General features: G+C 44.4%; 3 protein-coding genes, 1 long non-coding RNA gene and 2 pseudogenes across 6 annotated transcripts; 1 reads left to right on the top strand and 5 right to left on the bottom strand.

Annotated features, from left to right (window-relative positions):
* Positions 1-38015: 38015 nt before the first annotated feature.
* LOC127236156 (uncharacterized) lies at positions 38016-39312 on the top strand. The gene is made up of 4 exons (XR_007835759.1): positions 38016-38101; positions 38557-38589; positions 38717-38740; positions 39226-39312. It is a non-coding gene; the product is annotated as an uncharacterized LOC127236156 (long non-coding RNA).
* An 8042-nt stretch (positions 39313-47354) lies between these two features.
* Hnrnpf (heterogeneous nuclear ribonucleoprotein F) lies at positions 47355-68529 on the bottom strand. Of its 3 annotated transcripts, none has more exons than XM_051203788.1 (4): positions 68407-68529; positions 56200-56329; positions 54622-54680; positions 47355-49266 (listed from the first exon to the last, which is right to left on the bottom strand). In XM_051203788.1, exon 4 carries the CDS (start codon positions 49215-49217, stop codon positions 47970-47972), a length of 1248 nt encoding a protein of 415 aa, XP_051059745.1. In that variant the 5' UTR covers positions 49218-49266; positions 54622-54680; positions 56200-56329; positions 68407-68529; the 3' UTR covers positions 47355-47969. The 3 variants fall into 3 exon arrangements, with proteins under 3 accessions (XP_051059745.1, XP_051059746.1, XP_051059747.1); XM_051203789.1 differs by lacking the exon at positions 68407-68529 and adding an exon at positions 68036-68185; XM_051203790.1 differs by lacking the exon at positions 68407-68529 and having other exon boundaries at positions 56200-56470.
* A 31975-nt stretch (positions 68530-100504) lies between these two features.
* Positions 100505-101272, bottom strand: Znf239 (zinc finger protein 239). Its single transcript, XM_051203576.1, has one exon. It carries the CDS (start codon positions 101231-101233, stop codon positions 100568-100570), a length of 666 nt encoding a protein of 221 aa, XP_051059533.1. The 5' UTR covers positions 101234-101272; the 3' UTR covers positions 100505-100567.
* A 19206-nt stretch (positions 101273-120478) lies between these two features.
* On the bottom strand, positions 120479-124532 carry Znf32 (zinc finger protein 32). The gene is made up of 3 exons (XM_051203575.1): positions 124406-124532; positions 122583-122722; positions 120479-121410 (listed from the first exon to the last, which is right to left on the bottom strand). Exons 2-3 carry the CDS (start codon positions 122650-122652, stop codon positions 120662-120664), a joined length of 819 nt encoding a protein of 272 aa, XP_051059532.1. The 5' UTR covers positions 122653-122722; positions 124406-124532; the 3' UTR covers positions 120479-120661.
* Positions 124533-136305: 11773 nt separating this feature from the next.
* Positions 136306-136683, bottom strand: LOC127236124 (ubiquitin-like protein FUBI; annotated as a pseudogene).
* A 1307-nt stretch (positions 136684-137990) lies between these two features.
* Positions 137991-138387, bottom strand: LOC127236125 (60S ribosomal protein L36a-like; annotated as a pseudogene).
* Between the last annotated feature and the right edge of the window lie 5792 nt (positions 138388-144179).

Genomic DNA, 144179 nt, shown 5'->3' with positions numbered 1-144179 from the left:
GGGAGCTCTGTGCCAGGAACTGGTGCTAAAGCTCCGGCCCCTGGGAGCCATTCCTTAATATCTGCAGAGACTGGTTCCAAGACTCCCCAGAGCTACCAAAATACATAATCATAAAATGACATACATCTGCCTAAAGCCTACATACCCTCCCAAGTCCTTTACGAGACTTCTGGTGACTTATAATACCATTCAGTTGTTACTCTGTTTGTTTGCTTTTTGTTTTGTTTTGTTTTGTTTTTTGAGACAGGGTTTCTTTGTGTAACAACCTGGCTGTCCTGGAACTCATTCTGTAGACCAGAACTCACAGAGAACTGCTTGTCTCTGCCTCCCAAGTGCTGGGATTAAAGGCGTGAACCTGGCTTACTCTCTGTTATTTGTGTAATAAACCAAAATGTCTGTGTATGTTTGGTACAGATGAAACTTTTTCAAATGTGGTCTTCTATCTATGATTGGTTGGATCCATGGATGCAGGACTGACTCTATACTTCCCACACAGAACTCCCTCAAAAGTTAAGCTAGAAGTGGGCATCCCTCGATCATAAGGATGCGCATCTGACACTAACCCCAGGAACCTAATGCTTCACAGGGACCCTCCTGTACTGCAAGGACTGATGTGGAAAGGCCCGGGCAGGGGAGGAGTCACTCAGAAATATCAAAAGAAGCCAGATGGAGCTCACATCTATAGTCTCTACCTCTGTGGAGGCTAAAGCAAGAGGTCCACTTGAGCACAGGAGTCCACTACCAGAGGAATAACAGCAACATCCCATCCTCTTTCTTTTTCCCCTGATTTGTTTGGGTTTTTTTTTTTTTTCACTTTATTTTATATTTTTCTCTTATTTTACATATCGATCCCAGTTCCCTCTTCCTCCCATCCTCCCAGGACCCCCCAAACTCCCCCATCCCCTCCCCAGGGAGGGTGAGGCCTTCCAGGAGGGATCATCAAAATCCAGTCAAGTCTTTTGGGGTAGGGCCTGGGCCCTCCCTCATGTCTCCCATTCTCTTTCAAAAGAAAAAAAACAAAGCTCACTGGTAAAGCACTTGTGTACCTCAGACTCTAGATTCAATCCCCCATAATACAATGGAAGAAAGAAGGGAGAGAGAGAGGGAAGGAGGGAGGGAGGGAAGGAGGAAAGGTCAACCACACAGGGGACAGGAACTACCATCCTCCTGTTGTGTCTCTAGCTCCACCCCCTGAAGCCAACACCAAAACACAAGGTTTTTTCATAATTCCCCAGCTCCCACATCCCACCCCCAGTAGTCTTTATACGTCCAGATCCAATGATTCAGAAACAGAAACAGAGCTGCAACTGTGGACCAGGTCCTGGGGAAGATGGTTAGGATCCTTTGGACTGGAGAGTTCCCCAAGGTCAAGGATGGAAGGTACTTAGGGACCAAGGCCACAGTGTCCAGTGAAATAATGAGTTGGAGGTCTAAAGAGTTTAGGAGAGCGTCAGCAGTTAGAAATCCAAGTGGCTTACAGATCCCCAGAAAACGGCTGGCGGGATCTGCTGAGAGGGAGAAGAGCTGCACCTGAGGAAGGACCATCCAGTGCAGGGTGGTCCTATAGTGGTGTCTTTGGCCCTCTTGCTGGGAATCACTCCAGAGGGCTCAGACACAAAGTGACAGTGAGGCAGGAGGCTTGTGGTAAACATTTCATGTCTGTTGTGCCTACGGGTTTCCTCAACCTCCAAGGAAGTGACTCCCGGCTGCAAAAGCAAAAGTTTTTTATTGCTAAGAAGCAAACCATCTGGGACCTCACTCTATCAGAAGAGTAGGGCACCTGCTTGCAACTGCAAAGCATTTTTAAAGGGAAAGGGAGGCTTGAGATGGCTAGTCTCAGCTCATAAGGTTTCCAAGGTTACAGAGATTTCATAGAGTACGAAGTTTTTACAAGGCGGGATTGTTTAGCGCACCTGCAAGGTTGGGTTTTCTTTCTCTAGGACCGGCGGGCTCAGTGGCCTTGACCTTAAGATAATGGGGGGCAGGGAGAATGTCCTCTCCAGTCAGGGAGTTATCTATATCTATTGGCAGAAGCACTTGTTCTTTCTAGTTTTCCCTTCTTGCCGTGAGTCCCGTATCTTTTAGTTATTATTTTTCCCTCACAATGTCAGATTACAAGGGTTGAGAAGCTAAATTCTTCCGCAAGGCTTGGTCATGGAAATTGACTCCTTTCCCCAAGTCCACCCTGGGGAAACTATTTCCCATCTCTGAGCTCAGACAGGCAAAACTCCCAACCATTTTCCCTCAGTCTTGTCCCTCCAAATGTGCCTCTGGTTTGTGGCAGTGACAGCTCCATGAGCCCTGCTTTTTATGATTCCCCATGGCAACCCCTACAGTAAGGGCTCTGACTCATCTGTCCTCTTCCTTTGCTTCTTGGGCAGGCAGTATTCAGAAACATCCTTCACTGTTCCTCTCCCCTGACTCATGCTTGAGGGGAAAATTTGCCGGAACAAAGTTCTCATGGACAACTGTGTTGGAGGCAATGTGAGGTGGGGGCATGCTGTTGACTCATGTAGGTTTTGCTGGGCTAGAGGCATGGATGAGTTGGTAGAATGTTTGCCCAGCACGCACAAGCCTTAGATTTGATCTGCAGTACACATACAGGCATAGTAACACACGCTTGCGATCCCAATCCCAGTGCTCAGGAAGTAGAGACGGGAGGATCAGAAGTTCACGGTCATTTTGGGATATACAGAGCCTGGGATACCTGACACCCTATCTCAAAATAGAGAAATATAGATTTTGCTGTGATTTGCGTTTTGTATGTAGTCATTCTTCTCAATTTAAAATTGTAAGATATCGGGCCATGAAGACACCCAAGCTCTGCTCTGGCCTCACAGCCTGGGGCAGGACCCACATCCTCCTGGCTCTGGGCAACAAGGGAGGCTGAGATGAGGAAAGGTTCCCTTATGGCCCTCCTCTAAGGACTACTGTGGTCTGCCACACCACCAGAGGTCATGTTGGTGTTGGTGGTCCATGCTGCTGTCCCAGGCTGTGATGAAGCCTGAGATCCAGGCAAATATGCAGACTGTGCCACTGCCGATGCCTCGGTGATGTCCTTAGGCATTGCTGCCTCTGGGAACCTTGCTGATGTGAGAGACATGTCATCTGAGGCTATGTCAAAGTTCACGAGTGGCCCAAGGGTCCTGATACAGTGAAGAGTCGGGTTGATGTCTGCAGCCCATGTTACCACCAGAGCCCATGTGGATGCCTGTGGTTGGAGCTATGCCCTGAAGCCACGCTAGTGTCAGCGGGCCTGAGGGAACTGGCCCATGATGGCACCCGCCACGGATACATGACAGTTGGCACATCCCTCACAGGAGAGCTAGTCCTAACCAGGTCTAGCCACTGCATGACTCTCCTCAGTTGATGGCTTCTGGTTGGATGCAGGTAGAGAAATAGTCATCCTCCCTTGTGGGGTTGGCCATATATGGACAACACAAAATGGACTTGTTTTTCCCCCTTTTGGGGGGAAGTTGTGGGGGGGTAGGCATGGGAAGACTAGAGGTGAGCTGATGGGGTACATGATGTAAGATTTCCAAGTATTCAATAAAAATAATTTAAACTTTAAAAAAAACAGTAAGATATTATATATAGGAAAGAGTATAAAGAGAAGTCATAGAGGGACTGGGGTATAGCTCAAGACTTACTAGTGTGTGCAAAAAACTAGTTATCACCCCAACATTACAAAAGGAAAGATAACAAGTGTGTGTGTGAGAGAGAGAAAGAGATAGAGACAGAGACAGATAGAGAGGGGGAGAGGGAGACTAAGAAACCCGGGGCCCTTGCACATGGTGAACAAGGCCAGTACGGACCTAAATTCTTGAGACAGGGTCTGTGTAGTCCTGGCTGTCCTGGACTCTCTAGGTAGACCAAACTGGCCTTGAACTCACAGAGACTCTCCTGCCTCTGCCTCCTAAATGCTGGTATTAAAGGTGTGCGCCACCATATCTAGCTGCTCTTAGTACTTTTTTACTTTTTATTTTGAGATAATCTGATGGGGGAATGTCCTCCGTATGCTGTGACTATGTGTTTCTCTTATTGGTTGATGAATAAAGCTGTTTCGGCCAATAGACAGGCAGATGTAGCTAGGCAGGAATTCTGAACAGAGACCAGGAGAAGGAAGACAGAATGAGGAGACACATGTAGCTGCTGGGGAGTGAAGATACCCAGGCATCACCAGTAAACCAAGGCCATGGTGTTACACAGATTAATAGAGATGGGTTAATAATTAAGAGAGAGATAACCAGTAAGAAGCCTAAGCCAAACAATTATAAATATATATGGTTATTTCATAGTGGTTGTAGGGACCCAGTGGGAAAAGAGAAACCTGTCCAGAGATAGATGGAAAAGTCTCCCTCTACAATAATCCGCTAAATTGCCCAGGCTGGACTTGAACTCACTCTGTAGCTTCCAGGCCTTGAAGTTTCAGTCCTCCTGCCCAACCTCCTGCATATCTAGGAATATAGGGGTAGACCGGCAGGCCTGGCTAATAAATTACTAATGAAAGAAAGACACAAAAAGCTTTAATAAGTAAGACCTCAGTCAATACACAAGACAGGGCACACTGTCACTTCTGATGTAACGTAAGTACCTGAATCTACATTTCGATGGAGCAAGCCCACCCACCTTGAAGATGAGCAGAGGTCGACCCCCTCCTAAGCTCCGTGCTCATCCTGATGTGTAATTGTTTCCTTCCTCGCCTTTGTTCTGGCATCTGTGTGGTATCCTTGAAGAAAACATTGACTGACTCTGCATGCCCTTCACTAGTCTCTCCAACCATCTTGTGTCTTCTCAGCGGTTTAGCGGTTTATGATTCAGTCACAGGTCCGATCTATTCCAACAAGCACTTTCATGTCTTCCTTAAAACCAGACACTAAAGTTGAGGGAGGGGGAACCATGCTCTGATCCAGTGTTTCTCAACCTGTGGGTTGCGACTCCTTTTGAAGGGGGAGGGTCAAGCGACCTTTTTACAAGGGTCGCCTAAGACCATTTGAAAACACAGATATTTACATTGTGATTCATAACAGTAGCAAAATTACAGTTATAAAGTAGTAACAAAAATAATTTTATGGTTGGAGCTATATATACAAAATATATAATAAGATATATATATATGTATGTATGTATGTATATATTAGGAAGGTTGAGAACCACTGTTCCAAGCCATTTTGGTGCTCCTGGACAGTCAAAAGCCCCAGAGGCTTGTCCTTCACCTTACCACAGTGGTATGGCAATCCCATACCAATGAAGCCCTGGAAATAGTAGGCACGTGGTATTATTTTCACTTAATTAGGTTCACGGTTTTGATCTGCTTAATATGAAAAGGCTGACCCGCTGACCTGTTTATCTAGCCCACAGGCTAGAAGAATGCTCCAAAATGTGCAAGCGAGGTCCAAAGGTTAACTTTGTATATGCAAAATGTACAGAGCATTAATAGGATGGGGTATTAATAAAACTGTCCTAGAATTCTTACACTCTTCAGGGTGCTCGGAGGGCCCCAGGCTGTCAGTGTCCTCACAGTTTCGCTCCCTGAGGACGTCGTTATGAAATAGTTCTATACCAAACCCCAGAAGGGACGATTGCTTGTTTCCCTTCTGCGGTGGCTGGTTCCTGGAGGCACTTAACCCGGCCACTTGGTCATGCCACGATTGCCAAAAGACCCTTTCATCTTTTTTGTTCTGGTTCTGTAGCTGGAAGCCAGGCTTCAAGCATGCCAGGTGAGTGTTCTACCACTTTAAGCTACTAGCCAAAAATTGTATCTCCAAAAATGGTCAACTCAGTGCCAGAGTGGGAAGGACTGCACTGGGTACTTGGCAGATGATGCAGCAGGAAACTGATGGTAGGCTGTGCATGGTGGCATGTGCCTGCGGGCAAAATACCTTGAAGGGGGGGGGTCATTTTGATCCCAGGAAAGTTTGAGGCCAGCATGAGCACATAAATCAAGACCCCCGAAAGCAAGCAAGAAGCAACCAACTGATAACACAGGTAGACAGAGGATGGATGGATGGATGGATGGGTGGGTGGGTGGATGGATGATAGGTAGGTAGGTAGATAGATGGATGGATAGATAGGCACATGTGTGTGTGCTACTTGCATGTATATATGTGTGCCACATGTGTACCTGGTAACTGTGGAGGTCAGAAAAGGACATCAGAGCCCCTGGAACTAGAATTATAGGTAGTTGTGAGCAGCAATGTGGGTGCTGGGAACTGAACTCAAGTCCTCTGCAAGAACAGGTGTTCTTAACCACTGAGGCATCTGTCTAGCGGTGAGCACAGGCTTCTTCAATCCAGATACCATAACCTTCAAGACTGAACCAGAGAGATAAGCAGGGCTCCCAGGACAGTGAGTACAGAACAGAGGCCAGTACAATTCCCTAGGCCACGGCAGTGGCATGGGCCCCTAGGCTGGGAACCCATGGAGGTCAGCATGTACTTACACTGTGCATGAGCAGCATACTGCTCCCAATGCTGCTGAAGGGAACAGTCGCAGGTCCTCAGGCAGTGTGCCCTATTCCCACTTACAAACTCCACAAACAGCAATGCGGCTCAGGTGGAGAAGGCTGGTTACAGCCAAGCATGTGTGCCTGCTGCCGCCAGAGCCCCTTCCTCCACGGATGCCATGTCTGGGGTGATGAACAGCAGACTAGATCCTCAGAGACGTCTCTTCCACAGGTCTGAGCCTCCCCATCCATCAAGTAAAAAGAAAAAGAACATGTACATTTTCATACAGTCCCTGATGAAGGGACGGCTCAGTGCTTAAGAGCCCTTGCTGCTTCCTGAACACCCAAGTGCAGTTCCCAGCACCCACGTCAGGTGGCTCACAATGACCCATAACTCCAGCTCCAGGGTATCTGATGCCCTCTGCTGGCTGTTGTGAGCACCTGCACATACCCACATACAAACACAAACATACAAATAATTAAAAACAAGACTAGTTTGTAAAAGCAGTCCCTGCTCCTTTGCCCAGAACAAGGAAGGAAATGGGAGAAATTTGAAAACCAGGCTAAAAATCAGTGAGATGGCTCTTGAAGCCACATGGATCCAGGCCATAGACATGGAGCCTACCTTAGCCACAAACCACTGATTTCTAAACCCTCCCATTTTCCTGTCTGTGGAACACAGGCTAGCAAACTTCCCTCTGGCTTGTGAATTCTTATTTTTATATTTTTATTTGTGGGGAGATGAGTGAGACAGAGCCTTGCTATGTAACTCTGAATGGTCTGCCCTCACTATGTAGCTTAGGCTGGTCTCAAAGTCACAGAAATCCTCCTGCCTCATCCTTCTGAGTTCTGAGATTATGTGTCAACATCCCATCTGCCTGTAAATCTTCAATGAATGAAAAGCTCAGGACATGCACAGCACTGTGACTGACCCCATGGTATGGCCCCTCATTTGCACTTATTAGTGGTGACCTTGAGGAATACTGGCCTTTGCAACTCTGGTGACCATTGTCCCTCTCAGGCAGTTCCTGGAGGTCAACTGAGATAATGGTAATGACTTCATCAAGGGCCACTCTTTGGTGACAGGGAAGTTGGCTCAGTATGTTCCTGAAGCCAAAACAATCTACTGCCACGCTCCAAATCAAGAGGGCAGGAAGCACACACCCTTCACCATGACTGCCACTGCTACGAGAGAGTAAAGCATTTGTGGCAGTCATTCCATCATCGCCACAAGTAGGGATTCCTTCCTGTGAGGTGTCGGTGCAGGCAGGCTGGAGAGGGCAAAAGTTCTGAGGCAAGAATGAGCTTGTCACATTAGCATAAGGACCACTGCAGCCGGAACAGGGAAGGGAGAGAGGACTGGTGGGGTAGGGTGAGGACTGTGTAGAGACAGGAACGGAGGTCACAGTGATGTACTCAGGTTGCGTTAAATGTGCAGAGTCCACTGAGAACCAGAGAGTCACTGAGGAGTCCCTTCTCAGGATCCTGCAGAAGCTCAGATGAGAGCCTAAGAACAGAGGTGGAACAAGGGAGGTGGTGAGAGAGAGAGAGAGAGAGAGAGAGAGAGAGAGAGAGAGAGAGAGAGAGAGAGAGAGAGTGATGGCACCAGATCGGAAAGGGAAACCAGTGGTCTAGACCGAGTCTTCGGGAAAGTCTGAAAAGGAATACTGGCCATGCAGCACGGTCCTTGAGTTGTGCTCATCACTTATTTTAAACATGTTTAGTTTCAGATGGCTGCAAGCCACTGAGCTGGGTGACATGAGGTAGTTTGCTCACAATAATGTGTACACAATAATAGACTGGAGGCCAAGGGTTAGGGAGTCTGCACAGATAGAATTAAATGCTTGGCCTCCGCGACTTCATTTTAGGAGTATGAAGACCAGAAAGTGTGCCTCAGGCCAAGATGGGGAAAGTGGGGATGGCTGAAAAGCTGGATGTGAGGTCAGGTGGGTGACCTGAGTGACTGGGTGGGAAAGGCAGAAAGATAATTAGGGCACAGGAAGGGGAAAGGTCCTTCACCCAGAGCCTGATGGAAGCCTCTCCCCTAACACAATTACACAATTGGCAGCATTTGCTGCAAAGGCTGCTGGACTAGCCAATGATGCCTTCATATGTGGATATTTTATGTTAAACTCACAGCAAACCAGGCTCAAGAACTGAATGATATGATCTTAAGGCCTCATTCCTCTGCCCAGGCATTGCCAGCAACTCTCAAGCAAGGGATGAGGGTGGTGGACAAAATTCAGCCCTGTTTTACATAATCCCAGCCCCTCTGGCCTCACCTGTTCCAAGAGACTCTGTGGAGATCTCTCTGAGCAAGAAGGCTTCCCATGGCAAAGCCACATAGCTATGGTTGGCCAGGTGTTTGCCACAAAATAGGAACAAGACATCCAGAAGACCCTGAGCACCTTTCGAGGCACTGGTGAGCCTCTTGGCCACTAAGCACAGGTGGAACTAATACAGCAGAGAAGAGCTGGAGGAAGCCTCTGGTGTGGGAACAGAAAGGAGAGATAGCAGAGGGCAAAGACAGGCAGGGCAAACATACCTCCTGCTCAGGATGCACCCCCCTCCTGGACACTCCTGAGCTCCTATATCCCCAAGGACACAATCTCTACAAATACAAAATAAAGACAAGCATGGCAAGCGTACCTCCTGCTCAGGATGTACCCCCCTCCTGGACACTCCTGAGCTCCTATATCCCCAAGGACACAATCTCTACAAATACAAAATAAAGGCAAGCATGGCAAGCGTACCTCCTGCTCAGGATGCACCCCCCTCCTGGACACTCCTGAGCTCCTACATCCCCAAGGACACAATCTCTACAATTACAAAATAGAAAAAAGGAAAAGGATCGCCAGAGAGGGGTATGGAGATGGGCAATTCCAGCTACTCAGAAGGCCGAGGATTTTCTTCTAGGGCAGTTAATGGCTGAACCACAGATGAAACCCAAAGAAAAATAAAAATTAAACAAAAACAAAGCAAGATTTTCTACTTAAAAAATAGCTACCTGGGCATGGTGGCTCACACCTTTAATCCCAGCACTCAGGAGACAGAAGCAGGTGGATCTCTGTGAGTTTGAGGTCAGATTGATCTAGACAGAGAAACCCTGCCTATAAATAAATAAATAAATAAATAAATAAATAAATAAATAAATAATTGTAAGCAACACAGAACGATGGTCAACAGTGAATGTCATGGCTCAATGGCTGACCTGGAGTCCAGACCACTGGTTCTCAATCTGTGGGTTGTGGCCCGTTCAGAGAATGAGTGACCCTTTCACAGGGGTCGCACATCAGATACCCTGCATATCAGATATTTACATTACCATTCATAACAGTAGTAAAATTACAGTCATGAAGTAGTGATGAAATAAATTTATAACTGGGGCAGGGGTCACCACAGCACAAGGAACTATATTAAAGGGTGGCAGCATTAGGAAGGTTGAGAACCACTGGTCTCAGACAGACATACAGAAAGGCCTAGGGGCTTTGGGGGATGGGAAGCAGCCGCCAGGCACTTACTGGGCTCAGCCCCTAGCCCTGTACAGTTCTCAGTGTGATGTCACAGGGTGGCCAGAGGCTCTTCTGCCTGGAAGACTAAAACGTGTGTCTGTTAGGAGTTTCTGGTGTATTATTTTGGGGAATCGTTTTTCATCATCTTTTTTTTTTTTTAAGATTTATTTATTTATTATGGATTCAGTGTCTGCCTCCATGTGTGCCAGAAGAAGGCACCACATCTCATTACAGATGGCTGTGGGCCACCATGTGGTTGCTGGGAATTGAACTCAGCCAGTGCTCTTATGCTTTGAGCCATCACTCCAGTCCCATTTTTCTTCCTTTTAAAATTATTTGTTACTAGTCCTTTGGAGACTTTGCATAGTGTGTGTATTTTGATCATGTTCACTCCCTTCCCCCAAACTCTTCCCAGATCCACACCTCCCCACACTCACTCAACTTCATATCCTCAGGGTTTGGTTTTTATTTTTAACCCATTAAGCCCAGCCTGTGCTGCCAGTATACTCCTGGGTATGTGGCTTTCCACTGGAACATGGGGACCCACCAGGAACTGCACCCTAATCAGACTATGGTGGAATACTTGTTCACACGGACACTTTGAGGCTGACAATAAAGTTTACTTTGAATCAAAGGGCAGAGTTAGCAACTAGCTGACCAGAATTAGCCACAGAGGTTGTGAAGGACCCAGGCTACATATAGAGACACAGGAAGTAGTTGGGAGGGGCTTGGAAAGAGAGCACAGGTCACTGGTTGATTCTCTGCTGTTTCTCTGATTAATCTGGTTTTTAACCTGATATCTGACTCCTAAGTTTTATTTAATAATAAAACAATATAAGTAAACACTTCATCCGTTTGTTAGAAAAGACAAAAGAGAGGACCAGAAAGTTGGAAGGGAGACACAATGGGGGTGGAAAGAGAGAGTGGGGATGGATATGAATAGGATACATTGTGTATATCTATGAAAGTTCTTTTAAATGTTTTATTACATGTCTACGTTTGTAGTTGGCACGTGGGGAGGTCAGAGAACAGCTTGCTATGGTCACTTCTTTCCTTTCACCATGTGGGGTCCTGGGGACTAAACTCGGGTCCTCAGGCATAGAGTCAAGCAGGGCCTTAACCCACAGAGCCATCTTGCTAGCTATGCAACTTTCAAAGAATAAATAAAAATTTTAAAAGAACTTAACTGGGGGTTAGGGATGTAACTCAGTTGATTTAAAAGAGAAAAACTTGCCTAACATGTGGTTCAATCTCTCTCTCTCTCTCTCTCTCTCTCTCACACACACACACACACACACACACACACACACACACACACACACAGACACACACAAACACAGAGTGGTAATTTGAATGAGGATAGTCCCCATAGGCTCATACATACATACATATATATATGTGTGTGTGTGTGTGTGTGTGTATGTATGTGTGTGTGTATATATTGTATATATATATATATATACATATATATATAATTTATTTGTTTTATATGCATTGGTACTTTTGCTAACATGTATGATTGTGTGACGATGCCAGATCCCCTGGAACTGGAATCGCAAAGCACTGTGAGCTACCATGTGGGTGCTGAGAATTGAACCTGGGTCCTTTGGAAGAACAGCCAGTTCCCTTAACCACTGAGCCATCTCTCCAGCTCCAGGTTCATATATTTGAATGTTTGGTCCCAGTTAGTGGATTGTTTAGGAAGCATTAGGAGGTGCATCCTCATTGGAGGAGGTATGACTCAGGGTGGACTTCAAGATTTCAAAAGCCGGAGCTGGAGAGGTGGCTCAGTGGTTAAGGGAACTGGCTGTTCTTCCAAGTGCTTAAGAGTGCTGGCTGCTCTTTCAAAGGTCCTAAGTTCAATTCCCAGCATCCACAGGTTGGCGCACAACCTGTAATGAGATCTGGTGCCTCTTCTGGCCTGCAGACATGCATGCAGGCAGAACACTGTATATGTAATAAATATAAATATAAATAAATCTGAACAAACAAAATAGATTTCAAGAGCCCACTCCAGGCTCAGTCTCTTCGTTTATCTCCTTCATCTTTCAGGTAGATGTAAGTTCTCAGCCACTGCCCCAGCGCCATGCCTACCTGCCTGCTGCTGTGCTCCCTGCCATGATGGCCATGACTCCCCCTCTGAACCTGTAAACAAGCCTCCAATTAAATGATTCTTTTATGAGTCCCCTTGGTCATAGCATCTCTTCACAGCACTAGAACAGTAATTAAGATGTATTATTATATATACATATATATTATATACATATAAATAAGCATATATATATTTCAACTTATGATGGACTCATTGGAATACAACCAGATCATAAGACAAGATCATAGACATATATATATATATATATATATATATATATATATATATATATACACACATATATCTCAATCATAGAGAAACTCAGTATTTACAAAAATATTGAAAAAATAAGGAAAAATATAAAATAGTGCTAAAATTAATTCTAAGTGAAGAAATTAGAGATATGCAAATATACACATATTAATCTGTAATTAGGTAAAGTTATACATTTGCATACACAATATAGTGTTTGTCTTAGGGTTTTATTGCTGTGAAGAGATACCATGACCATGGCAACTCTTACAAAGGAAAACATTTAATTGGGGCTGACTTATAGCTTCAGAGGTTTAGTCCGTTATCATCATGGCGGCATGCAGGCAGACATGGTGCTGGAAAAGAAACTGAGAATTCTACATCTTGATCCACTGGCAGCAGGAAGTGAACTGTGCCTACACTGAGCATAGCTCAAGCATAGGAGACCTCAAAGCTCACTCCCACAATGACACACGTCTTCTGATAAAGCCATACCTACTCCAACAAAGCCATGCCTTCTAATAATGCCACTTCCTATGAGCTTCTGGGGCCAATTATATTTCAGCTACCACAGTGTTTATGGGCATTGTATATGAAGATAATATATTTTGCGCATATACATATTCACTTTTTAAAAGCAATGCTGAGCCAGGTGGTGGTGACGCATGCCTTTAACCCTAGCATCTATGGTGCAGCATGCACTGTGTGTATGTAAGTGCGCCCCATGCATGCATAGGATCCGAAGAGAGCATCGGATTCCCTGGAGATATGGGTAGTTGTGAGCCACCGTGTGTGTGCAGGAATTGAATTCAGGCACTCTGAAAGAGCAGCAAAGGCTCCTAACTGCTGAGCCATCTTTCCAGTCCCCCCCACATTTCATAGTACTTAAAATGTATATCACGATTCAATTGACATGTAGCAAGAGCCCTTGTGTTTAAGTTTAGTGGTTGAGGCACCTGGACAGTGTGAAAACGTGCCTTTCCCACTAAAGACTTCAGTTGGGTTGAGTGAGTGGTCCTGTCCAGGACTTGGGAAAACTGAGCCTACACCAGTCCTTGGGCAAGGGCCAGCGGCAGCCAGTAGGGAGATGGATGGAAAATGCGAGGATGCAGCCGTGTGGAGCGTGCACACTGCTCTCTGTACCAGGTGCTGGGCCAGAGCCTGTACTTCTCCTAAGATTGTTTTAACAGAGTGAGGGAAAAGGAGGCTTCAGAGCCTCCTAGCTGCTGCACCATTAACCTTATAAACCTTTCAACCGCAAGAGAAATGGGAGTCTGTAACCCCAGCACTCAGGGGGCTAAGGCAGGAGGAGTGCCATGACTGACTTTAAGGTCAGCCTGAGTTATATAATGGGAGCCAGGTCATTGAGAGCTATATGGAGAGCCCCTGTCTCAAAACAAAACAAATAAAACAAAAAACAAAATAAACAAAAAAAAAAAACCAAGAGGCTAGTCCTGACTTTAGACAAAATGTCCATTAAAGACGTTCGAGTCTCAGGAGATGGGCAGGGAAATGAAAAGGTGCTTTAAGTACTGAGTTTACTCCCCCTAACCTGGGAATGGGTATTTCAGCTGTGAGAGTCCCAGCAGAGGCTGGGAATGATGCTGAGTCTGTCCTTAACTGCCCCCTTCTGGTCACCAGAAGTGGGATGCTTTTCCTCAGAGACCTGGCCCAGACCCACAAAGGTCTCCAGCTTGGTACATGGCAGAGCTGTGAGTGGCCAGAAATAGGGTAGTGCTGGAACTAGCTTAGAGGACCGGGGTATTTGGAGTCAGAAATTTCAGAAAAACAAACAAATACAGGCAAGCACCATAAAACCTGGATACTACAAAGAAGTACGAGGAAGTTGGAAGCCATGCAGAGGCAGGAGAGATAGGCAGAGACAGAAACAGAGACACGGGGTTACAGAGATGGCTCAGTGGTTAAGAGCACTGACTGCTTTTCCAGAGGACCTGGGTTCAATTCCCAGCACTCATATGGTGGCTCACAATTATCTGCTACTCCGGTATCAGGAGATCTGATACCCTGTCTGGACTCCTATATACCATCTATATGGTATATAGATAAACTCACAGATATACATGCAGATAACACATAAAATAAAAAAAAAAGTATCAGAGACACATAAAGAGACAGAAAGACAAGCAGTATTCTAGACATGAAGCTAGAAAGAGACACAGAGGGATTTCAGGACCACAAGGCTTGGGCTGCTTTCCAGAGGTGGGATTCCAGCAGGCAGAGCCCCATGGGCTTTTCCCATGGGTCTCCAGACAATCCTCACCCCTATCTAAACAGCCAGCTCCAGGAGACAGGCTCTGACAGAACCTGACAGCTGGGTATGTATGGGCTTAAGGGTCCTTCCCCCAGACTCATTGTGGCGGTGTCTGCATGCTAAGTCCAGCCTTAACATTTCCCTGAATGCACCATGCCTCTGTTCTCACCTTGCAATCGCATCTGCCTCTTCTCCTTTTAGGAGACACAGATGTGCATCACTTTAATCGTATTCAGGAGAAAACAGAGCTGTGAACCTGGCAGAGTGTTTGCCTATCCAAATGGTTTCCAGCACTAAAAAACAAAAAACAAAAAAAAAAAAAACCTAGGATAGGAAATTAAAAAAAAAAAAAAAAAAAAAAAAAAAAAGGAGCCAGGCATACCAGGTGTGGTGGCGCACACCTTTGATCAGCACTCGGGAGGCAGAGGCAGGTGGACCTCTGTGATTTTGTGGCCAGCCTGGTCTACATAGTGAATGTGATCCTGTCTCAAAAGAAGAAAAGGAGCCTGGCTTGGCGGTCCACGCCTACAGTTCCAACACTTGGGAGACAGAAGCAAAAGGATCAGGAGTTCAAGGTCAATTTAAGCTAAAAATAAGCTCAAAGCTAGCCTGAGCTCCACGAGTCCCCATCTGAGGGAGAGAGGGTACAGGTAGCCGGGTAGCCGGCATGCTCCTTGGGTTTGATTGAAGGTTCTGCCTGTCTGATGGCCTGCAGGGCCTGTTGCAGCCAGCCTGGATAGCCCTTGGCCCCATGGGGTGGCGCCATGAGCGCTTTCAGCAGGCTCTGATGCATGCCAGAAGTGCAAGGGGAACAGCTGGGTATGGCTGGGTGGGAGGGGCTGTCGGTGCAACCCTGAGTACTCTTCAAAGGAGAAACTCCTGCATGCTTCCTTTTCCGAACCTCATCTGCCTCACTCACCTGGGCCACATTCAGCTTCCTCCACAGAAAACTGCCACCATCTGCTTCGGGACCTGACTACCCATATTTTGACCATTTAGCAACAGGTGACTTTGCCACTCTGCACCTCTATTTTTCCAGACACGAAATGGAATATTGACAGCGCAACTTCCAGTGCGCAGAGTTGGGGCTCTGGAGCCAGTCAAGACTCACAAAGTCTATCTGCCCACATTTCGAGTTATGTTCTGTACAAGAACACAGGTTCTAAGCCTGTGCTACTTGCAGCAGCTAACGAAAGGCACCCAGTGACCTTGCTAGATGTGAAATGGGAAGGCGACTGTTAGAGGCTCACCTCTCCCTCAGCGAATGGCTCTTCCTGGTCCTCTTGTTCTTTCACCGCGGGTCCAGCCCGCCCAGCTACAGATGCTAGATTCCCCCCAGCAGCTCCTCTACGCTCTTAGCCCGCAGGCTTCCCAGACCACAGATTCTGCCAGTGTGGAGAACAAACCTCCAACACCCCCACTCCCCCTTCAGCATGGCCCTACCACTCCATCAGCCACCCGTGCGTTTCTCAAATTAGTCATGCGTTTGCTTCCTCAAAGGGTACAGCAATTTGAAAGAATGTTAACTGTGCCAGCTGTGCCTTGGCACTGTTTCTCACACGCTGTAGCTTGCAGTCAGGCAAAGAGGCTGCAGGACCTGCTTTTGCAGGTATGTGGAGATTGTCGTTCCCTCCCATCACCTCACTCTAGTTCTTGCAGCTCAGAGACTGGCCATCCTCCATTTCCAGAATGCTGGGATTAAGAGTATGCCATCATACAGGGCCAACGCTGACTCTTCAGTGGGCCTGCAGACATCTAGTGGGTGCCTGAGGCAAGATGAAGAAAGAGGCTTGAGATCTTTGTTTTCATAGCCTGTCCTTTTCGCTGTTTTAACGTTTTTTTGTGACTATGAGTATGTCTTTGTTGGGGTACGTGCATGACGTGCAGTTACTAAGGCCAGAAGAAAGTGTCCCCTGCAGTTGTAGTCACAGGCACTTGTGAGCAGCCCAGTGTGGATGCTAGAAACTGAACTCTGGTCCTCTAGGACAAGAAGTGCTCTTAAACACTGAGTCACCTTTCTAGTACTCCTTAAAAAAGGGGGGCTGGAGATATATAGTTCAGTGATTAAAGGCATGTCTTAGTTAGGGCTTCTCTTGCTGTGAAGAGACACCATGACCATAGCAACTTTTATAAAAGAAAAACATTTAATTAGAGTGGCTTACATTTTCACAGATTTAGTCCATTTATCATCACAGTGCCACATGGTGACATGCAGGCAGACATGGTGCTGTAGAGATGGCTGAGTGCCCTATATCTTGACTTACAGACAACAGGAAGTGGTCTGCCTCACTGGGCATAGCTTGAGCATAGGATACCTCAAAGCACACCCCACAGTGACACACTTCCTCCAACAAGACTCCAATGAAGCCACACCTCCTTATAGTGCCATTTCCCTTTGGGGACCATTATCCGGCCCCCCAAGGCTTGAAGCCATATCATAACAAAAAAAATGCCTTTAATCCAACTTCAAAAGTCTCCTTAGTCTACAAAAGACTGAAACTTATTTAAAAGTATAAAGTTCAAAGTCTCTTCTGAGATTCATGCAATCTCTTAACTGTAATCCCTTGTAAAAGCAAAAGCAAAAAGCAGATCACATACTTCCAACATATAATGGCACAGGATATACATTACCATTCCAAAATGTAAGAAAGGGAGCACAGTGAGAAAATCCTGGACCAAAGCAAGACCAAAAACCAGATGGGCAAACTCCAAATGCTGCAACTCCGTGCCTGATGTCAAAACACTCTTCAGATCTCCAGCTCCGTTCAGCTCTGTTGACAGTAACACACCTCTTTCTCTTTGGCAGGTTCCATTCCCTGTGAGCAGCTCTCCTTGGCAGGTTTCCCATGACTCTGGCATCTCTAACATCTTAGGGTCTCCAAAGCAATCCAGGCTTCAACTTCACAGGCCTTTCTAGGCTTCCATTCAGGGACACCCCCTGACACACACCTGGCCTCAGCAGTTTCCTTAATCATGAAGACAAATTCCATAGTCCTTTTCTTCTATCCTTAATTCCAGAAACATGTGGCTGAAGCTGCCCAGATCTGCAGCTTGCTGGGGCTGGAACACGGTCCCCTCATTCAATTATATCTTCACCAACTTTCTGTTTGTGATGGTTAGACCAGGCTGACCTCAAACTCAGAGATCCACCAGCTTCTGTTTCTGGGGTGCTGGTATTAAAGGCATGTACCACCACACCTGCCTCTCAGCTATTCCTTAATTCCTTTTCCCAAGTCGGAAACCCAGCTGGGTGAGATTTTTGCACTGAGGTCACCACTCCCTTTATTTCATTTCTTAATCTGTTTATTTCCTTGAAAACACAATTTAGTTCCATTGTACTTCCTGGTGCTCCTCTTTCATCCAATTTTACACTTTGTAATGAAAGACCTAAAAAGTAATGTTAATGATGGACTAACCTAGAAACCAATATCTGTTCCTTGGAATTTGCTAGCTTCCTCTCACAGGCCCTGAGATAAGAATTCACACTGCCCCTCCTTTCCTGTGAGTCAACAGGTGGTAAATATGGTCAAGAGATAGCTGTAACTCTGGTTTGCCCAGAGAAGATTAATTAGCACACCTGAGGCCCTAAGGTCTGCTGACCCTAATAGCAGACCATCCGGCCTCCAAGGGTCACGTACTCAATGGACAGAGGGTCCCACCCCCTCCCTAAGCTTGTGGGGTTGCCTTTAAAAACACCTGGGCCCAGGGGAGGGGGCTTCTCTCTAGCCTGCGTGCTGGAGGAGCCCGTTTGCGCAAACGTTTCCTGTTCATTAAAGCCTCTTGCGTTTTGCAGCAACTGGACTGGACATTGAGTTCTTGGGGTATCGACCGAACCTGGAAGACTCCTCATTCTGAGGGTCTTACAGTAATTCACCCTGCTCAGCTTGGTCCTTTTCTTTATAAATCCCCATCAGAGTTAACACTAATAACCACACAACAGAGTCTACGTTAGGCTGTTTTGAGACTTCCTCTGCCAAATGAATTAATCCAAAACTCTTCATTTTAGCCTCAGAGAGACTCTTTGGACAATGGCAAAAAGCAGCCACATTCTTCATTAAAATATCACAATAATGATCTCTGTCACATATTCATATTCTTCTCCTCTGAAGCCTATGAGACAGACCCCCCACAGTTAATGAAATCACCTCAGCACCACTGTCTTCCTATTAGTATGGCCCATTAAGCAACACTTAAAGCTACTTTTCTAACCCACAGTCCCAAAGTCCACATTCCTTCAAACAAAAGTATGATCAAGCCTATCACAGTAATACCCCAGACCCTGGTACTAACTTCTGTCTTAGTTAGGGTTTCTATTGCTACGTAGAGACTCCATGACCATGGCACCTCTTATAAAGAGAAAAACACTTAATTGGGGTGGCTTAAATTTTCAGCGGTTCGGTCCATTATCATCATGGTGGCTTGCAGGCAGAAATGGTGCTGAAGAGACAGCTGAGTGTCCTATATCTTGACTTACACACAAGGTCTGCCTCACTGGACATATCTTAAGTAGAGAAGACCTCAAAGCCCACCCCACAGTGACACACTTCCTCCAACAAAGCCACACCTCCTTATAGTGCTACTCCCACAGAGTACTTGTTGCTTTTCCAGAGGACCTGGGTTCAATTCCCAGCAGCCACATGGCAACTCATAGCCATCTGTAACTCCAGATTCAAGGGATCTGACACCTTCTTCTGGCCTCCATGAACATCAGGCACGAAAGTGGTACACAGACATACATGCAGGCAAAATATCATATACATAAAACTAATAAAACAAATTAAAAAAACAAAATATGTATTGTGTTTCAATGACTGTTTGCTTGTTTGTTTGTTTGGAAGGGGGCTTTGCACAACATGATGTATATGTCAAGGACAGAGGATAACTTAGGAGAGTCCATTCTCTCCTTCTATTTGGAGTTCAGGGATCAAATTCAGGTCATCAGGCTTAAAGCCAAGTGCCTTTATCCACTAAGCTATGTTACCAGCCCTGACTTAACCTTTAATTCAAACTCTATTAGGCTCTTATGTAGACACAATGACCACCAAGAATGCTTGTTCTGAACTGTAATACAGACTCAAGCTGGATTTTCCTAATTGTATTAGGGTTCTCTAGAGTCACAGAACTTACATTCTGTGTTTGTATATGTATATATACATATATATGAAATTTGTTGGAATGACTTACAGACTGTAGTCCAGCTAATTCAACAATGGCAAGCTGTGAATGAAAAGTTCAAGAATCTAGTAGTTGCTCAGTCCCACAAGGCTGGGTGTCAAAGGCTGGTCTTCTGTATATGCTGGAATCCCCAGGAAGTATGCTCCAATGCCAGTGAGGAATAGGTGTGCTAGCAAGGCTAGGGCAATCAGGCAAAGAGCAAGAGCTTCCTTCCTCCTTACATAGGCTTCCAGTAGAGAGTGTGGCCCAGATTAGAGGTGTGTCTTCTCACCTCAAAGATCTGGAATAAGAATGTGTTTTCCTGTCACGATATCTGAATCAGAGGTGTGTCTTTTCTGCATCAAAGGTCCAAACTAGAAGTGGATTCACCACCTACTTTAACCAAGCAGAAAATCTCTCACAGGTGTACTCTCCATTTCTGGATCGTAGTTCATCCAGACACAGTCCAATTGGCAACTGAGAATAGCCATCACAATAATCTTTCTCTCTCCTCACACACTAAGACTGAAGAACCGGCCAACCACCATGACTAAAACATCAGACCATAAAAGGAAAAGAAATAGTACCCAACTCCTGGAAGATTCCCACCCAGTCCCAGAAAAGAAAAGAACATTCTTTCCCTCTCTAAGCCAGTTTTTCTTCTCCGTTATTTCTGCCCTGCATCTGGAGCCCCCTAAACCCCTGAATGGAAGAAGCCAGCCTGTGTGAAAGCCCCCTACATCCATTCTTTAGCCAATACATAAAGTCCTTCTTTGTCCCCACTAGACGCCAAGATGTTGGTCTTCTGTGGCAGGAGCTTTGGATCAGAGTCCAGGAAGTTCTAGCTCTCATTATGGACCTTCCTCAGATTTTTCACCAAGATTCTCTTCCCAAAACCTCCTCCCAACCCTCTCTATGACCCTCTCCAAAATTCACCCCCACCACACCTAAGCCTTTACTGACAGTTCCCAATGCCCTACCCCTGTATTCTAGACCTCTAGGCCTCTCCAACCCAGGCTGTTTCCCCTGATACCCCAGCCTCCCAGATAATGACTTTGCCACACTCCAGCTACTCCCCAAGCTATGGAGCCTACCCCTGAGCTGTCCTTTCCCCAACTCAGGTACTATGGTGGCTAGTTTGTTAGGTCAATGTGACAGAAACTAGAGTCATCTGGGAAGAGGGAATGTCAATTGGTGAACTGCCTTCATTAGACTGACCTAGGCAAGGCTGTGTGGCCTTTTCTTGGTTAATGAGAGATGCAGAAGGTCCCAGTCCACTGTCTGTGGTGCCACCCCAGGACAGGTAGCTGTGCATGGGTTGTATAAGACAAGCTGAGTTGGTCGGTATTGGCACACACCTTTAACAATTTATTATTAGCAACAAATTATAGGCCAGAAGCAAGTTTCCTAATCTATCAATAAAAACTTTTAAAGGAACCACACTGGAAGACTTAATTCATGATTTCTCATAGGAATTACTCAGTGTTCTAAGTCACTATTACATGAAGCAGTAAGAACACAGCTAATGCTGTCAACAGAATTAATAATGGGGTGGGCAATTCGTGTTAAGGTTTTTATGTTTTTTGGATCGGTTCCCACTGCTGGGTCTTCACTGTGTTACTGTGAGGGACACAGGGGCATTGATGGTGAGCACAGCATCTGGGTGAGCCCAGCTTTCCCGTGCAATTCTGTTTGTTTGCTTGCTTGCTTGTTTGCTTCCCAAGTCAGGTGCACCAACTTAGAAGTGGACCTGAGGCTCCTGCACCCTGTTCTGCTCAAACCAAAGAACACAGCAAAGAAACAGAAAACAGGAACTCATCCCATCTCACAAGGAGAAATGTTTCTGTGCTTAAAGCAGTGGCTTCAGACCTTTAGTATGGAAAATCACAGTGTAATTTATTCAATAGAAGTTAATATATTAATGTTTGACTAGTTTGTTATCAACAACTAATAGCTCTCAAGAAGTCCTTCTTGGCTGGATAAGATTGACTACTCAGAAGGCTGAGACAGGATACTGAGCACAGAGGCTTAAGAGCAGTTTAAAACAAATACTCAGTTGGGCAGTGGTGGCACACACCTTTAATCTTAGAATTTGGGAGGCAGAAATGGGCGGATATCTGTGAGTTCGAAGCTAGCCTGGTCCACAGAGTGAGTTCCAGGACAGTCAGGGTTACACAGAGAAACTCTGTCTCAGAAAAGAAAAACCAACCACATGATCATATCTCAAAAAGAAATAACACATATATTAAAAACTACAAAATCTTTTATTTATTTTATTTTTCTAAAGAGAGGGATAGGACAGTAGGTAAAGTGTTTGCTATAGAAGCATGATGCCCTAAGCTCTGATCCCCAGCACCCACGTAACAGCTGTAACCCCAGTCAGATCACTGGGAGCAGAGACAGGCAAGCCCTGAAGCTCACTGCTCAGTCTAACAGACACAAAGATCTTTGAGTTCAGGCTAGAGATTCTGTCTCAAAAGATAAGGTGGAGAGGCTAGTGAGATGGCTCTGGGGTTAACAACGAAGAGTACTCTCCTAGAAGACCCAAGTTCAATTGCCAGTACCCACAGCAGGTGGCTCTCAGATGGCTACATGTAACTCCAGCCTCTTAGTGCATCCACACTCACGTGCACTCCAGCACACACACACACACACACACACACACACACACACACACACACACACACACAAAGAGGAGTTAGGTATGGTAGTACACACAAAAAACAATGTAGCAGGATCAGGAGTTCAAGGTCAACTTCAGCTACACAGCAAGTTCAAAGAGAACTTGGGTTCTTGAGACCCTGACTCAAACACAAGACCAACCAAGCAAATAAGTTAAATCGGGAAGGAACCTGTAATCCTGACATTCAAGAGCAAAAGGATTATGAATTCAAGGCCAATCTGCACCCTTGTGTAAGAGGATAACCTTCAATCTGATCCTCCTGCCTCACTTCTCAAGTGTTCAATTACAGCTGAGCACACTAGGCCCGGGTACTACCAAGTTAGATCTCACACACACACACTATTTACTAAATTACAGCTTCTTCACTAGATCCTTTTAGTTTGGTAACCATGGCTTTGAGAAGCCTGTGGTGCTCTGGTTGTCTAATTAGAGAACATAACACTGCTCCCTTTGTTTATGTAGAGCACAATAACAAATGACTCCAAAGTATTGTTGAGATTTTGGGTTTCAGTTTTTGGGTTTTTGTTAGGGTTTTGTTGTTGTGGTGGTTTGTTTGTGCTTTGTTTTTTGGGGGGGGGGAATTGGGTTTTTTGTTTGTTTGTTTGTTTCTATGTATGTATGATTGTTTTAATGAGCTACTGTTAGGTAAGCAACAAAAACTTAAAGTCAAATTCTGATTGTACTGTGTCCAGGCTGCAGGTGGCCATAAGTTAATGAGTAGTTAATTTAATGGACAAGCTTCTAGAAATGATGAAACTGAAGAGCTGGCAAGATGACTCAGTGGGGAGGGTTTCTGCCATCAAGTCTTAAGACCTGAGTTCGATCCCCAAAACACATGGTGGGAGGAGAGAACCAACTCCTGCAAGTTGACCTCTGACTACACATCTGTTGCATCCCACACACAAAAACAGATAGAGACAGACAGATAGGTGATAGGTAGATAAATGACAGATAGATTGATAGGTATAGATAGATGATAGATACATAGATATAACAGCAAAAATGAACAAAGAACTATAGACATTCATTACCATTTCTCCCTCTGTGTGTGTGTGTGTGTGTGTGTGTGTGTGTGTGTGTGTGTGTGTTTGAGACAGGTTTTTTACATGATAGCACAAACTGGCCTGAAGCTCACTATGCATTCCATGCTGTTCTGACCTTGTAAGCACGAGCCACCAGGAGTGACTCTTCACTGCAGTTTCTATACAAACAGATCTCTTGAACCATCATGTTTATAGTCCTTCAACTTGAAGTAAGTGGTACTCTTTTCCAGATACTGCCTCTCTTCAGGATTAATTTATTCTGAAAACTACAAGTAGATAAAGAAGTCTGGGGGGAAGACAGTTGCAAGAAAAGGCACTGGTCTGAGATAAGGAATCTTTTTCACAGCCAGCAGTGGTGGCACTTAGGAGGCAGAGGCAGGTAGATCCATGAGTTCAAGGCCAGCCTGGTCTACAGAATGACTTCCAGGACAGCCAGGCCTGTTACACAGAGAAACCCTATCTTGAAAAAAACAAAGAAAGAAAGTTTTTCACAAATTACATTCTGCTCTAAAATCTGGTGTGGGCTTAACTAGCTGGAACTTATTAGCAGAGCTCATACATGGGGCACTAGCTCAATCCGCAAACAGCATACCTCCCTCACCTACCTCCCTCACCTCAGTCTCGGCACGGATGGCCTTCATCGCACTGGGAAATTTGTGACTGTGGTTGACAACTGTCTTGTGGAATTTTTTGGTTTCTTGTTGCTGTTGTCGGGCACTATGAATTGAGCTCGGGTCCTTGAACATGCTAAGCCTTGCCTCCCATCAAGGAGCTGCACCCCACATCCAAAGCAGTTTTCTTGGAATGAGAGTTAGTGATAGAAAAGAGGTTTTGTTGTCATTGTTTGTTTTGGTTTGTTTTGTTTTTTGGGGACAGGGTCTCACTATGGTCCTTGATCAATTCAAACTCACAAAGTAAACCAGGCTAGCCTGGAACTCACAGAGATCCCCCTGCCTCAGCCTCCCAGGTGTTTGATTAAAGGCCTGTATATCACACTCTGCTGGAAAAAAAAAAAAAAAAACATTTTGCTTGTTTGTTGCTTTGTTTTGTATGGTTTTTTTTGTTTGTTTGTTTGTTTAAAATGTTTGTAAGTCATAGAGGTTATAGGTAGGGATAGCTCACTGGTAGAGTACATACATTCTTGGCATGCACAAGCTCTGGGAGTAGTTTCCAGCACCAGAAGAAAACTAAAGAAATTAGAGGAAGAGAAGGAAGCAGAGAAGGAAAGCGGAGGGCGAGCTCCGCTCAGCTCCTTCCAGGGTGGAACAGTGCTTATGCTTATCAGGCTGTTCCCAAGAGTCTCTGTTTTACAAGCCACATGTGATTCCACTCTGAGTACAAAATGTGCCTGTATCTCCTTTGTGCAGAGTGAAACCACAACCTATCCAGTGCCAACCACGGGGCACAGAATGAAAAATATCTTACATCTGTGAGTAAGAGGCACCATGGGTACACAGCAGGGTACATTAGAACTGTAACAGAAAAAACAGTCCTAACACACCAAGCCAGTGAAGAGTGCAATGCCCTCATTTGGACCCCAAGAGGACGGTTACCTAACATCCACGGATCTGTCATCTGCCACTTGATGTATCAAGGGAGTAACAGGCAGAAAACTCACCGTGGTCTTTGGAGCTTCGGCTCCTGTTTGATGTGGCCTGCTCAAGTTGTTCCCCTCCACCCATCTGGACCCCGTTCTTGCTTCTGAAGCTCAGAATACCCTCTGCTCTCAGCAGCTTTCCAGTCCAATTGGTTAGATCTGATCTAACCACCAGGCATTCATTAGCTAGTCAGACATCAGCAGGCTTGGAGACCATTGAGAATGAATTCCCTCCCACATATTGAGCTACAAGCCCAGACCCCGTATCCCTGGCAACATACGAGTTTTGAGGAAGGAGGAAGTATCATAATCGCCCTGTCTTAGAACTTGAAATGCCATGGTTATTCATCAGTGACCCCTTTACAGATGGCTTGGTCAGTGACAGATAATTCCTTTTGATAAAAACAGCCAGGGGCTCCCTTGCCCAGACAAGACCAAAGATCACCCATGTTAACTAGAAAGTTGTGTTTTATAACCTCAAGAGTAACATTCTGAAGCCAGGTTCAAGGAGGCCTTGTTAACTGGGAGGAATAGCAGCTCCCTTTTAATGGGCTATGCACTTACACACCCCAGAAGCCCCTCCCTCAATGCACTGGCTTACAGACTCTGCCTGCTAATCTGCAATAGCTTTCTTTTCTCTTTCCACCCACACCCCATATCTGCCCAAATACAACCTTTCACTTTGAAGTATCCCTCTGCCTCAGTTCTCTGCCCACACCTTGCCCTTCAGATTTCCATTGCTGAGTCAGCCAGCTTCCTTGACTTCCAACTCAAAAGCCACGACTTTCTTTCCTTCTTTTTTATTTTTTGAGACAACATCATGTGTAGCCCAGGCTGGCCTCAACCTCATCATGTAGTAGAAGACGACCTTGAACTTCTGACCTTCCATCCTCTACCTCCTGAGTGCTGAGATCACAGACTTGTACCACTTTCAGACTTGGGTCATAGTTTGTACCCCAGAAAGCCAAGTTTGGCCACCATCCTCAAGAAGCCAATTAAAACAGCCAAACTAATGGGGAAAAAAAAAAAAAAAAAAAAAAAAAAAAAACAGAAACAAGGAGATTTGTTTAGTGGGGAGACACCGGGGATAGGGACAGAGCTCCAGTGACACACTCCAGCTTGTCTTTGGGTTCTAAAGTGAGACTACACTTTAGTGGGCCAAGGATATTCACACCTATGCAGCCCAGGTCAAGCTGCCCCCACCACTGACTCTTCGCTGTCTGGGCTTCTTCTCACCCTGCAAGGTAGTTTGAAGAGTTGTTAGAATCCTATGAAATCTCTTCCCAGTACAAGAAGATTCTCCTGCATGCACCTTTTCCTTTTGCCAACATAAGACTACTAAAGAAATTCCCATTCTGTGAGGCCCACTTCCAATAGTCTGACAAATCAAAGCACACAGGTGTCTCTTTAGAATATTTTACACCCAGAAGGTATAGCAGTGCATACATTTAACCCCAGCATTCAGGAGGCAAACAGGCAGAGACCAGTGAGTTTGAGGCCAGCCTGGTCTCCACAGTGAGTTACAGGACAGTTCTACATTAAAAAAAGAGAGTATCTTACACTGCAGTTGCCTATTTTCGGTGCCCAGGGTTGAACCCAGAGTTTCCTGCACGGAAGAGCATTCTACCAGCCAAGCTGCATCCTACCCAGCGATTCATTTATTTCTGAAACAGGGTCTCGCTGTGCTGAGTGGACCTACAACTCACTGTGGAGCCCAGGCTGGCTTCAAACTTGCAACAACCCTGCTGCAGTCTCCCAAGCATAAACACCTAACACCACAGCAGGCTGAATTGTATACATGAGTGAATGTTATGGTAATTGAATCATATTTCTTTTTTGTTTCTTTGGGGGTGCTTTGTTCAAACAGCGTCTGGCTATGTACTGTGAACTAGCCTGGAGCTCAGTGTGCTGCGTACTAGCCTGGCACTTGCTATGCAGGTCAGGCCTTGACTTTTCCCATTCTTGCCTCAGCCTTCCCAGTGCTGGCATTACGGCATGTGCAACCACACCCAGCTAGAACTATCTCTCAATAAAACTATTTTTATGGCACATTGAAAATAAATTAGGGACAACATCAGCCACACCCTATCTCAAAAAAGATAAAATAGCCAGGCGTTGGTGGGCACGCCTTTAATCCCAGCACTTGGGAGGCAGAGACAGGCGGATCTCTGTGAGTTCTAGGCCAGCCTGGTCTACAGAGCGAGTTCCAGGACAGCCTCCAAAGCAGTACAGAGAAACCGTGTCTCAAAAAAAAAAAAAAAGATGAAATAAAATAAATTGAATTAGAGACAATGAGATGGTTCAACAAGTACATACTGTAGAAGGAAAGAGCAGAAAGGCCAGACTCTCACAGGGTCTCTCCCTCTCTCATACACACACACCACATACACACACACACACCACATACACACACACACCACATATACACACACACCACATACACACACACGTACAAACCACATACACACCAAAAAAAAATAAATGAATGAATATTTTAAAAGAGAAAATATTTAACTCTGTGTTAACAGTGTGTACTGGCTGGGCATAGTGTTGCAGACAGACTCTGAGTTCAAGGCCAGTCTTGTCTACAGAGTGAGCTCCAGGACGGCCAGAGCCACACAATGAGACCCTGTCTCAAAGCAAAAAAGAGTGTGTACTGCTCTTGAAGAGGACTTGAGTTCCAGGACCCATGTCAGGTAGTTAATAACCTGAAACTCCAGCTCTAGGGAGATCTGATACCTGTGTCCTCTTCATATGTCCACAGACCACACACACACACACACACACACACACACACACACACACTTAAAATTGAATCTTTTAAAATAATAAAACAATTTCATGTGCAGCTGTACATGTATTGGTCTTTAAAGCCATCTCTGGGGACAGGCAGCTGTGTGACTTGGGGACAACACTCAGACTTTCCAACACATTTCCTTGTCCTAAAATTGGGGTGATGAGTCTTTGGAAAGCTGTATGTATCTGGAAGGAAGCTGCCTACACTTGCCTCTTCCTCTGGCCCAGCATTCTAAAGTCTAAAAATGCTCATCTCAGTGGTTAAGACGGAACTGCAGGGCTAGAAAGACAACTAGACAGTTATGAATGAGCATTTGCCTGCTCTGCCATAAGACCTGGATTCTCTTCCAGAGGACATGGATTCAATTCTCAGCACCGGTCTGTGGTAACCCCAGTTCAGGAGAATCTGCTGCCCTCTTCTGGCTTCCTTGGGCAATACACACACGGTGGGGGGGGCAGGAATGCATACACATAAAATAAAAACCAATCTTTAAAAAACAGAAGAGATGCAATTACTAATTAATCTTTCTTTGGATGTAGCACTAGGAACCCAGAGCATCTGGTGACCTTTGGGACACTTCTTAAGCTGTAGTTCTGTCTTCTGAAGAGAACGATCAGAAGTAGCTGAAGGAGGCCGGGTTCCATTGTCATGACAACTTCCTGCCACAGTAAAAGAATGAGGCCACATGCTGGGACTGAGGATAAAGGCCTGGCAGTAGCCTTCCTGCTCTTCTCTCTCCCTATGAAAAACTCCCGTGCTCCCAAACCCCAAAGTGGAGGTTTTCTGGGGGCGGGGTGGGGTTGGAGCCTTCCATAGACTCAAGACTGCAACATTTAAATAAGTCCATTCCCTCCCTCGCAACCCTCATCTCTCAGATGTTGACCTTTGAGAGGTGGACGGCCCAAAAGTCTACTAACAGCAGCGCGATACATGGAAAGTGGGGGAAATAGTCAACAGAGCACAAGTCTTGATAAGCATGAGAATAACGTTGTGGGCTGAAGAGACACTCAAATTAAGAGTGGTGCCAGGTGTGGTGGCACCAGAGCCTTTAATCCCGGCACTCAAGAGGTAGAAACAAGTGGATCTCTGTGAGTTCTAGGTCATCCTGACTTACATACCCAGCTCCAGGGCAACCTAGGCTACATATAGAGACATTGTTTCTGAGAGAGACAGACAGACAGAGATGGCAGAGAGAGATAAATTAGGGGTGGTAGGAGGAGTGGTAGTTGATAAAAGAATAAAAATATATATTTTTTAATAAATAAAAAGAAGTGACTGAATAAAATGTCTTAGTAAGAATTCTATTGTTGTGAAGAGTCACCATGACCACGGCAACTCTTATTTAAACACACACACACACATTTTTCAAAGGTTTTAGTCCATTATCAATCATCGATGGCGTAACATGGTGGCGTGCAGGCAGACATGGTCCTGGAGAAGTAACTGAGTCTTATACCTTAACTCACAGGCAATAGGAAGTAGTCTGTCTCACTGGGTTTGGCTAGAGCATATATGAGACCTCAAAACCCACCTCCACAGTGAACACACTTCCTCCAACAAGACCACACCTACTCCCCTTTTGGGGGTCATTTTCTTTCAAACCACCACAGTAGACATGAGGATAAATATCTGTGATCCCACAACTCAGAGCCTAAGTAGGAAAACAGAGAATCTAGAACGAGCTTGAAATATACAGTAATTCTCATGTGGTGGGAGGGGAGGACAAGGAAGTAAATTGGGGGCTAGAGAGATGACTCAATGGTTAAGAGCACTTGTTATTTTTGCAGAGGGCCTGAGTTCAGTTCCTACATGGTGGCTTACAACTGTCTATAACTCCAGTACACCAGTACACATAAAATAAAAATATTTTATTTTAAAAGTAAATATTTTAGACATGGCATATGCCTGTAATCCCACCACTCTGCAGCAAGATTTCTATGAGATCAGTGTCAATCTGTGCTACACAGTGAATTGCAGGATAACCTGGGGTACAGTGTGTGAAATCCCCCCCACAAAAGGGGTGTGTGTGTGTGTGTGTGTGTTCTTCAACTAAGTTAAAAAAATAATAATAATAGATAGATAGATAGATAGATAGTCTGAGGCCCAAAATAGGTACAAAATAAACTAATTTTGTTCCTGTAAACTTCAAATGGATTATATAGTACAAAATAGTATGAACATTCAGAGTCTATAAAATGTGTAATAAATTCTTTACAGCTATTTAAGCTTAGTAAAAGTTTTAAATAGCAAAGTCAAGTGTATTGGTACACACTTGTAATCTCAGCATTTGGAAGGTGGAGACAGGCAGATCAAGAGTTCAAAGTCAAGCTGGGCTATTGTGGTGCACACCTTTAAACTCAGAAATCAGGAGTCAGAGGCAGGTGGGTCTCTGTGAGTTCAAGGCCAGACTGTTGTACAGAATGACTCCCAAGACAATCAAGGCTACACAAAGAAACCCTATCTTGGAGGGAAAAAAAAAAAAGAAAAAGAGTTTGAAGTCATCCTAGGTTAAATAGTTGAGGTCAGCCTGAACTATGTGAGACCCTATTTCAAACAAACATCACACTTTAAAAAGCAGCATAAAATTGGGCATCATTTTCAAAAAAGAGCAAATATCCAAAGGCCATTTCAGAATAGATATTGGTAGAAGGAAGTGCCCACAGTTAACAGCATTTGCCCCCAAAAAGCCATTTCTTTTTGTTGCTGTTGTTTTGTTTTGGAGACAGGGTCTCTCTTACATAACCCTGGCTGTCCTGGAACTCACTGTTATAGATGATGCTAAGTTTAGACTAGAGATCCACCTGCTTCTGTCTCCTGAAAGCTGTGATTAAAGGGACTGGACTGGGAACATAGTTCAGTTGCTACAAATGAAAGAATTCCTGGGTTCATTTCCTGTATCACATAGACTGGAATGGTGATATTCAGTATGTAATCTGAGGTCCAAGGTCATCCCCAGTTACATATGGAGTTACAGATAGCCTGGGACACTTGAGACCTTGTCATTTTAAAAAAGAATACGTATTTAGAAATAATTCTACGTCAGTGCACATGGGTAGAAGGTGGGTAAGAGCACCTGCTATATAAACATGAGGAGCTGAATTTAAATTTCCAGCACCCATGTAAAATATCTGGGCATGGACACATGGCTGTAACCCCTGATGTTACCTGTGATTGGGATCTGGGGCTGGGTATTTCTAGGTTCCTGGCCTCTGATTCAAAGGACTGAAATAAAGGTTCACACAGATTGCAAAGTAGCAAGAATTGTTTATTCAGAGCAAAGCAATAGGACTGTCAGATACACTGGCAAGAGTGACAGACGACCACACAAGTCAATGTGCCTGGTTACTGTTGGCAGCTTCTTTTTACAGGACTCAAGAAAAAAAGGAGTTTGGTTATTGGGGTGTAGTTTGGGTGGTTCTCTCTTTTGATTGACAGATTGAGTTGTACAACCATTTCTCTACTGCACATGTCACTTTGCATAATGCATCTGGTATTAATCATATGTGTGCTCAATTATGTATAGGCATAAGATGGTAATACAGGATTTTTCCTCTAAAAACTTACTCAGGGAAATAGTTTGCCTTATTGCACATGCACCCCAAACTAGTGCAAGCCAGATTATCTCTCCTACCTTTGTATCTGGACATAGCTGGAGTGTGATTGGGTAGAATCTAAACTTGATGGTTGTTATGGGGAGGAGACATTGTTAAGTGGGGAGTGAATGCAGCTTGATGCAGGCAGGAGACTCTAGGTTGACAGCAGGTTGGTAGGTACACCGTCTAGATAAGTAGATAAGTACACAGTCTAGATAGTAGATACAAGTAAGGGCCTTGCACTGCTAAATGCATTATCACAAGAGGTCCGTGCTATTCCCTGAGCTTACCAACCTCAATGGTTTGGGGGAGGAAACAGGAGGACCGCAAGCCAGTCAGCCTGGACAAAACCTTGATGCTCCAGATGCAGTAAGAGAGCCTTTGTCACAGAAGTGAGCCAGAGTGTAGCAGAGCAGATACCCCCATGTCCTCTGGCCTCTAAATGTTTAAGTGTATGGGTGTATGAAAGGACAGGGACACACACACTCACACACACTCACACTCACACACTCACACACACACACTCACACACACACACTCACACACACTCTCACACACACACACAAATGATAAAAGTCATATGAAAAAGAAGCTGGGGATGAGATGACTCAGCTGGTAAAGTGTTTGTTATTCATGTGTTAGGACCTGAGCTGCAATCCCCAGCACCCATGAAAAGAAGCTGGATGTAGCAGTTTCACAGTAATCTTAGTACTGACACTGGGGAGGAGGAGACCAGAGGATCAATGGGACTTTCAGGACAGCGAGCGTAGCCTAATTGGCAAGCTCCCTGCCTCAAAAGACAAGATGCCAGGCATGATGGCACACATCTTCAGTCCTCAAATTTGGTAAGCAGAAGCAGGCGGATCTCTTTGAGTTCAGAGCCAAGCCTCATAGAAAAGAAAAAGGAAGGAAGGAAGGAAGGGAGGGAGGGAGGGAGGGAGGGAGCCCCAGCTTTCATCCAAGAGTTTTCTGCTTGAATACTGTAAACAAGATTAAATAAAATCAACCATAGATCAAGAGGTGGAGTAAGCAACCTGTTGATAGAAAAAACAAACAAACAAACAAAAAAAACAAAACAAAACATAGTGTAAGAGGAAGTTGGGCTGACTGAGGAAGAGACGCACAGGAAGTGGAAGGGAGGGGCATCCGCTTGGAGTAGTTTTTGTTTGAGGCAGTGTAGGAGAAAGCTCTGGAACACACAAAGGAGGGAGCTGGATGCTTTCTCTGCCTCTCTAAACCAGCAGGTTTCCACCCCAGCATCTGGCTCTAATAAAATAGAACAATACTCAGTTAAAAACGAGAGGTTCAAGAGAACCACCAGGAAAGAACTTACAACCCCTTGTCCCCAACATGCCAGAGCCCTAAAATCACACAACACCACATGGAGCCTGCTAGAGCCAGAGGAGACCTGAGAAGTTCACTTTCAACTCAGCACAGACGCACCAGCAAGTCACTGCCTAAGTATTCTTTTTCTTTCCTATTTTATAAGAGTTAGCCTTCTGTGTGCATGTTGCTCCGTAAAGTCTTAGGGATGCAGGCGTGTGTTTCACACCAGTCTACTGTAAGGGTTCCTATGCTCGCCGGGCACCTCTCCCATGCTGCCCCTCTTCTTCCTTTTCTTATCCTTGTCCCTTCCTCCTCTACTACACAGCTATCACATTCCATGACTTTAAAAACCCGTAAAGTCTGTGGACCCCAGGGGACCCAACATTCCCGTCCTAACTACTTTACCCACGTTTGTTTTTGTTTTTGTTTTCCTTTTCAAAGTCAATCTCATTATTAATCCTTATTCTTACCTATTGTTTCCAGCTAGATTTTTGTCAGCTTGACACAAGTCAGGGTCATCTGGGAAGAGGAAACTTCAACTGAAAAAGTGTCTCCACCAGATCGGGCTGTAGACAAGTCTTGATTAGTGGTCGGTGTGAAAGGGTCCAGCCTACTCCACAGTGCCACAGGTGTCGTGACATGCCCACCACACAGGTGGTCCTGAGGTATGCAAATGAGCATGCTGAGCAGGCCGGGAGGAGCTAGCTGGCAAGCGGCACTCATCCATGGCTTCTGCTTCCGTTTCTGCCCCAGGTGCCTGCCCTGCTGGAGTTCCTTCTCAGATGCACTAAGATGTGGAAGTGTATAAAATAGCCCTTTCCTCACCAAGTTGCTTTTGGTCGTAGTGTTTTATCCCAACAATAGAAACCTTAACCCGCTCCCCTTCCACTCCTGATACTAACTAAAAATTGAATCCACTCTATTATCCTTGTTTATCGTCCAACAGTTACTGAAGCTGAAGGGACCACTGTTGCAATTGGCTAATACAAAATTTACAGAGGTAATGTTAGCTGTGGCCCCTCTCACAGCTAATATTCTACTCATGGAATAATAGTGCGCCAGGACTGAGAAACTATCTGAATTCCACATTCAATTCCACCTCTTTCAAAAATCAACTCCAAATAGATGGAGGATCTCAACCAACATAAAACCTGAAACTCTGCAACAGCTAACAGAAAAAGTAGAACATGCACTTCAAGATGTAGGCATAGGTAAGGATTTTCTGGATAGGACTCTCATGACTGCTCAGAAACAGGGCCAATTATCAACAAATAGGATCTTGTGAAATTAACAAGTCTTTGTGCAAGCTGGGTGGTGGTGGCCCATGCCTTTAGTTTCAGCACTCAGGAGGCAGACAGATCTCTGTGAGTTCAAAGCCATCCTGGCCTATAAAGCTACACAGAGAAACCCTGTCCAAAAAAAAAAAAAAAAGTATTTTCAAAACAATGGAAATTATCAAACGAGAAAACGGCCTATTGAATGAGGGAGAGCACCCTAGCCATCTATAAATCTCACAGAAAATCTAGAATACATGAAGAATTCAAGACACTAAACACCAAGAAAAACAAATGAGCAGGGAAAGAGAACAAGGAATTTTCAAGAGAAATACAAATGTCTAATAAGGATTTTAAAATGTGTTGAGCACCAGGCTTGGTGGTGCATGAATTTAATTCAATAGAAACAGGAGAATCTCTGTGATTTCAAGGCCAGCCTGGTCTATACAGTGAGTTCCAGGACAGCCAGAGCTACACAATGAGATTTGTGGAACATCATTGATCATCAGGGAAATTCAAATTAAAACTACTTAGATTCCATTTTACCCCGGCCAGAATGGCTATCATTAAGAAAACACATGACTGAGCTGGGCATTGGTGGCACACGCCTTTAATTCCAGCAATCAGGAGGCAGAGGCAGGTGAATCTCTGTGAGTTTGCGGCCAGCCTGGTCTACAGAGTGAGGTCCAGGGCAGCCAGGACTGTTTTCCACAAAGAACCCTATCTCAAAAAAAACAAACAAACAAACAAAAGAGAAATGACTGGCTGGAGAGATGCAGTTCCAGGATACCTAACACTCTCTTCTGACCTGTATTGCTACCCATGTGTGCACATACATACATACATACATAGAGACAAATCATACTTGTACACAATATAAAAATAAATAAAATCAGCTGGGCAGTGATGGTGCATGCCTTTGATCCCAGCACTCGGGAGGCAGAGGCAGGCGGATCTCTGTGAGTTGGAGACCAGCCGGTCTACAGAGCTAGTTCTAGGACAGGCTCCAAAGCAATAGAGAAACCCTGTCTTGGAAAAACCAATAAAACAAAACAAAAAAACTGACTGACCTCTAAGGGTTGGAGAGATGGTTCACTGGTTAGAGTACTGGCTGCTCTTCCAGAGGACCTAAGTTCAATTCCCAGAACCCACATGATATCTCACAGCTGTCTGTAACTCCTATTCTAGGGGATCCAATGCCCTCATACAGACAGACATGCAGGCAAAACACCAATGTACATGAAGTAAAAATAAATATATATTAAAAAAAGATTTTCTCTAAACAAATTAGCAAGGTTTTTTCTGATTAATAGTCAATGTGGAAGGGCCCAGCTCACTGAAAAGGAGGTCTAAATGGTATAAGAAAACAGGCTGAGAGCTGGGTGTGGTGTCTTATGTCTTTTATCTCAGCACTCAGCAGCAGAGGAAGATGTATCTATGGAGTTTAAGGTCAGCCTGATCTACATTGCCATTGTTCTTGGTTGCCCAGCAAAAGTAGATGGTGAGACCCTATTGCTGAAGACACAATATACTTTGCTTGAAGGACAAAGAAATCAAACTGGCATTGACTTAAAACTTCCTTCTGCTCACTAGATTTCGCAGTTCCAGGAGCTACATGAACTGCAGGGAGAAAAAGCCACCCGAGGCATCCCTGAAGCCAACCCTGCATGCTGGAAGCCAGCCTGCCAAGATGTGCCTGCCTGATGCTGCCATAGCAGCATGACGTTCACGTTCACACAATCCACACAGTTGTTTGTGGATTGGATTTAAGGCCTGTTCCACAGGATGGAATTCTCAAGCCTGGTGCTGTAAACCTGGTCAAAAACCCTGGCTCAGGAGGTCACAGGCTCTGTGAGGAACCTACTACTATTGTTTTTTCTTAAATGGATATGTTTGTCAAGCCACTGTCTAAGTATTTATGAGCATGCCCACAGATCACCGCTTCCCTCAACCTTGGCTAGGGAAGCATCTTTCTGCAGCAGTCAGCAGTCAATGCAGAGACTAATAACTGCTCAAAGTAATAAGTGATGCTGAGTGGTCAGTGTTTTCTTTATTATTATTTTAATAATTTGCTTGGTTGGTTTGGTTTGATTTTTGGAGACAGTATCTGGCTAAGTAGGCCTGGCTGTCCTGGAACTTGCTGTGATGGGATAAAAGGTGCACACCACCACATGCCTGCACGTGAAGGTCACAGACAAATTGAGTCAGCTTTCTTGCTACCCTTTGGGTTTGGGGGCTCAAATTCAGGTTGTCTGTCTTTCAGTCTTGGTAACAAGCATCTTTACCTGCCAAGCTGTCTTACCAACCGAGAGACTTTCTTTTAAGACCTAGATAGACTAATAAATCCCCCTTTGCTCTGGGACAGGGACTGAGGCCCAGTAGCCATACTTTTCCTTCTCTCTCTTTCCTTAGCTCTAAGCAGTCTGGGACCCAGAGCTGGCTCTACCCTGGGTGTGGCGAGCTGTGTCCTTAAGAGCAGGTAGGGAGGGCTGGCTACAGGCACATAAGAGATAAGACCAGTTCCCTCCAGACTGCTGGTGTGTGGCCCAGGGCGGAGCCCCTAGGTTTAAAGAGCGGAACCCATCCAGGCTGTCCTCAGACTTGATCTCTGCCCCCGAACCACTCATCTAGCTGGGGTGATCTCCAGGGTGAGTAGATATCTGCTAGGACTTGGAAGGGGGCGGCCAAGAGACTATCAGAAGAAGGGGTGGTGGGTGTTGACCCCAAGACTCTGAGGGGTGAACAACTGTTTGTGGTTTGTGAAGACAGAAATGGCTTCCTGGAACCTGGAGACTACTGACTTTGAGACTACACAGTAGAGGGTTTGGGACAGAAGAAGTAAGAGCCAACCTTTAGCAGAAGTTCATGTGAAAGGAAAATGAGACACAACCAGAAACTGTGCGTTGAGGGACAGGGCAGGAAAAAGTGACAATAGGGAAGAGAAATCCAGCTTCAGAGACCTGTCCTATGAACTCCCGTGTCCACTCGATTTCACCCAGTTTTCCATCTTAGGGCAAAAGGCCCAAGTGATTTGAAGCTATTGTAGCAAGATTGCAGGGCTAGGGTTATTTATTTATTTGTTTGTTTGTTTATTTATTTATTTATTTTTAGGATTGATGTATCATAGCTCATTTAAATTCATCTGCATAATTTACAAGCTTGCAGTTATTTACAGGACATTGAAACATAGAGAAGATACCTACTAAGTCACATAGCTGTCAAGTGCATGATAGAGGACTGAGCCCAGCCAGATGGCACTGAATCTGTGATCTCCTTAGAAGACCAGAGCTAGGATAGTAGATGGTAACAGTGGCTTCACGACTGAACCCTTGACACTAGCCTACAGCTACCATTACTCAGCAAGAAAGGATGGGGCTTTTTCTACAAAACTGGGCCATACAAGGCTTGTGACATTCAATATGTGAATAGGGAGGGCCCTGGGTAGAACTTACTCACGGGAGAAAGGGGCTATGTCTCACAGGGAAGCAGGCATTCTGCTATGCTCTTGAGTGGAATTTGGGGCTGCCTGGAACAGAGTACCTGGCTCCAGAAGAGGAGGCCTGGAAATGTGCCTTCCAGCCCTGGTGCTGGATTTTTAGACAATCTATAATTCAGCCTGGGTACCCCAGGCCAGGATCTTTTCAAATAGAATAGCCGGGGCCTGGTTAGGAAAGCCTAGCTCCTGCTATGGCTTAGGCCAGCAATCTAACTTGGAGTGCTGAGTTTTCTTTCTGAATTCCCTTTTGCTCCCATCTCCTATGAGATGATAGTATCTTTGGAGAGCTCTTCACAAAGGCCTCCATGGAACACTTAACTAGAGTTAACCAATCACACACCAAGGCAGTCACTAGCGCCATCCGTAGGTGTGAAAGTGTGTGAGATTCACACCTGATTCCCACAGCAGTTCTGCTTCCTACGGACAAAGTGAGCTATGGCAGGTCACAGAGCAGATCACAGAGCCAACCGCACATACCTCTCCCCATCTCATCCAGCAGCCTGCAGCCTTGCCCTGTGTCCTGACATGAAAGGAATGACCCGCGCCTTTCTCCTGGTGCTAGCAGGTGAGTTCTCCACCCACCAAGGCAGTGGAGACCAGACAGCCTCTCCTCAGGGGATGACTGCTGTCCAATAAATGTGTCTCCATCTAAACAGTCCGCTGCATGCAACACTAGCACAGGTTGAATGAGGGCATTGAAAAGATTGCTTAATGGCTACTGAGACAGTGGGCTGTGGAAAATGGACAATGCACATCACAGTGTGCCCTTTCTTAAAGAGGCAAAGAGCCGGGCTCTAGCCAAAGCTTCTGGGGCAAGGTTAAAAAGGAACCAAGCATCCTGTTCAGAGCACAAGAAACGACAGCAGGGCGAGAAACAGCAAGGGCAGTGAACGGGAGCCCAGGGCCTCAGAATTGCAAAAGCCCAGACCTGGTAGTCCCCAGTCACTTCCCAGACCCCTTTAAATAGTTGGCATTGCAGGCACCAGTGTGAGAAATGCCTTCCTCGCTTCTCCCACCCAGGTCTGCCTGCCTTGGAAGCCAGTGACCCAATCGGTGAGTACTGCGCCCTGGCAAGTGACATCTGCCATGTGCCTGCATTTCCCTTCTAAGACCCCATATCCTGGTCTCCTAATCCTGGTGTTTACTTGCTTACTTATTGACTGTTTTTCACTTACTGTAGATAAAGACAGTCCCTTCTATTATGGTAAGAGCGGGCACCAATCCTCACCCTACCCACCCCATCCCATTCAACCCTTGTCTACTTTGGACCTCTTTGCCAGGCCAGCTGAGGATGGTACATAACCCTGTACAGACAAGGTGGGGTGGGACATCAAACCTCGCCTTTGTGAGAGCTCAGTGCAGTGAGAGGAGCTGGGGTTGGAAGCCTGGGACTGAGCTCAGTGAACCTTGTCCTCCTTTCTCAAGGTTCTTCCCACTTGCCTCTCATGGCACTTGTCCCCATGAGATACTATCACATGATGTACCTATTAATCCACTTGGTCTCTTTTTCACTGCCTGGGATGTGAGTGATGTGGGTAAGCACTCATTTACAGGGCCAGTGGGCACTTGTAAAGGCCTCTCAACAAAGCCACGCCCATGGCCCCGTAAATACCTTTTGAATGAATGTGTGATGGTACTGTGAGACTCTCTTGTTTCCTCTTTGCACACCACTCCCCACCCCCCACCAAGACTGGGAGAGCCTGCAACTGGGTGGAATGATCTTTGGAGGGCTCCTGTGCATCGCTGGAATAGCCACGGCCCTGAGTAAGTACAGGGATTGGCAGAGTGGTGAAAGGGAGGTTGGTTCAGCCTCATCAGGCTGGCTAACTGTTCTTCCTCTCACAGGTGGCAAATGCAAATGTAGGCGCAGTCATAAGCCCAGGTGAGACAGTGACCCAGTGGTACCCTCTTTTCAGAGTATACCTGTGTGGTGAAGTTCTAGGACCTACAGAGTCATGATAGCTCCTGCCTATTCACTGGGCTCAATGCAGGATTTGTTTGAATAAACCCTCAAAGGCCCCAATCCAAGGAAAATCCGTGGAATAAGAGTATTAAGTGTACGCCCCCAGCTGGGCATGGCAGTACACACCTGTAATCCCAGTGCTTGGTAAAAGTAGGAATTAGCAAATCAGGATTATCCTTGCTTACATACCAAACTCAAGTGGCCCTGAGCTTCATGAGACCCTGTCTCAAATGCTCAAATATATTATGCCTTTACAGGAGACAACAGATCTTGATGCTAACCTGAGCACTTCCTTTCTCTAGTTCCTTACCTGGGAAAGCCACCCCACTCATGACTCCAGGTGAACTGGGCCCCTTTGGGATGCAGGGATGAAGTGCAGGGGAGCCCAGGGAATAGGTCGCTTAGAACTGACCCAACTCTCTGCAGGCTCTTCGAGTAGCTGATGAACAACAAGACCAAGATGGAGGCAGACAGTTCTCGCCAGCTTCTGCTGTTCTTCACTCTGGGGACCTTTCCTTTCAGGATGGCCTCTAACACATACTGTTAAGTCTTCTGTGACAGGGAAGGGTAATTAAAACTTATTTTATATTAAAATGGTCTTGCCACTCCCTTCTGCAATCTTGTGACCCCTCTGTGGATGTGGTGGGGAAGGTAGGGGGTTGGAAGTGTCTGATGAGTTGTGTGCGGCCCCCCCCCCCGTATCTTTTTATCTGGAAGCCCACACCCACCAAGATTCTTTGAGAACCTAATTTATTGTGGACCTCAAACATTCTCCCATGCTTCTTGCTCCAGCAAGCTCCACAGGACTGAGTGCAACATGGAAAATAACACAATGTTTTATCCAAAGATGACACTTTTCACTTCCTGCCTAGAGACCCCAACTGTCAATCACCTCCACATGAAACCTACAATGATCCTCACTGGCTCAGCCACTCTGTGACCCCATCTCACTCCATGAGGCTCCACAGACCCATCGACCCTGGTAAAATCTTGTATAGCCCTCAGACCAGCATGTGGGAAACTTCCAATGTCCTGAAACACAAGTGTACCCAGCAGTTTCGAGATGGTAAGGAGGATTAAGCAGCAAAAGCCGGAACTCAGGGATCTCTTGGTAGCGGAAGAACCTCTTGGGTGTGGTAGAATGCTGAGTGTTGGCCCAGAATCGGACCACAAGAGGTATCTGAATTGATCTGAAAATGAGAAAAATTTGCTAGTGTTGATCTGGACGAGTTAACAGGGTATACAAATGTCCAGAGAGCAAAATGACCTGGATATGCTTCTGGAAGAAGTATGACTGTAATGCAGGTAAGATCCCAGAGCAGTAGCAGTTTCACAGAAGGAAACTGCCCAAGAGCTGGAGCCCAAAACCCAGCAGCGCCCCCCTGGGGCACTTTGTGGTAGTCTTCCATCCTGGTGGAGAGACAAGTAACAAATTGTCTCTCAAGGCACAGGAACCTCTGCTGTGCACAATTAGTGGAACTGGTTCTTCACAGGTACACCTTTGACCCAAGATGTAGATTCATTTTCCAGCCACACATCTGGGTTAGAAAGGCTACCAGACAGATCCCACACATGAAGGTGCTTTTTCTGTGTATACTTTGTAGTAGAAGAAGACTCACGTAATTCCTGTTGCTTTCTGGGTGCAAACACTGAACATAGTCCAGGCTAGCCAACTTTCTGTAAGAATACAAGCTGGGCATTAATGGTGCACGTCTTTAGTCCCAGCACTCGGGAGGTAGAGGCAGATGGATCTCTCTGAGTTTGAGGCCAGCCTGGTTTACAGAGCTAGTTCCTGGACAGGCTCCAAAACAATACAGAGAAACCCTGTCTGAGAAAACAAACAAAAAAGGACAGAAGATGAAATTGACACTCCATTCTGTTCCTCTTGCCTTCAGCTCCCAAGTGCAGGTTTTAAGTGTGAACAATCACAATGGTTTATGTGGTGTTGGGGCTCAAAACCAGTGCCTCATGAATGCTAGGAAAGGGCTCTACCAACTGAGCAATAGTACCCCAACCTAAAATGTTTCTCAGAATTGAGATTTCCCTGTTCCCCACTCCTTACCTATTAGTGATCATTGAGGTGCAACACCTCAGTGTCCTATATATGGCTCTTGTCACCATGAGTCAGTATTACAAAACCACAAACTTACTCTGTAGTGCAGAAGTATATGAACTTTTTCTCCTCTGAGAAGTGGTTCCAGTTGAGAACTGCCTCCCCCACCCCCCAGGCTTCCCTGAGTGGTTAGTGGAAGCACTTCAGAGTGCCTATTCACTGGAGTACTGCCCCTGGCAGGAGACTTCACAATTCCTTTCCACCCTCTTCACTCAGCCTAGGAGACTGGGGGAGAAGAGTACCCCAATCCCAGTAGTTCTAAACCTATAGGTCACAACCACTTTGGAGTCAAACAGCCCTTTCATAGGGATCACCTAAGACCATCAGAAAACACAAATATTTCTATTAGGATTCATAACAGCAGATTAGTTATGGAATAGCAACAAAAATATTTTATGGGGGGGGGGTCACCACAAGAACGATAAAAGGGTTGCAGCATTCAGAAGGTTAATAAACACTGCAATAACCCTCCTGAGATACATAAAAGTTCTCACATGTTAATAAGTACAGCCTCACACTCAGGGAGTCTTCCTGAAGAACCACTTGCTTTCTGGGGTTTAGACTATCCAGATGGCATAATGGCTATGCCTGCTTTGTGATTATGTCCCTCCTGCTTATCTGTCATGTTGAAGATTGACATTTTCCATTGTTTTCTCGAGGCAAGGTTCAAGTAGTCTAGCTTAACCTTAAAACTCATCTCCCATCTTTGAAACTGCAGAGATCACAGGAAAGTATCACTATATCTGGTTTTCCTGTTCTGGGTATGAAACCCAGTGCCTTGTATATGCTATGCAGGTGTTGTACAACTGAGAAACTCCTAGTGTTTGAGAAAGAAAGCTATGCAGGTGTTCCCTAGCCTGATACTCAAGACTAGAATACCTAATGTACAACAAATGAATAGAAGAGTGATGGACAGGCATCTGTAATTTCAGCACCTGGGAAGTAGACAAAGGAATCACAGCAAGTTTGAGGCCAGTCATTTCAGGTCAGTCAGACCTGCATAAAATCAAAAACAAGAGGGTGGGGATAATGGCTCATTTGGTAAAGACCAGAGTTCAAAAGCCAGTCACAGAAAAGCACACCTGTAAACCTAGGCATGGAGGCAGGGGTTGAGTAGGTGGACACTTGGAGCTCACTGGCTAGTCAGCTTAGCTGAATTGTTAAAACTCCAGGTTCAGTGAGAGATTCTGACCCAAAAAGTAGACAGCAATCAAGACAATGATTTGACATACATGCGAAATTCATGTACCTGCACTCACGTGTATACCACATAAACACATGATATACATTTAGGACGGGGAAAAATGTCTCAGTAGGTTAAAGATGCCCACCACCAAGTCTGCTATTAAGTTTGATCCCCAGGACCACATGGTGTACAGGAAAAATATGTCAAGCTTCTTCTGACTTGACTGTAACAAGGCCTGCCAAGGATCTGAGTTTGATAAGTGGACTACAAGAGCTGCACAGCAATTCCCTTACAATTGAAACATCCCCTCCAAGGAGACACAGGCACAAGGGAAGTAAACAAGCTGTACATATGTGTAAAAGCAGGGTTCTCTCCAGGGTTATAGACTGGGTAAATAATTGCTGGAGAGACTGGCCAGCCAAGTCCTCCACCAGCCTGCAAATCATGGAGAGATTCCAGGTTGCAGCTTTTACGGAGTCACGAAGTTGGGATGGATTGGATTTGAGTCATCCCTATTCCTAACACCAACCTGTTACCTATAATACCTGCTTCACCAACTTGCACTTTGTTGTTATAGTAACTTTGGTCTGTAGTGGCTTCCCTAACAGGGATGAGTAGATATTTTGTAAAGTAGATGTCTTTCACACAAAAACAACTTTACAAGTTGGCCGTTGATCAGGTAAGGTTAAAGTCCTTTCTTAGCTATCACCTGTCTAAGGACCAAGTCCCGGTCCCAAGATGACAAGCAAACTCTCAGGTACAAAGGAATCATCATTTGGTTTATCAAACCTTTAACCACCATTATTTCTAGATAATGGGTCAGAAATTTACCTGATCAGCTGTAATGTTCAAGTTTCCTATAGTGGGTACAATGCTGACAGTTATCTTATTTCTTCTTTTCTGAAGTCAGGGTCTCATGTAGCCTTGGCAGGCTTAAAAACCAAAGAAAATAGGTAATAAAACAAATAAATAAGCAAGGTTTCCCAATTAAAAAGTAGTTCTAAAAGGACAAATAGGCAGGAATGGTGGCTCATCCCTATAATCTAAGTCACCTTCCTCAAAGGCTGAGGTTCCAGGTTAGTCTGGGATAGAGTTGAGACCCTGTGTCAGAAAAAAAGGGAGGCAGAGGCAGATGGATCTCTTACAGCTTGGTCTGTAAGAGTGAGTTCCAGGACAGGCTCCAAAGCAATACAGAGAAACCCTATCTGGAAAAGCCAGATAAAAAATATATATAAAAAAAAAAAAAAAAGGGGGGGGGGAGGGAAGCACTGAAAGATGCTCCTAAGTGTTAAACCAATTTCCTATGATAAACAAACACACACACACACACACACACACACACACACACACACACACACATATAAAGCATGTATGTGAAATATAGACCTGGAAACGTGGTAAAAACCCTTGGCCCCACCTGTAAACATAAAGACCCAAGTTTAACCTTAACCATATAAAAACCAGATCTAGGATGAAATTATAAAGCTAACTACATAGATGAAAGGTGGAGACAGGCAAATGTCTGGACACTCTGCGGCCAGCTAGACATAGCACAGCAGAACAAGAGACCCTGCCTCAAAGTCAACTCACAAAGGCTGCCCTTTTATCTTCCCTTACACACCATATTTCATGCACTCACATGGTGGCACACAACTGTAATCTTAGCCCTTGGGAGATGGATGCAGGCATGGGTTCAAGGTCATCTTCAGCCAGAGAATTTCAAGTTGGTTACAGTGACTAGTATTTTTTAGATTAAATCATTGTTGATGGGAACTGCTAGTAAGGAAAAGGCAGTCTTATTTCCAAGTTTAAAACCAGCTGTCCCCAAAACTCAATATATGCTAGCACAAACTTACATGAGGAACTTAAAATCAGTACCTTTTTTCAGTGCTAGAGATGAACACAGGGCCTCATATGGACTACATGCCAAGTACTGGCCGTATTCTTACCTATACTTTGAAAACTAGTTTTGACCACAGACTAACATATTTCCAATAAACAGCAAACATTTGTTACCCAAATGCTGCGTAATGCTTAAGTTCTCTGACTTTGTAACACAGGAGTTAACTGATCAATGAATGACCATGGCTATTTAGATTTAGTCAGGATGCCAGATTACCCTTACAATAACCTAACTCCTCTCCAAGTGACTGCATGGACTTTTCTCTAAGTTCTCACTTCCTAAATCCAATCAGACCATCAGAACACCCTGTGCCAAGTGTAAATGATTGGGATGCATCTCTCACGGATCTTAAGTTGAATGCTTGAAACATTGGACAGACTTCTGCTTATACTGTCCTCTCCTTACTGGTTTCCTTTGCACCAGAGGGTCTCTTTCTGCAACATGCTCCATCCTGTTAGTAGTTGTTCTAGCTCCAGGATAAAGTACTGAAGTCTTAGAGAATGGAGCATTTCACACCTACGTTGTAGGCACCTCTTTACAACAGTATTTAGGAGGTACACTTATTACTAATCCAAGTTCAGTGCTTGGGACCCGTATTAATAGAACCAACTTGCATACCTGCAAACTTCCAACCTGGCATGTGTGAACCCATAAATAGAAATATAAATGTAGGACCTAGAGGGTTGGCTTGAGGATTAAGAACACTTATTTCCTAGCACCTACATGAAAGCTCACCTCAAATAATCGGGAAAGAACGTGATGCAGATGTACAAGAAAAGCACTAACACACTGATCTTTCAAAAAAAAAAAAAATGGCCGTGGGGCTCTTTTTAAAAAAATTAAATGTTTCTTTCAAGGTAAAGTTTCTCTATTGAACTCCGCCTGCCTCTGCCGGAATTAAAGGTGTCCACCACCAAGCCATGGCAAATGCATTTAATTCTGAAGAGTAAACATGTCAGTATGCTTCTTGGAGCTAACTCAGTTGTACCTCTCGAAGGTACAATTTCTCAAGAAATGAGCTTTTCATAATAACATAAGCCTTTCTTTTAATAAGTTTTTCTTTTATGTTCTGTGTAAAGGTGTCAGATACCCTAGAACTGAGGCTAAGATGATTTGTGGTATGTGGGTGTGGGGAATTGAACCTAAGACCTTTGGAAAAGTAGCCAGTGCTCTATAAGGACTGGGCCATCTCTCCAGTCCCTATAACCACTTTCAAAATGTACTCTCAGCTATCTGCCTGCCAATTTCCAGGGTTAAAGATGCTTTACCACAGCTTGCTGTAGTTTTGCTGGGGTCGCCACACTTCCCACAATACACATAAGTCAATTTTTCTTGCCTCTACTAAAAGTAACCTCCTGATTTCCTGTCTTGGTGGGGAAACCTTGGTCCCTTAAGGACATACTGCCATGGTTAAAGGTGGTTAATTCAAACATTGAGACCACTAGTAAACAGAAGACAGCTTACTCTGCCCCTAGCTTAACCTCCCCAGCAGCACAGCAGGAACCAGGCACTATGCCTTTATACCAAAGCAGATTCCTGTAACCAACAATACCTTTGGGACTTCGTTGTCCAGTGGCCAGGTTTTGCTCACAATGTATGGTTGAATTGGCTTTTTCCTAGAACTATGACTTCTGAAACAAGACACACCATTCAGTGGCAGAAAATATTCTATACATCCAAGTAAGCTGCCAAGGACTTGGGTTCCTTTTATCTATTCCTTTTTTTGGGGGGGAGCTAGTTTGTTATAGACAATAGCTGTACATGCTTGTCACCCACCCTTAAGTGGGGCAGTGATGGCACGCCTTTAATACCAGCACTTGGGAGGCAGAAGCAGGTGAATCTCCAAGAACTAGTTCCAGGAGAATCTCCAAAGCCAGAGAAACCTTGTCAAAAAGTAAAACCAGTAGCCTTAATCCCTAACTGGCATGCAGGCAGTGGTGGTACATGGCTTTAATCCAACACTGGGAGGTAGAGGCAGGTGGATCTGAGTTGAAGACCAGTCCAGACTGGTCTACAAGAGCTAGTTCCATGACAGGCTCCAAAGCTACACGGTAAACCCTGTGTCAAAAAAACAGAAACCACTAATTGGCCAACCACCCCAGATTGAAAATGGAACACCCATTCCGCACTAAACATTTACAATACAGGCCCCTCTCCCAAAACTATCATGGCTCAACTCTTAAAAGCCAGTTGCCACACTTACAGAACTCAGGTATGAATCCTACCAACTACATGCTACTCCAATTCTAGGGATCAAACACCTTCCTCTCCTCTGGTCACTTCAGACACCAGGCACGCATGTAGCACTCACGTGCAGGCAGAATAAGCATTTTTCCCCCATAGTATATATATCAAAGGTGGCAGCAACTTTGTACTTCCTCATGTATACTGGACTGTTTTAGTCACATCATTTTAAAAGACAGTGGCCAACTAAGTATATCTACCAGCCTTAACAATGTAGAACAAAATAGCCTTAAGCTCATGGCAACTGGTATGTTTGCAGTGCCTTAAAGTGTTAGGGTTACAAGCCTGAGTGAGCCACCCCACAAAGCTAATGTGACCTTCATATCCCCTCTAGAAGACATTAAAGGTATACAGATCCTTTTCAACCACCCAGTTTGCTGCCTTTTGCTGAGGAGATAAGCTGTGCCAGTCATTGTGAAAAAGTCTTTATTTTAAGAAAAAAATTTAGTTAACAAAAAATTTAACAAGTTTCACTTAGCAAAATACACCCAAAAGGAAATCACAGTACAAAGAAAGCTTTAAGTCAAGGCCTCACCAATTTCCTACAGTATTAGTATTGTGTCTCAATTCTCAAAACTAACTTTTAAAAAGCTTAAACTTAACCTAAAGATTTAAATGAAAATAAAAACTAGAATGAACATGAGAAATGCTTCTTTGCATCAGGGATCTAGCACCTTTGAGTTCTCCAGAAAAGTACATGTCCCCAGTGTGTTCACTGTGGTGTGCTTAAAGATCCACTCAACATACTTAAACTACTTAACTCAGGTAACATCACTCTTAAGTATACTACCAAAAATGTTAATTGAGAAAAGCGGAAGAAAATAGCTTTAGTTTACTCAATATTACATGCTAGAAGAAAAGTTTGCATGAGAAACACTGAAGAGGTAATTTTTTAATCCAGATTTCACAAACTCATGGTGCAAAGTGGGTCCCCCAGCTTCCTCTAGAGTTTAAACTGCTCTTGACTGCTTATTGGCTGCCTGTGAAATTTTTGATTGAAAGAACTCAAATGCTCCTACTTATACTAATCATATCCACCCATGCTGTTCTGACCGCTGTAGCCGGCCCCGTAACAGCCACTCACTGACTGGCTTTCCAGGCCACTGTAAGTTGCCTGGGCAGCTGAAACTCCCATGCCCTGCATCACCTGGCTGCTGTAAGCCCCATTGCTAGCCCCTGTTGTTGAATTCAGGAAGAGTTCTATGTATCTGTGCTGCATGTTGGCCCTGTCCTTGGACATAGCTGCCACTGCTTCTTCATGGGTGGCAAACTCAACATCAGCTTCTCCCGTCACTCTTCCATCAGGACCAATCTCAATATGAACTCTCACAGGGTTGAGTGGAGAGAAGAAGTTGTAAATGTCGTTCTCCGTTGCTTTGTAGGGCAGCCCTCTCATGTGGACGCAGTGGCCGGTGGTGCTCTGCACTGTGAACTCGCTGTCTCCGTATCTGTGGTCATACATCCCTGAGAGACAGTAGCTGAGGTCTCTCCCAAACAGGTCAGTGGTGAAGCCATAGCCATCACTGAGGCCACTGTATTCTTCATAGCCCCCATAGCCTGCACTATAGGCACCAGACCTCATCCTATCCAAGCCTGCCTGTTTGACAATGCCAATGTACCTCCGTGCTGTGCCAGGCCGGTCATAGGGCCCAGGCCTCTGCACAGACATGAACTTCAGAGGAGGGTCTGAGTATGACCTAACTTCCTCCTGACTGCTCTTGAACACTTCAATATACCTGTGCCCTATTCTCTCCTTGTGCTTTCCTAGAGCTTTCTCAGCTAACTCTTGTGAGGCAAACTGAACGAACGCCTCCCCTGTAATCTTGCCCTCCGGGTCCACAGGTAATGTGATCCCGTTTGGCACAATTTCCAACCCTGAGAAGAACTGAACAATTTCTTCCTTTGTGCATCCAAATGGGAGTCCCCGAAGCCTCACAAAGCCATCATTGGCGCTGTCGGCGCTGTTTGGACCACTGTGCTTCAACACCCAATCCATCTCGGTTCTGTGTGACTTGAACACCTCAATATACCGGTGTCCCATGCTTTCCCTGTCTTTTTTCAGAGCCAATTTTACATCATCTTCTGACTCAAGTTCAACAAAAGCCTCACCACTCTGCCTGCCTTCTCTAGTATAAATGAAATGAACACCTGCGACCCCATCATGAATTGTGCAGTCGGAGAGGAAGTTTTGTACGTCCTCAATTGAGCAGGACCAGGGTAGGCCACGAAGTTTGACCACATAGCCTTCACCTCCCTCAGGGCCCAGCATCATGGACACTTCACAGAGCTGATGTCACACAAGCTTGGGCAATTTTTGGTAGCTGAAAGAAAAAAGCAAAATAAAACCTCCTTTATACAACTTTAATTTACATAGTAAGGACATTCATTAGATACAGTGTTCTCATTTCACTGATGAAAGAAAGGTTAACAGCCATGGTAGTATATGCCATTAACTGTGTTCCAGGTATCATTTATATGACAGTCCCCCCCCCCCCCAATCCAAAAAGCTGGGGCAGCATTCTGCATTCTAGGCTAGCTTGGGCAAACTCCAGAGGTTTGAGTTACATGGTAGGCCCTAAAACCTTAAAAACAGACAATAAAATTACCCCCACTCCCAACCCACCTCTTAAAAGACACAGGTGTTCCTCTTATGTACAATCAAAGAGATAAGAGATAAGGCAAATAAGCAAAAGACCAGAGTGTGTCTTAGTTCTGTAAGTCCTTGTCTAGCAAATTTAAATGCCAGCCTAAAGTCAAAAGCAAAGACCCATCACCGCAAAAAAGACAACATCCTACCCCAATGTAAGAGGATCTTTGTTTTTGTTTTGAGTCAGGGTTTCTCTGTGTAGTCCTGGCTATCCTGGAACTTACTCTGTAGACCAGGCTTGCCTCAATCTCAGAACAGTTATCTGCCTCCCAAATCCTGGGAATAGAGATGTGTGCCACCACCACCCAGTAGTAAAAAATTTTAGAGCATGAAGAATTTTTTTTTGGGCAGGTAGAAATCAAAGGGTCTGTAAGTAGCTCTAGTCATCTTCAACTTTACAAGTTACATGCTGACATAAGACTATCTCCATATAAAGTAGGGGATGATAAGACCAGACTGTATAAATCCCCTGCCACCAAACCAGATGACATGGAGTTGATCCCTAAGATGTCCAAGTCAGTGGAGAGTCTTGACTCTTCTCCTGACTGCCACCTTGCATACTCAGACACACTTGCAATATATACATAAAAATAAATTTAAAAAGAGCCAGGCCCAGGGTGGTGAACACATATTTAATCCTAGCACCTGGAAAACCAGGCAAGTGGATCTCTACAGTGCAAATCCTAGGCCAGCCAGGAATACATAGCATAGCCACTGTCTCAAAATATTAGATTAAATACATAAAAAACAAACCACCAGACAAGGCAAGGTAATGCACACATAAGTAGATAAGAACTAACTAGTTCATGGTCCACACAGGCTACCTACTTATGATCACCTAGACTACAGAAATGTCTCAAATTTTTTACACATTTTCAACTGTTTGAATAAGAAGACAATGACACCATAGACTTACTTATTTTTATCATTTACTTTAAATTCTACTTACCTGCATCTACATCAGATTAGAGATGACAAGAAAGACATCTTGTCTTAACTATAGTTCAATGGTACTAATGGCACTACTACTTAACAGTGGGAAATTGATTAATATAGACACAAAGTTGCTTTGCCTATGTCAGAGATAAAGGTAGGGCAAGCTGTAAGGCAAAGTGGGGAACAGCCTATATATCCATCATATGCCTAAATTATAAATAAACATGTGAAAGTTGCAGGTACCTACTAGTTAGCATACCGTAAGCATCAATTAAAATCCCTACAGCAACAATTTAATTTCATTGTAGTGTTGCTGTAACACAGTTCTGGCACTTTGCTTGTTCACACTAAGAATGTGTTTGTGCGGTGTGTGTGAGCACAACTGTAATTGCCTTTTCAAATAGAGGACATACGTAAGTTCTGTTATCAGGGACACACAACTGGTCATACTGTTAAAGGAGACTGTGATGCTCCTTCACCCTACTGAAATAGAGCCATACATCTACTATTGTTGGTTTCTATCTCCAATGATTTTCCAATAACTCCCTAGACCCTACTGCCACCCGCAACAATCATTTATATCTAGGTGAAGTCACTGTAAAACTCCCAAATGCTATCCCCTCTCCTGTTTTGTGGACAGCCTTATTTCCTCCTTCTAATTATAGTTTCCTTCTCTTCATTCCATATAACCCACCATGGACTCTGTTATCATTTTAGCCCCTTCCATTTTAGTCTAAAGAACTATAGTTTCTCATGGATTTCAGATTTTTGAGCCAATCTGTTTTCAAAGGCCAAACTGTGCCCTGTTTTTGGCTGCAAACCTAGTCTCTACCCACTAGAGGGCAGGAACACTCAACCCTTATCTACCAGCCAGTCTCTTGTAAAGCTGACCTCAGGTTATCCATAAGGCCTCAAACAGTACACAAAGTCTGAACTGCTGGCACAGTGACTATAATAAACAGATACTCCAGGACAGGAAGACCCCAAATTCAGGGTGGATAAGTTCAATGTGAGATAACATAACTTAGTAAAATGGCCTCTGGGGGGGGGGGGGGACGAAGGGTCAGATTTAGATGCCTTTAATCATGGAATATGGGAAGCAGATGTAGAAGTTCTGGGGCTAGTTCATACACTAGGATGTCTCAAAATCAAGAGGAAAAAAGTAAAAATGTATGTATAGACAAACTACTCTTAGCTGCCTCCTCTTTTGACACCTCTTCAGATACCTGGGCAGATTCACAACAAACTTATAAACAAGGAAATACTTGGAATCCAAACCAGAAAGCCCTTTCTATTCACTGAGCACTTGTTTCCTAGCACTGAATATAAGTACCACTGAATAGTAAGTACCAACCCAGCATCCTTTAATAAGGCCTTCTCTGCCCAGCTTGGACTCTAGCTCCTTGCTGATTTTCCCTTTTCTTTCTGTAGAATCTCAGAGGCCCCATTGTTTATCTAGTCCTAGTGATTAGAACAGCAGCACACACCTTTACTCCCAGCACTTGGGATGCAGAGACAGGCAGATCCTCAAGTTCAAGGCCTGACTGGTATATAGTATGTGCAAGAACAAGCTCTAAAGCTACAGAGAAACCCTGTCTTGAAACACACACACACACAATAACAAAAACAATAACAAAGCAAAGAAACCAAAAAACAAAACAAAACAAAAAAGTGTTCTATAATGAGATCTGGGGCCCTCTTCTGGTGTGCAGGCACACATAGAGGCAGAATGTTATATGTAACATTATAATAATGACCCTGAGACTGGCAGTCAGGCTTCAAGCTTAAATTAAAAAAAAAAAAAACAACAGAGTAGCAGGGCACTACCTCAGGATGCCTTTTACTGAGAGGCTGAAGAATCCTGAGACTGAATGTCTTCCAATCCTATCCTTCTTATCTTCAGTGTGACTGGAGAATAAATGCCTCCTACTGAATAAAGACTCTGCTTCTGTCTTTTTTTTTTTTTTTTGGGGGGGGGGGACAGGATTTCTATGTATTGGAGACTGTTCTGGAATTAGCTCTGTATACCAGGCTGGCCTCAAACTCAGATATCTGCCTGCCTCTGCCTCCTGAGTGCTTTTTTTCTTTTATACACCTCTAGTGTTGGGATTAAAGGCTTGTGATCTGTTACTTTTAGAGCTCAAAGATCCATGTGCCTCTTAACCCTGAGTCCTAGGGTTAAATAAAGGTATGTACCACAACCTTCTAGGTTCTGGCTGCTGGAAGATGTATATAACTTCTATGACTTGTGGCTTACTTCACTACAGTTGTATACATAGTATTTTAATCTTTTTTTTTTTTTAAATTGTTGTGATGTCCTATCTTCATCTGCTATCTCTACATTCCTTCCTAGAAACCCTTAGCTGTTCTCATCTGGTCACCCATGACTAGGCTCTGTGAAGGCCTTTCAATCTACAGCTCCAAGGCTTAAATTGCCACACACAACCCTCAAATGATCCCAATTTCTATTCAAAAACTTCAAGAGGACTGGCTGTTCTTCCAGGACCAGGGTTCAATTCTAGTTATAGACTGGACAACCTCACAGACATACATGCAGGCAAATTATATTTTAACATTTACATTACAGTAAGCCCATCAGAAACTGAGACTACCTTAAACAATATACAGAACCTAACAGGGCACACGTGAGGAGGTTGTGCATTCTAGGACAAATTGGTCTACAGAATTAATTTTCATGATAGCCAGGGCTCAAAGACCAAAACAAAAAAGAAAAAAGCACAACCTACTCAAAATCATAGCCTAGAGTAGGCTTTTTTAAATGTGATCATTAGCTTCAGTTGAACAATGTCTTACCACAAAGCTTTCTTACAATGAAAAGCTAAACAGGTATTTTTCACACCATGAAACTTAAAAGAAAAAAAAAGACTTGAATTAAATAATGGTTAATTTGGAGCACTTGTCCAAAGGTTTCCTGTATATTTATACTCAGAAATATTTGTGGTACTGGGGACTTAAACAGGGCCTTGCACATGATAGGCAAACTCCACTACTGATCTGTTCATATATCTCCAGCCTCTTTTAAACCTTTGAATTTTGAGGCAATGTCCAAGTTGCCCCAAGCTGACCATAAATTTAAGTCCTTGCTTACCACCTCTCAATAGCTAGAATTACAGCCCTGTACTACATGGCCATACCCAAACTTCTTTCTGCGTTCCTCTCGAATACAATTTCTCATATTCCTAGTTCCTATGAACTTAGAACCCATTCACCGCACCCTAACACTGTCTGTAAATTTCTCTAAATACAACTGCAACCCAATCACTTCAATGCCCCACTTCTAAGCCTGATGGTTATTAGAATATTAACATTTTCTTTTTCCCTCCATGGTGCCTGTAATTTCCCCCACTCTGTTCCTTGGAGGATTTGACAGTTATTAATTCTCCCTCCAAATATCCTCTGCCCAACCTTGTCTAGCTAAATCCTGATAATCCTCCAGGTCTAAGCTCCAATATCTTTCAAAACATATTCCTATTCTCCACAACGTACCTGATTGGCCAATCTTCCTAATAATATCCTTTACTGTGGTTAAGAAGATATCTTCAAAACCAGAGGACCCCACTTAGGACAGACTCTTTCTTGCTGTGTCCTCATCCTTACCAGACTAGACACAAACCACAGCAGGCCAAAGATTAGCAAGGATTAACAGGCCAGTTGGGGTCAACACTTTCCTTTAGACCACAGCAGCTTAGCTAAGGCTGAAACTGAAGACAGGAAGAATGAAGAAAAACAGAAGAATTATACTTTAGATGCCGATAAATTTTTAAGAAGTTTTGGCAACAAGGCAAGAAATCATTCTTCCTTAAACACTCCTTTCCTTTAACTCAGAATTTTCTTGAAGGCAAGGTTTCTCTTGTATGTAGCTCTGGCTGTCCTAAACTGGCTATGTGAACCAGGCAGGCTGGCCTCAAACTCAGAATTCAAGATATATACCTGCCTCTGCAATCTTAACTGCTGGGATTAATTGTGACCTAATTTACTTGGTAGTTAAAATCATGTCAGTTTTAGCCTCCAAAGAAAACTAAACTTTCTTTAAACCAATCATGACATACATTGACTTATCTTAATAACTTACCTTAAAAAACCACCACGGGTGCCTTCTGTAGGAAACACTTATGGAAGGTACAAGTTTTCCTTTAAAAAACAAAACACAGAACCCAAGATTGGTCTCATGGCCTCAGAATCCATGCACTATCATTGCAAGAGGGGAACACGTGGAAGTGGGCTCAGAGAAAGCTAACCTCCACATGACATCTATTATAGCCAGAGGACTAACAGGTTACCAAGTTATTGTTTTATCTTTTCATGGGCAGAGAGGACATCAGCAAGCAACCCACTTGATCAGCAGAGAACAAGTTATATAAATTATCTGCAGAGATTATATGTAGGTTGAGAAATCTAAATGAGGGAAGCTTAAGAAGCTAGGTAGGTGGCACTTTCTGACAAACTTCAGTGACAGCAACCCTTGCACCTAGGCAAGGCTGTTGCATTAGACAATCTGAGAAATTTCTTCTGGGGGAGGGTGTTTGAGGCACCCAACTACCATTATCCTGGGTAATTTTTTAACTTAACTAGGTCAAAAATCAAATACCAAATTATAATCATAAACAATAACAAGTTGACAAAGTTGCCCCCAAAGGATTAGGACATGAGCTGAAGCCCTAAGTACTTTTGATAATTAAGCTGCATTTTTCATTTTGGCAATGATAGTTCACATTGCTTGTTGCCTTGTCTCATACTTCCAGTCGTTATTATGTAGGACACTATAGAGGCAACTGTTAGAAACCCGATAAATGCAAGTTGCCAACTTTTTTCAGAATCTGCATCCATATTCCTGGCAGTGAAATCTTAAAGACTGGACACCTTTTTAAAAATATTTTACACTTATCTTCTACTTTCAGTCTGGTATACAATACCTGTGGCCTCTCTGGAGAGATCATAGGGCAAGCAGCTGTCAGCTAGACCTACATTAAGGCACTGGCACAAGACATGTGAACTGTGGAGACATGCTCAGTGATAAGAGCTGATGGGAAAAAAAGCTGAATCTCATTAAAACTACTTCTGGGACACCTAGACATTAAGATTTAATTGTTGGGCATGCTACTGGAACCGTTTGCACAATTCTGGGTCGTAAATACTGTATCTAGCCAAGGCTCACACTCGCTTTTACACGTACTTCTCAACTTGAGAACTAGCGAAAATTCACTTCTAAATTTAAAAAAAAAAAAAATCCAAGCTGAGGCTCTGGTTTTCTAACCAGCTACCTACTTGGTAATACTGGTTAGACTGGCTTTTCACTGCCTTCAGGTAGATCCAGGGAAGATAAACGAGGTGCGCCCTTTGAATCCTGGACTAGTTAAGTTTATCGGCCGAACAAACAGGGCGGTTCAAGCACCACCCACCTAGTTCTTTTGTTCAGGGCCCGCTTGGTGGGAACCCTACTGCACCCTCCTCCTTTACACATCTTTGTGTTCCAGGAAGTAGCTGGAGTTTTGAGAGCCCGCCCTCACCCTCCCTCCATTTTGTGAGTTTTAACCTCCGGAACACCGGGAGAGGGCCCTGGCGGTTCTTACTCAGAAAGTTCTACTCTGTAAGAGCTCGAGAGCCGCGGATTAAAGTACCCCGTCCCTGCCCTTTCTGCTCTAAAACTTACCACGGAGGAAGGTAGAAGTGACTTCTACTTTCAGTAAGCAACGCGGCTTACGGAACCAACTCCACCCGACGCTTTAAAAACGCAGAGAGCTCCGGGGAAAGTCCAGGTGCATCTTCTTTTTGTTCTCAACCTGAAATGGAAGTTCCAATGACCAGGGGCAAACGCTTTCTGCCGGAGCCGAGCCCCTAGAGACGCGCGTTTTGGCGGGAAGCGGAGCCGAGGGCAAAGTGACGCTGCTCCGCGGCCTGCACCCGGTAGTCGACCGCGCCGCACTCTGCGCCGGCCGGGCAGGAAGGTCCGCCCCGGGGCCTGCGCGGGCTCGGGCGGGAGCTTCCGGGCGGGGGCGGGGCGGGGGGATGGGAGGCTCCTGGGCCTCCGGGGATGAGGTGGGGGAGGGGAAGGCGGGAGTAGGAACTCCTACAGGCCGAAGAGTGGAAGAGCTCGAAGCGGTAAAACTCCCAGGCGAACAGGCTGGGAAAGCCACGGGGAACCTGAGGCTCCAAGTGGGGCTCACCACGATGAGGAGACGGGCGTTCAGGTCCGGAGTCCGAGAAGCAGAAACCGCGTGATCTAGAGCGGCAGTCGGACTCGGGTCACGGGGTGCAGAGAAGGAAGTGCCCTGCCGGCCCGCCAATAAGTCACCAATGAGAAAAGCGTGCCTGCAGGTGTGGCCCGCGAACCGTGCGATTGGCCAGCGCCGGAAATGGGGAAGGAGGGAAAGGAAAGGGGAAGACTTCTCGCCGAGTTCTCGGTAGAGGAGACACCTGGGCAGAGTCCAAATTACTTGGGGGGGGGGGTGGAGACGACACACGGGACTCAGGCACTGAAGCGGTGAAGACTCAGCCATGTAAAACCGAAATCACCTCGGATTTGGATACTACAGAATGGAAACCTGCCGACACACAATACTTTGTTTTCTTCATCTGATCATGAACGCACGGTTATTTTCCATGCTGAAACATAACTTTAAAACCAACTCCTGCTGGACGGTTGGTGGCGCACGCCTTTAATTCCCACCGCAGGGTAGGCAGAGGCGAGGCCAACCTCGTCGACGGAGCAAACTCCAGGATAGCCAGGGCTACAGACCACCCCCCTCCTTGCAAAAAAAGTTAAGTGTTCCTGCCCTGGCCCTAGTTGCTGACATCTCTCGCTTGATTTCCCAGTATAGACGTGCTTGTACCCTGAATCTGTTACAGCACTATTTTTAAAAATCAATTTCTAAAACCTGTATTACTTAGTAACAGAATTCTAAAGAATGGGCCATCAACACCCAGCAGCCCTGTACTTTTGAGGGCCTAGTGAGATGAGGAAAGGACTAGCCTCCGAAGCCTGACAACTGAGTTCCACCCACAGGACCCACATCCCGAAAGGAGAAAGAACTTGTAGAAGTAACCCCTCCTATGGCATACACACGGAAAGCTTACAGAAATGTTCTAAAACTAAAGAGAAATATGAAACAAGTAGGTCCATTATTGACTGAAGCTGGTGATGGCTACAAATTCTTTTGCTTTGTTTTTTGAAACAGGGTCTCTCTGTGTAGCTTCGAAGCCTGTCCTGGAACTCTGTAGACCAGGCTTCCTCAAACTCACAGAAAATCTGCCTGCCAAGTGCTGGAATTAAAGATATGTGCTGCCTGGCTTGTTTGACTTTTTTGGATAACTTGAACTAACTTTACAGCAATACCACTGTTCATTCAGTACCAAAGTGACAAGGTACAATAAAGGCGGACATTTCAGTAACAATTCCCATAACATGGTAGTAAACCATCAGAAGACTTATAAACATAGCAAAGAATGCATGGGGCACATTTGATTTTGGGGGTGGGGGAAGAAAGGCCCTGGGTCCAATGCAGTACTGACTTCCAACTCAATATAGAGCTTAAGCTCAACTTACAAAACTATTTTGCTGACTGAGATTTGGCAATCTTACTGCCCCAGCTTCTTGAATGCTGGAATTAGTTTGTTCTCCACCATGACTGGCTTTATATGTTGTGCATTAAATACGGGACTACATGTCAAGGCACCAGACCAAGTCAGCTAATTTCTCCCACCTTGACTTTTGATTTTTTTTTTTTTAAAGACAGGGTTTCTCTGTGTATCTCTCTGGTTGACCTGGAACTAGCTCTGCAGAACGGACTGGCCTCTACACCAACCACCAAGGCAGGGCTCACTTTTGATTCTTGACTCAAATAAACAATGACCATTAATTTCTATCTGTATACATTCCAAAATAAAGAAGTTGGGATCACAGATGGTGGCACTGCATATACCTGTTATCCCAACATTTTGAAAGCTGAGGAAAAAGGATTCTTATGGAAACCCCAAGTCACCTGGGAGACCCTGTCTCAAAGACCCCACCCCACTCTGCCCAAATTAACCTCATTAATGTATCTTCCTGTTCTTCCAGAGGCTCGGTGGGGTTTGGCTCCTATACACAGGTCAGGCAGTTTTTCTGCTCTGTGGGCACTGACAAACATTTTCATTCATTGCTGCATACACAAATAAAATAACAAACAGTTGTTTTCAAGAGACACATCAAAATATTCATAAATGAGATGGTAAAACACGGGAGTTTTGTCTGGAAATTACCTACAATGTAGGAAAAATGTCTACCATTGGTTTTATTATATAGAGTGCAATAAATTTTATCCTGTTTGAAATAGTCCATTGTAAGAATGGCTATCAACTCCCTAATCCTTGCTTATAAATCCTCAAATTTGAGTATGTCAATTTAAGTAGTAGACTATACCTAAAAAGCCCCAACTCCTAGGTTTCACCCCACCACCGAATAATACCTAGGATAGTAAATGTGGCATCCTGACTGCATATTCCAAAGATCTTAGGTGGTAAAGGCAGAAGATCAGAAAACAAGGCTGTAAATAGCTCTGCAGGTAAAGATGCTTTCAAGTCTGACCACCTTACTTCTACTATTCCCAAAACAAAGCACATAACTGACTTCTACAAATAACACTTTCAATCCCAACACTCAGGGGCACTGACTGGCAAGCCTAGTGAGCTCCAGGCCAGACAAAGCTACATAGCAAGACTGTTCTCAATTAATAAAACTGTTCAAAATCATCCTCTGAAACGCAGTCTCAGGCCAGCCAAGGTTTGCATGACACCATGCCTACTAAAAACCCCATAATCATAAAATTCTAAATCAGAATGCCTTTAATCTCAGCACTTGGGAAGCATAGGCAAGCAGATCTGAGGCAGCCTAGTCTATAAAGGAATTCCAGGACAGCCAGAGTTACACAGAAAACCCTGTCTCAACCAACCACAACACTGCCCATGCAAGACAATAACTAATTCATACCACAGAACTGAAATAGTATTAAATAAAATCTCAGCCACCTAATGTTTTTTTCCAGGGCTTGTAGAATAGCTCAGATATAATGTTTCCATTTATAAAGGCCCTCCTATTAGGTTCCCAAACTGAGAAAAGGGAAATTTGGGTTGTTTATATTAAGAGCACTCACTGCTCAGGTCTCAACTGCTTTGAAAAAATATGGTTGCATTTGAGTGGTATGCATTTTAAGCTCACTTCACCAAATGTGTGTGGATGGCACTGTAGTAGCTGAATGTAATACCTTCTTCAATTAACTGGCTTGCGATTTAAGGCAAGTCCTATTACTACTATCACTAAGTCATAATACATTGTGTCCTGTAAATGACACTGACAAAATAGGAAATTTAAGGCATGGTGGACACAGACCTATGGTGATTAGAGCAGGATGAGTTCATGAAGCCTGCCTCAGCTACATAGAAATCTCACTCCATGAGACTAGAGTCTAGTATGGTATTTTGTATCCTAAAGCAAGTGGAAAATTGATAACCACGAAGGTTATCCAATTTGACTTGTTTCTCTGGGTGTTTTTTCTTTGAGACATGGTCTGTAGCTTAAGATGGCCTTAAAACACCTGATTCTTCTACCATCACCTCCCTAGAGGTACATATCTATGATCCCAACTTCTACAAGGCTGAGTAGATGACTTTAAGGCCACCTTAGACTTGCCTGAGCTAGACAATGTTATAATGCAAAGAAAAAGGAAGAAAGCATACTGGAGACAAGAGGGGATGTAAACTATTGAGGGCTAGAGAACCTAAAATAAGTAAAATTCATTTGAAAATGCCAGAATCCCATTAATCAAGAAATACTGTATATAGGAAGATAAACGCAGGCAATAAGACAGGAACAGTGGCTCATGCCTGTTAATCCCCAGTAGTTGGAGGCCTCCAGCTTGGTTTACATGTCAAGTTCCTGGTGAGGCAGGAACCTGTATAAAAGCAGCCAAGTATGCCAAGAATTTACAAATCTGGACTAGTTCAGCCTTCCTGGGATGACACAGGTGTTGAATAGGAAATCAAAAAAAAAAAAAAAAAAAAAAAAAAAAGCTGTAACAAATTAACTTTGATCAGAGTCCTTAAAAATTTGACATTTAAGGAAGCATGGTAGCACAGACCTTTAATCCCAGCATTTGGAGGGCAGAGGCAGAGAGGCAAGCAGATGTTTGTGAGTTAAGAGGCCAGCCTGGTATAGACTGAGTTCCAAAATAGCAAGGAACTAGAGAAACCTTTTCTGGAAAACCCTAAAAAGAAAAAGGATACAATGTGTACTATATGCCAAATTCAATCTATATGCCAAGATCAATAAATTAAACTACTCAAGAATTAACCCAAAGGACATGAACAACAACAAAAAAATTAACACTCTCACTACTAACAGAACAGGTCACCTGAATTACAGGCAAGCCTCAAAAATGCTTACCTGGAGAAACTACTCATCCTCCAGGCTCCATCCCCAAATGATATTACAGGCATGCATGCACACAACTGGCCTAATGTTACTGGCCTAAGGTAATAATGGAAAGCAAGGCAATTGTAAAATCATAAATTTTAATTGTTTATGAAAAGATATTGCTATTACACTTTTGAGTAGAAAAAAATTCCATCATTTAAATTATAGCTGGTTCCTACAAAGTGTATGTGGTAAGTTCTGCTTTAAAAAAAAAAAAAAAGTAGCCTGGCATTGGTGGGGCTTTATCCCAGCACTTGAGAGGCAGAGGCAGGCGGATCTCTGAGTTTGAGGCCAACCTGGTCTACAAAGCTAGTTCCACAAGAGGCTCCAAAGCAATACAGAGAAACCCTGTCTCAAAATAAAAGAGAAAGAATGACTCCCAAATTACCATCCCTGTTAACTTCCCTGTAACGCTTTCCAAAGTGGTCAGTCACAGAAGAACTAAGTAGGCCCCTGATCTTCAAGAGACCACATCTTACAAAAAAAGGGTGAGTGGGTGATTCTCCTCAGACACCAAGTCTCGTGTAACTAGCTACAGGAGCCCAAAAATGCTACTGTAAACTCAACCATAATACACTGTTCTGGAGGAGGAAAATGAACAGATACAAGAGGAGAATGGAGTTAAGACAGTATTACTAAGACTAGCTCTACCACCCAGGGACAAATTACCACATTTCAAATGCAGGCAGTTTTCAGGGAACAAATGCCTTAAATATTTTAATGAACATTCCCTTGCTTTCCTGAAACTCATTCTGTAGACTAAGACGACCTGCCTCAATCTCCCAAATAGTGGGATTTAAGGTGTGTGCCACCACAGCCTGACATATCCTTTAGTTTCTACACCCTCCCCCCAAGATTTATTTAAGTGTTGAGTGCTGTCTGCATGCAAGACTTTACATCAGAAGAGGGCATCAAATCTCCTTATAGATGGTTTTGAGCCATCATTGGTTGCTGGGAATTGAACAATGAACTCCGGATCTCTGGAAGAGCAGCCAGTGAATGCTCTAACTGCTGAGCCATCTTTCCTGCCCTTTTATTTGTCTGCATGTATTTATATGCAACACATACATTCCTACAGATGGCTGTTAGCCACCAGATGGGTACTGAGAACTGAACCATGGTCAGACATCAAGTTCTTACAAAAGTCTTTTTAAAAGTCTCAGTATTTTACCTGCAGGTTTGTTATGTGTACTGCATGTGTTACTTGAAGCATAGATGGCATCTGACCTTGAAAAAAGTGCTTGTAAAACACCTTCATGGGTGTTGAGAAATGAACCTGGGTTCTGGGTAAAAGCCACAAATGCAACATCTTTCCAGCCTCTAAATTTTTATTCTTAAATTGAGGTAATTTGGACTTAGTGCTAGGGTTCTAGGCAAGCTACTCCTACCTCTACAATTTGAATTAATACCAAAGACAGTGGTCTTCCTTTAACACTGGAGCTTACAATGGTAAAGTTTCTGGAAATATACTTTTAAAACAGGGTTTCCCTGTGTAGTCCTGGCTGTCCCAGAACTTGATCAGTCCCCCTGTCTCCCTAGTGCCATGCCTGGCAAAACAAGGTTTTACTGTATAGCCTGGCTGGCCTAGAACTTGCAGCAATCCTCCTGCCTCTGCCTCAAAGAATGCTGGGCTATAACTGCTCAAAGTTGGAAGACATACATGTGCTTTCCAAGTCAGTTTTCTGTATTTTAACTTCTGAAGTCTTAGCAACATTATACCTAAGTTGGTTTTTAGTATCCTGGACAAGACAGAATGAAATCTGTTAAAGCCAAGAAAATCTTCCATTCCCTATCTCATCTCTTGCCACCATTTGTGTCTTCTTCCCTTCTGAGATCTCAATTTTCATTTGTCTTCATCTCAAGACAACTAACCACCAGAAGACAAGCTTCTGTTACACCACCACTATTTTGTCCATCATTTTCCTTCAAACTCAAGCGTTTCACCAGATTGCCTACCAAGAAGAGTTAAAAAAAAAAAAAAAGTTCAGAACACCTGGTTCTGTAAGACTTGCTCAAAAGAAGCTCTTGTAACAAACTAGGCTGACCTCTGTCCCTGTCCAACCCCCCACTTCCTAAATGTTAGAGGACTGTAGATAGGCATGGGACACTTCACACCTAGTGCTTTGTGTTTCAATGTTTAAAAAACAAACCTAACCCAAGGCTAGATACTTTATAATTAAAGTACATTTAATCAACTGAAACTACTTTTCCATCTTCAGAGTTTAGTTTCACAAACTAATTTCAGTTAGGCAAATTCCTAAGTCCTAAAACCTGTGAGTTCAAGTCTAGCAACACACAAAGCAGTTAACATCCACCACGCTGGAGTAATCAATCCCTTTAAAGTTCAATCATTATTCCAATCCCAGCATTCAAGAGGCAAAAGGCAGGTGAATCTGAGTGCCATGCCAGCCAGGGCTATAAGACATAGTAAATGACTATGTCTTTAAAAATAAAGAATGGGAGGGAAGGAGGGAGGAACTTTTGGATCTTTATGTAAAATAAGAAAAAATAAAAACAAAGAAAAGTTTATGTGAAAAACCCTACATAATTATAAAGAGACATAATGAAACCATTAAATACAAACACATGCTGCTGACAATTTGTTTTGAAGCAGGGTTTCTCTGGGTAGCTTTGAAGCATGTCCTGGATCTTGCTTTGTAGATCCGGCTGGTCTTCAACTCAAGAGATCCAACTGGCATTAAAGGCCTGTGCCACCACTGCCCAGAACATGCTAACAATTTAAACTGTTAAGATGACAGTATGTTAAGAAAAAACTAGACACAAGTCTATAGGGATCCTACTAATGTGAGAATCTAGAAGACTACTAGCACCAATACTGTACTGATGATAATCTCACTGACAGGATTATTGGGCTACACAGACATTTATCTCTCAGCCTTCTCCCTCTCTCCTTAGGAGGGAAGCAAACACTCCCCATTTAGACATAGCAGCTTCACATAAGAGAACACTAACCAGTGCCTCTGTTAGGACCACAGTCCCAATAAACACATAGGCTAACCAATTTATAGCAAAAACAAAGAGCTGAGATAAAAAAAAAAAAAAAAAGAAAGAAAGAAAAAAGAAAAACCATTTGTGGCTTGTAATGCACCTCTATTAGTACCAGACTTGGAGTAAAAAGTCATTTATAAGATTGCTAAGACACCTTCTGCCTAGCAAATGAGATAGAACCTTGTTTGGCTAATGTCTCAAACTTGTCAGCTACCATGTGGTGGCCCATACTTGTTTGTTATCCTGCACTCAATTTCAGCACTGCAATGAAGTATGAAGCAGGAGAGTCCTGGGCCTGAAGTCAGCCTGGGATAGAGCAATACCACACTTTCAAAAATTAAAAAAATAGGCCATCGTTGTTGGCACATGCCTTTAATCCCAGCACTCAGGAGGCAGAGGCAAACAGTTCCAGTCCAGCCTGGTCTTCAGAGCTAGTTCCAGGACAGTCTCCAAAGCTACAGAAACTGTCTGGAAAAAACAAAATAGAAAAAAAAAAATTAAAAATAGCCTGGGTATGAAGGCACACAGCTTTAATCCTAGCATTCCAGATGCAGAGGACCTGAGTTTTGAGGTCTACAACATAACCCTGTCTCTATCCCAGAACCCAGAGTAGCAAAGAGAACCAAAAGCCGCTATCCTTTGACACCTTGGCATGTTCCTGGTAGCATATACCCACACTTACTTTGTATGGAAAAACTACTGTTCAATTTGACCACCTGCCTAGCATTTACAAGGTCCCAGTTAAATATGATAATCTACACTGAATTCAAGTCTTCCTCTTCTGCGAAACCCTAAGAGCCCTACCACTAACACAACAATGGAGACAGGAGCCCAAAGCAATGGAAGGCCTAAATCCCAATACCAATTTTGTGTCCCTGGTGATTTGTCTCCATTTTCTCATCTGTACCATGGGATTAAGCACAAGATTACCTTCAGTAGTCACAAATATGCACTCAGAAAGAGCTTGTAAAACATTTCATGCTGTACCTAGCCACACTAATGTGGAAAATACCACTGGACTCCAGATTCCCACAGCTTTGACTTCTACTTACCTAGTTATTTTCTTTTAGCCATTTCTATTTTAATTGAGTGGTGGGTGTTTTGTTTTGTTGGCTTGCTTCTTGGGTGTTTGGAGTTTTTTGTTATTGTTTTTGGTTTTTCAAGACAGTGTTTCTCTTTGTAGACCAGGCTGTCCGGGAAACTCTGGCCATCCATCTATCTCTGCCTCCCATAGGCCTAGACTAAAGATCTTCACAATCCTTTAACACCTTTAATCCCAGCAGTTCACATCACCCTGCAGGCAGAAGCAGGCAGATTTCTGTTTGAGGCCAGCCTCATTTATACAGCGTTCCATGTCAGGCAAACTGAATACTGAGACTCTACCTCTAAAAATCCCACAAAGTTAAACATTTTTCTATTTACTTGTTTACAAGGTGCCCAGGCTTTTTCTTCAACTATGTAAACCAGGGTTGCCTTGATCTTAGCCACAACAGAAACATAACACATAAGAATCTAAAAAAAAGAGTTAACTACAAAAACAGACACAGTAGGACAGAGTATGTGATCGATCCAGTGGTGATGAAGTGCTTGCCCACCCGCCCAGTATCAATTAATGAGGTGTGGTGGTGCTGTAATCTACGAAATCTTAGAGGTTTAGCTAGGTGATCAGGAATGAATTCAAGATCATCTTCAGTGACTGCATGCATAGTGCTTTGGGGGCCCAGCCTGGGATACTTGATCCTGCTCCCACCCCCAAAAGACCAGTAAAAAAGATTTTCTACTTCTATATGGAGATGGTGGTGGTTCCCTCCTGTGTAGGGCATTGGGGAGACAAAAGGCAGTAAGATCAAAAGTTCAGTGAATCCACACTGAACAAGAATATTGTTAAAAACTAGTCTAAGAGCCAGCCATGGTGGAGCAGGCCTTTAACCCCAGCACTGGAAGGCAGAGGCAGGCAGATCTCTTTCAAGCCAGCCAGGTCTATGGAGTGACAGCCAGGGCATTTAATTTAATTTAAATGAGTAATCCCAGCACCTGAGAGGCAAAGGCAGGTGATCTCTAGATTTCGAAGCTGTCCTGGTTCTACATAATTTCAAGGAAGCTAGGAACAGAAAAACTGTCATCAAAACAAGTCTACATATAACAGGACTACAAATCTAACTACCAATCTCTTAACATTCACTTTAAAATTAAAAAACATTCACTTTAAATAAAAGTAAACCTCCCACTTTAAAATTAGTCAAAAATTAGCATAAAACCCCTACCTATTTTTGTCTACCCAAAAAGTCTGAGATATTTCTATTTCTACTAAAATTCGTAAGCATTAACTCTTAAAAAGTACTTGGAGACCGTTCACTGTGTAAAAAAGGGATCTAAGCTGAACACAATATGAAAGAACTGACTGGCCCCACGTTTTCCCCTGGTCTCTACTCCGAAGCACACACAAAGGAAACGTAAATGAAGTTTCTCTAAAGTAGTAATTATTGCAAGACATCTTATGATTTGACCAATTAAATGACTTTTAATTAGTTAAAACCTCTCCGACATCGCTGGGCATGGTGACGCAATCCTTTAATCCCAACACTCGGAGGCTGAGGCAGAAAGATCTGATCTCTTTCGAGTTCAGCCTGGCCTACAAGTGAGTTCCAGGACAGCCAGGACCACACACACACACACACACACAAAAAAAAAAAAACTGTCTGGGAAACGCAGCAAAATAAAAAACAAAACCCACGCTTGATAGGAATTCGAGCTGCCAAGCACAATTACCTCAGTTCGATCCCCAAGACCCACTCTTTGAAGAACCATCTCTCAAGCTGTCGTCTTACTTCAAATACTCCCCCCTAACACACATACGCAAACGAAAGAAGCCCTCTGTTCTACGAGGTTCCGTTCCGGCAAAGACAGTCTCCGGAGACTGTTTCCGCACAGCCGCATGGCGGCTACCCACACTGGGCGCTCGCCCAACCACTCTGCAGCCCCGGTCGCAGGCGACAGGTCGCAAATAGTTGTGGCAGGTAGGAGAGGCCCATTCGTTTGTGCCCGGGCTGCCTGCGGCAGATAAAGTCCGAAGGGCTCTCGGAGTTATGGAGCACGTGGGCTGCCTCGCGGGGACGCGCAGGCCGGCTGGGGCCAGCGTCCGGCCATAGCGGGGGCGCTCAGGAGAGCGCGCGCGAGGGAAGGCCGGAAAGACCCGCACCAAGTTTCAGAAGAACCGTAAAGATCCACAAACACAACCAAAAGTACACGGAAGCGGGGTAAACTCCCTACCGACGTCCCTAGGTTAAGATCCCTCCACCAGCACCCCCAAATCAAGCACGCTACCTCCGAGGGCCCGGGCCAACACACACCGGCGATTAAGACTCCGGGGCCGCCACGAGGAGGAAGAGGAGAGCGTCGGCTCGGCCGGGCCAGCAGAGGGAGGAGGGCGGAGTCGTCCCTCCCAGTCTTGTGAAACTCTGGGCGCCTCCAACCACGTGAGCGCCCGCTTTCCTTTCTCAAAACTGCAACTAGCGCCCGGGCCTACCCGCCCCCCGGCAGGCGGGTCCCGCCCCGGGGGAGAAACGCCCCGCCCAGCCCCCAAACCCCCCGCCTCGGCCGCGCCGCGTGCGGCCAGCGCCTGCGGGCAGGGCCCTCGGCGGAAGCCGCTCCCCGCAGCGTGCGCCTCGCAGGCGGTGTCCCGGCCCCACCGTTCAGTCCCCGCGGCCGGCCCTCTACCGGAGTTGACTCCCAGACTTCGGGTCCCGTGCCGTTCCCCGAAACCGCCCTCCCCGGCCCCCGGCCGCAAACCTCGGCCACGCGGCCAGACCCGTCAGAAATACTCCCAGCTTGGACGGTCCGACATACTCTCAACTTCGGCTATTCGACCCCGACCCCATACTTCGGCTCCGCGGTCCCAAGCCCCGAGGGCAACCTCCGCGCGGCCACAGGTGTGCGGCTCCCACCTCGTACCGGTCCTTTCGAAAGCCAAGTCCCGCGGCCCAACGCCCGAAGGGCCCAGCCGCCAGCCCACCCGGGTGGCGGCCCTCACCTCGGGCTCCTGGTCTCCTCGCTCCCACTCACATCCGGAACCTCGCCGGCCCTCAGAGCACCTAGAGGAGGGTGGAACCCCGGGGACTTGGCAGTTGTAGCTGAGGCAGTTGAGGCTTGTTTACTGTCACCATGGAAACCCCCAGAAGCGCGCTCGCGGTGGGGCCTCCGCGGAGCGAGTCAGCCGCGCGGGCCGGCCTGGTCCTCAACTCCCGCCCGTCGAGCGCCCGCGGCGCTCCCGGAAGCCCTCCTGATCCCCGGTCCGATCCCCGCTCGACCCACGCCCCGAGCACCCGGAAACAGTAGCCCGGGGAGCCCACTTTCCCTTCCCACAGCCGGCGTGACCGCGGGCTGGCCTTCCCCGAACCCCACCTTCAGGAAGACGAGGCGCAGTCCTCCTTCCACGACGAAGCCGGAAGGATGCAAGACCGTGGCAGGGCGGAGCCTCAGGCAGGACATCCGGGCACCGGGCCGCCACGGCGCCATTCTGACGAGCCCAGGTCCGAGCCCAGGATTGGCCAGCCAGGCGAGGGGCGGGGCCAGAGGCGTGGGCCCGCCTGTGAATCCAGGAAAGGACTGCGACGACGCAGGCGCACAACTTCGGGGAGCCGAGCGGAGGAGGGGGAGGAGGGAGAGGGTGGGGGCGGGCGAAGGGGGGAACAAGGTGGAAGGGGTCCTAGGAGAGCCTCACGACTTTGGGCTGTGGGAGGACGCTGAGTGGTGCACGCGCCTTTCCGCGCCCCGAAACTTGAGTCCAAAAGATTGAATAACCGCGTGTGAGCGGAAAACTAGTGTCGAGTCTTACGTAAAAAGAAAGAGTGCCTAAGGGCGTCTCCGAGGTACGGTGTTCAGGGATTTGTATGAAGTTGTTCAAAGCCCCCAGCGTCAGGGTTTCAAGGTTCAGACTGTTAGCACTTCCTGGAGTGCAGGGACAGATTTTCTCGATGTGAAATAATTTGGGAGGACTTTTCGTGAGATGTCAAGGTACAGGCTAAGTTTAAGATTAACATCCCCAGAGCCTCTTAGGCGGGCGTGGGGACGTGCGCTGGGCTGCATGGAGAGAGCCAAGGCTGCACGGTTGCCAGCCGCTGTCTAGACACTTGGAGAAATTACAGAATAGTCTTCAGGTTATAAGCGACCGATAATGATGAAGAAAAATTCATAAAACAACACAGTAGACTGACTCCAAAAAAAGAGAAAACTTAACTTTCAGAAGAGAAACTGTCCAAGAAAAATAGAGGCCAGATGATAGAAAACAAATCCTACAAAGGTTAAATACATATTTGTGTGTATATTGAACATTAAACACAGAACCTTGTACTTAGCACGAGTTTTATCAAACTATGCTCCCACATCTGATGCGTTAAGATCTTTGGTTTGTTTGGTTAGTTTTGCTTTTTTGAGGCAGGGATTCTCTAGCTTTGGAGGGTGTCCTGGAACTCACTCTGTAGATCAGGCTGGCCTCAAACTCAAGTGCTGGGACTAAAGGCATATGCCATGGCTGCCCAGTGAGAGTTAAAATGCCGTGTGGTCAGGGGTCAATCCTGGGAAATCTGTCTCTTCAATTATGTGGAGTCCTGGATTAAACTCGGATTGGCAGACTGATGCACAAAGTGCATTTATCTGCTGAGACATCTCACCCTGACTTTTGGGTTTTGTTCTGATTTTTAGAGTTTATTACTATTGGTGGAGGAAGGTGCAAGTGCCTTCCACCCTTGTGGAGGGCAACTCTTCTGTGGGGTGTGTGTGTGTGTGTGTGTGTGTCTGGTTTCTTTTTTACCTTTATGTGAACTGTGTGTGTGTGTGTGGTGTGTGTGTGTGTGTGTGTGTGTGTGTGTGTGTGTGTGTGTGTCTGGTTTCTTTTTTACCTTTATGTGAACTCCAGGGATAGAACTTAGGTTATCAGACTTTCACAGACAGAGATTTCATTTGCTAACTCTCCTGTCTAGGCTGTCCTCCAAATCCTAAGCAATTCTACTATTTTAATATTAAGTTAGTGTGATTATTTTGTTTGTTAATTGCATCATGATTTATGTGTGGCTATCAGAGGACAACCTTCAAGGTTTGATTCTCTCCTTTCACTATGTGGGCCCCAAACATAGAATGTAGGTAGTCAGGCTTGGCAGCAAGTACCTTTACCCTCTGAGCCATATCACCATATACCCTTTCAAAAAAAAAATTTTTTTTTTTCGTTTGGTTTTTAGAGACAGGGTTTCTCTGTGGCTTTGGAGGCTGTCCTGGAACTAGCTCTTGTAGACCAGGCTGGTCTGCAACTCATGGAGATCTGCCTGCCTCTGCCTCCCAAGTGCTAGGATCAAAGGTGTTTGCCACCACCGCCCAGTGCCTTTCTTTTTTTTTTAAGATTTATTTTTATTAGTGTGTGTGTAGGCATGTCAGCTGAGTATTCACCATATGTGGGTGCTTGTGGAAACCAGGGGGGAGAAAAGCTGGGAATTCCCTGGAGCTGGAGATACAGGCAGTTGTCTGTTGCCAAATGTGGGTGCTGGGTACTGAACTTGGATCATCTGCAAGAACAGAAAGCCTCTTAACTGCTGAGCCAACTCTTCAGGGCCACCACCACCTTCAACTTTTTGAGACAAGGTCTTACTCTGTAGCTCAGGCTAGCCCCAAACTTGTGGCAATCTTCCTGTCTCAGCCTCCTGTTAGGGGCTTGGGGATTATTAGTCACACAACACCCATCACCTCTAGTTGGGTCAGTGTTTCAGGGAGGTTGGTTTTAGGATGAAGGTAGGTATCTTGTAGGCTTTTTTTTTTTTAAGACAGGGTTTCTCTGTGTAGCTTTGGAGGCTGTCCTGGAACTAGCTCTGTAGACCAGGCTGGCCTCATACTCACAGTGCTGGGGTTAAAGGCGTGTGCCACCGATGCCCTGAGGTATCTTGTGTTTTTAACCACTGTATTCTCCATCCTAGTGTGAAACAAAGCTTCTAGCTGGATCTCAAACCCCTTCTCCAGCTCCTTCTCCCATTTGAGAAGGGAAGGAAAGAAAGCCATTTGAACAAATCAGCAATAGTATCAGAAGGGTATATCCAAATTCTTCCTAGGAATCAGGAACTCTGATGGCAGACAAGCAATAAGATAACCCAAGCTGTGTGGGTGGGCAGGATGGTGGAGAAACTACTTGGGGGTTAAGAGTGCCCTTTCCCCCTTTGAGAACAAGTCCCATTTGTCTCATGTGGCCCTTAAACTCACTCAGTAGTCCCACTGGGACTTGAATTTATAAGCAGTGCTTCTGATTCACCTCATTCAGTGCTAAGGAGACACAAAGACTTGAGTTCAATTCACAGCAAGAAAAAAAAAAAAAATAAGGCTTTATGTGCTAGTAACCCAGCCTGTGGTAAGAGTATTGTTGTGAGTTCAAAGCAGGCCTAGATCACAGAATTCCAGGCCAATCTGGGCTACCAGGGTTGAAAAACCCAGTCTCAAAAAAGGAGAGAAGAAGAAAAAGTAACTATACAGTTTGAGGGCTTAGGCAAAGTCAGAAAACCTTTTTATGTTGTCCATCTGTGTTTATTTTAATCCGAGTCTCTCTAGGCTGTCCTGGAACTCAATATGTAACTCAGGCTGGCTTCAACTCCCAGAGATCCACTTTCATCTGCCTCCTGGGACTGGGATTAAAGTCATCCCAGCTGAGTCTGAAAACTTTACATTGAAAATGTACTAGGGAACAGAACAGATTGTACCTTCTCTTTTTCTTGACATTTCGTCTCTGCATTTTGTTTATTTTTTTCTAAAAATTTAGAAACAAGCCAGGTGTGGCTAGGCACACCTTTAATCCCAGCAGTCTTGATGCTGAGGCAGGCAGAGCTCTGTAAATTTCTAGGTCAGTCTGGTCTACAAATGGAGTTCCAGGCCAAGCATGCCTACATAGCTCTGCTGCATGTCTCAAAAATAAATAGGAACTGGAATAAAGCCAGGTGGTGCTAGCACAAGTCTTTAATCCCAGCATTTGGGAGGCAGAGACAGAGAGATGTCTATGAGTTCAAAGCGAGCCTGGTCTATGGAGTGAGTTCCTGGACAGCCAGATCTGTTTTACAGAGAAACCTTGTCTCAACCAAACCAAACCAACCAAACAAAAAAGAACTAGAATGACTAGAATGATGTCCCATTCACTCAGGAGGCAGAGGCAGGAGGATCTCCTTGAGCTGAAGGCCAGTCTGGTTCTACTTGCAGATGGCAGAGTTCCAGAACAGTTACAAGGTGTGACGCTGTCTCAATAAATAAAGAAAGAAAGGAAAGAAAGAAAGGGAGAAAGGAAGAAAGAAAGCAAAGTTAGAACCCCTCCTAGAAGGCATCATCCTCCCCGTGGATGGGGAAGCTGGAAGGGGAGTGTGGTCAGGGGGCATGAGAGGGAGGGACAGAGGGAGGGAGAAGGAACTGGGATCGATATGTAAAATAAGAAAAATATGTTTAAATAAAGCAAAAGTTTGATTATAACATCAGCAACACAGCAAATGGGGGAGATACAATTTTAAGTCAGTGATTAAAAGCATTTGTCTCACAACTCTGATGACTTAGAACCGCAGAATTCATATTTTTAAAAAGCCAGGTTTGGTAATTCAGATTTGTATCCTGTATCAAGATGGAAAGTGAAGACAGAGTTGCCTGGAAGCTGAGGTCTGGAATATGCACCATGTCAGAAAATATCCACCATCTCAGAAAGATAGGAGGAGAGAATCAGAACTAGCCCCTGAAAGTGGTTTATCTCCACACAGGTCTGTGGTCCAGGCACACCTTCACACCCCAACATATACATTATACATACTAATAACATTTTAGGATCAGAGAACTAACAAAAATGTTCTCCATTTACATAAATTTCTTCACAATACTGCTTCTGATGATAATAGAGTTTTGTGTGGCTGTAAGCCGCCTTGACCCAGTTTTTATGCCCTGGCTAGATGCCACCCAGTTTCTGTTGTTGCCTTTTATTAATTCCACACAGCCCCAACCACCTCCTTTATCAGGGCTCCTACACTATGGACTATTATGCTCCCTGCCCCTAATTGTGTGAGAGCCAGGTACCAGACAACTAGAGACAGCCTCAAAGCCTCCAGAATTTACTCAAATCAGCCTGTCCTCAAGCTGTGTCCTACCTAACCCCATTTTTCCCCAGCAACAATAAGAATGCATGCCCACAGCTCCCCCTTGCTCCTTCTGCCTCTTTTTTTCTTTCTGTCTGTTTGTCTGGATTTTTTTTTTTTTTTTTTTTTTTTTTTCCCCAGATAGTGTCTTGACTATGTACCCAGGCTGCCCTTGGCCTAGAAATCTCCCTGCCTTCTGAGTGCTGAATGGCATGCCTGGTTTTCTCTGTACCTCTTGAATTATCCAAGTTGCCCTGCTACAGGGGACGGTGTTCACCCCAAATAACTGACATTAGTCTCCCTCTCTTAATCCCTGGTTTCAGTTACCTTCAACAAGCCAGGGTTCAGAACTGGAAAATTCTAGAGAAAGATAACTCAAATTTTATATTGTGCCTTGTTCTGAATGACAGTGAAATATCACATTATCCTTCCCCTTCCACTCAGGTCCTAAATCATTTGTTTGTTTGTTTGAGACAGGTTTCTCTGTGTGTAGTCCTGGCTGTCCTGGAACTCACTTTGTATACCAGGCTGATCTTGAGATCCACCTGCCTCTGCCCTAAGTGCTGGGATCAAAGGCATGTGCCACCATGCCTGGAGAGACAGGATCTTTTTATACAGGCCCCAAATGACCTTGAATTCAGTATCTAGCCAAGTCTGGCCTTAAATTCTGGATTCTTCTCTTCTTCTTCAATGAACTTTTGGGTTATAGGAACCACCACATTCAGCTATTGTTACAATTTTATATTTATTGTTAATCTTTATTGTGCCTGATTTATAAATGTCATGTCTATATATGGCAAGAAAAAAGCATATACTCAGGCCTGGTGGCACACCACAGTGACTCTAGCTACTTTCAAGAATGGGGCAGGAAAAGAAAGAAAAAAAATGGAGCAGGAAGATTGGAAGGTTAAGACCTACCTGGGCAACTGTCTCAAAATTTAAAATAAATAAATAAATGGTGGGGTGGCCAGCCAAACTACTTAGTGAAAACCTATCTCAAAGGCAACACAACAACAAAATCAACCTGGAACAAAACTTGAATTCCCTTTATTGCAGCTTCTTTTTATGTCTGGTACATGCATTACATGCCTGTGGCAGCATCCAAGAAAGCCCGAAGCCTTAGCGCCCTTGAGCTGGAGTTAGTTGTGAGCAATCTGATATGGGTGCTGGGACTCAAACTTTGTGTCTTCTGCAAGAGCACTATGTGCTCTTATCAGTGACCCATCCCTACCAGAGCTTCTTTTGTTAAACAAGACCAGCAATGCCTAGGCTGATCTCAAACTCAATATGACCTTAACCTGATTCTGATGGGGTCTTCTCAAAGATGGGATTGGAAGTATTGATACACCCAGCTTTGGTTGGTTTTGTTTTGTTTGAAACTAGATCTTCATTTGTATCACCGGTTCTCCTGCCTTATCCCGAGTTCTGGGATTGCTATTGCAGTTTTTATGTCCATCTCCACCGCAGCTTCTATTTTACAATTAGCACAGTTGGGTAGGTGAGAAGGACACTACCCTTGGGGTCCTTGATTAGCCCCTCAATTCAGGCTAAGCACCAGTCCCTGACAGGTAGGGGACAGGGATTGAGATGGCCAAAGTTGGCTAATGGTTCTTGGGTCTTACTCCTCTGGGAAAGAAAGCCAGAGGACACAGCCAAGACTGGAAGTAAATTCCAGAGCTCCCGGTGAGGGCTGACTAAGCACTCAGCCCACCCCTTTGGTACTGATGTAGAACAAAGAACTGTGTCCATGAAAAACAGATGCTCCTCCACTAAGCTCAGTCCTCAACTCTTAAATTTTGAGATCTTGCCTATCTCTACATAAATAGCCCGTGATCCCCTTGCCTCTTAGACTCTAGTGTCAAGTTTTTTGTTGTTCTGTTTGTTTGGTTTTTCAAGGCAGAGTATCTCTGTGTAGCCCTGGATGTCCTAGATCAGGCTGGTCTCCAACTCAGAGATGTGCCTCTTGCTTCTGGAATGCTGGGATTAAAGGTTGTGTGCCCCCCACTGCCTGCAGACTCTGGTGTTAGGGTCACAAGCTTGAACCACCATGGCTGGTTCACTTATGCCTTTGTCGGGAAACATTCTCCTCTTATGACTTGACATTTATTCAACAATATGATCTTATTAATAACTTTTGTTTGTTACTACTTTGCAAAAGAAAGTCACATTTGGCCAGGTGGTGGTGACAGCCTAATATAGAGGTGGGGGTAGGGGAGTCCTTTTTCAATGAAAAATAAGAAATAAAAAGGAAGGGCATGACTGCTCCTAGGTGTGGAAGAGAAGGTTTATTGTAGATCTAAGGGGGAACGTAGCCAGAGGCGTCTGGAAAGATCCAGAGTGAACAAGACCCTGAACCGGTCATGTGAGGAGAGTGGGTGAGCAGAAGAGAGAGCCAGGAGATTAAAGAGTAGATAGTAGTGGCAGGAAAGAAAATGGCTGGGATACATAGAGAAGGCAAATGGGAGGAGCACAGCCCCGTCTCTGGGCTGGAGAAGTTTTAGGTAGGGAGCCTGGTATGCCAGCTACACCCTGTAACTGGAAGGGACTGCAGGGTACTGAGGGAACCTGGTGGCCATGTCATATCTGGTGTGTTAAGCAGGCACCAACTCAGCCATTTGTCCCTGGGTTTGAAACCTGACATTTTATTCTGGAAAAATGCTAGAAAATTTTAGATCCATATAATAGAATACTGTTGACCTCGGAGTTTTCTGACCCATGACAGAGGAGGGATATCAAAGATAAAGAACAGGGCTGATCCCAGGAGGCTGATGCAGGAGAATGCTGAGTTGTAGAACAATAAACAAACAAATAAAAAAGTTGGACCTTTTGGCATAATCCTATAATTCCAGTCTATTTGGATTACAAAGTGAATTCCAGGCAGCCTTGGCAACTTAATGAGATACTGTATTGCAAAAACTAAATAAAATAAAAAATACAAAGCAAACAAATTTCTGTGAGTTTGAGGCCAGTCTGGTCTATATAGTTAATTCCAGACCAGCCAGGGCTACATAGTGAGACCCTAGCTCAAAGAATCAGATTAACTAGGTATGGCAGCACAAGCTTTTAATGTCAGCACTCTCAAGTCAAAAACAGGTAGATCTCTGTTACTTGGAGACCAGCCTGGTCTACACAGCAAATACCAGGTCAACAGAGCTATATAGTGAGAGTCTGTTTCAAAATAATAGTAATAATATTTTTTTTTTGAGACAGGGTTTCTCTGTATTGCTTTGGATCCTGTCCTGGGACTTGCTCTGTAGACCAGGCTGGCCTCTTACACACTGCCTTTGCCTCCCAAGTGCTGGGACTAAAGGTGAGCGCCAGCAACAATGATAATTTTTAAGTCAAAAAGAGGGTTGGAGACTGTAAAAGAGTCACCTAGCAAATGCAAGGCCATGTTCAATCCCCAGGACCAGGGCTAATGAGATGAGTCAATATGTGATGCTTGTTCAGTCTTGAGGATCTCAGTTTGGACACCCAGCACACTCTTAAAAAGAGTAGCCTAGTAAGTATTTATATCCCGCATCAGGGGCTTTGGAGACAGGACACCTGGGACTTGCTGGCCAGCCAGTCTAGCCAAATCCATGAGCTCCAAGCTTAGTGAGAGACCATCTCAGGAAATAAGCTACAGAGTGCAGACATCCATCAGAGGCCTCTACACAAGCACACATGCACACATGCACACATGCACGCACACATGGGAAGAAAAAAAAAGCAAATAAGCCTCCTGTGGTCAAAACAATACAACTTTCCTAAGAAACCTAACAGAAGAACCCAGCAGTGGTGGCACACGACTTTAGTCCTAGCACTCAGGAGCAGAGGCAGGTGGATCTCTATGAGTTCGAGGCCAGCCTGGTCTACAGAGTGAGTTCCAGGACAGGATCCAAACAATACGGAGAATACTTGTCTCTAAAAACCAAAAAAGAAAGAAAGAAAGAAAGAAAGGAAGGAAGGAAGAAAGAAAGAAAGAAAGAAAAGAAAGAAAGAAACCTAACTGAATGTCTGCAGCCTCCCAATTGCCTTTTGCCCTCAGGTCATCTCTAGATGGAAGCAGCCTGGATATTTCAGTCACTATGGCTGCTTTCTACAGATCACTTTCTGAACAGCAACAGCCAACATGGAGATGCAGTTGCAGAGACTGGGCAAGATTTGGAAGATCCGAACATTGTTCCTCACTGTCTGTGGCCTCAAGCGGTTGCCACCCTCTAACTGTGGTTTTGGCTCCTGGTGCCCCCCTTTCCACACCCACTCCTTGGAAACATAGGGCCAGGGAGTGAGTCATTTGGTGTAGGAGGCCCGCCTTCTGCACCCCACTACCAAATTCAGAAAACAGCCTGTGTGTGTGCTCAGTCGCTAGGTTCCCTCTGTTGAGTCAGGGCAAATCACTATAACAACCCATTACATTCCTGTGGGTGATTGTTCCTTTGAACCCTAACTGATAAACAAAAGGCCAATGGCAAGGTTAAGAAGTTGACACACAGGGTTCATTGCCAGCGGGGGCTCACTGAGAAGCAGGAGTGCCTCTTCCCCATCCTGTCCCCACTTCATCCTTCATCTCTTCCCATCTTTCCCCTACATGCTCTATCAGACGTAGCTCAAGCTGGCCTCAAACTCGTGATCTACCTGCTTCCACGTCCTCAGCCTGAAGCAGGAAGTCTTCTGAGTGGGTGAGGCGTTTCATGTTTGTCTTGGTTTGAGACAGATTTCATGTAGCCCAGGCTGGTCTGGGCTAACTATGTAGATGAGGATGGCCATGATATCTTGAGCCTCTTGCTTCCATCTCTCAAATGCTGGGATTACAGAGCCGTATCAATACACTCTGTTAACTTTGGTTGTTTGGTTGGTTTGGTTGGCCTTGAACTCACAGACATCCATCTGTCTCTGCCTCCTAAGTGCTGGGACTAAAGGTGGGCTCACCATCGCCCTGAAGCAATTCTGCTAATTTTTGAAAACAATATTCAAGTGTGTATTTTTCTAGAGTGAGGTGTCCTAGTCTTGTGACTAATTTGCGTGTGTCTGTGTTTTGGAGGCACAGCTAGAACTAAGGAGTAGAGATGGACTAGGAGAACTTGGGTTGCAGAGGACCTCAGTACAGTTACCAACATACATGTAGTGGCTCACAACCTTCTATAATTCTAGTTCCACAGGATCCAAGAACCTTTTCTGGCCTCTGTGGCCAGCATGGTGCACAAATATACATGCAGGTAAAACATTCACATGCATAAAATAAAATAAATAATTTTTTAAGTCTCAGAAAGCTATATCTAAACGTGTTAACAGTGGTTTGGGCTCTACTCTTTTCTGTTTGGAGTCCTTGGACAAATGACATGTTATTACAGCTCTTTCTCCTTCACTTTTTCTCTATACTCAGGAGCCTCCTTGCAGCAAACTCATTTACAAGTCATTTGTGTACCCTGTACTAATAAGTTGCCTCTCTTGACTCTTAAAAGTCTCTAGTGGCCTTACCAGTCAGTGCCCTGGTTACCAGCAGAACCTGCAGAGCAACGTATTCTTCAGAGAAGTTCTTACTCTCGTCTGAAGAACTGGGGGAAATGATACCAAAGGCCATGAGCTGTGAACTTCTGCTACCCTTATTGTGTGACTGACTCATCAGTGCATCTGCGCTTCCATATAGAAAGAGCATCCTTAGAAAAGAATGAGCCTATAGAAAACTAAAATCGCGCAGGGCTAGCTTGGTCTACAGTCTACAGAGCGAGTTCCAAGACAGGAAAAAAAGAAAACTAAATCACTCCAGCTATTTAGCAGTCTGAGACAGTAGGACTGAAAGTTTGAGGACAGCCTTGGAAAACACTGAGAAGTCATCTCAAGGGGGGAAAAAAAGGAAAAAAAGACAAAGAGAACAAGAAGGAAAGAAGCTTGAATCACAAAAACCATGCACAGAACACTATGGGTGGAGCTCAGCGGTGAGCCCTCACCATGCAGGCCTTTCCTGTATCCCGCACAGCAGCTGCACTACCGTGAATAATAAACAGCAATACATGTATTAAAATATGTAGCTGGCCCTTGTTGGGGCACGACTTTAATCCCAGCACTCAGGCAGAGGCAGGTGGATCTCTGTGAGTTCGAGGCCAGCCTGGTCTACTGAGCAGAGTTCCAGGGTAGTTAGGGTTATTACTCAAAGAAATCCTGTCTAAAAGTATTTGGAAGTTTGTCTGTGCCAGCTGTTTGTGACAGCTTCACACAGCTAGAGTCATTTGGGAAGAAGAACCCTCAACTAGGAAAATGTCCTCACCAGATAGGCCAATGGGCATATTCTGGATTAGTGATTGATGTGGGAGGGCCCAGCTCAGGATTGGCCATCCCTGAGCTGGTAGTTGTATAAAAAGCAAGAGGAGCAAGCTAATGGCGAGCAAGCTAGAAAGCAACATTCCCCCCATGGCTTTGGCTTCGGTTCCTGCCTGACTTCCTTCTGTGATCAGCTGCAATGGGGACATGTAAACCAAATACACCCTCTCTTCCCCAAACTGATTTTAGTGTCTTATCATAGCAATAGAAGTAGAAGTACATTATCTATGGAAAATTTAGATTTGCTGGGTGTGGCGTGTACACCTTTAATCCCAGCACTGGGAAAGCAAAGAAACAGAGGCATGTGGTAGTAAATCTCTGGGTTCAAGGCCAGCCTGCTCTACAGAGTGAGTTAGTTCCAGAACAGCCAGGGCTACCTGTCCTGGAACTAGCTCTGTAGACCAGGCTGGCCTCGAACTCATAGAGATCCACCTGCCTCTGCCTCCTGAGTGCAGGGACTAAAGGCATGCGCCACCAACATCCAGTTGAGGTTCCCTTCTTACAGATGACTCTAGCTTGTGTGTCAAGTTGATGTAAGTCTAGATAGCACAGTAACAGATATTCTGACTTTCTCAATTTGGTTTACATTTCCCTAATGGCTAAAGGAATATTTTTCCTACATAATCTTTTTTCCTTTAAAATATTTATGTTTAGCTGGGCAGTGGTGGCACACAAACGAGAGTCACCTGGGAAGAGGGACCCTCAATTGAGAAGTCTTCATCAGATTGTCCTGTAAGTATTTCTGAGAGGAGGCATTTTCTTCATTAATGACTGATGTGGGAGGGCCCAGCCCACTGTGGGTGGTGCCCTGGGCAGGTGGTTCTGGGTCCTATGAGAAAGCAAGCTGAGCAAGGCAGTAAATTGTATTCCTCCAGGGATACTGATTCAGTTCCTGCCTTGGATTTCCTTGATGACCTACAAACCAAATGAACTCTTCCTAAGCTGGGCTTGGTCAGTGTTTTTTCTTCTTCTTGTTTTTGGTCTTGTTCTTCAAATTTATTTTACTTTATGGGTGCATTGGTGTTTTGCCTGCATGTATGTCTGTGCAAGGAAGATGGATGCCTTGGAACTGGAGTTACAGACAGTTGCGAGATGTCTTGTGGGTGCTGGGAATTGAACCCAGGTACTCTGAAGAGCAGCCAGTGCTCTCATCCACTGAGCCATCTCTTTGGCCTTCATTTTTTTTTTTTTTTTTTCTTCCTGAGACAGGGTGCCTCTGTAGCCTGTCCTGGAACTAGCTCTATAGACCAGGCTGGTCTCAAACTCACAGATCCACATTTATCTTTCTTCTTCCTCTCAGTCTGTTTCTATCTCTCTCTTCCTCTCAGGCTGGAGAAGAAACCCAGGACCATGCATGTTAGGCTATTTTCTTTCTTTTTTGGGGGGAGGGGAGTAGGTTTTTTTTTTTTTGTTTGAAACAAGGTCTCTCTATGTAGCCCTGGGTGTCCTGGGACTGTCTATGTAGACCAGGCTAGCTAAAATCTCTCAGAGATCAGGCTAGACAGTTTCTTTACCACTGAGATAACCAATTCCCATGTAATTTTTTTTTCTTTTTTTTTTTTTTGAGACAGGGTTTCTCTGTGGCTTTGGAGGCTGTCCTGGAACTAGCTCTGTAGACCAGGCTGGCTTCAAACTCACAGAGATCTGCCTGGCTCTGCCTCTTGAGTGCTGTGTGGGACTAAAGGAATGCACCACCATCTCCCAGCTCCATGTAATATTTTTTATGAATTCTGTACTACTCGATTTCATTATTGGTACAGGGGACTAAGACAGGTAGTATGTATGTCGCAGTAACTAAGTTAAATTTGGGCCTATCTTTGGTTGCTGATGAGCAATGAAAGCATTACCTTTATTGAGTTAGAGAGAGGAAGAGAGAAAGAGATAAGATAGCGCTTTGTACTGTGGTCCCAGTACTCAGGAGATTGATACAGAAGGATCTCATAGCCCATGGGTCTGGACAATATATCAAGATCTGCCTCAGAAAAAACAAAATACAACAGGATATTTTCATTAAAATAATACATATCCCAGCTGGGTAGTGGTGGAGAATGCCTTTAATCCCATCACTCAGAAGGGAGGCTGGTGGATCTCTGTAAGTTCGAGGCCAGTCTGGTCTATAGAGGGAGTTCCAGGACAGCCAGGGCTAGACAGAGAAACCCTGTCTCAAACCCTCCCCAATATAATGGTACATACCTTTGGAAGACAGAGAAAGGCAGATGATCTCTGAAGTTTGAGGTCAGCCTGAATTCTGGGCAGCCAGGGCAGCTACAGAAAGACCCTTCAAATCCTAGAAGAAAAAAAAATCTACTACTCAGTAAATATTTAGAAAAATTATTGGCACAAAAGACAAAGAGATAAAATTGTTCTGTCCTTGGGTTTCAAGCCTTACTGCCAAGCTGAGGGATAAACCAGACATATTTTCTTTACCTCGTTCCTATTTTTATTTTTGTTGTTGTCCTTGTTTGAGATAGGGTTTCGGGTCTTAAACTCATAAAGCAGCTGAGGTGACTTTGTATTCCTGTTCTTACCTCCGTCTGTAGAGAGCTGGGATTAGAGGGGTGCACCACATCCAGCTATATTTTCAGAAAGAATAAAGTTCTAGCCAACTTCAAGTTTACGGCCAGCCTCAGCTACAAACTAAGGTCAATAGAGGCCAGACTACAATCTTGAGATGTGTTTTATCCATTTATTTCTAAGTATTGTTTGGGTGCTGGGGATTGCATCCAAAGCCTTAAGAATGCTAACCACAAATGGGAGTGGTGGTACATGTTTTTAGTTTCAGCATCCCGGAGGCAGAGGCATGGATCTTGAATTCCAGGCCAGCCTGGTCTACAAAGAGAGTTCCAGGACAGCCAAGGTTACAGAGAAACACTGTCTGGGAAAACAATACAAAAATAAACAAAAAGAATGCTAGCACATACCCCACCATCGAGTCTCTCCTTATTTTATTTACTTAATACACAGAGCCTTACTGGCCAGAAGAGCCCATGCTAGCCTGTAATTACTGATGCTCCTGCCTCTTCCTACCCTACCACTTTGAAGGGGCATAAAGGTGCCCTCCTGGTCCAGCAAAACCAGACAGATCCTTGCTACTGTTTCCGGGTACTTTGGGGTGTGGGCTGAGCTGGGATAAGCCAGGATCACCAGGGGCTTCCGAAAGCTCCCTAACATCACTGGGAATTTCAGACCAGGTCGCACTGGGAGCGGGCTCTTAGGGATTTCCAGTGATAGTAAACAAGTCTCAATAGCTTCAGCTACAACTGTGTAGTTCCTCCTCTGGGTGCTCTGAGAGCTGGGCGAGGTTCCGGGTGTAACTGGGAGCATGGAGGAGACAAGGAGCCCGAGGTGAGGTTCGCCAACGGGTGGGCTGCCAACTGTGCCCACGGGATGTGCCCACGGGATGCAGGACCGCAGGCGTGGGATTTGTAGTCTTGGCGGAGGGAGAAGTAATTGGCCCCAGCGAGACAGCGGCAGGTTTGTCCTGGAGAAAGGAGAGGAGGGAAGCCAGGGACCGAGACTGAGGAAGCCCCGCCTAGCAGAGAGACTGGCTAAGAGACATGTGGCCATCCATGTGAGGACTGGGAAAGCGAGGGGGCTGCACTCCCTGCACAGGATACCTTCAGGGGCGTTAAGCAGCAGTGGGAGTCGGTTCTTGGCTCTTTGCGAGCCTGTGGTGTTTGCAGGGCTGCTAAGGAGGGTGGTGGCCCCAAGAGAATGTCGGGTTCTCTAGCCCCGCCTTACTCTTTTGAGACCGGCTCTCACTGAACTTGAAGCTTGCAGTTTTGTCTCCAGTGAGCTTCTGGGATGATCTACTTGTCACTGCTCCAAAAGCTGAGGTTACAAACATGGCCAGCTTTTTATTTATTTATTTACTGTTTTTTTTTTTTTTTTTTTTTTTTTTTTTTTTTTTTGATACTGGGTTTCTCTGTGGCTTTGGAGGCTGTCCTGGAACTAGCTCTTGTAGATCAGGCTGGTCTTGAAATCACTGAGATCTGCCTGCCTCTGCCTCCCGAGGGGCTGGGATCAAAGGCGTGGGTCACCATCGCCCTGCGATGCCCAGCTTTTAAATAGGTGCCTAGGATTGGAACTCAGGTCCTCTTGCTTGCATAACAAACGTTCTTTCTTGTGAGTCATCTTCAGCCCATAGGTTTTTTTGATGTTTTTTTTTTTTTTTTTTTTTTTTTTTTGCCATGTTCTGTTCTATTTTAGACAACACATTCACAGTACTTAGAAACAGGCTTTTTAAAAATTGTCATCTTGGAGGGCATGGTGGCCTACGCCTTTAGTTCCAACACTAGTGAGGAGGGGAGTGGTAGAGGCCCACAGATCTGAGTTTGAGGCCAGCTTGATATACATGGTGAAGTCTGGGACAGCCAAGGGTATATGGAGAAACCCTGTCTCAAAAACAAAGAGGAAATAGGGGGAAACCCCCCCAAATTTATTACTCACTGTACTCTGATATGAGCAACTTGTTTTCTGTACTTTTCATCAGCTTGTAAGTTTGCTTCTGTTTTTTTTTCCTTTCTTTTTTTTTTTTTTTTTTTTTTTTTTTTTTTTTGAGGGGGAGGGGTTTCTGAGACAGATTTTACTGTATATCCCTGGCTGCCCTGAAACTAGCTCTGTAGACCAGGATGGCCTCAAACTCACAGTGATCCACGTGCCTCTGCCTCCCAAGTGCTGGGACTAAAGGTGTGCACCACCAGTGCCTGGCCTATTTCTTTTTTTAATATCTCTTGGGAGCCTGGAAAGATGGCTTGGTGGTTAAGAGCTTACACTGCTCCTCCTAGAGGATCCAAGTTCAATTCCCAACATGTCAGGTGTCTGTATCTCTAGGTCAAAACCCCTGCATGTACTTACTATAATTAAAAAATATATATATATATCCTCTGGATATACTTTATTTTTGCAACAGGCTCTTTCAGTTCAGCCAGCTCTGACTTGCCTGGAAGGCTGTGTAATTCTGAAAGCTTTGAATGTACTTACTCTCTTGCATCCCTCCCGAGTGGCAGGATTACACGCATACCTGAGCCTGCCTGGCCTACTAGATTTGTATACAGTATTTTGGGACTTATTAGTTTCCTTGGCCTCCTGGTCTTTTCCGTCGTGTGCGGGCACTGTGGCATAAAATGAGCTGGCTGGGAGGAATTCTGTGTGTCTCCCTATGTTGCAAGGTCAGGCCTGATAAGGGCTGCAACACAGAGGTCCTTCTCTGCCTGTGTTCAGACGTGTGGACTGAACTCATATCACTAATGAGGCAGCTAAGAGCCATGGCATGCAAGGACAGCGGAGCTGTGGTGGCAGTTTGATAGTTACAGAGAGCCAAGGTTCCTGTTTCACAGCTGAGGAAGTCCTGGCAGCCTCAGAGGGGCCCAGCAATCCATGACTGGTTTCCCACCTCTATCTGGGGCAGCTCAGTTTGGTGAGCCCCAGGCTTCAGTTTCCAGAGTGGAGCATGGGCAGCCGTTTCTCCTAATTGAAGAGGTCCTAGTGTTCTTCCCAGACTTTTCCTGTCTGTTCTCTGTCTGCTGCTAGGCTCTCAAGTAGCCCAGCTTGTCACTAGTACCCAGTTTGTAAGCTCAGGTCCTGGCATCCAAGGTCACAGAGTAGGCAACTGTCATTTATTTGTTGAAGGAGCTGAGGAGGTCCTGGGGCCCTCCCATAGCAGTGTCCATGGTAGGTGGGTGATCCCCAAACCCCTACCACCAGGCCCCCTGGGTCCTGAGTGCTTTGGGGCCCCAAGGTTCATAACCAGGAAGATATCGGTACCCTGAGTTGTTATAATTGAGGAAAACGAAAGTTGTTGCAAGCTAGGAATCCCCTACCCCCTTTCTATCTAGCACATCTGGTCACATGGAGCAGAACAACATACATGTAATCCTCGCAATTTAAAAGGCTTTCAAATTTGAGAGCAGAGTAGGCTACACAATGAACTTGCCTCTACTCCCAACCAAAATAAATGAAAGCAAAACTCCAGTTAAAACTAGATGGAGGCCGGTGGTTGGTGGTGAATGCTTTTAATCCCAACACTTGTGAGGCAGAGGCAGCCTCTGTGAGTTCAAGGCCAGTCTGGTCTACCAAGTGAGTTCCTGGATAGGCTCCAAAGCAATACAGAGTAACCCTGTCTCAAAAAAAAAAAAATCCAAAAAAAGAGAGAGAGAGACTAGATGGAGTATCCAGGAGGTAATGGCACATGCCTTTAATCCCAGAATTTAGGAGACAGAGGCACAGAGGCAGTCTGATCTCTGAGTTCAAGGCCAGCCTGGTCAAAAGAGGTAGTTCCAGGACAGCCAAGGCTACACAAAGAAAGCCTGTCTGTTTTAGAAAGGGTTTCTCTGTAGGTATGAAGAGAGATCCCACTGCCTCTGCCTTCTGCACCACCAATCCCTGGCGCTTTTTACTCTTTTCACTTCTGGTCCCTTCGGTGAGTGTGTGTGTATGCGTGTGTGTATGTGTCTTGTTTCTTTTCTATAGCTGTGAAGAAAATGTGAAGGCATTTAAAGAAGAAAGTCTTGTTGGGGGCTTACAGTTCCAGAGGGTTAGAGCATGGTGAGGAGCATGGCATCAGTCAGACAGGTATGGCACTGGAGAAGCAGCTGCAAACTTAACATCCTTATCACAATTAGGAGGCAGAGAGAGAGAGAGAGATGACTGGGAATGGTGTGGCCTTTTAAAAATCCCAAAGCGCCCCCCACCGCCCCCAGTGACCTCCTCTAACAAGGCCACATCTCTGAATCTTTCCCAAACTGGGGACTAAGTATTCAAATGTATGAGCCTATGGGCACCCTCATCCAGACCATCATAGTATATTTGTATGTGTGTGTTTGTTATAGTTTCCCCATGCAATGCATGTGTCCTAGCCCAAATTTAAGATTTTTTTTTTTTCGAGACAGGGTTTCTGTGTATTGCTTTGGAGGTTGTCCTGGAACTTGCTCATGGAGAACAGGCTGGCCTTGAGCTCACAGAGATCCACCTGCCTCTGCCTCCCAAGAGCTAGGATTAAAGGTGTGAGCCACCAAAGTCTGGCTTTTCACACTTTTTTTTTTTTTTTTTTTTTTTTGGTCAAATTTAAGATTTAAAATGACTGGGTGGTGGTGGCACAGTCAGAAGCAGGTGAATCTCTGTGAGTTCGAAACCAGCCTGGTCTACAGAGCTAGTTCCAGGACAGCCAATGCTATATAGAGAAATTCTATCTCAATTTTTTTTTGTTTTTTGTTTTCATTTATTTTATTTTATTTCATTTTTGTGGAGTTCAAAATATGGCTCAACAGTTGAGAACACTTATTGTTCATGCAGAAGATCAAAGTTCAGTTCCCAGTACCCATATGGTAGATAATAACCATCTATAACTCCAATTCAAGAGGATCTCAACACCCTGACTGCCACATGTATGTGATGTAATACATACATGTACATAATATATTCACACACAAAAAAATAAATAAATCTTAAAATTAAAAAAAAAATGTGTATGGGGTGGTTGTGTCTGTGCTTCCGTAGAGGTCAGCAGACAACTTAGTGGAGGTCACATCTCTCTTTCCATCTTGTGGGGCACAAGGATTGAACCTGGGTCTTTGGGCTTGGCTGAAGATGCTTTCTCCTGCTGAACAATCTGATTGGGTACTCTCCCTTTAAATATGTTGTATGTGTGTCCATATGGTGCTGTGCTCCCCAGGGTATGCTGTGGAGGTCAGTGGACAACTTTTGAGAGTTGTTTCTCCAGGGATTGACTTGGGTCTCAGCCTCAGAAGCAGGCTCTTTCCTGTTAAACCATCTCCCCCTTAATTTTTTTTTAAAGTTTTCCTTTATTGGCATGTATTATTATATGTAATAATGGCTTAGTTGTGAGATCTTCACAAATGTATATAATATTACTGAGATCACACAGTCCCATTGTTCTCTTTCCCATTGACCCTCTCTCTGCCCACCTAGTCCCTCTTTTATGTCTTTTCCCCCTAGTGAACCAATGAGTTTAATGAGAGTTACTTAACATGAGTGAGGGGTTGTTTACAGGTGCCTAAGTGGCTCTACTACTCAAGTAAATGTCTCTCTCCATTAACCCCCTGGAGGTCCTTAGGGAAGTGTGAGCCTCTATAAATGCTCTCTCTGGTAAGTGCCAATTGTAAGCTCCAGGGGAGTGAATCCATATGATCCCTTACCACTTGCTTCCTGCCAGAATGTTGATGGGCTCAGTCTTTCGCAGGTCTTACTCAAGTAATCTTAGCTGCTGAGACATTAGGAATGCTATGGCTTGCTGTGCCTGGAAAACATTGTTCTCTGTCACTCTACCTCACCATCTTGTTCTTATGTTCTTTCCACTCCATCTTCTCTGATGTTCCCTGAGCCTTGGAAGGTGTTGATTTGGAGACCCTCTTTAGGGATGACCACTCAACAGTCACTTACTCTCACCAAAGTGACCAGCTATGGGATTCTGCAGTCACCATGGCTGTTTTACCTCTGTCACAGTGGCTGCACTTTAAACCACTAGCAGCCTGACTACATAGCCTGCGGGGCATTCTGTTCCCCCAGACAACGTCTCTGTTGCTGCTGCTAAATGGTAGCTGTAGCTAGATCTCCATTGTCTAATAAAAGTCAAGATTCAAAGGCTAGGGTAAAAATCTTTTAGCTCAGCCAGGTGTTGGTAGCGCACTCCTTTAGTCCCAGCACTTGGGAGGCAGAGGCAGGTGGATCTCTTGATCTACAGAGCCAGTGCCAGGACAGCCTCCAAAGCCACAGAGAACCCTGTCTTGATAAAACAAAAACAAAAACCTTTCAAGCTCAGAAGGTTAGAGTGGCAACTGGCTAACTTTCTCTCTTAGGTGACACCACAGAAGCCCGCAGAAGCCCCTCTCCTTCCACACCACCCCAATGAAAAAACTCACCCTACACTCCTTCCGGCTACTACTTCCTGTCAGTTTAGTGGCTAACCTGCCTCTCTGAGCCCAGGTGAATTTTATTTAATTAATGCAAATGCAGCACATCTTTACATAGTTAAATAAATGCAGCTTAGACAAATGGAATACATCTTTGCCTAGCTAAACAGATATTCCATAACAAACTACTACCCACAGCAAAAGGAAATCTCTCTGACCAGTGCTATAAGCAGCAGTAATCTATGGGTATAAACTAACATATTTAGAAGGGCATTTGATGATACATTAGGACCAGTTAATAGCAACAGCAGTAGTAACCCCACTAGGGCCTAAGCAGGGCTTTTGGCCATATTTATAGTACAAGATGTGAATTATCTTTTGAGAACAGACCTCAAATGGGATCAGAAAGCAGTTGGTTACCCCCTTAACATTAAAGTAAGGGGTAATTTACATGTTCTAATGGGCACATTTTGCCTGGCAAGTTGGTACTGTAATATGTAGGATTCAGAATCAAAGTTTCCTGTATTTATATTTAATCGTAGATTTTTTTTTTCTAAGTGAGCTCTTTAAAACTAATTTTATAAAAGTATTAGCCAAGTCAGGTGGTAGCACACACCTTTACCCCCCAGCATTCAGAAGGCAGAGGTTTGAGGCCAATTCCAGGACAGGCTCCAAAGCTACACAGAGAAACCCTGTTGATGTGGTGGTACGTGTCTACGATGGCAGCAATTAGGAAGAGGTGGCAGGAGAATCGTGAGTTCCAGGTTAGCCCTGACTTATTTTAAGACCTTGTTTCCATTTTTTAAACCAGACTTGAGTACAGTCATGCTTATGGTTATGATATATCACACTATAAGGATGCAAGCCAGAATGGGTAAAAGGGAAAACTATGCATAGGACAAAGTCTGAGGAAAACCAGTTGCAAAACTGTATGGTGGTAAAACCTGATCCCAGCCTCTCTGGAAGCTGAGCCAGAAGGATCAGAAGTTGTCAGAAGCCAGATGCCAGTTTGAAAGAATGAAGGTAAGCAAGCAAGCAAACAGCCATAAAGAACAGCAAGAAAGGTAAAAAGAAAAATCAAGCACCAGCCTCCCAGAGCTGCCCCACCCCATCCCAATGGAGTCACATGGGGCTCATTCCCCCAACAAGCTGTGGAAACTTGTATGAGTGTTGGCTACTGGGGAAGCTCACCTGAAGCTGGTAATCCAAGATTTTTCTCATTTGGAGTTAGCTCAATAGGCAGAGAGTATTGGTGTGATTGACAGTAAGCTGATGAGTTTCCAGATACCCAGGAAGAGAGCAGGTCTTTTGTGGCTGTGATGAGCAACTTAAGGGGTAAAGGTCTTACTTTAGTTGATAGTTCAAGATACAGGTCATCATGGTGGAGAGTCACAGTAGTAAAGAAACAAGTTTATGGTGCTAGGAGCTATGCTGTGGTTTCAGTGCACAGGTTCAGACAGAGTTGTTAGGTCCAGACTTCTGCAGCTGTCAGTAACCTTGGCAGTTTATTACTAAAGCAAGAAGTTCATAAAACCAAGTGTTTCTGTCTCCATGTGAATCGATAATACATTTACAGTGATCACCAACCCTTTGAAAGAAGTGGTTTACCTGTCATTGCTCATCTGTGACCAGCACAAATGTTTGCAGACTGTTGCCAGCAGCTAAGTGTGTGTGCTTTTGTGGTTCCTCAGTTAAAGCACTCCAGTAACCAGGAATCTGGGTCATGTTTTACACTGGGGCTAACCGTCATAACAATCAGAGCTCCCTGCATGTCAGCTTCAGTTCTGTCATATATGGGAGTCATAATTGTGCAAATCCAAGTAATGTGAATATTTAAAGGCTTTGTTATCTCCAAGTTCCAATTATTCAGTTTTTCAATATTTTGGGCTTTTTTTTATTTTTGAAACGGCCCAGGCTGATCTTGTATTACAATTTCAAAACCAGTGAATACCAAATTGTTATTACTATACAGCGTTTTTCTCTAGCACAAAATTTTTATTTCATCCTTCAGCCTCTTATAAAGGCATTATGGGTGCTGAGATTTTCGTGGGTGATTTGCTAATTTGTGCTATTCTAATACCCAGTTATTTTTTTTAATCCTAATAGTTATTAATAATTTTGGGGCGGTTCTGGAATCGGACTCGGGGTCTTGCATACTTGGCAAGTACTGTCGCTACTGAGCTCTGCTCCAGGCCAAGGAACAAGAAAACGTTAATATTGTTTTCAGAAAACCGTTTTGCTTTTATTTTCTTGCTCTTTTTTTTTTTTTTTTTAAATGTACAAAGACCTAGCACGCGCCAATCTGTAGAGACAGAAACTGCGCACTCGTGTTCAGTCTACATTTCCGGATCCTATCCTGACGGTTTGAGCAGACGCCGAAAGAGAGAGCGACAATCCTGGCCGAATGACTCATCCTGCCTTCCCGGATCCAACCGGGGAAAAGGAGAGTGCTGGAGCACGCATGCGCTCTACAAAGTTTGTAGAGTTCCGCGCCTCAAATCCTGTTTTTGTAGAAGTCATTTTCTCGGTGCTTCTAACTTGAGGTGCTGGGGACGGAAGCCAGTGCCTCACGGGCGCTAGGCGAGCACTCCAGCCAGCCACTTACACTAAGTGGGCTGCGATTTAACCTACACGTTATGGTGCGCAGTTCTGAGAGGCCAGGATGTCATGCTACGCCAGTGTCATCACTACTTCTGCCGCGACCTGCCGCGCCACGTGGTTCCGCTCCTGCAAGCACCCGGCCGTCCCTAGAGCTTTTCTCCCCGGGGCCACACGCGTATCCGTAATGTGGCGTTCGGCTGTACTGCGCATGCGCAGCGTCGCGACCCTCCCCCCCTTCCCCTCGCAGGAGGACACAGCTCGCCCCCTGGCGCGCAGGGCGGAGACGCCGGACGATTCTGTTGCGCATGCGCAGTGCAGGTCCGACCGGAGCGCGGGAGCGCAGTTTGGCGCCTAGGGGAGGGCGCGCCCCGCGGGCGGCGCAATGAGCAGCCCAGGCCCTGTGCGTGGAGCGCGCGTCTGCAGAGTGTGTGGGGTGCCGCGCTCGGGCTGCACGAGCCGGTCCGGGCCAATTGCCGCCGCCGGGTGGACTTCTCGACCTTAAAGGCGCTTGTATTTTTTCGGGTTGTGGTGTCTCTGGGCTTTTGAATCATAGTTCGTAATAGAGGCCTGGTAGGAGCAAGCCAGCCAGAGCGGGGTACCGGAAGTTCCGAGCGGCGCCCGGAAGTGATCTATCAAGTTACTTGTCCCGTAAACCCGATCGTAGTGCCCATAACTGCGAGAGGGTGTATGGAGACTACTAGGTTTTGTGGAGAGCCCGCGACCCTTCACGCTGTTCCCCTAGCCCACTCTAAGGTATTGATGCAAACATAACTCTCGCTTCAAAGAAGGTACGCGGGACTTTATTCTGGAGCCCCATATGGTGACTGGCACGGCTTGAGAGACTCAGGCCACGCCAAATTCCATGTTTAACCTAGTAACAGTTGGATGAAGTGTCTGAAATAACAGAACAAAGTCATAAGTCAAGGAGGACATTTCAGGCGGCCGGTGGAGGCACACACCTTTAGTCCTAGCACTCGGGAGGCAGAGGCAGGCCAATTTCTGCAAGTTCGAGGCCAGCCTGAAAGACATCTCAAAATTTCAAATACTTTGTCTTGAGAGAATTTACATGTGAGCCATGCCCCTACCCTCTGCATCATAATAACCTTGGGCTTCAGTGTCACAATAGCCTGTCATTACTTTTCTCTCTGCTCCTCGAACCTCCTCTTCAGTGCATGCTGGGAGTCTGAAGTTGATCCTTACCTTGTTGATCCGCTGATGAACAGGCTCCTCTGCATATTAAAAATATTACCTATGATTGTTTAGTTCTTGTGGTGTCATTTAAATGAAAATAATACTGTTTGAAGAACTATCTTGCCTCCATTTTAGGCTTAACAGCCATCTTACAGTAAGGACAAACTAAATTCATCCCTGTTTATGATTAAACCTTCTTTTCAATTTGACTCCACCCCACCTATAAACTTAACTACAAATGGTTCTGTACTGCCTGTTCCAGGAATGGCAGTCATGTTTTTGTTTAAAGTTGTTTATAAACATCTTGCAACCCTACATTAGTTTCAAAGGGTTATATGACCACTAGTGACTGACTACCTTGTTATGCCCACTTTGCCTTTGTGTCAGGAGGTACTAACTTGTTAATTTCTGTTTCTGTAACCCCTCCTATTTTATCTGGCAAATCCCCCCTTTAGAAAGCACCATCTCTGAGCTATAAAAGAAATCACCCAATGCTGACCTTTCAAATCCTACTTTAGAGGGAGGCAGCTGTGTACACAAATAAAAAAACCTTGTTCTAGTTAATTGTGTAATTTGTCGATGATTTGAGTTTGTAGTCTTTCTCCTCCCATTGCTGGGATTAACACATTCTCATCAGACTTGTACATGTGTGTGTATCTGGCTTGCTGATGTCTCTGTCTAGGTAGCCTTGTGCCTAGTCCACATAAGAAATGTGCGTATCAGCCAGGGATAGTGGTTGCACATGCCTTTAATCCCAGCACTTCGGAGTGGGAGACAGAGGCAGGCAGATCTCTCAGTTCAAAGCCAGCCTCATCTTTAAAGTACATCTACAGGTAGGGTAGCCAGGATTACACAGAGAAACCCTGTCTTGAAATACCAATCAAATACCAACCAAATAAATAAATAAATGCATTTCTGTAGGTATTAGTTCTCTGCCTTTATTCTTTAAGATTGCCTTGGCTACTTTTTTTCTCTGTAGACCAGGCTGGGCTCAAACTCACAGAGATTGCTTCCCAAGTGCTGGAATTAAAGGCATGAGTCACCATGCCCACTTTATATTTTTATTTTGTTGTAAACTTTATAATTATCTTGTGTTTTCTTTCCTAATCTCTATCCTCAAACTGAAATATATAGATTGATTTAGGAAAACGGTCACATTAACTTTACAGTTTGTTATGAACATGGCATTTTTCTCAATTTACTTATCCTTTTTTAATTTTCTTTTTCTTCTTGGAGACAGTGTCTCTTTATATAGTCCTGGCTATGTTGGAGCTCACTATGTAGACCAGGCTGGCCTTGAACTCGGAGATTTTTCTTCTTCTGCCTCCTGAGTGCAGGGACCAAAGGTGTGTGCTATCACGCCCTACATTTAGTCTAATTTTTCTCATCAATGTTGATCATCTTAATAGTGATATTTCCTGTGTTGGCATGAAAAAGTTATTTGTATCTGAGTATTACCAGTTTGTAGAAATTCAAACAGTTGTATTTTGAAGTATTCAATATCTGGTGACCTTACCATGTGGGTCTGAGACTCCCAATCATTCCAAGCAGACATGAAACAAGATTATTGGGCAACACTACAGAAACTGAGTGGGTACCACAATACAGACTCAGGAACTAATTGTGTCCCTGAACTTTCATTTCAGCAAATATTTAAGCACAAAACGTACAAACATCTGTGCCAAGTTACAGTTCCATTTTCCCACCGATCAGGATTCAAAGATTAGGGCTTTCCCTATGTGTTCTGTCATTGTCAACTGACACAGCATGTAAGCTTTTCAGCCCAACCAGTCAGATTCATTTGTTCTTTCTGTTAGGAGCAGCCATAATGTTTTTAGAGAATAAAGATGCATGGCAGACTATGTCTATTGTTTTAGGAGGAGGTGGGTTAGCCACTGCAAAGTCCCCCAGCTTCCTTCCCCATGGCTTTGTTTCACCCCACAGGTAAAATGGAGTCTTAAGTCAAGATGGCAATGTTTAAGACAAGGTGCTTTTGTGTTCCCAAAACTACTTATTAGTTCTAATAATTTTATGTACAGATTATCTTGGATTTTTTTTAAAGATTTATTTTATGTGTGCCACCTGGCTAGATTTTATTTATTGAGATGGGATGTTGCTATGTGTATTCAAGGGGGTGCAGTAAAAAACTACCAACATGATCACTCCATTAGGGGTAAGGTTTTTGTTGTGGGCAGGAGAGAGAAAATATTCAGAGGCATCTGGTAAAGTCCAGAGCTGAGACAAAAGAAAGCAGACTGGACATGGCCAGGGCTGGGGAAGCAGGAGAGAATAGTAGAACTATCAAGAAGGGGGGGGGGGGCGCTGGAGTGGTGGCTTAGTGTTAGTGGTTAAGAGCTGCTCTTTCAGAGGTCCTGAATTCAATTCCCAGCAACCACATGGCTCACAACCATCTGTAATGAGATCTGGTGCCCTCTTCTGGCCCATAGGTGTGCATGCACATAGAACACTGTATACATAATAAATAAATAAATAAATAAATCTTTAAAAAAAAAAAGAAAGAAAGAAAAGAAAAGAGTCAGGTACACAAATCATGCAGGTTATAAGGAGGATAAATAGCTGGAGGAAGGACTCCTTTTGTAGACAGAAAACCACTTCACAGGCTCCTTAGGGATGTTGGCTTTTTGTTGTTGTTGTTTGTTTGTTTGTTTTGGTTTTTTTGAGATTTTTCTGTATTGCTTTGGAGCCTGTTCTGGACCTAGCTTTGTATACCAGGCTGGCCTGGAACTCACAGAGATCCACCTGCCTCTGCCTCCCGAGTACTGGGACTAAAGGCATTCACCACCACCGCCACCGGGCTTGGTGTAGGTTTTCTAAATTACAGATTTAATTACTCTGTGCTTGAGTTTGTCCTTTAGAACATAGATGTGGCAGTTTCTTCCTACTTTGCCATTTGACATCCCTAGATAGGGGGAAATTGGTGCTTGTTCTAACATCAGAGTAATGACCTACCTGTACCCGGTTCACATGACCTTATTCGCAGTAAAGGCTTTTCACAGTCAGTCTTGCTTTCTGTCTGTGTGAAGATGAGCCAGCAGCACACCAGGGCTGCTTTGTTCAGTTACTTATTGTTTTGATGGCTATCAGGTGACCTCCCAAGGTTAAGCCTCCATTGTTTTGCACATGACTTTAATGGATTTCTTCTGATTCTCCTCTTTGCTTGACTTCCAGGTGCCACGTGCTCTTTACTTCCTCCTCTCATTGTTCACAAGTTTAACCTTTTCTTTATGTCTGAATGTTGTCTCAGACTTCTCTGGCGGTATAGTCCATTCTCATGGACCCTCTCTGGGGTCAGTTCTTGATAATCTCTCAAGTGATGCTCTGTTCCCACATGTGGGATGCAGACATCCATCCTCTCTGCATATTCACTTGCATGTTCAGAAGACCCAAACTGTGTGGTCAAACCTTGTCTTGGCCTCCTGCCCCCATGCCAAACCTGATCCCTTTTCTAATTTAATAGAAACCTCAGAATTGTCTTATCAGCCAGATTTCTATAGGACATCTTGTAGGAGTCCAATTTCTCTTTCCGTGTGTGTTTGGGCAATTGAATTTGAGTCAAATTGTCAGTTCTTGTGGCAAGCAGCTTTACCCATTGAGCTACCTTATCTGCAGCTGGCTTCACCTCTTCCTTGCCCTCATAGACTTGCTGATACAGGCTCAGGCATTTCTGCATTCAGTCCTGCATGACTCAGAATTGTTCTACAGGACTCTAATCCCTTGATTTCCTCTGTGCTACAGCAGAAGCAGGAGAAGGCCCTGTGGTGCCATTTCTTCTAAGACATGGACAGATCCAGTTAATGTCTTCGTGTGGCAATACATCCATGTTCATTTATGAACTCTCTACGCTAGGAGCTTTATGGTCTTCTTGGTTACAAATATGCTTTCCTGCTTCATGGGTATAGCAGAAAACAAAAGGCCACCAGGGTGTGGTGGTGCATGTCTGTAATCCTAACTACTTGTAAGACTGCCACAAGAGAACTGAGTTGAAGTCCTTGTTCTAGGTGTGAGACCTTTCTTGATGGCTTTAGGCTAAGGCTGTTCACACTTCCTCAAAAGAGCCATTGTGAGCCATTGTGGGGTATGGTTTTTCTTTGAGGCTGGGTCTTACTGTGTGTACCCTAGCTGGCCAGGTATTAACTATGTAGACCAGGCCTGGAACTCACAGAGGTTGGCCTGCCTCTGCTTCCTGTGCTGGGATTAAAGGTATTTGCCATCAGGGTTGGAGAGATGATGGCTCAGCAATTAAGAACACTGTGTGTTCTTCCAGAGGATCCAGGTTCAATTCCCAGGACCCATATGGAAGGTCACAACTGTCTGTAACTCCCACACACAGATAAACATACATGCAGACAAAACACCAATGGCCATAAAATAAGAATAAATAAACCATTAAAACAAAATGAAAGAAAAGGTATATAGTATCATGCCTGGCTTTATGATTTTGACATACAATGTTATTATGCCAACTTTATTGAATAAGTTGTCCTTTCTCATATCTCCCCTCCCCCGCCAGACAGGATTTCTCTTTGTAGCCCTGGCTGTCCTGGAATTCCTGCCTCCGCCTCCCAGGTGCTGGGACTAAAGGTGTGCACCACCACTACCTGCTTCTCTTTCTTATCCTCTTAAAATTGAAATTGTGACTTTACCATATATCAAAATAATCTTCCTAAATATTTGAATCTGTTTCTGGACTTTCTCTTTCCCTCAGATAGTTCTCTTCTCATCCCTCTCCTCTCCCCTCCTTCCCTGCAGCCTTCCTTCCTTCTTCCCTTCCCCTCCTCCAATTTCCTTTCTCCTCCTCCTTTCCTGTTCCCTCCCCTCTCTGACAGAGTCTTACTGGCACCTGGAATTTGCTTTATAAACCAAGGTGCTCTTGAATCTGGTAATCCTCCTGCCTCTGTCTCCTGGCATGTGTTTCTTTTTATTAGAGGAAGTTTGCAGTAAATAGTAACATCTAGAAATGAAAGCCCCTGGTAGTTTTGTTTTGTTCAGACCTTATTCAAAGATAAGGCCTGTGGCCTTGTTGGAGTTGACCCTTGAGCAGGGTCAACCGTGGGCTCTAGTTTTCCTGTACTGTTGTTGAATACATGTCTTTTCTTCAATGAGTATTTTTTTTGGGGGGGGGGAAATCTTTGTAAAAAAACAGGTATATCTATCTAGCTGTATGGGCTGATTCGTGGATTCTCTTTTATCCTATTGACCTACATATCTTTTGTATCAGTACCATGTTATTTTTATCCCTTTAGCTCTGTAGTATAACTTCAGATCAAGTATAGTGACACCTCTTGTCTATTGGTTTTCATTTATTTTTTAAGACAGGGTCTCTCTTTGAACTGACTGCTGCTTACTGATCCGACAAGACCAGCTGTTGAGCAGGTCCCAAGGATCCTTCTGCCTCCATCTTCCTAGAGCTGGGGCTACAGGTATGTGCTGACATACTGTAACCTTGATGTTTCCATGTAGGAGATGGCATAGAACTCAAGTGCTCATGCCCTGCCATCATCAGCATCATTTAACAAGATCAGATTGATTTCTTCTCATAATTCCCTAAGCAATACAATCAGTATTCTTTTGGTTCAGGATTGTTTTGGCTATCTGTATGTACCCTTTTGTGCTTCAAGGTTTTCAGGTGGATTATTACACTATTAACTTGAGAGCTCTCAAAAAAATATTTTTGTTTTTGTTTTTTTTTAAGACACAGTTTCTTTTTGTAACAGCTCTGGCTGTCCTGGAATTCACAGAGATCCACCTGCCTCTGCCTCCCTAGTGCTGTGATTAAAGGTGTGTGTGTGTGGGGGGGCAGGCATGGTTTACATCTTGATTTTTCTTTTGACCCAATTATCATTCAGTGGGGTATTCTTTAGTTTCCATGAGTTTGTGTACTTTGTGTTTTCCATTGCTGTTGATACCTGTGCTTATTTGGGATGAAACAGAATGAAGGATGTTAGGTCAATTTTCCTGTATTTGTTGAGACTTGCTTTGTATCCTAATGTGTGGTTGATTTGAGAGAAAATTTCCATGGGCTTCTGAGAATGTGTATTCTTGTTTGTTTTTGTTTTTCAAGACAGAGTTTCTCTGTGTATGTTTGAAGCCTGTCCTGGAACTCTCATCTGTAGACCAGGGTGGCCTTGAACTCAGAGATCCACCTGCCTCTGTCTCCCGAGTTACAATTTTGGGTGCTGAGAATTGAACCAGGGTCCTCCAGATGAGTAGCTAGTGCTCTTAACCTCTGAGCTATCTCCAGCTCCTTCCTTTGGGTTTTTATTGAGAGCATTTGAATATTTGAATGCATACAAAATAAACAAACGTATTCTTTACTAGACTTATTCATTTTATGTGCTTTGCTTAAATGCATGTATATACACCATATGCATTGTTGGTGCTCTTGGAGATCAGAAAAAAGGTAATGGACTCCCTGAAACTGGTGTCATAGATGGGTTTGCTCTTTTACAACAGTAACAGGTGTTCTTAACTGCTGAGCCATCTCTCTAGCACTAACTGTTTTTAAAAAGGAGATAGCTTTCAAGATGGATGTTAGTCTGTGCCATTAACAGAAATTGTTATCTAAGTTGTGAACGTGATGTGATACTAAAATTCCTTTATTTCCCGTAATGTGTAACGTTGACATTTTATGTGTATCAGAGCTAGAGAGCTGCTCTACTGTTGGATCCCAAAAGTCCGAACAAACATCCCATATTTTACTGGAAGTTCTGGCTGGCTGTACATAGCAATTTCTCCCAGAGAAATTAGAAGCAGGTGTGGTGCAGAGGTAGAGGATCATAAACTCAAGGCCAGCCTGGGCTGCATAGCCCATCTCAAAAAAGACACTAAAAGCAAGGAGGAGATGATAAAGATGGGAGCTTAAAAGTAATGAGATAGCAAATGGACAGAGAGCACACAACTGCCATCTGGCTACAGAAGCAAACATGTATTCATGGCTTTCACATCAAGCTTCATTACCATCCTTCATTTTATTAAGCACTTGTTGGCCAGAAACCAAAACAGATCTTTCTTTTCCTTATCCCCTTACGTGAGTGGCATACACTGCACCTGCTTCTGTACCAACCCAATGCTCACCCACCCATCTTCCTAGCCTGTAAGTTTTTGCTGATGTCCTCTTGTTAGGATTACTGCTGTGGTCCTGTAAACATCCTGAAAATTAGACCTGTTTAAAAAGGCACATCTTTAGTATTCTGTCCATTAGCCAATTTTAATGAATCCTGTCTTAAGATGGTTTCTGCAGCCTCTGCCAACTGGCTGCCAGATGTCCCACATGTACCGGCTTGGTCCTGTTCTGCCTCCGATCTTCTGCTGGATCCCCTCGTCTCAGGAGCACACAATGCTAGTTTGACTCTCCAGCCACTTTGGATATGTCACTTTGGGGACTTCTCCCTTTTTACTATGGAATATCCCCCAAAACTAACTTCACTCAGTAAAAACTAGTTATTTACATTCCTGAATAGCTGCCTGAGAGGAGAGGCTGACTGAACTTTCTATGGAAAAGCACTTCCTGCAGTGTGAACATAAACTGATGTACATTTTTGTATTAAACACAACAGATGTCTATGTCTTTTATCCCTTCAGCTCCCACCCCACCCTCAAATGGACACACTGTTTAGAGAGGGATATTCAGGACTTAAAATAAATAGAAAAAAACTAGGCATAATTTGAAAGGAAACATGAATTCCAATTTTTCAGAATATGAACAAAGAGGCATACTGTGCTTGGGAAAATACAAAGTTCTTGCATTTAAAATTGTGAAATATACTTCTAACAAACACTAGCAGAATCGCAATGTACACTCTACCTATCTGAGGACCAGAATCACCCATTCATTGTAGAACATGAAATGTGCTGGGTGCTCTGATACTTTGATACTTTTAAGGACTGACTCCCCCCTCAGGGACTGCATCTGAATAACCCTTTTTATCTCTTTCTTTTGAAGAATACAAAGCTAAGAGTGAGAAGTATTAAGCTAGGACATGGGGAGATAGCTCAGTCAGTAAAGCTCTTGTCTTACAAGCTTGAGGCAGAATCCACATAAAAAACTGGGTGTGGTATCACACAGGTGTAATCCTAGTCATAGTGAGCTGGGAAGTGGAGACAAGTAGATCCACAGAATTCGCTGCCTAGCTTACTTGGTGACATTCCATACAAGTGACTGACCCCAGTCTCAAACAGAAAGGGGACTAGCATCTGAGCACCTGAGAGCATGCACACTCTTGCACAGCAGGTACACTCCTCTCTCTACACGAACACACACACACACACACTCTAAGTACAAGGTATTAATTAAGCTGGAAATTATGTGGGGCGGGTACTGGATTGCAAACCCAGGGCTTTGTACATGCTAGGCAGGCACTCTACCACTGATCTGTACTCTCAGCCATGAAAAGTATTTATCTTTCCAATAAAAGTGTTCTGAACTGCTGAGCTGGCCAACGTTACTTAGTGAAGGTCCTTCCTGTGAACCCGCTGGTGGATGTGGAGGTTGGAGCTCTGGCTGAAGCCCCTCCCACACTTGCTGCACTCGTAGGGCTTCTCCCCGGTGTGCACTCTCTGATGAATGAGGAGTTTGGAGCTCTGGCTGAAGCCCCTCCCACACTTGCCACAGTGGTAGGGCTTCTCCCCGGTGTGCACCCTGAGGTGGATTCGCAGGTCTGAGCTCTGGCTGAAGCCCCTCCCACACTCACAGCACTGGTAGGGCTTCTCCCCCGTGTGGATACAGCGGTGGATGTGGAGGTTGGAGCTCTGGCTGAAGCCCTTTCCACACTCCGCACACTTGTAGGGCCTCTCTCCCGTATGGACACGCTGGTGGATGTGCAGGTTTGATCGCTGACTGAAGCTCATGCCGCACTCCTCACACTCATACGGCTTCTCTCCAGTGTGGACCCTCAGGTGGATGTGTAGCTTGGAGCTCTGACTGAAGCCCTTCCCACACCTGTCGCACTTGTAAGGTTTCTCACCTGTATGGACTGCCTGATGGACGAGCAGACTCGAGCTCCTGGTGAAGCCCTTCCCACACTTGTCACACTTGTAAGGTTTCTCATCCATGTGGACTGCCTGATGGATGAGCAGACGAGCTCCTGGTGAAGATGGTCCCACAATGCTCATATCCACAGGCTTTTCCTTTCAGATGGTCTCTCTGATGGAGCATTAGCTCTGAGTTCTGACCACATCTGTATAGTTTCTGGAGTGGGGGTTTGCTTGAAGAGATGACCATCTGGGTTGTGTTAAGCACCTTCCTGGAGTGATTACAGTTACAGGGTTCCTCTGTGTGGTTTCTCTGAAGACTACGGGCGACTAATGGTGGCTTCCATCTACAAATTCTTTACTGTCACAGTCAAAGGGAAGAACTAAAGAGTCTTTGAAGTGGACATTTTGGAGAGTTGTCTCCCTAGGGAACGATGGAGATACCGGATGGTTGTGTTACATCAGGTGTGTTTAACTTGAAGTTCCTCTGTCTATGGGATGACATTCCCCCCTTATTCCTCTTCTCAATTCATTCTTCAGTAACAGAGAAAACTCTTTTTTCTCTGAGGCTCCTTACACTGTCTGGCCATTTGGCTTGGAACTTCAAAGATAAATACTTTGTCACTTTCAGTGTTAGTGAGATCACTGACAGGAATCTATTATAACGTCTGTGAGTACTTTTTGAAGATGAATAATATAAATGAAGTCTTCTCTCTTTTTAAATATAAGTGCTTTGTCTGCATGTATGTCTGCATCACATGCCTGCCCGGTACTTATGGAGGTCACTGGATCCCCTAGAACTCGAGTTATGGATGGTTGTGAGCCACCATGTGAGCACTGGGAACTGAACTTGTAAGAGCCACAGGTGTTCTTAGTCTCTGCATCATCTCTCCAACTTCCTGAAGGCCTTTCTCTTGATTCTCCACAGAATTTGTGTTTGACTCTCCTAGGAAACAGAGAATTTAGTGATAAGAAAGGGTTCCAGAATAGGAGAATCTAAGACCTAAACACTTAGTAACCCAAAATTTAGCTAGCTTTCTTTTCTCTCTCCCTCCCCCACCCCCTTCTTTTGGTGGTGCCTGGGATTGAACCAAGGATCCCATGCATGTTAGTCAAATACTCTAGCACTATACATACTATAGCTCGTTTGTGCTTATTCCTTTTGGGCTATCATTGGGATAGGGAAACCTGGGTTCAGAAGATAGGCATGCATTTCTTCTCTGCTTTTGAGCAGAAATGTAAGATATTATTATTTTATCCTTCTCGTGAAAGATCATAAATACTTTATCTTGCCACAAGTAACATTTCATTCCATTTCACTTGTTTTTGACTAAATGTCCATTAATCAGTATATTACTTTCATAACTGTTAGAGCTGTAAGAAACATAATAGAAATCTTTTGGCCTGACAAATTAGTTCTGGGATGAAAGACAAATACATCAACAATAATACCAAATTAAAGCCTATGAACATATATAATACAATATACTGTAAACCAACCAGCTGTAGGAACAGATTGTGGGCACTAAAACTCAAACCATCATTCCTTAAGAGGTCTGAAAATAAAAATAGGAAAAAAGCTCAATAAGGAAAGAAAACAAGACCCACTTAGTGTTAAGTGTTACAGCTTGGATGGAAGGAATACCACAAGTCACACTGCAGATTTATCGGAAGGGAAAAACCAGGAGGATGGCTGCTTCTGCTCCAGCAAGAAACAGCAGAAACTTTAGCAGACAGGGTTTAAAATAGTTTCTTGGGGAAGGCTGTGGAACTTTTCAGGGTGAAGTTTTCCAGGGTGGGGATTGGTGGGGTTTCAAGTCCAGAGCTTGGGCTTTTTACTCTGTAGGGTGCAGGCTGGGTCCAGTTGTTAGGGCAGTTTAGAGTGCTCTGTGGATGGAATCTGGCAGTTGGAGGACCTCAGGGGGAGGGGCCTGGCTACTAGTGTGTCTCAAAGGGCTTACATGTAGGAAACTGAAAGTAGCTTTTTGTAAGGCGCCCAAACCTCAACCACTCCTCTTATGATGACAGTTGGTTTCTAGAGACTGTGTTCCTTGAGCCACATCAAACTTACTCTTTCTCCAGACTAGCTGTTCCTCCATCCACAATGTTCTTTTTGCACATCTCACACCTGGCTCTGTGTCATTCAGATCTCAGCCAAGCTTCTGCCTCCCGGAAGATGTACTCCCTTGACCATCAAATCTAGAGCACACTCACTTTCATTTTCTGGTTTTAATTTCTTTATATGGCTTAACTCATCTTGTCTGTTCATGTTCTTGCGTTTGCTCCATCCCCATTTAAGTTCTCCAGCACAGAGAAGCTAACATTTATTCTCCAAGGCCTCAAACAGGGCCTGGCACATAAAAGGAATCCAATTATTTAATCTTTATCCTTCACAAGGTCACAAGTCTCCTCCTCTCCAGGATTCTACCTGATGGAGCAGTTATTTTTCTAACTACCTGTGGCGAAGAACCATTTTGTTGTTTAATAAACATTTATTCTCAATTTCTATTGCTTATGCCTTCATGGCTGATACTAGCGAACAAGCCATACTTTGAAAAGCAGAGTGACAGAATGTTAAGAATGATAGGAGAGGCTGGGCATTGGTGGCACATTTCTTTAGTCCCAGCAGAGACAGGCGGATCTCTGGGAGTTCGAAGCCAGCTTGGTCTATAGAACTAGTTCCAGGATAGGCTCCAAAGAATGACAGGAGATAAACAGAGCCTTATTCAGTAGTGTCAAGAAAGCGCTCAATAGCTATCTCGTCAGAGTGCAGTGCTGTTTTGTAACCTGGATTAGCTAAAACAGTTCTCACCTGAGGCTGAGGCAACAACTCAGGAAACAGAACAGCCTGCAGAAGCGGTTAACTTGTGTGGGAAAGTGAACTAATCCCAAGGCCAAGCAAGTGCAGGAGAAGGTCAGGATAGGAGTCTCCTATTCCTAATGGACAAGTACTAAACTGTTTGGAGCTACGGACAGGCCGTCACATGACTTTCCACTTCCTCTTCAGAGTCTCTGTACCATATCTAGCAATTCAGTTAGGGGTGGGAAACTGATGCGGAAGCTGAGAGAGACACGAGGCCACACCTGGAGTCACCTAAAGACGGCTGAGTCTACCATAGTTCCTTCCATCTGCCCGTCCACTCCTTTCAGCCCACTCTAGAACTTCCAGCCTCACACCGATTCACAAGACCAGGGACTTCTCCTTTGTGACATCATAGCATCTCTGACATCTTTTTTATAACTGGCTGCACAATTCTAAATGGCAGGGTCATGCTCAGCTTTAAGTGCCCAGCAACTAGCACAAATGACTTGGAATCTAGTTGACAAATACTCAGTTTAGAAAACAATGAGATGAGACAACTAAAAGAGAACCTACCTAAAAACCATCACAGCTAATGTCTCATTTTACAGATGAGGGAACCAAGGCCCATGATGATGAAATTACTTTCCCATGGCCACAGAGAAGGAGGTTAAACTGGAACACTAGCCCTTCAGCAGAAATCAAAGACAAACTCTAGAACATAGAAGAGTACTGGGAAAGTAACTTCAAATAAAAAAGAAATGTTAGAGTCTTACTGTACAGCCCAGATTGGCCTTGAACTTGTGCACAGCCTGCTGTCTCAATGCTGGGATGACAGACATTTGCTGTCACTCCTGGATGGTCTACCTACTTATGAGGAATGGCCTGGATCTACAAATATGGGGTTTGCTTCTGGCTCTGCTGTTCTCTGCAACCAAGGACATAAGGCCCTTCCTTCCCTTCAGCCAGAGTCACAGTTCTCAGTGTCACAAACTGTCAGCATCAGAGCAAAGAAGGGGTCAGTCCACCCAAGCACTCTATGGTGCTGGGTCAACCCTGAGGTAACTGTCTATGTGTGACTTTATGGAGAAGATAAGCTGTTTTTTTTCCTGTGTACCTACCTCTGTGTGTTTGTGCTTGTGTCTGTGAGTGGAGGCTGGAGGTCAGGTGGACCAACAGTGCCTTCCTCGGTCATCTACATCATCACTACTACTGTTACTACTTGACATAGGGTCTTCAGGGTCACTGGAGCTTGCTGGTAGACTGGTTGGCCAGCAATTACCAGGGACTATCTTTGTCCCTCCAGCATTAGGATTACAGGTGTGTACACTGCTGGGTCTGGCTCTTCCCATGGGTTCTGAAGGCTCACATAGCAAGTGCTTTACTAACTGAGCCATTTCCCTGGCCCAAGAAAATTAATTGCTATTTGATAATCTTTCTTTTAAGATAGGGTCTTGCAGGGCGGTGGTGGCACATACCTTTAGTCCCAGCACTTGGGAGGCAGAGGCAGGCAGATCTCTGAGTTTGAGTTCAGCCTGGTCTACAGAGCTAATTCTAGGACAGCCTTTTTCACAGTAAATCCCTGTCTTGAAAAACTATAAAAAAAAAAAAAAAAAAAAAAAAAAGACAGGGTCTCACTATGTAGCTCTGACTGCCCTGAAAATCCCTGGCTGGCCTGGAACTCACAGAGATCTGCCTACCCTAGCCTCCCAAGTGCTGGGATTAAAGGAGTGTGCCACCACACCTGGCAACTACTTGGCAATTTAAAAGTTTTTTGAAATTAAATATGCAGACATGTTGGTGAAAGGGAACAGTGCAAACAGCATAAAAGATCTAGTTAGGCAACTCATCTTACCTCCCACTAGATATATTTGGCACTAAGCATACATAGAGGTATTTCACAATAAAATGCTGGGTGCACAAGAGATTAGGAGGATGAGAAAGGAATGCAGTTCTCCTTGCGGGGGTGGGGCTAGGAATCTTTAGTTTGAAAACCCACCACATGACTTTTATGCACCTTTTCAGGCCTGATGCTGTGACCACTGTGCTGCAGTTTAAGTTCCTCATGCTCAACACTGTCACAGCAGCGGTCACTGTTAATATACATGGGTCAATTGCTTCCTTGTTGCTGGACCAAAATACCCACAAAGCAACCTAAGCAGAAAAATGTATTTAGAGTCATGGTTTTAGAGGTTTCACCCATCACGCTGGGGACTGTGGGAGCGTGCTGTTAAACTTGGCAGGCACAAAATAGAGCAGACCAAGAGGAAAGAGTGAGTGCCAGATAGGACTCCCAGGGACACCCCCTCAACCCAGCGACAAGGCTCCACCTTCCCCAGTTCCACCACCTTCCAATAGTCTCAGAGACGCACCAGTGAAATATTCCTGAGGCTAAAGCCTCCCCACAAAGTGTGCTTTACTAATTCCTAGGAACCACTCAATTCAATCAAGTTGTCAAGACTAATCATCAAATTCATATATATGCATATATACATGTATATACATATATACATTGTAGACACATGATCTCACCAAGAGGGTGAGTTCTTTGAAGAAAAACAAGTTTTTGTTTTTTGTTTCTTCATGCAGCCTTGGCTCTCCTGGAAATCACTCTGTAGACCAGGTTGGCCTCGAACTCTTAGCGATCTGCCTACCCCTGCCTCCCGCTGGGATTAAGGCCTGTGCTACCACTGACTGGCAAAAACTTCAGTTTATAATCTTGTTTTCCCAAGGCCACTTAGCATCAAATTTAGCATATATCAACTTTGAATGATCTCCAAGGAAGTACAATTTTTTTTCAAAGGGATTGGTTGCCAACTTCTTCTGGCACTACTGGGTGGAGGTATCCCTAGGAGGTAGGGCCTGGTAGGAAGAATTTAGGTCACTGGGGGAGTGCCCTTAAAAATGATATTGGGATCCAGGTCCTATTCCACACCAGGTGAACTCTTGTTTCTTAGATCCAAAATTGGGTCAACTGCTGACAGACTAAAACGACTGAACTGTGAGAAGTAAATATTTGCTCCTTACAAATTTATTACCTAAGATATTTTGGTCTTAGCATGTGTAAGCACGTGAGTGAAATGTCTGATAGGAAAAAGCCAACTTCCCGAGGACAGGTCCCCTGGTTGGATGGTTTAAGAGGAGCTCCACTCGGTGGCAAGGCAGTGTAGTGACAACTAATGTGGACCCTCATAGTTTCGGACACCCATACAGAATCTGTTGATACGACCTGACAACTACATTAATGCCCCAGTGCCCTTGTTCACCTTCTGTTGAATACGCAATCTCAAAATGAGGCTTGACAATAGAGGAAAAACCAGATGGTACATGATCTGACTCAAAGCAGGTACCTAATGCTGTCTTACTTTGTTCTAAGAAAGAAAATCTATGTCTAGCTCAGAAATGGGACATTTTTAGTGAAGCTCCAAATCACCAGGAGCTTGGTCATATTCTCAGAGAGGGGCATATTCTTCGAAAGCTAGCTCTCTATAGCGTACCATCTCCTCTGACTTCCCTAATTCTGCCCTTAAGTTCTGGAGGACGCTTTCCAGATTCAAGCCCCTCCCTAACTGTATTCTCAGAAATCTAACTGGTTTCTAGAATGCAGATGGCAGGACTGGCTGCACAGCCGAAACCTGAGTGCCCTTCTCAGGAGTCCCTCATGGTCTCCTGATGTCCACCAACACCGTCTTCGGAAAAAGGCCAAGTCATTCGATAGGAGCGGAGAAGGCTAACTAACCACAAAGTCCTCAGACCCGCCCAGGCCTGAGCTCGGCGGAGCAAGGAGCTGTGCCCTGGGAACCGCGGCTTGTTCTGCCGCAGGAGCCTGGCCTCCGTGGGGCGGGTGGCCTTGTCCCGGGGCGTGATTCAGGGTACCGCGGCTGTTAGCACGTGGAGCCCCGGCCACCTGGCGCGTTCACAGCCTCTGAGCCTGGTTCCGTGTCGCCATGCCCCCTCGTCTGGACCTGGACACCACTGTCCGCCCCTGAGGCAGCCCAGCCCTGCTCACCTCTTGCGTAGGTAAGACCCATACCAGGTAACTCAGCATTCCGGGGCATCATCGAGGACTCAAACTACAAGTCCCAGCAGGCCGCGCGGGCGCTGAAGCTCTGCTTCCGAGTCCATTTCCGGCGACGGTGGGCCACCATACTCTTGTGATACAGCAATTTGTGGTCGAGTTGAAGTGGGTCTTGCATGGTTCAAATTGTTTTTCACTCTTTTCATTGCAGACACATATGACTAATTTCATAGTACCTCCAACGTATTCCACTGTTTAAAATGCTGCTGGAGGGGAAATAACCAGTATAGTACTGTCTTTAACCTTCTGAACCTGTTACTAACCGCTCCGAGTGAGCTGTGCAGTGTATGCATGCAATCTCAACAAAATGGAGGCAGAGGCAGGAGGATCGTGAGTTCGAGAAACCCATGTCAAAAATTCTAAAAAGAAAAGACTTGATCACTGGATATCATGTTCTTATCTCTGGAGGACAGTCTTCAGATCCATATTGTGCAGCTCACAAGTGCCTGTAATTCTAACGTCAAGGAATCCAGCACCAACCATCTTCTGGCCTCAGGTGCCTGTGTTCACTGTATAGACCTACATACCTTTATAAAACCAACAGGAATATATTTGGATATAAAGAACTAAAATAACTGGCCATAAGCTTGGTTTCATAGATCAAGGAACTCCTAAATCAGAAAACATATATTTTTAGCATGAAAGAGGCACAATGATTGATGGCATTATTTTTGAAAGAAAATATCAGCAAGGTTCTATGGAATTGATAGTATTATTTCTAGTTAAGCTTCACTTAGCAAAGGACTTCAGAGTGCTTTCCTGTTGTGTTCAATCTTTTCCCAAAAGGGTCTTCAGGTAAACTTGTGTCATGCATGTCCAACCAGTAACCCACATGTGCCCCTGGAAAGCTGTGATTAAAGGCATGCACCACCACTGTCCGGGAGCCAGCCAGTCTACATTTTTATTTATGGTGGGTCACCAAAACAGTACTGACTCAAATCCTGCTGCCATTTTGTTCCTAGCCTTAAACTCAGCAGAGCCTTCTACTGGCACTCTGATGGAATTTATATAAATACGAATATCAAATGTTGCTCCTGGAGTCAGAAACTTCCCTTTTATGCCATGACAATGGAGGCTTGGGGTAGACTGCTGATGTACTATAGTGAAAAGGACAGATCTCAATGCTGCCCTGTTACCAGGAGACATCTGTTCTGGCCGTGCTTGGTCTGAGTGGTTGTCAAATCTTTTCAAGGACATGGAGACCCTTACATCCACATACATTTCTCAAGAATCCCAATTTCTCCCCCACACACTTTTAAGCAGGAGGTGTAAATGGTTCCTACACAGGGAGGTTGGAAAGTTTGGGCAGGGGGTTTCTGTCTTGCACAACAGCTCAAGAACAGAAAAGAACTTACAAGATGGTGTCCCTTGGGGCATCTTGTCCTGTAAGATCATTCATTCCTCCAAAGTTGATTGGAGTACAAACAAAGCTCCCACAGGAGGGGCTTGGCCTTCCTGCTGTGCAAGCTTCCCAAATCCCTGCTGTGTGAGCTGTCTGCTCCCTGCTGTGGCATAACAACCTTTTATTAATGTGCATTCCAGGCATGATTCATTTCCTCATGCCCAGTTTCAACCTCTGTAGTTTTTCCAAGGTCTTTACTTTTATTTGTGTACTCCTAGCCCTTCTGTCCCAGTGATGAAAGATCCCTGGCCTTGTGGTTTTCTAGAGCATCTCCTTTCACTGCTTGAGTTTTGTTTTGCGGTTTTCTCTCTCTTTCTTTTTTTCTTTTTCGAGACTAGGTCTCTCTACAAAGCACGACTCTCCTGGAACACACTGTATAGACTGTAGAGACCAGGCTGGACTTGAACTCACAAAGATCCATTATCCTTTGCCTTCTGAGTGCTGGGATTAAAGGCAAGGTGTGTGCTGCCACCACACAGAAGTCAACTCCTCTTGGAGTTTTCTAAGGGAAGTGCCAGGAAGTTGGGACAAAGAAGCCAGGTTCTTCCCTCTATAATATGAAGGTCCCATCACATTTCATTAAACATGGACAGAGGAGAAGACCAGTGGGAAAAGCTGGGGCATACTTGTCCACTCAAAAAAGTTACTTCCGGTTTTTCAAAGTCCCACAGGTTAAGACTGCTAACCTCAAAGATTTGAGGAGAAAGGCTATTGACCCAAATCATTATGACCAAACTAATTAAAGCAAGCAACAAATTAGAGCAAGCTTTAAAAAAAATTATTTTTTGTGCCTTGGTATGAAGGTGTCAGGTCCCCTGGAACTCCATGGAGTTACAGACAGTTGTGAGCTGCCATGTGGGTGCTGGAATTGAACCACTGTCCTCTGGAAGAGCAGCCAGTGATCTTAACTGCTCGGCCATCTCTCCAGCCCCTAAAGCAAGCTTTTATATTCATGTACATGGGCTGTCTCTCCCTAAAAGAGATCAGCCTTGGACACCAGGAAGACAAGGTTTTAATGGCTCAGGTGTAGGGTGTTCCTAAATGGAGGATTCCTTGGGCAAAGTAGGCTGGGTTACAGGAGCAGATAAGCATAACAAATTAGTCATAATGACCTCCTGAAACAAGACATGATTTCCAGGTGGTTGCAACAAGGCAGTCCTAATAATAGGTATTCATAACCTTTTGAAATAAAGGTAAGGTTGCAAGATGATTATAGACAATCTTTGAAACAAAGACATGCTTGCCAAGTTACCTGGGACAGGCAATACAGAATTATTTGTGGTTAAGGTTACTGAAGGACCTAGATTGTCACTCAGCCCCCTGCTTTGGCAGTCATGACAGGTGGCTACAGCAAAGACCCAGCAAGATGTAGGCCCCTGACTCAGCAGGATGTGCTAAGCCTCTCCCCCCACCCCTTCTTGCTGGGAAGAAACTTCTGGTACCCTCTATGTTGTAAGGAACCAATCAGAAGTTAACTGGTGGACTTTTTACGGATAATACGGGAATGCATGCGGTAGCAATGGCCTTGAATGGCCTCCAGGCATAGCATCCTTTCTGCAGCTGCAGCTGACCAATCAACTGAGGACAGGTTCACCTATCTCAGTGTTACACCAATCCTGAGACTGTTACTAGCAACTATGAAACATACAGAATTATTTGTAGTTAAGGCTACGGGTGGGGCATAGCCCAATTCTTGAGGGGCAGAAGTTTAATCATGAACAGGTGTTAATCCTTAGATTCTGAAGAGAAACACCAGTTCCGAAATTTTGAGACAAATATGAAGCGAGCTTTAGAGGTTGGCCATGTAAAAAGGACTGTCCAGGTCACCTCTGGGTTCCCAGGAGATGGCCACCAGTTGCATTTTGAAGAGGCTTAAAAAAACAAACCCATAATTCCTTGTCGGGCACATGCATACTTCCTGTCTACAAATGATCAAGCACATCCTGTGAAGATGGACCAAACAAACAGAAGTCAAAAAATAACTTTTGTTTTAGATTTTGAGACAAGGTTTCTCTCTGTAGCCCTAGCTGTCCTGGAACTTGCTTTAGACCAGACTGACCTTGAACTCATTGAGCTCTGCCTCTTTGTCTGCCAAGTGCTGGGATTAAAGGTGTGCACCACCACTGCCTGGCCTAGGAATTTATTCTTAACTGTTTTAACCAAAAACAAAATGCTTAACCTGCAAGGTGTATTTTTCCTGTTTTGAGAACCTAGTTTGTCTTGACGATCCAATGGCTTTTTTAAGCCAAAGATGGAGGCAGGCTGGTTCTTCATTAAACTGAGTAATGGAGATGTTTTATAGTTATGTCAATCACAAAGTTTCCCATTATCTTTCTCTATAAATAATGGATTAAAATAGTTCTTAATCTTTTTTTTTTTTTTTTTTTTTTTTTTTTTTTTTTTTTCAAGACAGGGCTTCTCTGCATAAATAGCTCTGGCTGTCCTGGAGCTAGCTCTGTAGACTAGGCTAAACTTTGCCTGGCACATACCGTTAATTGAAGCACCCAGGAGGCAGAGAGTCAGGTGGATCTCTGAGTTCAAGGCCAGCCTGGTCTACAGACCATGTGCCAGGACAGGTTCGAAAGCTACAGAAAAACCCTGCCTCTAAAAAAAAAGAAAAAAGAAAAAAGAAAAACAATTCAAAGGGCACTCTTGTGGTAGGAGTGTCCATGCTCTCTGGGCACTGTTGTCAAACCCTTCTCTATTTGGGTATAACCTTGGTTACTCAAACCACAGTTTCAGTGGTTAACAGCACCAGAATGGGCCTCTCACAGATCTGTTCCAATTTGTCCTTTTTCCAGTTTTTTAAGAGCATTCATTCCCGTCTTGGAAAGGATGGGCTAGGAGTGAGTGGAGGAGTCTGGGCAAGAAGGCCTTTTAATCTAAGAGAGAACAAAGTGAAGGTTTCCAAGAACCAGATATCTGGTTCCCATGATGGAGGTCAGTGATCTTTCCCAGGTACAGCAATCCATATACTCTCATTAGGGGCCAGTCCTAGGCCTTTTCTATGCTGTGCAAAGTCTAAGTACCCAGTGACTTTAGTCTCTAGAATTAATTTATTCTGTTATTTAAAGGCATGCATCATTTGCCAGAGGAGGGAGGGTGACAACGAGATGACAGTCCCAATAAATGTCTAATGCCTTCATGGGGTCTTTTAGAATCCTAGTGGTAGGATGCTTTCAGGACCTGAGTATGTATTTTCTTTTCTTTTTTTGTTTTTCAAGACGGGGTTTCTCGGTGAAACAGTCCTGGCTGTCCCAGAACTCATGCTGTAGACCAGGCTGGCCTCGAACTCACTGAGATCCGCCTGCCTTTGACTCTTAAGTACTGGGAATAAAGACGTGTGCAACCCACCCACCCGGTGAGTCTGTATTTTCTGCAGTTTACTGTAAGACAATCTTAATCACTTCATTAGCAGTTACCTCAGGGAGGAGGAGGGCCTCTACCCACCTGAAGGCATTTCCACCATCTTAGTACATGCTTCTGCTTCCCTAGCTTTCTTAGCCTGGGGCATTTCTGTGAAGTTCACTTGGATACTTTGAAAGGGATTCAGTTAAGGGGGTTTGTTTTCTCTTTATCCTTTTAAAATTTTGCCCTTTGGCAAGTTCCACATTCTTCACCTGTTTAGGAATAGTGTAGGGCTGGAGAGATGGCGCAGTGGTTAAGAGCACTGGCTGCTCTTCAGAGGACCCAGTTTCAGTTCCCAGCACCCACATGACAGCTCACAATGGCCTGTAACTCAAGTTCCAAGGGATCTGACATCTTCATACCAATGCACATAAATTAAAAATATATATAAATAGTGTAGGCCTCCATCCCATTATAACTCTGTATTGCATCACACACCTTGAGGTCCCCTTAGAAGATGTACCCTGGTTAGGATTCAGTCTCTGGAGACTTTTGTGGCCTCTTGATCCAAGAGGCCTAATGACTGACTCATCAGGTAGCTCCTATCCTGACTGACCTTGAGGGCAAGGGCTAGAAAATTGTCTTTTGCCTCACTGACGTAGGCTTGGCTTCCAGGCTTTGTAGAACACTCAGAAAAATAGCTTTATCAGTCTGTAATTTTAACTCTGTGTAACATTCAGATATGCCCAAATGGCCAAAATTTAAATGAACCTTGGTTTTATTATGACTCAGTTTCCCCAGGTTAAAACCTAACAATACCAGCAAAACCACAAATACTTTTCTTTACGGTACCTACATTTTGTTAATCACTCCAATTGAGAATAAGTCCACCACCACAGTTTAAAGCAAAAAATTGAAGCAGGCTTTAATTAAATATTGGCCTGGTGGATGGGCTCTGGTGAGGTCCATACCCAGCTTACTTGCAAATGGTTTGAGTCAAGGTTTGCAGTAGCTTAAGAAAGAACACCCCTCCCCCCCAAGAAAGAAACCTGTACTTCATTGCATTTCACATCTGGTTCAATCAGGGGCAAGCATACATCCTGACATACCTCCAGCTACATCCAACCAGGGGCAAGTGTGTATCCTGACATATTCCTGCCTGTGAACCTCCTGCCCACATGTGATCAAACACATCCAGTGCAGATGGTCAACTGAACTTGTTTAGGGAAGTGAAAGCATTTGACTTGTTATCTTTCATAAGCAACAGCCACCAGCATTTCAGGAACTATCTGTCCTTGGGCAAGGGACTTGCGCATCACAGACATTTTATTTCATACATTTCTAAGGCATAGTAATTAAAATTTAAATTTAACTTTGGCTCTTATAATCCTTACTCTTTTGAGCCAGTTCTTGTGTCTGTTACCAAAATAGATCACTATAATCTTAGGTTCATTTTTTTCTTTTTGTGACAAGGTCTCTGTACATAGTCCTGGCTGTCCTAGAGCTCATTCATTTTGTAGGCTATCCTTGAACTCACAGATCTGCCTGCTTCTGCCTCAGAGTACTGGGATTAATTAAAGGCAGACACTCTTTTAATCCTAACCAAGGCAGGTGAATCTCTGTGAGTATGAGACTAGCCTGGTCTACAAAGCTAGTTCCAAGACAGCCAAGGCTACACAGAGAAACCCTATCTCAAAAACAACAGCAACAACAACAACCCCCCCCCCCAACCAAAAAGGAACACAGACATGTGCCATCACACCTGTCTGACTTTAGGGATTTTAATAAACTATTCATCTAATACAATATCTATTTGGGCGGATCCTCCGGCTCTCCCCTGCAGGGTTTGAGAAGTCCCATTTCTGCCTTTTTCTCTCCAACCAACACCTCCGCTCCCAGCCTCTAAACAAAGCACAGGTGGGTGGGCAAAGCAGTCCTTAGCCATACAAAACAAAAACAAGGCAGGTGGCATTGCCACACCTGCTTTCAAGTGGAAGCACTGTCACAGAAATCAGATCAACCTGATACAGGCACTATAAACTGTAATGCCGAACTGGGTGTGGGCCTGTGCAGCTTTTGATTTTTTTTTTTTTTTTAGACCTCCTGATTTTGACAGAGATGCCAAAAATACACATTGGAGAAAAAACAGCCTCTTTAACAAATGGTGGTGTGTAAACTGGAGAGCTACATGTAAAAGAATGAAACATGGGGGCTGGGGTGGTGGCGACCAGTGGAGCTGCAGAGAGGACAGCTCTCTGACCTGAAGAGTTGTCTGCAAGGGTTGCTGGCAGCCCCAGCAAGGTAGCTTTTTGTGGGTTGTTACCTGTGTTGGGGTGGGCTTTTCAGTGATGCAGCTGCACTGGAGTCATCTGTAAGTAACCCCTCACACATTCCTTTCAATAACTCCAATAAAGACTCAGTGTCCTACCAACTGGGATTTCAGTCATTATTTTGGTTTGTCATGAGTTCTCTTTCTCTCTGTGTATGTGTGTTCCTAGGAAAAAAGTCACCATGTGTGCACATGTGTATAACCACATAACATACAAATAAATATCACAAAGAAAATATTTCAGTGCTCTGCAAACTATTCCGTGGAATAGAAATAGAAGGAAAACTACCAAGCTCATTCTACAAAGCCAGGCTTAAGTAGTAACAAAACTAGACAAGGATAAAAACAAAACAAAATAACAAAAAAACAAAACAAACAAACAAAAATAAACCCTGCAGACCACTTTTTCTGATGAACATGGACACAAAAATTCTCAAATTCTTGCAAACTAAATGAATAAAAAGCCATTTTAAAGTCCAATATCCCTTTAGGACAAAGGCCCTGAAGAAACTAGAAATAAAAGGTACATATCTTAATAAAGTCACCTACAGTCAAATTATACTAAATGGGGGAAAACTGAAAGCATTGCTTCTAAAATCAGGAAGCACACAGGTGTCCACTTTCCACTCCCTTATTCAAAACAGCCTTAAAGTTTAGATAAAGCAATATGGCAGGAGAATGATAAATAAGATAAACAGTAAACCCTGCTTGGAGAAGATGGGACCCTAAATAGCCCATCAAAATTCTTAGTACTGATAAACACTTTCAGTGAGTAGAATATAGAATCCACATAAAATATCAATAGCTTTTCTATATACCAATAACGTGCTGGGAAACAGATCAGAGAAAAGTCTAATTCATAACAACTTAAAAAAAAAAAAAAATACCCAGGAAGGAGGGGTGGGGTCTGGAGAGATGGCTCAGTGTTTAAGAGCACGGACTGCTCTTCCAGAGGTCCTGAGTTCAATTTCTAGCAACCACACAGTGGCCCACTACCACCTGTAATGCGATCTGGTGCCATCTACTGGCCTGCAGGGACACATGCAGGCAGAAAACTATATACATAGTAAATAATCAGTAAAATATAATTAAAAAAATACCCAGGAGAAAACCTAGCTGAAGAGAGAAGATATTTCACTGATAAAAACTAAGAAAGCATGAGATGATGGATATATATGGCATGCTGCTCTTGGACTGGCAGAACTAATATTGTAAAAATGGCCACATTACCAAAACCACTCTAGAAATTCAATACAACCACCATAAGAAAATCTGATGACATTTTCCACAGTACTAGACAAGTAGCTGAATATCCCAGCCTCCCCTTTTTCCACAAATCACCAACTGTCTTTGCAAGGAAACTTAAACAACAGCACTTAGCCAAGACCAATAAACCAGAGGAACACCAAAACACAGATGTAAACACACTTGCAGTATAAGAGTGCCAGAAACGCATTACAAAAGGCAGGAACACACAGGAATGCCATTAGAAATGAAACCCTGTAGCTGGTTAAAAAAACACCAAGGATTCATAGCAATCAATGGGAGTTGAAGGTTTTTACTCTTTATGCTTCAGAGGGACCATCACCCTGAAGATGCCTTGATTTCAGATTTCTAGCCTCCAAAACTATCTTGTCTCAACTCACTTAGTTTGTAGTATTTTGTTTCATCGTCCATAGAAAATGAATATTCTAGCTGGGCATGATCATGCATGCCTTTAATCCCAGCACTCAGAAGCAGAGGCAGGTTGATGTCTGTGAGTTTTAGGCCAGCCTGGCTTATATAGTGTGTTTTGGGATAGCCAGGGCTACATAGTAAGACCATGTCTGGAAAAACCAAACAAAAGAAAATGATATTTTAGGGTTGGTTCCATGAGTTATCCTCTTGTATTATCTGCCTTTGAGTGTGGGTAGAACCTGAGACTTGTTTCCAGCTGGTATACTATGGCAAACATGATGAAATGTCACTGTAATAACATTATCATAGGCCTGTGCATTTAGCAACTGCAAGGACAGCTGCTCTTCAAGAAAATGGCCAAATGATCTCAGAAAACTTGTAGGGGTTTAGATTTAATCTAATACCCAGTAAGAAGCTGGAGTTCTCATCTCTACAACTATAAGGAAGTACATTTTGCCACCCACTGAAGGTGCTTAGAAGGGGATCCAGATAAGAGCAGGGCTTGGCTCTGTTCAGGGTCAGATTCGCCAGATGTCATCTTAGACTGTAGGCATCTATGAGCTGGACATCAGCAGTGATTTATTACTGTGGTTAGAGGTCTATTGTGGTCTGAATGCAAAATGTTCATTGGCACATGCCTTTCAACATTTGGTCTCCTGCTGGTGGCATTCTTTGGAAAGGTTATGAAACTGTTAGGGGGTGGAGCTTTGCTGGAGGATGTATGTCACCTGGGGTGGGCTTTGAGGTTCTATATCTTGGCCCTATCTCCCTTCTGGACTGCTGATCCATCGAGCTGAGCTGGCTTCATGATCCTTTGGCTATACTTTCCTTGATATGGAACTATAAACCAAAGTAATACACTTTCTTCCCTAACTTGCTTTTCTCAGGGAATTTTATCATTGTAAGAGGAACCAAATTAAGAGGGTGATTCTGTCTGTTGAGCTGAACCTATCAATTGGAGCATACATTGCAGTGGCTTCTTTTTCACATGGTAGCTGAGTTTCATAAATTTTGAAGCCCTTGGGGTTTTTGATGCTTACCACTGGAAGTAATGTGGCATCATTTCTGTTTTCTATTAACTTACGCAGTTTTCCGCCTGTGTTTGAGGTTCCCTCCTGTGAACACAGAACAAATGAACAAGAACTTGCGTGTGGTATGTTAAAACTGCCTGATTGTTACCGAGGTATGCCTTACACACACAGATCTTAACTGTGAATTCAGATGTTAGTGACCACTCTGCTATACACTCTTTTTCCTGTACATCCATTTCATAAATTTCTCTTCTGATCTTTTAAGTCAGTTCTTAGCTCTTCCTATTCTATGAAGAAATACAGGGGAGGCATACACTGTGTTCAGATCCAATCAGATTTTCTGATTTTTTCATAATATTGTCCATGTTTTGTTGACATATTTTATTGCTGGCTTTAACTTCATTGCATAAATACTTGCTTTTTTAATTTCAATTTTTAGTGTATGATTATAAATGGAAATATTATATAGTCTTGCATACATTGTCAAATGTTATCTAAGTACTTCTGGGAGTATTCTTTCTTACTAATCAAATCCATAAAGTTTGAATGCCCAAAGACCTCTCCTCTCTTCAAAGCTTATCCTTTGAAGGTTAAAATAGAATTAAGAGGGAGTTAGCTTTCCAAATTGTCCTCGTGTAGGAGGAGCACAGTACTGTTGGAGGAGTGGCACATCATTCATTAACTGACTAGAAACTAGTTAGCTCAGCCAGAATGGCAATTAAGTCTGTTCTTTCAGGTATTCTCAACCCCAACACTGTGCTTCTGTCTCCAAAGGAGTTACTTATCCCTGTAGATGATGGTTCGCTAGCATGAGCCTTTTGGGACTAAGGAGGCTACAGTTTAAAATGTCTACTATAAAGAACAGAATGGTACCTGTGCTGCATGGTTGTATGTCAACTAGACACCAGCCAAAGTCATCTGACAGGAGGGAACCTCAATTAAGAAAATGCCTCTGAGCTGGGTGGTGGTGGCACTCACCTTTTATCCCAGCACTTGGGAGGCAGAGGCAGGCAGATCTCAGTGAGCTTGAGGCCAGCCTGGTCTATAGAGTTCCAGGACAGGCTCCGCAAGATTCACAGAGAAACCCTGTCTCAGAGAGAGAGAGAGAGAGAGGAGAGAGAGAGAGAGAGGAGAGAGAGAGAGAGAGAGAGAGAGAGAGAGAGAGAGAGAGAGAGAGAAGCCTCTGTTAAGATAGGATTTTATCTGGGCTGGAAAGATGGCTCAGCAGTAAGAGCACTGGCTGCTTTTCCAGAGGACTCGGGTTCAATTCCCAGCATCCACATGTTAGCTTACACCTGACACCCAGGGCAATACACCAATGCACATAAAGTTAAAAAAAAAAAAGTAAATTTAAAACAAAGTAGGGTTGTAAGCTGGTGTTGATGGTACATGCCTTTAATCCTAGCATGCACTCCAGAGGCAGATGCAGATGGATCTCTGAATTCAAGGCCAGCCTGGTCTACAATGTGAGGTCTAGGACAGTCAGAGCTGTTACACAGAAAAACCCTGTTGGAAAACAAACCAAAACTTGTAGGCAGGCCTGTAAGGTATTTTCTAAATTAGTGATTGATGGGGGAGGGCCCAGCCCATTGTGGGTGGTGCCATCCCTAAGCTGGTGGTCCTGGGTTCTGTAAGAAAGCAGGCTCAGCAAGCCATGAAGAACTAGGTAGTACGCAGCTCCCCTCCATGGCTTCTGCATCAGCTCCTGCCTTCAGGATCCTGCCCTGCTTGAGTTCCTATTAGTAAACCCTTTCCACCCAACTTGCTTTTGGTCATGGTGTTTCATTGTAGCAATAGTAAGACAGTACTTTAATGTGAGAACTTCTATCCATCATTCATCAGTTATCTACAAAATTTCTCAGCATGAAGAATTATAGTGGCTTCAGCTTCAAAAAATGAAAATTTCTCCACAAAACTAACCTCTCCTCTCTTCAAAGCTCATCTCTTGAAGGTTAAAATAGAATTAAGAGGGAGTTAGCTTTCCAAATTGTCCTCGTGTAGGAGGGGCACAGTACTGTTGGAGGAGTGGCACATCATTCATTAACTGACTAGAAACTAGTTAGCTCAGCCAGAATGGCAATTAAGTCTGTTCTTTCAGGTATTCTCAACCCCAACACTGTGCTTCTGTCTCCAAAGGAGTTACTTAGAAGAGTGAAGGCCATCGTGTTTCTCAGGGAGTTTGGAATTCCCTTAATGGAAAGTAACATACAAGTATAGGATTCTTAGAAAATGAGGTAGTTATAATTAGAAATGCAGGGCTGAAGAAAATCTCAGTTGCTAGGTGTGCACCCCCATCGCCTGGCTCTGCCCAGTGGTCTTGAATGCACATTAAGTTGAATATGTTAGCTGGGCAGTGCTGGCACACACCTTTTATCCCAGCACGAGGGAGGCAGAGACAGGTGGATCTCTGAGTTCAAGGCCAGCCTGGTCTACAGAGTGAGTTCCAGGACAGCCTCCAAAGACACAGAGAAACCCTGTCTTGAAACAAAACAAAACAGAACAAACTGAATATGTATGGAAGAAAAGGATCTCAAGACTGATGAGCCTTATCTTTAAGGACTGAGCCTTCCCTACAGCCTAGGAGTTGACTCTTTCAAGGGCTTATGGTATATGCTACAAATATAATCTGTATCTGCTATACTAAGGTCAAATGTGACATAAGAGATTAGTGAGTGTACCCTAGGAAGTTATATCAGATAAAGAAATTATGAAAATACATGCTAATGATAAAACAAGACATTTATTTTTCATATTCATTTGGAGGAAAGGGAAAAAGTCAGTTTGCCATATTAAATGCTGGTCCTTCTGGAAGAATTTCCACTTACCCTATAGAATTAGATAAACTTCTTGGTTACAGAGGGTTTTGTATTCTTAATTCCTAAGACCTTCCTTTGACGAGAGTAGTTACAGGGTGAGCCTTTGGGAGCAGCTTCGTTGGTGCACAGCCAGGCTCCCTCTCTGAGTGAAACTCTTTCCACACTGACCACAGAGATAGGGTGTCTCTCCTGTGTGGATTTTTCCATGCAGAATACAATTCCCCCTGGTGTGGAAACTCTTCCTGCAGTGGGAACACGCATAGGGCTTCAGACCTGTGTGAACTCTGATGTGGACAATTAGGCTTCCTTTCTGACTGAAAGCTTTTCCACACTGGTCACATCTATAGGGCTTCTCACCACTGTGAACTCTTCGGTGAACAGCGAGGTTACTTTGATTCCTGAAGCTTCTCTGGCAAATGGCACATTCATAGGGTTTCTGTCCAGTGTGGAGTCTCTCATGGACAGCTAGGCTGCCTCGCTGACTGAAGCTTTTGCCACACTCTTTGCACTGATAGGGCTTTTCTCCTGTGTGTATTCGCTGATGTGTAACTAGATTGCCTTTGGCCCTGAAGCTTTTTCCACACTGGGTGCACTCAAAGGGTTTCTGCCCAGTGTGGATTCTCTCATGCAATGTTAGACTACCTTTTTGCCGGAAAGATTTCCCACATTCCTGGCAATCATAGACCTTCTGTCTCACTCCAGGAGAGTCTTCCTGTAGTGTCTTTGAATCTGGGGACTTTTGTTCCACCTTCTCTCTTCTGAAAGAACTCTGGAAATCCCAGCTTGAAGATCCTGTGGCCTCTGAATGATCATACTTGTGGGCTTCCGTCATCACATCTGGTAAAACGAGAGGGAAGTCATGTCAGATGCAGCAATATGCTGAGTGAGAAGAACAGGGGAAAAAGAAACATAACTCTTAGAGCTAATTACGTGCCAGGCATTTTACTGGGCACTCTGCATACATAACTGAATCTTGAAAATCATACTGAGATTGCTACAGGTACAAAGATGAGCCGGGCGGCGGCGGCGCACACCTTTAGTACCAGCACTCGGGAGGCAAAGGCAGGTAGGTCTTTGTGACTTTGAGACCAGTCTGATCTACAGAGCTAGTTCCAGGACAGCCTCCAAAACTACAGAGAAACCCTGTTTTGAAAAAAAAAAAAAAAAAGAGCACAGACAGAGGTCACATAACTATTAATAGATGTATTATCTGGGATTTAAATATTAGCATGCGCCATAGCTATGTACTGCCTTTAAAGTTATTATTATTGTTATTTCTTGGCGGGGGTGTTGGGGGGGGGTTAGAACCTAGGGCCCCTGGAAGAGTAGCTAATGCTAAATCTCTTCAGCCTTGAGATGATTACTTTATACGCAATAAAAATAGGCTCATAGAGGCTGGTTGGTGGATCTCTGTGAGTTTGAGGCCAGCCTGGTGTACAGAGTGAGTTCCAGAATAGCCAGGATTGCTGCATGAAAAAGTCACCCAACTCCAGTCTGCTCTCCTGCAGTAGTTTATGATCTCAGAAAATAAACAGCAATTTTCAGGTATTTTATGACTATGCCTCAAATTCTTACAAGATACAGCTTCTTATCTATTTCATTATACAGATGAAAAGCCTGAGGTTTAAGGAAGTTAGGTAACTTCTTTAATAATGTAAATGTGATTGGAATTTCTCCTTTTACAATACATGCTATTTTCAGGTCTATTAAGTTATGGTAGAGTCGAATGAGTCTATTCATTTTCTAGGGGTCATCCTAGAGATGTTTCTTCCTTGTTTCCCTAACTTATTCATACTCAGTGATAGAGCTGAGAGTTAGACACTCAGTGGGCCTGAAACACCCCCAAGACTGCCTCGATATCAATTCTTTTCTTGCTTTGTTTTGACTATCATTTCCAACTCCAGCTTGCAGGCTTCCCCTGCAACCCTGAAGGATGGCATGCTTCACCAAATGAATGCATCTTTTGCCTCTCCCAGCCGGTACTCCCAGCAACCAGCTGACTCACTCACTGAAAAATGCTACATTCTGGGCATATCTTCCATGGCAGTCCAGCAGGGTAGCTGTGGGAAACCCAAACATGTCCACTCCTGCTCTATGACTTTAACCACCACTTCTTCATAGGAGTCTTCCATGGGCTGGTCTTGAGTACCTGAGGGACAGAAAATAAAATAAACCAAACCAGACCAAAGAACAAACAATAAAGGGCAGGACTGATAATCGAGAAGGAGAAAGCTAACAGGAGGCCCACTTGGGGGTAGAAACACAGGATGTCAGGACTGCTTGAGGTAATATCACTGCAAAGATGGCTGGAGAGAGCAGGACTGGGACCTCAAAGATGGATCTAGGAGCACAGAGGAAGTGGGAAGCAGATGCCATATAAAATGGACCTCTTCCTGTTAATTCCCAGTTAAGGTCACTTCTGTTCGTATTTTGGTCTTGACTTGAGATTGGGGTCTTCTACTTCCCAGGAAACTGTTGTGGATTTTATCCCTCAAGCCCAAACAGTCCACCCTGCAGCCTTCCTAACTGGTATAAAGGAAGAGCTCCAGCTCTTCTCAGTTCCCTTGAAGCTACAAGGACCTAACAAAAGGTTTCTTGCTGCCTTCTGGCAATCCTTAGCAGGCTCTAGATCCAGACTATCACTTTTCCCCTTTGGAATGCTTATTTAAGGATCAAATCCCTAGATTTGTAGCCTGTATTTACTCAGTATATCCAATCAAAATGCCAAACTGCTTGCTAGCTTAATGAATTAGCAATCTGTATAATTCTGTTTTACTAACCAAAGAGCTGACCCCTTCCACCCATTCCGTCATAAGCACAAAATACAAAGGGCTCCCCTGAAATGGTGCAAATGCATTCATTTTAGAAATACAAGATATTATTGGTTAAAAATAAAACCAACAAAAACCCCTGCACGTTCACAAAGAAAAGCACTTGGTACCACCTCCCTGGGGTTGGTCACTGTAGAAAACATGGTCAAGTCAAAATAAGTGAACAGAATGTACACTTCAAAACTCTCCACCTGCTAAAAGGTATCCAACAAATATCCCCTCAACTGTGTCTCTAACAGGAAACTGACTACAGGAAATTGTTAAGGGAGAACCATGATCTCAAGTCAGGGCAATCAAATTCTCAAAGATACTGGAAGAAAGTGGTTTCATTACACAAAACACCATTTTTCCTGTCACAGCTCAGCATTAGGCACTGACAATCTTGGATCCTCGCCTTGATTCCCTAGGTGTATGATCTGGAGCAAAGCAACCTAAGACCCCGACTCTAGTTCCTTCACTTACTAAACAAGTAGTTCACACCATCTCATTAGCTTTTGGAAGAACTGATGACCAGAAAGTGAGAGATCTCTTACATTTGAGACACGCCCTACAAATTCAAGGCCTAAAATGGAGCATTCTCAGCCGAGAGAGGCTTGAGGACAGACAGGATGATCTATGGGTCAGAGAAAACATTTAAAGAGGTAATTTAAGGATCGAACAGGAGCTTGTGGGTGAAGGTGAGTCCCCCACACTGGAAGCCGCAGGCAGGGCGCCTCATCTCCGTAGGCACAGACTCTGCACCCTCCTGGCCTAGCTGGACCTTCCTGTGGCCCCTCCCACGCTCGCGGGGTCCCAGCCTCCCAGGGGCCCGGACATCGCAGCGGGGCCCTACAGCAGCAGACCGTGGCTCACCCGATGTCCGACCAGCCCATCTTTGTCAGAGGCTGGCGACTGCGCTCCAGCCGGCCGGCCTGGCCTGTTCACGCGCCCTGGCCGGGCTGGCCGGCTCATAGCACAGCCCCCTCTCCCGGGCGCACAGACATGGCCTGGGCCTCACTCACCGCAGCGGCGCGCACCCGCAGACAAAGCCGGCGCCGAGCCCGTAGCAGCTGCAGCAGCGACGAGCGGTGCCAGACTACAACTCCCAGAAGCCCCCGCGGGCCCCAGGGCACTGTGGGAAGCTCCACCGCAGAGTTGCGGCAGAAACCTGGAAGGCTGGCTCAATGTTGGCTGGTTCTAATGAAGTGCGTGCGGTCCTGTGGAGGAGCTGTAGAAGTCTGGGGATGACGAGGACGTTGTTAAACTATGCAAGACTCAGGGTTCACTGTAGGGCTCAGAAGCCGGAAGGAAGAATTTCGGACAAAGAATCAGGAACACTCGCTGGTCCGTTTATAAGATTTCTCACTCCAAAGATGGACGAGGCACCTCCAGGCTTCGGAATTTAGGAACTTAGGAGCCACTTCGATTAGTTGCATGACCCAGGGCGGGAATCCCACCCGTGGGAAGTCTAAAGTCAAAGAGTAAAAACAAACATCATTTTGGCGTTCCAATGTGGGGCTAGAGTAAGAAAAATCTAACATTTTGTATGAGTGTGTTCTGTCCTTCAACCAAGCCCCAGGAATCAAACTCAGGTCATCAGGCTTGGCAGCAAGCATTATTACCTACCAGTCACCTTTCCGGCCCAGACCCATTTGAATAGAGTGGTTGGGATTGGAGTTGAAAGACTCAGACTAAGACTCAGCTCCCCTGACAGATATTTAGTCCTTGCCCAGATCTTAAATGGGACCTAGTCCTCAGCCACCACCTGCTTCTTAAGGCTGGCTCATCAGGAAGGAGGATGCTGAGGGCTAAGGGGAAATTCTGTTGGTGTAGATTTAAGTACTCTTAAAGACACCCCCAGCCCTGACATTTTACAACACTAGGGGAAGGGATGATAGACAATTCAGAAAATGTGTTATGGCAGTCTTGTTATTTGGATGAAAAATATGTTCTATGAACTCCTATGCTAAGATACTCTCTAGATGGATCAAATCTGGAATATAAAACACAGATCCATAAAATACCTAGAAGAGCAAGTGAATTAGTATTCTTATAATGTTAGTGAAGTTTTTTTTCAACTATGATAACAAAGACAAAGGTAATGAAGAAATGATTAAATTTAACACTTTCTTTGGCTAATAGCACTAAATGGAAACAACTCATGAATAAGCTAGGTGGAGGGCCTGGAGAGATGTCTCAGAGGTTAAGAGCACTGTGCTCTTCCAAAGGTCCCAAGTTCAGTTCCCAGCAACCACATGGTGGCTCACAACCATCTGTAATGAGATCTGGTACCCTTTTCTGGTCTGCAGGTGTGCATGAAGGCAGAACATTGTATACATAATAAATAAATAAATAATTAAAAGAAAAGAAAAGAAAAAGCTAGGGGGAAAAACCCTAGTAACAGACACCATGTTAATTAGATGCAACAGCAACACATACCAAAAGCAAATAAGTAAAAAATGTCAAAACTCACTATTAAAGAAAAGAGCCAACTGACACAAAAATTTCCCCCAATTACTTAATGGCATCTCTAAAGGGAATAGGGAAACTTACATTTTTATCTATGTGTAAGTTGAGACAATTATTCTTACTGTATGTAATGCCCCAGGAAACATTGGTGACATGGTGGTAAAAAGAATTTACCCAGAGCCCCAAAAGGCAAAATCCATTGAAATATACTGCAAGGAAGCTCTGGGCATGTTTCTAGAGAGAGGACTGCATAGGCAGGGGTCCTTTATAATAGTTGGAGGGAGGGGTTTTGTGCTCTTAAAAACAGCTCTTGATTATTTTATTTTCAGTTATATGTTCTTACCAGGTGTTTAAGACCATGTAGGTAGGTAGCTCCCAGTAAAGTTTTCTTTTCCTTTTTTTTTTCTGATTAGATCAACTAAGATTCTTTAGGAGCTGTTCTCTTACTCTTAGGGACTTTTCAGGGGTCCCTTGGCTCCTTTGTTTTTATTTTTAAAAAAGATTTATGTGTATGAGTATTTGTTTGTGTACCACGTGCATGTCTGATGCCCATGTGGTCAGAGAGTAAAAATAATAAAATAATGAAAATAAATCCCAGTGTTGTTAATATTTTTTACATGCAACTAAAAGTTGGATAAACAGTAGAAAAATGGGCTGGAGAGATGGCTCAGAGGTTAAGAGCACTGGCTGCCCTTCCAGAGGTCCTGAGTTCAACCACAAGGCCTCTCACAACCTCCTGTAATGAAATCTGGTGCCCTCTTCTGGCAAGTAGGTATATGTGCAGGCAGAACACTATACATAATAAAATAAATCTTAAACAAAACCAAAAACCAACCAACCAACCAAAAAAAAAAAAAAAAAAAAAAAAAAAAAAAAAACAAAACAAAACAAAAAAACAAAACAAAAAAAAACCCAGAAAATACAAGTGCCTATCTGTATAAACCTGATAAGCCCTTTGTCCCTTAAGTCAGGGATTGTATATATTGCTTATTATAGCTCATACTTGGAGAGAACCACATTGAACAGGCAGTGGTGGCATGCACACACATTTGATCCTAGCACTTGGGAGGCAGAAGCAGGCAGATCTCTGAATTTGAGGCCAGCCTGGTCTACAGAGTGAGTTCCAGAACAGGCAGGGTTACACAGAGAAGCTGTGCTTTGAATGATGAGAGGAGAATGAGACAGAATGGTAAAGTCAGGTGCACATACATGACTGATTCAGAGGAAGGTTAACTCTGGTATCCAAAAGCCAAAACAGGACCTCCCCTTGGTTGTACAAACCTCCTCCAACCAAAATAAATAAATAAGCCAACAAATCCTAGCACATTTGAAAAGTAAAACCCAGTCATGGCCATCTGTAATTCTAGTTCCAGAGGATCCAGCGCCCTCTTCTGACCTTCTCAGGCACTGGGCACACACATGGTAAACAAACTCACATAGGAGGAACACTCATACACATATTTTTTTTTTTTTTAAAGAAAATTTGGCCGGGTGGTGGTGCTCACCTTTAATCCCAGCACTCAGGAGGCAGAGGCAGGAAGATCTCTGTGAGTTGGAGACCAGCCTGGTCTACAGAGTGAGTTCCAGGACAGCTTCCAAAGCTACACAGAGAAACCCTGTGTGGAAAAATAGAAGCATATTTTGGCTGACAGTTTCATGGTCCATCCTAGCAGGGAGATTACAGCAAAAGGAGCTTGAGGCAGCTGGTCTAGAGCATCTGTGGTCAGGATGAATGCTGATGTTCAGCTGCCCTTTATCCTTTTTGGTTTCAAGTATCCAAGAATGGCATGTCTTCCTGCCTCAAAGAACTTAATAAAGATGATCTCTCAAAGGCATTCAGAGAGTCTAGCCCAATCTAAAATTACTCTCAAAGGGTAGGGCTGGAGACTTGTCAAGTTGACAATCATCACACAGGAATGCTTAAGTGTTGTTACATTGTGTTATTAACATAATTTGAATTCAGTTCTATTAACAACTCTGATAAATGTTTACTCAGTTTGAGGAAGGGTCTTTCTCTGGCTCCACTGAGTAGTGGTGAAGGGAGAGAGGGAGTCCTGGCATCAGAGAGGCAGAGCAAGAAGTTAAACTGCAGCTTTCCATTGGCATTCCCTCATCACTGTCAATGTGACTTAGTGTTTCTATTGCTGCACCGAAACATCATGACCAAAAAGCAAACTGGGAAGGGTTTATTTGGCTCACATTTCCACATTGCTGTTCATCACTGAAGGAATTCAGGACAGGGACTCAAACAGGGTAGGGACCTGGATGCAGGAGCTGATGCAGAAGACATGGAGGGGTGCTGTTTACTGGCTTGCTCCCTATGGCTTGCTCAGCCTGCTTTCTTATAGAACCCAGGATCATCAACTATGGGCCCTCCCTCATTGATCACTAATTGAGGAAATGCTTTACAGCTGGATCTCATGGAGGCAGTTTCTCAACTGAGGCTCCTTCCTCTCTGATGATTCTAGCCTGTGTCAAGTTGTCACACAAAACCAGTCAGTACAATCAGCCACAGAGACATAAGCCAAGGACATAAGAAAGAATGGGATTTTGTGTGCCTTCCATGTCTCACCCTAATCACCCATGGATGGGAGTTTGGGAGGGGACAATCTGGAGAAGGGAATGGAGACCCTTTTCTTTTCCCGAGGAGAATGAGTAGAAAGCAAGGCGATTACAGAGCTGAGACAGGTCAGAGAAATAAAATCCAGAGATCAAACCCCTCCCAGAGGAATATTAACCAAAGAATAGACAGCAAAGCTTAAGCCAATGGGGTGTTTTAAGCAATTTTGGGGTATGGTATTTTTGGTTCAGTTACCTGCACACTGCCATACCTCCTGTTATGATGATAATGGACTAAACCTCTGAACCTGTAAGCCAGCCCTAAGTAAATGTTTTCCTTTATATGAGTTGCTGTGGTCATGGTGTTTCTTCACAGCAATAGAAATGCAAATTAAGACAGCCTCTTACAAACGGTCAGAAGTGAAGACATACACAGTGTGACTAAAGTTTGGATGGGTCACTGTAGCTCTTCAGATTCTCTGCTGAATGTTGTTTTATCTTCAGCACAGTGTCTGGGCCTTAATCTGCTAATATTTCAGCCAGCATTTGTGACTCCACAGTTACCAGCCTGTTTTTCAGGCTGCAGCCCGGTGGGAATTCTGTTTCTGAGATACTGGCTCTGCTACTAAATGTAGCTTTCACTAAATCTCTATCATTCTATTTATAATACTTGAGATTCAAAGGCTGGAGTGGAAACCTGCTAGCTCAGAGAGGTTGAGTAGTGTTGTGATATTGTTTGTGTTCTGACAAATAAAGCTTGCCTGGAGATCAGAGTGTGGAGCTAGCTACTGCTTCACCATAGAGGTCTGGAGGTCTGTACAGAGAGAAGACAGGAAGTATGGTAAGGTGGGGCATAGACAGGATCTGGGCCCTTTTGGCCAGAGGATTTGGAGTGAGTGGTAAGAAGCCACTGTGGCTGCACCTTGGCTTCTTTGATCTTTCAGCATTTACCTCGATATCTGACTCCGAATTTTTATTGTTAGGACTAATTAGGACTGCACTTCAGAATAGCATCTACTTAACTGTCTCTTTGCTGTGTATCAGAAAGAGAGCATCCTTCTGCTCTGCCAAACAAAATAAAGCTGTGCCACTCCAAATCCCTTCCTAGTACTTCTAGTGTGTCTCTCTATCTCTTTCAGATGCCCTATGATTAGTTGCTGTCGATTAATTGCTAACTCAACCTCCTGACTCAAGGTTAATTTTATTTAATTTATGCAAATGTCAATTCAGGATTCACAGTGTGATTGTTTGAGTGAGAGGCTGGAGAGATGGATCAGTGGTTAAGAGGACTGACTGCTCATTCAGAGGACCTGGGTTCAATTCCCAGCACCCACATAGCAGCTCACAACTGTCTGTAACTTCAGTTCTAGGGTATCTTAACACCCCTGGCAGAAAATACCAGAGCACACAGTGTGATCAAATATCCCCCAACAGCTATATGATAATTCCTCCATATCTGAGACCTTTGTTTGGACCTGCGGAGCCAGAATTTTCTCTGAGGATCACAGATAGCTCTGTGTGGGTCTATGGGTTCACAAAATTGCAGAGATGGACTTGGAGGATCTGTAGTTAGGTGTCTGTATAGCTTTTATTAAAGATCTGCTGAGTCTCAAAATGATTAACACAATTGCTAATGTTTGAATGTGTTCCCCCAAAGTTCATACATTGGAAACTTAACCCCCAAAGTCAAATTTAGTCAAATAGATGCCTGGGAGGTATTTTAGTTACTTTTCTGTTGTTGTGATAAAACACCAAGACCAACAGCAAGTTGTGGACAAAAGGGTTTATTTTACCTTACAACTTGTAGTTCACCATCTGAGGAAACCGGCAGGAATTTCAGGCTGGAACCCAGCTGTAGTGAGACATTCACCTGTGGCACTGACCACACCCATCGGTCTGACCACACCCATCGGGGGTGGAGACAGAGGCAGACCTAACCTGGGGGAACTAGGTCTGGGGAAGGTCCACCCCCCCCCCCAGCACTCTTTTGCTTGCTGGATGGGGACAGAGAGCATCTGGAGGCATCCTTGGGACCAGGAACCTGCTGGCGTTCATCTGCTCTGTTGTAAGTTATTTCTCCCTGAATAAAAGTCGATCCAGCCTGTTTTCCCCCCATTCTTATTAAAACCAAGATACCCAGGGGGTATGAGCTGATGCAGAGGCTATGGAGGAGTGCTGCTTACTGGTTTGCTCTTCAAGGCTTCCTCAGCCTGCTTTCTGATACCATCCAGGACCATCATCATCCCCTATGCGATAGGCCGACTCATGCCAATCATCAGTCAAGAAAATGAACTTTTTCCCATAAGCCAGTCTGGTGGGGACATTTTCTCAACTGAGCTTCCCTCTTCCATAATGACTCTCTTGTGTCAAGTTGCTATAAAAACTAGCCAGCAGGTGAGGTAACACATTAAATGAAATCATGAGGGTGAGGCCCATGATGACCCTAGTGGCTTCGTAAGAGGAAGAGAGACCCCAGTTGGCATGCTTGAACCAGGTGATGCCATCTGCCATGTTATGGACAGCAAGAGGTTGATCACCAGGTGTTAGTTCCAGGCTTTTCAACCACTCAGCCTCCAGAAGCCACTAGGCAAATCCATTTCTATACTTTATTTTACTTGTTTTTATTATAGCGGCAGGAAATAATAGATACCATAATTTCCTCAGAGAAGCCTTTAGTAAAGATAGGCTATTTAAAATGTAGTTGGTTAATTTTTAAAAACATTTTGAAATGATTCTGGACTTGCCAAAGGTTTGCAAAAGCAACACAGAATTTACACCTTACTTCTTCTAATGGTGAAAACTCACAGAATTGCAACATAGAGGACATTGTTACAACAGGCCGGACTGATTTAAGGACACATTTCAGACTATTTAAATTCACGTAGTTTTCTTTTTAAGGTTGATTTTATGTTTCAAGATTCAACTCAGGGTCCCACATTTCATATAATTCTTGTGTCTCCTTAATTTCTTAAGACCTTTAAGGATTATTCATTTTTATTTCATGTGCCTTCGTTTTTTGCCTGCATGTATGTCTATGTATTGGGTACCCTGAAACTAGAATTACAGATAGTTGTGAGCTGCCATGTGGGTGCTGAGAATTGAACTCAGGACCTCTGGAAGAGCATCCAGTGCTCTTAACCACTGTACTATCTTCCCAGCCCCAATTTCTTATAATTTGCACTTATGAAATTTAAAGGTGATGGTAGTAACGATGTTGAAAATGTAAGGCCAGTCTGTAAGTGCATACAAGTAACTGCTTCTTTCTCTGCTTGTCATTATTTTTCCTTACTAAACAAGATTGAAATTAGCTTTATTTTCATTTGTTTTTCCTGAAGTAAGAAACAGACAATGATTTTTATTCTGAAATAGGCAAAGACATAGTCTGTTTCAAAAGCTTTGTAGAAGCCTCAACTATGTTTGAGAAGAGTTAACGCATTTCTTGGTAAATGACACAATTATTATAATCCCACAACTGACTTTATAACTAACAAATAATTTGAATTTAACACCGGGCGGGTTTCTGAAGTAGTTGGGTGAAGTTGGGTATGCCGATTATACATCTCTGTCTTTTCTCGTGTGGCTTGAGCTGCTGTCCCTCTTCCATCCTTCTGATGTATCTGGGGGGGGGGGGGCGGATCACCATCATAGAGGATGGGGACGGGTGGGGCCAGAACAACCAGACACTGTCTGGATATGTCCACACTGAGACGCAGGTCACTTTCTCAAGCTTCCTTTTGGTCCATCCCGGGTGCTCACAGCTGACCTGGCTGGTTTGTGCTTGGGCTTCAGTAAGCGCTCAGGCTCGAGTTTGAATCTGCGGGTGGCACGCGGTCATTTCCAAGTTTCTTAGAAGATCCCGGTAGCAAGTGTTCCAGGACCCTGAAACCTTTCCAAAGCCCTTTGCGTCCTTGCGGCAGTAGGGGGCGCTGCGGGCACGCCCACGAACGCTCCACCCGCCTCTATGTTTATGAGGCAAAAGAATGGGATCAAGTTTGGATTTTGACTCCAACCTGGAGCATAGATTATAAAGAAAGAAAGTAGGACAACCCAGCACCGGTGAGGGAGAGTTTGCTGGAAGCTGATAAGGATGTGGCTCTTCCCCCAGGTGAAGGGAGAAGTAATTACCATACTAGTTAAACAGAGGGAGAGACCTCCTTACTGGGCCAATGACCCCGGTGGGACTTGGGTATCAAGAAATGTGACCTCGATTGCCTCAGTAATTCTAGACTAGCTTTTCCTTTGTGCCTGAGCGCAGTTAGCCAATTTAAGGCCAATTCTTCCACTCTGGTGATTAATTAGGCACGTTGGGCTCAACTTTTGTGGCTGCTCTTTACCTATTCTTTGGGTGGATTCTGCCAGGGAAGTTCCAGGCTCCACAGAATGGCTAGCTGGTGCCCGGGGGTGACTACCCCCTTCTTAGGCCTTGGTGTCTCCAGGCCTGTGTTGACCTGCCTATTTCCCCTCTCATGTTTGGCAGCCTCTGGGGCTTTTGCAGAGGGCTGGGAGGTTCTGGAGTGGTGTTCATGGGCCTTGGAGTCCCTAGGTGACTTGCACAGAGATGTGCTGTGGCAGGGATGGCATGGACACCTCTAAACCTTGTGTGGAGTTGGTCCCAAGGGCTCCAATGATGAAAATCATGCAGTCCAGTTTCAGTGCTGTCTAGAGTGTTAGTAGTGTTCAGACATCTGTACAGGCCTGCCCCTGGGGTTCTGATACGGTATGCCCTCAGCTGCAGCCACTAAGAGCATTGCCTGTGCACATTCGCTATGCTCCTTCTTAAAAGGGCCCTGCCCACCTCCCGTCCTCCTCTCTTTCTTTCCCTCTGTCCCTTTTCTCTCTCTGCCTCTCTTTCCTCTCTCCAGCTGCTCCTGTCCCTGGACTCATGCAAACACACTATCAGAGAAATGCACATATATACAGACAAAAACACATATAGGCACATGTAGGCATATACAAACAAATAGACACAAACACATAAATGGAGACATAGAGAGACACAGACACATAGTGGCATACACACAGAGACATAGTCACCAGACACACAGCTACATGTATACACAGATGGACACACTCAGAGTTGTACATAGATACACATAAAGAGATGGAGAGACATACAGGAGAGCTTACACAGAAGTTGAAACATTTAGAGACATGCAGAGACATGTGGACACATAACACGCATTTATTTACAGATGGAGGTATGCACAGATATATAGACAGACATGCCTATGAGACACAAGCGTAGACATACACATAGAGTTAGAAAGATAAAACATCTTGGTTTCTCAGGTCACATATGTGCACAGAACTGTGAACAGCCAGACCTTTGATCCCTCTGTCATCATCTTCTGAGTCTTTGTGCTCACACCTGGAGAGCACTGTTTGGAATGAGAGGCTATGAATGAAGCCACTTTGTCTTTTGTTCGGTAAAGATACCTTTTCCAGCATGCCACAGCTAGTGTCTTGAGGAGCAACACTGAGACCTGCCCACTCTTCAGAATGGTTTTGTGTTAGAACTGGGTCTGATGATTGCATATGCTGCCCTTCCCTTCCTGGACCCCAGGCCTGACACAGAGCTGAGTCCCAGCACTACAGCTTCCTGACCTTCTGTAGGTCACACCGATTTAGCTGTGGACCTTGACTTACTCCTTTCCTGCCTATATGTGCTAGAAATGTCCAGAGAGGAGTCAGGGCATCCCATGCCTGCCTTCCCTGACTCCCTTGTGAACGATAAGCTGGTTTTAAAGGACAGTAGGCCTCCAAGCTTTTTATAGCATTGTAAATCTTGTTTGGCCTCAGTCCTGACCTCCCCCATGATCATTTTGACACTGGGGATTTGACATGAGGTCCAGGAAGTGTGATCCTACTGACCCTCTGCGGAGCGCCTGTTACACGTTACTACCTCTGCCGGCCCTTCACCTCCTGTTTTGCATCTCCAACATTCTTGCTACAGGGCTGTGGATCTGAATTATGATGCTGTTACACAACACTGCCCCTACAAGGCAGCAGCATCTGTCACGGGCTTCCCACGAAGGGTCAGAGAAAATCTAGGCAGGGGGATGGCAGGTGCTGGCTTAAAGTTGGGTGGGAGGGAAGATGAGCCTCTTGGGTGTTTTTGGCTTTCCTAGCCATGTTTTCAGAGTCAATAGAGGCTAGCGATGTGTTGGCCATACTGGTGCATGAGCTTGCCCACTCCTACATTGCACGTAGCTTTCATCACTCTGCCCCCTAACATCTGGTTAGAGCATGGGTGTGGGATTTCCAGTAGCAGGGAACGACACCTGTTTACAGGACACCTCTTGTGTCCGCACAGCCCCCCGAACTCTGAGAAGACATTGAGTCACTACTTCCTTTCTCCCCTTGTCCAGCCCCACCCCCTGCCCCCCACAAGTACTAGCAAGTGATGGAATAAAGACCCTTTTTTAATTTACACAGTGACTTTTGGGATTTCTGTGACTTGATTTGTTTTTCTTTTGTATTTCCTGGATGGAGAAGGCCTGAGTTTAAATTGAATAGTTGAACCATCACAAAACTCCAAGGGATGAGTGGGATTCAAACTTGGTAGATGCTTGAGGCTGATAACATAATAATGTTCCAGCAGATGGCAGCAAAGAGCCACAAAACAGAGTTGCCTTGTGATTTGGGCAGCATCACAGGGTCATGGGGTGGCTTGTCCCTGGCACATTTAATTTACAGCTGTCATTACTGAGGGCACATCCAGCCTCACAGGAAGCCCTGTGCTTAGCTCCAGAGAGCAAAGGAGCAGGTTGTAGGAGTTTCCCTTCCCACCTAGTTAACTGGAGCTCAGAGTTTAGTTCAGGGGTCCTTAAACTACCTCCAAAGAACCAGATCTATCCACTGCTTGTGTTTGGCAGCAAGACCAGAATGATTTATGATTTTTACATGAATATTAATTTTTTTGTTTTTTTTAAAGAAGAGTTTCTCTGTAACAGCTCTGGCTCTCCTGGAACTCACTCTCTAGACCAGGCTGGCCTCAAACTCACAGAGATCTGCCTGCTTCTGCCTCCTGACTGCTGGGATTAAAGGCATGTGCCACCACAACTGGCAACAAATATCTATTTACTTTGAACTTATGCATATGAAGTTCCTCCAGAAGTTGAAAGAGGACAGCTGTTGCCCTGGAACTGGAGTTGCAGGCAGATGTGAGCTTACAGATAATTGGTGATGGAAACCGACCTGACTCCAGCAATAGCAGTAAATTTGCTGTTAATTACTTAAGCCCTGTGTCTATGCTTTTACATTTTATGTGATTGAAAATAATAGTAAATCACATTTTGTGTTAGCTGAAGATGATACAAAAAAAATCAAGTTTCTGTGTTCATAAATAAAGTTTTATTTCAACACAATTGTGTTCATTTATTTTCCAGTTTCTTTCCTGTATCTACCATACAACAGAAAGGCTGAGAAATCATGGCAGATGCTGCAGGAGCAAAAGCCTAAAGAATTTTCTCTCTTGATTTGTACAGAAATATGCTACAAATCGCTGGGTCAGTTGCCAAGGACTTCTGTTGACTCCCAATTGTTAGGGTATTTTTTGACACACACTCAGGGTTGCTGGTGTATGTAGGTCCCTGAGAACCTGTGGAGATGGCAGTGATGGGTGTTCCTCTTTTAGTCCCTGTCCAGACAGCATCCTTGAGAATGCTAGGTTCTGTCAGGCAGGGGTCTGGCTCCAGGAACTGCAGTTGTTTCCAGGGCTGTGTTCTTGCTAAGACCCCTAGGGTCTTGGTTCATGTATTGACTTTTACCCTGGAATTAAAAGAAAGCTCTTGACCTTTCAAACTCCTCTAGTGACAAGTTGAGCATCTGATAATATCTTTTTTTTTTTTCTGGGCAAAGAGGCTTTATTAGAGTGCCAGAATCACAATAGGACTTAAGAATTAGCTTTGGGGCCCTTCTTCTTCTAGCCAAAGGAAGGCACGATGGTTAAACTTCATTTGCCACTTGGCCTGACCAGTCTTCTTTTTCTTCTCCTGTTTGGCCACCTTGGGAGTCTGACCTCTCACTTTTCCAGGGAACCATGAACTTTACCTCCCAACATGCCACCAGCTACTTCCAGAATGGTCAGGGCCTCTTCGCCACACTGGCCTACAGTGGCCTCATCTTCCGGTGGCAAGCCAGCCAGAAGCAAGACTTGATCTTCCGGGGAAATGCCTTCCAGTGAGGCCACAGGAACTTTGATCTGGGCGACTGGCTCTTGGCTGGTCATCTCGAGAGTGTGTAGTTCCTGGGCGCGCACAAAGAGCTGCATGTTGGTGACTAACTCGAGGACACCGAAGCTGCTACTGCGAAGATGGGGTCAAGAGAGAGCATCTGCCTACTATCTTAACTGGGTCAAAAATTCCTGCCAAGCTGACATAGATTAGAACCATTACATAATACATTTGTGTATGGAAATGTCACATGGTACTTCACAAACATGTAAAATTTTATATGTTAATTAAAAAGTCTCTGCTGATTAAAAATTGTGTAAGGGAAATACATCATGGCATTTTGGATAATAGGTAGTGAACTTAAACAAGGGTTCACTGTATTCTGAAAACCTGTGCTTGCATCTCCTGGGCAGTGGTACTGAGTTCTCCATAGAAGCAATTCTCAACAGACCAATTAAGAGGAGGCTATCTCCATAGCAGAATGGCTGATAGCCTGTACTATGGTTTGTGATACATCCATGGCAACTGATAAAATTTCCATCTATTAGGAACTACGATTGCCCTTCTTTTCAAGAGATTTCTAGAACCCAACCTCTTCCTCCTTCTCCTTTGCTGTCGTCTAGTTCAAAGACACTACAGCCTTGCTACTGAGGAAAGCTGAAGAGCTTCTTAGCATTGCATTGCCTGCGTTTGCCTTCCTCCAGTTGCAGCCTGCCCTCACCAGGACTGGGACGACCACCAATGCGCTCAGGAGCTTATGCTCTCCCTTTGCTTAGGATCTTGCAAGGTCTTAGACTCTCTGAAAGCAAAGTCTGGAGACTTCAGTTGTTCATGCTACCTCCACCTCTCTCTGACCTCTGGTGCTTGTATGCCCCTTACCCCCAACCCCATTTCTGACATCCCAAGGGCCTGCTGGAGTGCTGGAGCACCAGGCCTGCCATTGAGGACATCACATGGTTGCATGCCCATCTGGGACACTGCTCTTAGATAGTCTCCTTTGCTGGGGGCGGGGGGGGGATGGGTGAGGGTGGGATGGGAGTGTGGGGGGTGGGGTGGATGGTGGCACACGCCTTTAGTCCCAGCATTTGGGAGGCAGAGGCAGGCGATCTCTGTGAGTTCGAGACCAGCCCGGTCTACATGAGCTAGTTTCAAGACAGCCTCCAAAGCCACAGAGAGACTCTGTCAAAACAAAACAAAACAAAACAAAAAGATATTCTCCTTCAACTCTTTGCTCAGATGTCATTTTCTTCTTGGGGCCAATCTCCACCCTCTTTAATATTACAGTTTGTCCTTTACTCCCCCTCTCCCAGGCTGCTCTGTTTCTTTTTTTCTTTTCCTTTCTTTCTTTCTTTCTTTTCTTTTTTTTTTTTTTTTGATGTTTCGATAGTTTCAGTTTATTTCTTCCCAAAAGACCAACCACAATCAAATGAGGTGAGTTTCTTTTATTGTCTTCATAACAAGATCAGCTTAGAACTAGATCACTTAGCCCTTTCTCTTCTTATCACCTCTCAGTTCAAAATGCTTGCATCTCTTAATAGCCAGCATTCGCTTAGATCTGCAGTTAGGCTCAACACACTCAAGCCTCAGCACAATCTTCTTTGTAGTTTTAGCCTTTTTTTCGGAAAATGGGCTTAGTCTGCCCACCATATCCACTCTGCTTCCTGTCATAACACCGCTTTCCCTGGGCATACAAAGAGTCCTTGCCCTTCTTGTACTGCGTCACTTTATGGGGCTGGTGCTTGCCACATTTCTTGCAGAACGTCCGGCGGGTCTTAGGAACATTCACCATGTTGGCGGAAGCGATATCGGCACCTGCTCTGTTTCTTATACTATGACATTTGCTCCCACTGATTTGTTTGCTTACTGACTGCCACAATGGCAGTGTGACTTCTGAGGGCCGTTCAGATGACACATCAGCTATCTCAAGGGGCTTAGGACAATGTTTGTCACATAACAGGTACTCAGTATGTATTTGTTGAGTGAGTAATAAAGTGATTCTTAAGAGGCAAGACACAAATTAGCAAATTATCTAAAAAAGGCTGGGTATTTTTTTTAAAAATTTAAATGTATTTTTATTTACGGATGCTTATTTTTAAGATTTATTTTTTTTGAGGATTTCATACATAGGTATATATTTACATTATTTATCTCTCTTATATCCCTCCAACTCCTCCTGGGTCCTCCTCATTTCCTCTTAAATTCAGGACCTCTTATTCTTCACTTATTTATTGCCACACACATAGAAAAATAGTCTTCTGCGTCCATTTAGTGTCACTGGTTTGTGTGCTGTTTAGGACTGACCACTTGGAGCTAATCTATCAGGACACTCATCCCTGAAAAAGACTGAATCTCTCAGCAGACACTAATTGGCTAGATCTCTTCATGTGAGGGTGGGGCCTTGTGAGCTCTCCCCTATACACATCAACATGTCAACTTGCGTTGTTTTGTGTAGCTCTGGTTCAGGTGGTCGTATTGGTGAGGTTTCATGGGTACAGCTTCCCTATCATGTATAAAAGACACTATCTCACAGCAGATGTCCTGTTCTCTGGCCCTTACAGCACACATCCCCCCTTCTTCCATGATGATCCCTGAGCCTTAGGTATAGGGGTTGGTGCTGGCTTTCTGTAATGATCTCTGTGTGCTGCAAAAATGAACTTCTTTGATGAGGGGTGAGGGCTACACCTATATGTGGGTATGAGAATGAGTATTTTGGATGCAGTTAGGAAAACTGATTTAGGAGAGTGTTAGTATAGATTCTCCTCTAAGGTCCATGAACTCACCATCCACAGGCAGGTGAACGGCTGGATTTACAGTTCCAGGCACGAATTCCCTTTTACTGAGTGGGCCTTAAGTCCAATTAGATGGTTGTTGGTTGCCCCCAGGATATAAGCACCTCTATTGTACCTTGGGAATCTCTTGCCATGCTGGCCATTGTTGTAATTTGTAGACTTTGCACTTGGATAGGACTGTTGATTTCTCTTCTCCCTTGGCAGCTTACAAAGCACCTTCTGACATTATGACATCTAGTCCTCAAGGAGGAGACTTCTAGACTAGTTCCTGCTTGAATCCTCCAAGTCCAGTTTTGGAAGTTTGTGGAGTCCTCAGTAATAAGATCTGAACATCAAGTTCTGGGAAGTAACCAAGGGCAATGGCAGAAGTTCTTTCTATTTTGAGAGTCTCTTTGACTCCCCTGGCCAGCAACTTGAAGGGAAGTTTCCCATGCCTGGAACTGTTTTTTTTTTCTACATAGTCTATGGCTCTGGGGGCACTATTATTAGCATAACTTCATTCAAACTATACACATATTATATGTGCATGTGTGTCCACACACAGATTTCACATATAGATACACATATATTTTAAGTAAACGTAAAATAATGTTTCTTTGTGGCTTTTTCAGGCTGGGTATTATTTTAATTCTTAGCTTAGTATCCTTGAGTTGGCATATTTAAATGAGAGACAAACTCACTTAAATGTGGGCTTTCTTATCAGTGTAACAAGCTAGGAAGCGCCTGGCAGGGTTGTATTGGAAAGTGACTTATGAAATGAACCTGGCAACTCTGCAAACACCACCCATCCTGAGTGTAGCTGTAATTAAATCATGGTAAAGGCTCTGATCTTTGGGCCTGAGAATTGTTGGCAACTTGATGTGGATAGTGTCAAGAACTGGGATAAAGACTGCAGTACTCTGGGTTGGTTTATTTCATTAAAACCAGCCTACTTCAGCATGACAACCATGACAAGCATAATATTTTGGCCTATTTCACTTAATTTGGCACACCAAATGGAAGTAATATTATTTTTTTTTAATGTGACAGTATATGAGCGCATAGCTTGCATGGTTGGAATAGAAACATTTACTGTGAATTTGAATGGTTACTCTAATACTACATACTCAAATCATGTCTACATTCTATGGTTTACATATGTCTAGTAAATATCCTGCCACTTACAAGTAACAGATATACTTGAAAGATATGAGTGTGTTAGTGGCAATGCCTATTATTTCCTCTTTAGAAACTCATGGTAAAAGTGAACTAAAATCAGCTGTCAAATGACAGTATGGCAGGGTTGGGGAATTTTCAAGATGGTGAGGATGTTCGAGATGGGTCTATTGTCAAGTTCTTCCAGAGGACGAACACAACCACTGCCGTGGAGATGCTTTCTGGCAGTGTGTAGCAGTCTCTTGTCTTGTTAAATCATCACATTTGGCATAAACTGCCAAAGACCAGCAGGTTTCTCAGTCTCTTTCAATTAAATGTGATGATGCCATCCTTCCTGCCAACGTGGTGTTAATTTGCCTCCCACGGCTTCATCTTTAGTGGCTTCCCATTTCCTTTAGGATAGACTCCAGAAAATTCCCAATCTGGCACCAGCATACCTGAGGCCCTTTCTTCCCTTCACATGTCCTTTTTCCTAGTCTTGGTTCTGGTATGACGGTGGAATCCCACAAGGGGAGATCACTGTGTCTTGGGACTCCAGAGCTTCAGGGTCAGTTTATCCTGGGAAACTGCCTTATCTTTGGAGTCCCAGGGTCCTACTCTTTCTTCTAGTCCCACTTCAGTGAAGTGATAAGCAGGAGGGACAGTCAGTGTTACTAAACTAGTGTGGGCCTTGCAAACACAGCTGAGATCAGAGTCTCATGGGGGGGACAATACTCAATAAACAACAAGGTCCCTACTTGGACCATCCATCATCTGATCCATCACTGATGACTCCATCATTAGGAATCTTGTGTGGACTCTTTCTTTTGTCCTCATAGAAGAGTCACTCCTGTAATTAATCCATAACCCCTAAATTCTGCTGGTAGATTATGCTGTAGTCTGGGTCCCAAAGGCTACATGTCAGAGGCTTGGTCTCCAGCCAATTATACTATTGTACTATTATGAAGTGGATTCTACTAGAAAAGAAAAGAAAAGAAAAGAAAAGAAAAAGACAGGGCTGTGTGGAGCAGGCTGGAAGAGAACACTGGGCACTGGTCCTTCCCCTTCTTCCCCTTCTTTCTGCCCATCACTAAATGAGAAGAACCTGTGAGTCCAAATAAGCTTTTATACCTTTTAGTTGATTATTTAGGCTGATTTGTCATAGTAGTAGGAACTGACATGGCGACTAACAAGTTGTTGCCTTTAAAGGAATTGTTAATGTCTATTGTTTACACCATCTCAGAAACATCAGAATAAAGAAAAACAAAACAAGCAAACAAAAACCCCCGAACCACAAAAATCAAGCCAACCCCCTCCTCCCAAAGCAAAAGAAAACTTCCTTGATGTGTTATTGATTTAGGTACACGGTCCACACCAGAAAAAAAAGAGCCCCAAGAAAAGAAAATTATACAGGCTAATTTCATTCAAAAACAAAAGTGTGAGGATCTCGGGTAATACTGAGCAAATCAAATAAACAGTTCTTTGAGGAGCTGCTGCATCTTGATGGAGAATTTTTTTTGTCTGAGTGCTGCAACTACAGCCAACAAAAGAAAACCTGTTAATGTTGGCTGGAACTGGGAAAAAGTAGAGAGGAATCTGCCGAGTGGCTGTGAGAGCACGTGGGGGCTGGCACAGAAGGAGGTGTGAAGGTGAATGGTGTTGATCAATCAGGTTTGGATTTGAGGCCTATTCCACAGAAGGGAATTCATGCTTGGCCATGGCTGGGGGGGGGGGGTCATAGGCCTTACTACTGTTGTCTAGATGGTCATGTTGTTGAATGCCTTCTAAAGGTTTATGCTTACACACAGATTAGTGCTGTTCTCAAGTTAGGCCAGAGAGCGTCTCCCTGGATGGGTAGCAGTCAGTGCAGAAAGGTCAAAGTACAGAGAGGAGATGAATATTGAGTGTTCAGCCCTGAATGGGACATTTATTCTAGAAGGAGATTTTCTCCATCTATCTCGGTCCCACTGTATCCCACAGCCACTTAAAAAATAACCACTCAGAGATTTATTGTATAGTTATATCTGTTTGGCCATTGGCTTAGGCTTTTTACTGGCTAGCTCTCTCTTAATTACTAATCCATATTTATTAGTTTATGTATCTCCACATGATCTTGCTTACCAGTGATTTCCAGGAATCTGCCTCTCTGGCAGCTACATGACTGTCCTTTCTCTTCCTTCCCTGCCTCTTTGTTTGGATTTCCTGCCTAGCTAGGTTCTGCCTGTCCATTGGCCAAGACAGCTTTATTCACCAACCAAGAAGGGAAACTTATATTCACAGCATACAGAAGGGCATCACCTAGGTAAGCCACAGCCTCATGGAGACACACAGAAGCCTGAGCCATTGGCTGAACAATTGTAACTAATATTAGGTCTCAGAGTGGTTATTTCATTAAACAGCTGTGGGACCCAGATAAGGAGAACATCTCCTTCTACAATCTGTATCAGCGCATCTCACCCAAGACTCAGTGAGCATTTGGGAAGCGAGGGCCGAAAGAATCAAAGAGCAGAAGAATGAGGAGAAGTGCTGTGAAATGCTGGCTCCTGAGCATCATGTGACCTTTGCACTAGGAAGCTCACTGTAACTGCTTGTCTGCATGAGACCTGAATGAATGCTGGGCGTTGGTGGCACAGGCCTTTAATCCCTGCACTCAGGAGGCAGAGGCAGGCAGATCTCTGGGAGTTCAAGGCCAGCCTGTTCTACAGAGCTAGTTCCTGTACTAACTGCACAGAAGGTGGGGGGGGGGGGAGAAAAGAAAAGAGGAGGACAGGGAACAGAAAGAAGGACATTATCAAAGAGTAAATAAAAGACACTCTATTAAAAAAGGGAAGTGTCTCAGATTGCAAACTCCTTCCCCGAGACACATCACTGAAGGAAGCACTTGGCAAAGTAACCCAGTACTACTAAAAGCTTGTGCCCAAAACCCTTCAATGACCCCAAAAGGCAAATTCTAAGAGATTCTGACTAGTCAGCTATGAGACATTTTACTCTGTCTTCATCTAATTATCTTAGTTATTTTGAAGATAAAGGCATAGGGCTAGGAACAGGCTAGAGATAGAACTCAGAGATATAGTATTCGCCTAGCATGTACAAGTTCTGAGGTCCATTCTCCAGTGCCACCAAAAGCAAAACAAAACATAAAAACACACATTGTAGCCAGTGATTCACTCAGTGCTTGCTGTTAAACCTGATGGCCTGATTTAAGTCCCCAGAAACTTCACAGTTGAAGGAGAGAGCTGACTCACATAAGTTGTGTGATCTACAGCCCCTTCCATGTTCCCACTCTTACCTCTCCACATTTCCCCTCACTTTGTGCACAGGAACATACATACAAATCCATACTAACTTTCAATCCAGGGTAGAAAAGGAGTTGAAGTTTCCCAAGATTCCAAGAGGTACGCATTGATGGCTCAGAGCCTCAGGTGAGGGCAGGAGAGCTCTCATTCCAAGTGGAAAAGGGTAGCAGGGCCCCAAGCTGTCAACACACACAGCCACACTTCAATCTTTCTCATGATGTGGAGTAACTAGAGGAGTCATCCAAACAAGGTTCTAATCATAGCATAAGTTATTAATTTAAACCAGACAAAATGCTCTTGGGAATTCTTCATTCCATGAAGGAGTTTTTATAAACGTCCATGATGTTTCACCTAATTCTCCCATGTTTACTTTCA

This window comes from Phodopus roborovskii, unplaced genomic scaffold (genome assembly GCF_943737965.1).
Source record: "Phodopus roborovskii unplaced genomic scaffold, PHOROB, whole genome shotgun sequence".
Lineage (NCBI taxonomy): Eukaryota > Metazoa > Chordata > Mammalia > Rodentia > Cricetidae > Phodopus > Phodopus roborovskii.
Note: the sequence above shows the minus strand (reverse complement) of the source record. Positions and strands in the feature narration are given on the sequence as shown.

Excerpts from the sequence above, each read along its gene's own strand:
- Znf32 (XM_051203575.1), bottom strand. The coding sequence starts at position 122,652 with ATGTTTGGGTTTCCCACAGCTACCCTGCTGGACTGCCATGGAAGATAT. Across the intron at positions 121,411-122,582 it reads CCAGAATGTAGCATTTTTCA|ATGTGATGACGGAAGCCCAC; the intron begins GTGAGTGAGTCA and ends TCGTTTTACCAG.
- Znf239 (XM_051203576.1), bottom strand. The coding sequence starts at position 101,233 with ATGAGCATTGTGGGACCATCTTCACCAGGAGCTCGTCTGCTCATCCAT.
- Hnrnpf (XM_051203788.1), bottom strand. The coding sequence starts at position 49,217 with ATGATGCTGGGCCCTGAGGGAGGTGAAGGCTATGTGGTCAAACTTCGT.